The sequence below is a fragment of the Carcharodon carcharias genome, assembly GCF_017639515.1.
Source record: "Carcharodon carcharias isolate sCarCar2 chromosome 33 unlocalized genomic scaffold, sCarCar2.pri SUPER_33_unloc_2, whole genome shotgun sequence".
NCBI classification, from domain to species: domain Eukaryota; kingdom Metazoa; phylum Chordata; class Chondrichthyes; order Lamniformes; family Lamnidae; genus Carcharodon; species Carcharodon carcharias.
Genome location: NW_024470692.1, coordinates 208,165 through 350,412, shown reverse-complemented (window position 1 = coordinate 350,412; position 142,248 = coordinate 208,165). Strand labels below are relative to the sequence as shown.

General features: G+C 43.5%; 1 protein-coding gene across 1 annotated transcript; it reads right to left on the bottom strand.

Annotated features, from left to right (window-relative positions):
* Window positions 1-72,031: 72,031 nt before the first annotated feature.
* On the bottom strand, window positions 72,032-125,254 carry LOC121274169 (procollagen C-endopeptidase enhancer 2-like). The gene is made up of 9 exons (XM_041181369.1): window positions 125,020-125,254; window positions 124,142-124,250; window positions 122,987-123,245; window positions 121,536-121,660; window positions 121,314-121,450; window positions 120,188-120,369; window positions 115,995-116,075; window positions 113,447-113,614; window positions 72,032-73,078 (listed from the first exon to the last, which is right to left on the bottom strand). Exons 1-9 carry the CDS (start codon window positions 125,088-125,090, stop codon window positions 72,948-72,950), a joined length of 1,263 nt encoding a protein of 420 aa, XP_041037303.1. The 5' UTR covers window positions 125,091-125,254; the 3' UTR covers window positions 72,032-72,947.
* Window positions 125,255-142,248: the final 16,994 nt, after the last annotated feature.

The following is a 142,248-nucleotide window of genomic DNA, read 5'->3' as shown; positions in this document are numbered from 1 at the left end:
ATGTGTTAGACAGTATGTGTGTATTAGACAGTATGTATGTGTTAGACTGTGTGTGTGTCTGTGTTAGACTTTGTGTGTGTGTGTGTGTGTTAGACTGTGAGTGTGTATTAGACTATGTGTGGATAAGACTGTGTGTTTATTAGACTGCTTTGTGTGTGTGTTTATTCGAATGTTTGTGTGTGTGTTTATTCGACTGTTTGTGTGTGTGGGTGTATTTGACTGTTTGTGTGTGTGTGTATTAGACTGTTGGCGTATGTGTGTGTGTATTAGACGGTGTGTGTGTATTAGACTGTGTGTGTATTAGACGGTGTGTGTGTATTAGACTGTTGGTGTATGTGTGTGTGTTTGTATTAGACTGTGTGTGTGTATTAGATGGTGTGCCTGTATTAGACTGTGTGTGTGTGTATTAGACTGTTTGTGTGTGTAATGGCCTTTGTGTGTATTAAACTCTTTGTGTGTGTATTAGATTGTGTCTATGTGTATTAGATTGTGTGTGTGTGTGTGTGTGTGTGTGTGTGTATTAGACTGTGTGTGTGTATTAGACTGTTTGTGTATTGGATTGTTTGTGTGTGTATTAGACTGTGTGTGGGGGTGTTAGACTGTGTGTCTGTGTGTATTAGACTGTGTGTGTATTAGACTGTGTGTGTATTAGACTGTCTGTGTGAGTATTAGACTGTGTGTGGATTAGACTGTGTGTGTTTATTAGACTGCTTTGTGTGTGTGTTTTTCCGACTGTTTGTGTGTGTGTGTGTGTATTTGGCTGTCTGCGTGTGTGTATTAGACTGTTGGTGTATGTGTGTGTGTATTAGACTGTGTGTGTGTATTAGACTGTGTGTGTGTATTAGACTGTGTGTGTGTATTAGACTGTATGTGTATTAGACTGTGTGTGGATTAGACTGTGTGTGTTTATTAGACTGCTTTGTGTGTGTGTTTATTCGAAAGTTTGTGTGTGTGTTTATCCGACTGTTTGTGTGTGTGTGTATTTGACTGTTTGTGTGTGTGTCTTAGACTGTCTGCGTGTGTGTATTAGACTGTTGGTGTATGTGTGTGTGTGTATTAGACTATGTGTGTGTATTAGACTGAGTATGTGTATAAGACGGTGTGTGTGTATTAGACTGTTGGTGTATGTGTGTGTGTTTGTATTAGACTGTGTGTGTATTAGACCGTGTGTGTGTATTAGACTGTGTGTGTGTATAAGACGGTGTGTCTGTATTAGACTGTGTGTGTGTGTGTGTATTAGACAGTTTGTGTGTGTGTAATGGACTTTGTGTGTATTAAACACTTTGTGTGTGTATTAGACTGTGTGTGTGTATTAGACTGTGTCTATGTGTATTAGACTGTGTGTGTGTATGTGTGTATTAGACTGTGTATATGTGTATTTGACTGTGTGTGTGTATTAGACTGTGTGTGTATATTAGACTGTGTGTATGTGTGTGTTAGACTGTGTGTATGTGTTATACTGTGTGTGCGTGTGTTTGTGTTAGACTGTTTGTGTCTGTGTGTATTTCTGTGTGTATTAGACTGTTTGTGTGTGTATTAGACTGTTTGTGTGTGTGTGTGTATTAGTCTGTGTGTGTGTATTATACTGTGTGTGTGTTAGACGGCGTGTCTGTGTTAGGCTGTGTGTGTGTTAGACTCTGTTTGAGTACTAGTCTGTTTGTCTGTGTGTCTGTATTAGACTGTTTATGTTTGTGTGTGTATAAGACTGTTTGTGTGTGTATATTAGACTGTTTGTGTGTGTGTATTAGATTGTGTGTGTGTATTAGACTCTGTATGTGTGTATTAGACTGTGTGTGTATAACACTGTGTATGTGTATTAGACTGTGTGTGTCTATGTATTAGACTGTTTTTGTGTGTATGTATTAGACTGTGTATGTGTGTGTATTAGACTGTTTGTGTGTGTGTGTGTGTGTGTGTATGAGACGATTTGTGTGTGTGTGTGTGTATTAGACTTTTGGTGTGTGTGTGTATTAGACTGTTGCCGTGTGTGTGTGTATTAGACTGTTGGTGTGTGTGTGTGTGTATTAGACTGTTGGTGTGTGTGTGTGTGTGTATTAGACTGTGTGTGTGTATTAGACTGTGTGTGTATATTAGACTGTGTGTGTGTATTAGACTGTGTGTGTGTTTTAGACTGTGTGTGTGTTTTAGACTGCGTGTGTGTTTTAGACTGTGTGTGTGCATTAGAGTGTGAGTGTGTATTAGACTGTTGGTGTGTGTGTTTGTGTGTATTAGACTGTGTTTGTGTATTAGACTGTGTGTGTATATTAGACTGTGTGTGTGTATTAGACTGTGTGTGTGTGTTTTAGACTGTGTGTGTGTTTTAGACTGCGTGTGTGTTTTAGACTGTGTGTGTGCATTAGAGTGTGAGTGTGTATTAGACTGTTGGTGTGTGTGTTTGTGTGTGTATTAGACTGTGTGTATGTATTAGACTGTTGATGTATGTGTGTGTATTAGACTGTTGGTGTGTGTGTGTGTGTATTAGACTGTGTGTGTGTATTAGACTGTGTGTGTGTATTAGACTGTGTGTGTGTGTGTGTGTATTAGACTGTGTGTGTGTGTTTTAGACTGTGTGTGTGTTTTAGACTGCGTGTGTGTTTTAGACTGTGTGTGTGCATTAGAGTGTGAGTGTGTATTAGACTGTTGGTGTGTGTGTTTGTGTGTGTATTAGACTGTGTGTGTGTGTATTAGACTATGCGTGTCTGTGTATTAGACTGTTTGTGTGCGTGTATGTATTAGACTGTGTTTGTGTGTGCATTAGACTGTTTGTGTGAGTTTGTATTAGACTGTTGGTGTGTGTGTGTGTGTGTGTGTGTATGAGACTATTGGTGTGAGTCTGTATTAGACGGTGTGTGTGTGTGTGTTTTAGAATGCGTGTGTGTTTAAGACTGTCTGTGTGTGTGCATTAAAGTGTGAGTGTGTATTTGACTGTTGTTGTTGCGTGTGTGTGTATTAGACTGCATGTGTATTAGACCGTGTGTGTATTAGACTGTGTGTGTGTGTATTAGAGTGTGTGTGTGTGTGTGAGTGTATTACTCTGTGTGTGTGTGCATTAGACTGTGTGTGTGTGTGTATGTATTAGACTGTGTGTGTCTATATTAGACTGTGTGTGTTTGTATTAGACTGTGTGTGTGTATTTGACTGTGTGTGTGTGTATCTGACTGTGTGTGTGTATTAGACTGTGTGTGTGTATTAGACTGTGTGTGTGTATGTATTAGACTGTGCGTGTGTGTGTATTAGATTGTTGGTGTATGTGTGTATTTTAGACTGTGTTTGTGTGTTTTAGACTGCATGTGTGTCTTAGACTGTGTGTGTGTGCATTAGAGTGTGGGTGTTTGAATGAGACTATTGGTGTGTGTGTGTATGTATTAGACTGTTGATGTGTGTGTGTGTATTAGACTGTGTGTGCATGTTTGTGTATTAGACTGTGTGTGTGTTTTAGACTGCGTGTGTGTTTTAGACTGTGCGTGTGCATTAGAGTGTGAGTGTGTATTAAACTGTTGGTGTGTGTGTTTGTGTGTATTAGACAGTTGGTGTATGTGTTTGTGTGTTTTAGACTGTGTATGTGTTTTAGACTGTGTGTATTAGTCTGTGTGTTTGTGTATAAGTGTGTGTGTGTGTGTGTTTATTAGACTGTGTGTGTGTGCATTAGACTGTGTGTGTGTGCATTAGACTGTGTGTAATAGACTGTATGTGTGTGTAATAGACGGTGTGTCTATATATTAGTTTGTGAGTGTGTGTCTTAGACTGTGTGTGTGTGTGTGTGTATTAGACTGTGTGTGTGTATTAGACTGTGTGTGCATAACACTGTGTATGTGTATGAGACTGTGCGTGTCTGTGTATTAGACTTTTTGTGTGTGTATGTATTAGATTGTGTTTGTGTGTGTATTAGACTGTTGGTGTGTGTGTGTATGAGACTATTGGTGTGTGTGTATTAGACTGCAAGTGTGTGTGTGTGTATTAGACTAAGTGTGTGTGTGTTTAAGACTGCGTGTGTGTTTCAGACTGTCTGAGTGTGTGCATTAGTGTGTGTGTGTTTAAGACTGCGGGAGTGTTTTAGACTGTCTGTGTGTGTGCATTAGTGTGTGAGTGTGTATTAGACTGTTGTTGTGTGTTTGTGTGTGTATTAGACTGCGTGTGTGTTTTAGACTGTGTATGTGTGTGTATTAGACTGTGTGTGTGTTTTAGACTGTGTGTGTGTGTGTGTGTGTGTGTTTTAGACTGTGTGTGTGTATTAGACTGTTTTGTGTGTGTGTGTGTGTGTATTAGACAGTTGGTGTATGTGTTTGTGTGTGTATTAGACAGCGTGTGTATTAGACTGTGTGTGTATTAGATTGTGTGTTTGTATTCGACTGTGTGTGTGTATTAGACTGTGTGTGTTTGTATTAGACTGTGTGGGTATTAGAATGTGTGTGTATATTAAATTGTGTGTGAGTATTAGACTGTGTGTGTGTATTAGATAGTTTGTGTGTGTATGTATTAGACAGTGTGTGTGTGTGTGTTTATGTATTAGACTGTGTGTGCGTGTGTGTGTATTAGACTGTGTGTGTGTATTAGACTGTGCATGTGTATTAGACTGTGTGTGTGTATTAGACTGTTTGTGTATTGGATTGTTTGTGTGTGTATTAGACTGTGTGTGTGTGGGTGTTAGACTGTGTGTGTGTGTGTGTGTGTATTAGACTGGGTGTGTGTTAGACTGTGTGGGTGTGTTAGACTGTGTGGGTATATTAGACTGTGTGTGTGTGTTACAGTGTGTGGGTGTGTGTTAGGCAGTGTTTGTGTTTCAGACTGTGTGTGTTTCAGACTGTGTGTTTTAGACTGTGTGTGTATTAGACTGTCTGTGTGTATTAGACTGTGTGTGTGTACTAGACTGTGTGTGTGTATGTATTAGACTGTGCGTGTGTGTGTATTAGACTGTTGGTGTATGTGTGTATTTTAGACTGTGTTTGTGTGTTTTAGACTGTGTGTGTGTGTCTTAGACTGTGTGTGTGTGTATTAGACTGTGTGTGTGTGTATTAGACTGTGTGTGCATAACACTGTGTATGTGTATTAGAGTGTGCGTGTCTGTGTATTAGACATTTTGTGTGTGTATGTATTAGACTGTGTTTGTGTGTGTATTAGACTGTTGGTGTGTGTGTGTGTATGAGACTATTGGTGTGTGTGTGTGTATTAGACTGTTGGTGTGTGCGTGTATTAGACTTTGAGTGTGTGTTTGTGCATTAGACTGCGTGTGTGTTTTAGACTGCGTGTGTGTTTTAGATTGTATGTGTGTGCATTAGAGGGTGAGTGTGTATTAGACTGTTGGTGTGTGTGTTTGTGTGTATTAGACCGTTGGTGTATGTGTTTGTGTGTGTATTAGACTGTGTGTGTATTAGACTGTGTGTGTGTATTAGACTGTGTGTGTGTATTCGACTGTTTGTGTGTGTGTTTTAGACTGTTTGTGTGTGTTTTAGACCGTTTGTGTGTGTGTATTAGACTGTGTGTGTGTATTAGACTGTGTGTGTGTACTGGACTGTGTGTGTGTGTGTATTAGACTGTGTGTGTGTATTAGACTGTGTGTGTGTTTTAGACTGTGTGTGTGTGTTTTGGACTGTGTGTGTGTGTATTAGACTGTGTGTGTATATTAGACTGTGTATGTATAAGACTGTGTATGTGTATTAGACTGTGTGTGTCTGTGTATTAGACTGTTTGTGTGCGTGTATGTATTAGACTGTGTTTGTGTGTGTGTATTAGACTGTGTCTGTTTTTATTAGACTGTTGGTGTGTGTGTGTGTGTGTGTTTGTGTGTGTAAGAGACTATTGGTGTGTGTGTATTAGACCGCAAGTGTGTGTGTGTGTATTAGAATAAGTATGTGTGTGTGTTTAAGACTGCGTGTGTGTTTTAGACTGTGAGTGTGTGCATTAGAGTGTGAGTGCGTATTGGACTGTTGGTGTGTGTGTGTGTGAATTAGACAGTTGGCGTATGTGTTTGTGTGTGTATTAGACAGTGTGTGTGTATTAGACTGTGTGTGTGTTTTAGACTGTTTGTGTGTGTGTATTAGACTGTGTGTGTGTATTAGACTGTGTGTGTGTTTTAGACTGTGTGTGTATAAGACTGTGTATGTGTATTAGACTGTGTGTGTCTGTGTATTAGACTGTGTGTGTGTATTAGTGTGTGTGTGTGTGTGTATTTGTGTGTGTGTGTGTGTGTATTACTCTGTGTGTGTGTGTGTGTGTGCATTAGACTGTGTGTGTCTGTGTATTAGACTGTGTGTGTGTGTATTAGACTGTGTGTGTGTGTATTAGACTGTGTGTGTTTCTATTAGACTGTGTGTGTGTGTGTGTGTATTTGACTGTGTGTGTGTATCTGACTGTGTGTGTGTATTAGACTGTGTGTGTGTATTAGACTGTGTGTGTGTGTATGTATTAGACTGTGCGTGTGTGTGTATTAGACTGTTGGTGTATGTGTGTATTTTAGACTGTGTTTGTGTGTTTTAGTCTGCGTGTGTGTCTTAGACTGTGTCTGTGTGTGTGTGTATTAGACTGTGTGTGTGTATTAGACTGTGTGTGCATAACACTGTATGTGATTAGACTGTGCGTGCCAGTGTATTAGACTGTTGGTGTGTGTGTGTATTAGACTGTGTGTGTGTGTGTTTGTGTATTAGACTGCGTGTGTGTTTTAGACTGCGTGTGTGTTTTAGACTGTGTGTGTGTGCATTAGAGTGTGAGTGTGTATTAGACTGTTGGTGTGTGTGTTTGTGTGTATTAGACAGTTGGTGTATGTGTTTGTGTGTGTATTAGATTGTGTGTGTATAAGACTGTGTGTGTGTATTAGACTGTGTGTGTGTATTCGACTTTTTGTGTGTGTGTTGTAGACTGTTTGTGTGTGTTCGACTCTTTGTGTTTGTGTTTTAGACTGTGTGTGTATTAGACTGTGTGTGTGTGTGTATTAGACTGTGTGTATAAGAATGTGTATATGTATTAGACTGTGTGTGTGTGTATTAGAGTGTGTGTGTTTGAGTATTTGTGTGTGTGTGTGTGTGTGTGTGTGTGTGTGTGTGCATTAGACTGTGTGTGTGTGTGTATCAGGCTGTGTGTGTGTATTAGACTGTGTGTGTGTGTGTATATTAGACGGTGTGTGTGTTTGTATTAGACTGTGTGTGTGTATTAGACTGTGTGTGTGTGTGTATTAGACTGTGTGTGTGTATTAGACTGTGTGTGCATAACACTGTGTATGTGTATTAGACTGTGCGTGTCTGTGTATTAGACTTTTTGTGTGTGTATGTATTAGACTGTGTTTGTGTGTTTATTACACTGTTGGTGTGTGTGTGTGTATGAGACTATTGGTGTGTGTGTATTAGACTGCAAGTGTGTGTGTGTGTATTAGACTAAGTGTGTGTGGGTTTAAGACTGCGTGTGTGTTTTAGGCTGTCTGAGTGTCTGCATTAGTGTGTGTGTGTGTTTAAGACTGCGGGAGTGTTTTAGACTGTCTGTGTGTGTGCATTAGTGTGTGAGTGTGTATTAGACTGTTGCTGTGTGTTTGTGTGTGTATTAGACTGTGTGTGTGTTTTAGACTGTGTGTGTGTGTGTGTATTAGACTGTGTGTGTGTTTTAGACTGTGTGTGTGTGTTTTAGACTGTGTGTGTGTGTATTAGACTGTTTTTGTGTGTGTGTGTGTGCGTGTATTAGACTGTTTTTGTGTGTGTGTGTGTGTATGTATTAGACAGTTGGCGTGTGTGTTTGTGTGTGTATTAGACAGCGTGTGAATTAACTGTGTGTGTGTATTAGACTGTTGGTGTATGTGTGTATTTTAGACTGTGTTTGTGTGTTTTAGACTGCGTGTGTGTCTTAGACTGTGTGTGTGTATTAGACTTTGTGTGTGTGTATTAGACTGTGTGTGCATAACACTGTGTATGTGTATTAGACTGTGCGTGTCTGTGTATTAGAGTTTTTGTGTGTGTATGTATTAGACTGTGTTTGTGTGTGTATTAGACTGTTGGCGTGTGTGTGTGTATGAGACTATTGGTGTGTGGGTGTGTGTATTAGACTGTTGGTGTTTGTGTGTATTAGACTGTGTGTGTGTGTTTGTGTATTAGACTGCGTATGTGTTTTATACTGCATGTGTGTTTTAGATGGTGTGTGTGTGCATTAGAGTATGAGTGCTTATTAGACTGTTGGTGTGTGTGTGTTTGTGTGTATTAGACAGTTGGTGTATGTGTTTGTGTGTGTATTAGACTGTGTGTGTATTAGACTGTGTGTGTGTATTCGACTGTTTGTGTTTGTGTTTTAGACTGTTTGTGTGTGTTTTAGACAGTTTGTGTGTGTGTATTAGACTGTGTGTGTGTATTAGACTGTGGGTGTGTTTTGGACTGTGTGTGTGTACTAGACTGTGCGTGTATATTAGACTGTGTATGTATAAGACTGTGTATGTGTATTAGACTTTGTGCATCTGTGTATTAGACTGTTTGTGTGCGTGTACGTATTAGACTGTGTTTGTGTGTGTGTATTAGACTGTGTGTGTTTGTATTAGACTGTTGGTGTGTGTGTGTGTGTGATTGTGTGTGTATGAGGCTATTGGTGTGTGTGTATTAGACTGCAAGTGTGTGTATTAGACTAAGTGTGTGTGTGTGTTTAAGAATGCGTGTGTGTTTTAGACTGTCTGAGTGTGTGCATTAGTGTGTGTGTGTTTAAGACTGCGGGAGTGTTTTAGACTGTCTGTGTGTGTGCATTAGTGTGAGAGTGTGTATTAGACTGTTGTTGTTTGTTTGTGTGTGTATTAGACTGTGTGTGTGTTTTAGACTGTGTGTGTGTTTTAGACTGTGTGTGTGTATGTATTAGACTGTTTGTGTGTGTGTGTGTGCATTAGACAGTTGGTGTATGTGTTTGTGTGTGTATTAGACAGCGTGTGTTAAGGACTGTGTGTGTGTATTAGATTGTGTGTGTATATTCCACTGTGTGTGTGTATTAGATTGTGTGTGTTTGTATTAGACTGTGTGTGTATTAGAATGTGTGTGTATATTAAATTGTGTGTGCGTATTAGACTGTGTGTGTGTATTAGACAGTTTGTGTGTGTATGTATTAGACAGTGTGTGTGTGTGTGTTTATGTATTAGACTGTGTGTGTGTGTGTGTGTATTAGACTGTGTGTGTATTAGACTGTGTGTGTGTATTAGACTGTGTGTTTGTGTGTATTAGACTGTGTGTGTATATTAGACTGTGTGTGTTTGTATTAGAATGTGTGTGTGTGTATCTGACTGTGTGTGTGTATTAGACTGTGTGTGTGTATTAGATTGTGTGTGTGTATTCGACTGTTTGTGTGTGTGTTTTAGACTGTTTGTGTGTGTTTTAGACCGTTTGTGTGTGTGTATTAGACTGTGTGTGTGTATTAGACTGTGTGTGTGTATTAGACTGTGTGTGTATTAGACTGTGTGTGTATAAGACTGTGTATATGTATTAGACTGCGTGTGTGTGTGTATTAGAGTGTGTGTGTGTGTGTTTGTGTGTGTGTGTGTGTGTGTGTGTATTACTCTGTGTGTGTGTGTGCATTAGACTGTGTGTGTGTGTATTAGACTGTGTGTGTGTGTTAGAATGTGTGTGTGTGTGAATTAGACTGTTGGTGTATGTGTGTATTTTAGACTGTGTTTGTGTGTTTTAGACTGCGTGTGTGTCTTAGACTCTGTGTGTGTGTGTGTATTAGACTGTGTGTACATAACACTGTGTATGTGTATTAGAGTGTGCGTGTCTGTGTATTGGACATTTTGTGTGTCTATGTATTAGACTGTGTTTGTGTGTGTATTAGACTGTTGGTGTGTGTGTATGAGACTATTGGTGTGTGAGTGTGTGTATTAGACTGTTGGTGTGTGTGTGTATTAAACTGTGTGTGTGTGTTTGTGCATTAGACTGCGTGTGTGTTTTAGACTGCGTGTGTGTTTTAGACTGTATGTGTGTGCATTAGAGTGTGAGTGTGTATTAGACTGTTGGTGTGTGTGTTTGTGTGTATTAGACAGTTGGTGTATGTGTTTGTGTGTGTATTAGTCTGTGTGTGTATTAGACTGTGTGTGTATTAGACTGTGTGTGTATTAGACTGTGTGTGTATAAGACTGTGTATATGTATTAGACTGCGTGTGTGTGTGTATTAGAGTGTGTGTGTGTGTGTTTGTGTGTGTGTGTGTGTGTGTGTGTATTACTCTGTGTGTGTGTGTGCATTAGACTGTGTGTGTGTGTATTAGACTGTGTGTGTGTGTTAGAATGTGTGTGTGTGTGAATTAGACTGTTGGTGTATGTGTGTATTTTAGACTGTGTTTGTGTGTTTTAGACTGCGTGTGTGTCTTAGACTCTGTGTGTGTGTGTATTAGACTGTGTGTACATAACACTGTGTATGTGTATTAGAGTGTGCGTGTCTGTGTATTAGACATTTTGTGTGTCTATGTATTAGACTGTGTTTGTGTGTGTATTAGACTGTTGGTGTGTGTGAATGAGACTATTGGTGTGTGTGTGTGTGTATTAGACTGTTGGTGTGTGTGTGTATTAAACTGTGTGTGTGTGTTTGTGCATTAGACTGCGTGTGTGTTTTAGACTGCGTGTGTGTTTTAGACTGTATGTGTGTGCATTAGAGTGTGAGTGTGTATTAGACTGTTGGTGTGTGTGTTTGTGTGTATTAGACAGTTGGTGTATGTGTTTGTGTGTGTATTAGACTGTGTGTGTATTAGACTGTGTGTGTGTATTCGACTGTTTGTGTGTGTGTTTTAGACTGTTTGTGTGTGTTTTAGACCGTTTGTGTGTGTGTATTAGACTGTGTGTGTGTATTAGACTGTGTGTGTGTATTAGACTGTGTGTGTGTGTGTATTAGACTGTGTGTGTGTATTAGACTGTGTGTGTGTTTTGGACTGTGTGTGTGTGTTTTGGACTGTGTGTGTGTGTATTAGACTGTGCGTGTATATTAGACTGTGTATGTATAAGACTGTGTATGTGTATTAGACTGTGTGTGTCTGTGTATTGGACTGTTTGTGTGCGTGTATGTATTAGACTGTGTTTGTGTGTGTGTATTAGACTGTGTGTATTTGTATTAGACTGTTGGTGTGTGTGTGTGTGTGTTTGTGTGTGTAAGAGACTATTGGTGTGTGTGTATTAGACTAAGTGTGTGTGTGTGTTTAAGACTGCATGTGTGTTTTAGACTGTCTGAATGTGTGCATTAGAGTGTGAGTGCATATTGGACTGTTGGTGTGTGTGTGTGTGAATTAGACAGTTGGCGTATGTGTTTGTATGTGTATTAGACAGTGTGTGTGTATTAGACTGTGTGTGTGTATTAGACTGTGTGTGTTTTAGATTGTTTGTGTGTGTGTATTAGACTGTGTGTGTGTTTGAATGTGTGTGTGTTTTAGACTGTGTGTGTGTTTTAGATTGTTTGTGTGTGTGAATTAGACTGTGTGTGTGTATTAGAATGTGTATGTGTATTAGACTGTGTGTGTCTGTGTATTAGACTGTGTGTGTGCGTATTAGAGTGTGTGTGTGTGTATTTGTGTGTGTGTGTTTGTGCATTACTCTGTGTGTGTGCATTAGACAGTGTGTGTGTGTATTAGACTGTGTGTGTGTGTGTATTAGACTTTGTGTGTGTATATTAGACTGTGTGAGTTTGTATTAGACTGTGTGTGTGTGTATTTGACTGTGTGTGTGTGTGTATCTGACTGTGTGTGTGTATTAGACTGTGTGTGTATTAGATTGTGTGTGTGTATTCGACTGTGTGTGTATTAGACTGTGTGTGTTTGTATTAGACTGTGTGTGTGTGCATTAGACTGTGTGTAATAGACTGTATGTGTGTGCAATAGATGGTGTGTGTATAAATTAGTTTGTGTGTGTGTGTATTAGACTGTGTGTGTGTGTTCGACTGTTTGTGTGTGTGTTATAGACTGTGTGTGTATTAGACTGTGTGTGTGTGTGTATTAGACTGTGTGTGTGTTTTAGACTGTGTGTGAATAAGACTGTGTATATGTATTAGACTGTGTGTGTGTGTGTGTATTAGAGTGTGTGTGTGTGTTTGTGTGTGTGTGTGTGTTTGTATTACTCTGTGTGTGTGTGTGTGTGTGTGTGTGCATTAGACTGTGTGTGTGTGTATTAGACTGTGTGTGTGTGTTAGACTGTGTGTGTGCATATTAGACTGTGTGTGTTTGTATTAGACTGTGTGTGTGTATTTGACTGTGTGTGTGTGTATCTGACAGTGTGTGTGTATTAGACTGTGTGTGTGTGTATTAGACTGTGTGCGTGTATGTATTAGACTGTGCGTGTGTGTGTATTAGACTGTTGGTGTATGTGTGTATTTTAGACTGTGTTTGTGTGTTTCAGACTGCGTGTGTGTCTTAGACTGTGTGTGTGTGTATTAGACTGTGTGTGTGTATTAGACTGTGTGTGCATAACACTGTGTATGTGTATTAGACTGTGTGTGTCTTTGTATTAGACTGTTTGTGTGCGTGTATGTATTAGACTGTGTTTGTGTGTGTGTATTAGACTGTGTGTGTTTGTATTAGACTGTTGGTGTGTGTGTGTGTTTGTGTGTGTATGAGGCTATTGGTGTGTGTGTATTGGACTGCAAGTGTGTGTGTGTGTATTAGACTAAGTGTGTGTGTGTGTGTTTAAGAATGCGTGTGTGTTTTAGACTGTCTGAGTGTGTGCATTAGTGTGTGTGTGTGTTTAAGCCTGCGAGAGTGTTTTAGACTGTCTGTGTGTGTGCATTAGTGTGTGAGTGTCTATTAGACTGTTGTTGTGTGTTTGTGTGTGTATTAGACTGTGTGTGTGTTTTAGACTGTGTGTGTGTGTTTGTTTAAGACTGTGTGTGTGTGTGTGTATTAGGCTGTTTTTGTGTGTGTGTGTGTGTGTATTAGACAGTTGGTGTATGTGTTTGTGTGTGTATTAGACTGTGTGTGTATTAGACTGTGTGTGTATTAGACTGTGTGTGTGTATTAGATTGTGTGTGTGTATTCGACTGTGTGTGTGTATTAGACTGTGTGTGTTTGTATTAGACTGTGTGTGTATTAGAATGTGTGTGTATATTAAATTGTGAGTGAGTATTAGACTGTGTGTGTGTATTAGACAGTTTGTGTGTGTATGTATTAGACAGTGTGTGTGTGTGTTTATGTATTAGACTGTGTGTGCGTGTGTGTGTATTAGACTGTGTGTGTATTAGACTGTGCGTGTGTATTAGACTGTGTGTGTGTATTAGACTGTTTGTGTATTGGATTGTTTGTGTGTGTATGTGACTTTGTGTGTGTGGGTGTTAGACTGTGTGTGTGTGTGTGTGTGTGTGTGTATTAGACTGGGTGTGTGTTAGACTGTTTGGGTGTGTTAGACTGTGTGGGTGTATTAGACTGTGTGTGTGTGTTACAGTGTGTGGGTGTGTGTTAGGCAGTGTTTGTGTTTCAGACTGTGTGTGTGTGTTTCAGACTGTGTGTGTTTTATACTGTGTGTGTATTAGACTGTGTGTGTATTAGACTGTGTGTGTGTGTGTGTATTAGACTGTGTGTGTGTATTAGACTGTGTGTGTGTATGTATTAGAATGTGCGTGTGTGTGTATTAGACTGTTGGTGTATGTGTGTATTTTAGACTGTGTTTGTGTGTTTTAGACTGCGTGTATGTCTTAGATTGTGTGTGTGTGTGTGTGTGTGTGTGTGTATTAGACTGTGTGTGTGTGTATTAGACTGTGTGTGCATAACACTGTGTATGTGTATTAGAGTGTGCGTGTCTGTGTATTAGACATTGTGTGTGTCTATGTATTAGACTGTGTTTGTGTGTGTATTAGACTGTTGGTGTGTGTGTGTGTATGAGACTATTGGTGTGTGTGTGTGTGTGTATTAGACTGTTGGTGTGTGTGTGTATTAGACTGTGTGTGTGTGTTTGTGCATTAGACTGCGTGTGTGTTTTAGACTGCGTGTGTGTTTTATACTGTATGTGTGTGCATTAGAGTGTGTGTGTATTAGACAGTTGGTTTGTGTGTTTGTGTGTATTAGACAGTTGGTGTATGTGTTTGTGTGTGTATTAGACTGTGTGTGCATTAGACTGTGTGTGTGTATTAGACTGTGTGTGTATTCGACTGTTTGTGTGTGTGTTTTAGACTGTTTGTGTGTGTTTTATACCGTTTGTGTGTGTGTATTAGACTGTGTGTGTGTATTAGACTGTGTGTGTGTCTGTATTAGACTGTGTGTGTGTATTAGACTGTGTGTGTGTTTTGGACTGTGTGTGTGTGTTTTGGACTGTGTGTGTGTGTATTAGACTGTGCGTGTATATTAGACTGTGTATGTATAAGACTGTGTATGTGTATTAGACTGTGTGTGTCTGTGTATTAGACTGTTTGTGTGCGTGTATGTATTAGACTGTGTTTGTGTGTGTGTATTAGACTGTGTGTGTTTTTATTAGACTGTTGGTGTGTGTGTGTGTGTGTTTGTGTGTGTAAGAGACTATTGGTGTGTGTGTATTAGACTGCAAGTGTGTGTGTGTGTATTAGACTAAGTGTGTGTGTGTGTTTAAGACTGCGTGTGTGTTTAAGACTGTGAGTGTGTGCATTAGAGTGTGAGTGCGTATTGGACTGTTGGTGTGTGTGTGTGTGAATTAGACAGTTGGCGTATGTGTTTGTGTGTGTATTAGATAGTGTGTGTGTATTAGACTGTGTGTGTGTATTAGACTGTGTGTGTGTTTTAGACTGTTTGTGTGTGTGCATTAGACTGTGTGTGTGTATTAGACTGTGTGTGTGTATTCGACTGTTTGTGTGTGTGTTTTAGACTGTTTGTGTGTGTTTTAGACCGTTTGTGTGTGTGTATTAGACTGTGTGTGTGTATTAGACTGTGTGTGTGTATTAGACTGTGTGTGTGTGTGTGTATTAGACTGTGTGTGTGTGTATTAGACTGTGTGTGTGTTTTGGACTGTGTGTGTGTGTTTTGGACTGTGTGTGTGTCTATTAGACTGTGCGTGTATATTAGACTGTGTATGTATACGACTGTGTATGTGTATTAGACTTTGTGTGTCTGTGTATTAAACTGTTTGTGTGCGTGTATGTATTAGACTGTGTTTGTGTGTGTGTATTAGACTGTGTGTGTTTTTATTAGACTGTTGTTGTCTGTGTGTGTGTTTGTGTGTGTAAGAGACTATTGGTGTGTGTGTATTAGACTGCAAGTGTGTGTGTGTGTATTAGAATAAGTGTGTGTGTGTGTGTTTAAGACTGCATGTGTGTTTTAGACTGTGAGTGTGTGCATTAGAGTGTGAGTGCGTAATGGACTGTTGGTGTGTGTGTGCGTGAATTAGACAGGCGTATGTGTTTGTGTGTGTATTAGACAGTGTGTGTGTATTAGACTGTGTGTGTATTAGACTGTGTGTGTGTTTTAGACTGTTTGTGTGTGTGTATTAGACTGTGTGTGTATATTAGACTGTGTGTGTGTTTTAGACTCAGTGTGTGTATAAGACTGTGTATGTGTATTAGACTGTGTGTGTCTGTGTATTAGACTGTGTGTGTGTATTAGAGTGTGTGTGTGTGTGTGTGTATGAGACTATTTGTGTGTGTGTGTGTGTATTAGACTGTTGGTGTGTGTGTGTATTAGACTGTGTGTGTTTGTTTGTGCATTAGACTGCGTGTGTGTTTTAGACTGCGTGTGTGTTTTATACTGTATGTGTGTGCATTAGAGTGTGTGTGTATTAGACAGTTGGTTTGTGTGTTTGTGTGTATTAGACAGTTGGTGTATGTGTTTGTGTGTGTATTAGACTGTGTGTGCATTAGACTGTGTGTGTGTATTAGACTGTGTGTGTGTATTCGACTGTTTGTGTGTGTGTTTTAGACTGTGTGTGTTTTATACCGTTTGTGTGTGTGTATTAGACTGTGTGTGTGTATTAGACTGTGTGTGTGTATTAGACTGTGTGTGTGTCTGTATTAGACTGTGTGTGTGTATTAGACTGTGTGTGTGTTTTGGACTGTGTGTGTGTGTTTTGGACTGTGTGTGTGTGTATTAGACTGTGCGTGTATATTAGACTGTGTATGTATAAGACTGTGTATGTGTATTAGACTGTGTGTGTCTGTGTATTAGACTGTTTGTGTGCGTGTATGTATTAGACTGTGTTTGTGTGTGTGTATTAGACTGTGTGTGTTTTTATTAGACTGTTGGTGTGTGTGTGTGTGTTTGTGTGTGTAAGAGACTATTGGTGTGTGTGTATTAGACTGCAAGTGTGTGTGTGTGTATTAGACTAAGTGTGTGTGTGTGTTTAAGACTGCGTGTGTGTTTAAGACTGTGAGTGTGTGCATTAGAGTGTGAGTGCGTATTGGACTGTTGGTGTGTGTGTGTGTGAATTAGACAGTTGGCGTATGTGTTTGTGTGTGTATTAGATAGTGTGTGTGTATTAGACTGTGTGTGTGTATTAGACTGTGTGTGTGTTTTAGACTGTTTGTGTGTGTGCATTAGACTGTGTGTGTGTATTAGACTGTGTGTGTGTATTCGACTGTTTGTGTGTGTGTTTTAGACTGTTTGTGTGTGTTTTAGACCGTTTGTGTGTGTGTATTAGACTGTGTGTGTGTATTAGACTGTGTGTGTGTATTAGACTGTGTGTGTGTGTGTGTATTAGACTGTGTGTGTGTGTATTAGACTGTGTGTGTGTTTTGGACTGTGTGTGTGTGTTTTGGACTGTGTGTGTGTCTATTAGACTGTGCGTGTATATTAGACTGTGTATGTATACGACTGTGTATGTGTATTAGACTTTGTGTGTCTGTGTATTAAACTGTTTGTGTGCGTGTATGTATTAGACTGTGTTTGTGTGTGTGTATTAGACTGTGTGTGTTTTTATTAGACTGTTGTTGTCTGTGTGTGTGTTTGTGTGTGTAAGAGACTATTGGTGTGTGTGTATTAGACTGCAAGTGTGTGTGTGTGTATTAGAATAAGTGTGTGTGTGTGTGTTTAAGACTGCATGTGTGTTTTAGACTGTGAGTGTGTGCATTAGAGTGTGAGTGCGTAATGGACTGTTGGTGTGTGTGTGCGTGAATTAGACAGGCGTATGTGTTTGTGTGTGTATTAGACAGTGTGTGTGTATTAGACTGTGTGTGTATTAGACTGTGTGTGTGTTTTAGACTGTTTGTGTGTGTGTATTAGACTGTGTGTGTATATTAGACTGTGTGTGTGTTTTAGACTCAGTGTGTGTATAAGACTGTGTATGTGTATTAGACTGTGTGTGTCTGTGTATTAGACTGTGTGTGTGTATTAGAGTGTGTGTGTGTGTGTGTATGAGACTATTGGTGTGTGTGTGTGTGTATTAGACTGTTGGTGTGTGTGTGTATTAGACTGTGTGTGTTTGTTTGTGCATTAGACTGCGTGTGTGTTTTAGACTGCGTGTGTGTTTTATACTGTATGTGTGTGCATTAGAGTGTGTGTGTATTAGACAGTTGGTTTGTGTGTTTGTGTGTATTAGACAGTTGGTGTATGTGTTTGTGTGTGTATTAGACTGTGTGTGCATTAGACTGTGTGTGTGTATTAGACTGTGTGTGTGTATTCGACTGTTTGTGTGTGTGTTTTAGACTGTGTGTGTTTTATACCGTTTGTGTGTGTGTATTAGACTGTGTGTGTGTATTAGACTGTGTGTGTGTATTAGACTGTGTGTGTGTCTGTATTAGACTGTGTGTGTGTATTAGACTGTGTGTGTGTTTTGGACTGTGTGTTGTGTGTGTTTTGGACTGTGTATGTGTGTATTAGACTGTGCGTGTATATTAGACTGTGTATGTATAAGACTGTGTATGTGTATTAGACTGTGTGTGTCTGTGTATTAGACTGTTTGTGTGCATGTATGTATTAGACTGTGTTTGTGTGTATGTATTAGACTGTGTGTGTTTGTATTAGACTGTTGGTGTGTTTGTGTGTGTGTGTGTTTGTGTGTATATGAGGACTATTGGTGTGTGTGTATTAGACTGCAAGTGTGTGTGTGTGTATTAGAATAAGTGTGTGTGTGTGTTTAAGACTGCATGTGTGTTTTAGACTGTCTGTGTGTGTGTGCATTAGTGTGTGAGTGTGTATTAGACTGTTGTTGTGTGTTTGTGTGTGTTTTAGACTGTGTGTGTGTGTGTGTGTGTGTGTGTGTTTTAGATTGTGTGTCTGTATTAGACTGTTTTTGTGTGTGTGTGTGTGTGTGTATTAGACAGTTGGTGTATGTGTTTGTGTGTGTATTAGACAGCGTGTGAATTAGACAGCGTGTGTATTAGACTGTGTGTGTATTAGATTGTGTGTGTGTATTCGAATGTGTGTATTAGACTGTGTGTGTATGTATTAGACTGTGTGTGTATTAGAATGTGTGTGTATATTAAATTGTGTGTGAGTATTAGACTGTGTGTGTGTATTAGACAGTTTGTGTGTGTATGTATTTGAGTGTGTGTGTGTGTGTATTAGACTGTGTGTGTGTATTAGACTGTGCGTGTGTGTGTATTAGACTGTGTGTGTATTAGACTGTGCGTGTGTATTAGACTGTGTGTGTGTATTAGACTGTTTGTGTATTGGATTGTTTGTGTGTGTATGTGACTTTGTGTGTGTGGGTGTTAGACTGTGTGTGTGTGTGTGTGTGTGTGTGTGTATTAGACTGGGTGTGTGTTAGACTGTTTGGGTGTGTTAGACTGTGTGGGTGTATTAGACTGTGTGTGTGTGTTACAGTGTGTGGGTGTGTGTTAGGCAGTGTTTGTGTTTCAGACTGTGTGTGTGTGTTTCAGACTGTGTGTGTTTTATACTGTGTGTGTATTAGACTGTGTGTGTATTAGACTGTGTGTGTGTGTGTGTATTAGACTGTGTGTGTGTATTAGACTGTGTGTGTGTATGTATTAGAATGTGCGTGTGTGTGTATTAGACTGTTGGTGTATGTGTGTATTTTAGACTGTGTTTGTGTGTTTTAGACTGCGTGTATGTCTTAGACTGTGTGTGTGTGTGTGTGTGTGTGTATTAGACTGTGTGTGTGTGTATTAGACTGTGTGTGCATAACACTGTGTATGTGTATTAGAGTGTGCATGTCTGTGTATTAGACATTGTGTGTGTCTATGTATTAGACTGTGTTTGTGTGTGTATTAGACTGTTGGTGTGTGTGTGTGTATGAGACTATTGGTGTGTGTGTGTGTGTATTAGACTGTTGGTGTGTGTGTGTATTAGACTGTGTGTGTGTGTTTGTGCATTAGACTGCGTGTGTGTTTTAGACTGCGTGTGTGTTTTATACTGTATGTGTGTGCATTAGAGTGTGTGTGTATTAGACAGTTGGTTTGTGTGTTTGTGTGTATTAGACAGTTGGTGTATGTGTTTGTGTGTGTATTAGACTGTGTGTGCATTAGACTGTGTGTGTGTATTAGACTGTGTGTGTATTCGAATGTTTGTGTGTGTGTTTTAGACTGTTTGTGTGTGTTTTATACCGTTTGTGTGTGTGTATTAGACTGTGTGTGTGTATTAGACTGTGTGTGTGTCTGTATTAGACTGTGTGTGTGTATTAGACTGTGTGTGTGTTTTGGACTGTGTGTGTGTGTTTTGGACTGTGTGTGTGTGTATTAGACTGTGCGTGTATATTAGACTGTGTATGTATAAGACTGTGTATGTGTATTAGACTGTGTGTGTCTGTGTATTAGACTGTTTGTGTGCGTGTATGTATTAGACTGTGTTTGTGTGTGTGTATTAGACTGTGTGTGTTTTTATTAGACTGTTGGTGTGTGTGTGTGTGTTTGTGTGTGTAAGAGACTATTGGTGTGTGTGTATTAGACTGCAAGTGTGTGTGTGTGTATTAGACTAAGTGTGTGTGTGTGTTTAAGACTGCGTGTGTGTTTAAGACTGTGAGTGTGTGCATTAGAGTGTGAGTGCGTATTGGACTGTTGGTGTGTGTGTGTGTGAATTAGACAGTTGGCGTATGTGTTTGTGTGTGTATTAGATAGTGTGTGTGTATTAGACTGTGTGTGTGTATTAGACTGTGTGTGTGTTTTAGACTGTTTGTGTGTGTGCATTAGACTGTGTGTGTGTATTAGACTGTGTGTGTGTATTCGACTGTGTGTGTGTGTGTTTTAGACTGTTTGTGTGTGTTTTAGACCGTTTGTGTGTGTGTATTAGACTGTGTGTGTGTATTAGACTGTGTGTGTGTGTGTGTATTAGACTGTGTGTGTGTGTATTAGACTGTGTGTGTGTTTTGGACTGTGTGTGTGTGTTTTGGACTGTGTGTGTGTCTATTAGACTGTGCGTGTATATTAGACTGTGTATGTATACGACTGTGTATGTGTATTAGACTTTGTGTGTCTGTGTATTAAACTGTTTGTGTGCGTGTATGTATTAGACTGTGTTTGTGTGTGTGTATTAGACTGTGTGTGTTTTTATTAGACTGTTGTTGTCTGTGTGTGTGTTTGTGTGTGTAAGAGACTATTGGTGTGTGTGTATTAGACTGCAAGTGTGCGTGTGTGTATTAGAATAAGTGTGTGTGTGTGTGTTTAAGACTGCATGTGTGTTTTAGACTGTGAGTGTGTGCATTAGAGTGTGAGTGCGTAATGGACTGTTGGTGTGTGTGTGCGTGAATTAGACAGGCGTATGTGTTTGTGTGTGTATTAGACAGTGTGTGTGTATTAGACTGTGTGTGTATTAGACTGTGTGTGTGTTTTAGACTGTTTGTGTGTGTGTATTAGACTGTGTGTGTATATTAGACTGTGTGTGTGTTTTAGACTCAGTGTGTGTATAAGACTGTGTATGTGTATTAGACTGTGTGTGTCTGTGTATTAGACTGTGTGTGTGTATTAGAGTGTGTGTGTGTGTGTGTATGAGACTATTGGTGTGTGTGTGTGTGTATTAGACTGTTGGTGTGTGTGTGTATTAGACTGTGTGTGTTTGTTTGTGCATTAGACTGCGTGTGTGTTTTAGACTGCGTGTGTGTTTTATACTGTATGTGTGTGCATTAGAGTGTGTGTGTATTAGACAGTTGGTTTGTGTGTTTGTGTGTATTAGACAGTTGGTGTATGTGTTTGTGTGTGTATTAGACTGTGTGTGTATTAGACTGTGTGTGCATTAGACTGTGTGTGTGTATTAGATTGTGTGTGTGTATTCGACTGTTTGTGTGTGTGTTTTAGACTGTTTGTGTGTGTTTTATACCGTTTGTGTGTGTGTATTAGACTGTGTGTGTGTATTAGACTGTGTGTGTGTATTAGACTGTGTGTGTGTATTAGACTGTGTGTGTGTCTGTATTAGACTGTGTGTGTGTATTAGACTGTGTGTGTGTTTTGGACTGTGTGTGTGTGTTTTGGACTGTGTGTGTGTGTATTAGACTGTGCGTGTATATTAGACTGTGTATGTATAAGACTGTGTATGTGTATTAGACTGTGTGTGTCTGTGTATTAGACTGTTTGTGTGCGTGTATGTATTAGACTGTGTTTGTGTGTGTGTATTAGACTGTGTGTGTTTTTATTAGACTGTTGGTGTGTGTGTGTGTGTTTGTGTGTGTAAGAGACTATTGGTGTGTGTGTATTAGACTGCAAGTGTGTGTGTGTGTATTAGACTAAGTGTGTGTGTGTGTTTAAGACTGCGTGTGTGTTTAAGACTGTGAGTGTGTGCATTAGAGTGTGAGTGCGTATTGGACTGTTGGTGTGTGTGTGTGTGAATTAGACAGTTGGCGTATGTGTTTGTGTGTGTATTAGATAGTGTGTGTGTATTAGACTGTGTGTGTGTATTAGACTGTGTGTGTGTTTTAGACTGTTTGTGTGTGTGCATTAGACTGTGTGTGTGTATTAGACTGTGTGTGTGTATTCGACTGTTTGTGTGTGTGTTTTAGACTGTTTGTGTGTGTTGTAGACCGTTTGTGTGTGTGTATTAGACTGTGTGTGTGTATTAGACTGTGTGTGTGTGTGTGTATTAGACTGTGTGTGTGTGTATTAGACTGTGTGTGTGTTTTGGACTGTGTGTGTGTGTTTTGGACTGTGTGTGTGTCTATTAGACTGTGCGTGTATATTAGACTGTGTATGTATACGACTGTGTATGTGTATTAGACTTTGTGTGTCTGTGTATTAAACTGTTTGTGTGCGTGTATGTATTAGACTGTGTTTGTGTGTGTGTATTAGACTGTGTGTGTTTTTATTAGACTGTTGTTGTCTGTGTGTGTGTTTGTGTGTGTAAGAGACTATTGGTGTGTGTGTATTAGACTGCAAGTGTGTGTGTGTGTATTAGAATAAGTGTGTGTGTGTGTGTTTAAGACTGCATGTGTGTTTTAGACTGTGAGTGTGTGCATTAGAGTGTGAGTGCGTAATGGACTGTTGGTGTGTGTGTGCGTGAATTAGACAGGCGTATGTGTTTGTGTGTGTATTAGACAGTGTGTGTGTATTAGACTGTGTGTGTATTAGACTGTGTGTGTGTTTTAGACTGTTTGTGTGTGTGTATTAGACTGTGTGTGTATATTAGACTGTGTGTGTGTTTTAGACTCAGTGTGTGTATAAGACTGTGTATGTGTATTAGACTGTGTGTGTCTGTGTATTAGACTGTGTGTGTGTATTAGAGTGTGTGTGTGTGTGTGTGTATGAGACTATTGGTGTGTGTGTGTGTGTATTAGACTGTTGGTGTGTGTGTGTATTAGACTGTGTGTGTTTGTTTGTGCATTAGACTGCGTGTGTGTTTTAGACTGCGTGTGTGTTTTATACTGTATGTGTGTGCATTAGAGTGTGTGTGTATTAGACAGTTGGTTTGTGTGTTTGTGTGTATTAGACAGTTGGTGTATGTGTTTGTGTGTGTATTAGACTGTGTGTGCATTAGACTGTGTGTGTGTATTAGACTGTGTGTGTGTATTCGACTGTTTGTGTGTGTGTTTTAGACTGTTTGTGTGTGTTTTATACCGTTTGTGTGTGTGTATTAGACTGTGTGTGTGTATTAGACTGTGTGTGTGTATTAGACTGTGTGTGTGTCTGTATTAGACTGTGTGTGTGTATTAGACTGTGTGTGTGTTTTGGACTGTGTGTGTGTGTTTTGGACTGTGTGTGTGTGTATTAGACTGTGCGTGTATATTAGACTGTGTATGTATAAGACTGTGTATGTGTATTAGACTGTGTGTGTCTGTGTATTAGACTGTTTGTGTGCGTGTATGTATTAGACTGTGTTTGTGTGTGTGTATTAGACTGTGTGTGTTTTTATTAGACTGTTGGTGTGTGTGTGTGTGTTTGTGTGTGTAAGAGACTATTGGTGTGTGTGTATTAGACTGCAAGTGTGTGTGTGTGTATTAGACTAAGTGTGTGTGTGTGTTTAAGACTGCGTGTGTGTTTAAGACTGTGAGTGTGTGCATTAGAGTGTGAGTGCGTATTGGACTGTTGGTGTGTGTGTGTGTGAATTAGACAGTTGGCGTATGTGTTTGTGTGTGTATTAGATAGTGTGTGTGTATTAGACTGTGTGTGTGTATTAGACTGTGTGTGTGTTTTAGACTGTTTGTGTGTGTGCATTAGACTGTGTGTGTGTATTAGACTGTGTGTGTGTATTCGACTGTTTGTGTGTGTGTTTTAGACTGTTTGTGTGTGTTTTAGACCGTTTGTGTGTGTGTATTAGACTGTGTGTGTGTATTAGACTGTGTGTGTGTATTAGACTGTGTGTGTGTGTGTGTATTAGACTGTGTGTGTGTGTATTAGACTGTGTGTGTGTTTTGGACTGTGTGTGTGTGTTTTGGACTGTGTGTGTGTCTATTAGACTGTGCGTGTATATTAGACTGTGTATGTATACGACTGTGTATGTGTATTAGACTTTGTGTGTCTGTGTATTAAACTGTTTGTGTGCGTGTATGTATTAGACTGTGTTTGTGTGTGTGTATTAGACTGTGTGTGTTTTTATTAGACTGTTGTTGTCTGTGTGTGTGTTTGTGTGTGTAAGAGACTATTGGTGTGTGTGTATTAGACTGCAAGTGTGCGTGTGTGTATTAGAATAAGTGTGTGTGTGTGTGTGTTTAAGACTGCATGTGTGTTTTAGACTGTGAGTGTGTGCATTAGAGTGTGAGTGCGTATTGGACTGTTGGTGTGTGTGTGTGTGAATTAGACAGGCGTATGTGTTTGTGTGTGTATTAGACAGTGTGTGTGTATTAGACTGTGTGTGTATTAGACTGTGTGTGTGTTTTAGACTGTTTGTGTGTGTGTATTAGACTGTGTGTGTATATTAGACTGTGTGTGTGTTTTAGACTCAGTGTGTGTATAAGACTGTGTATGTGTATTAGACTGTGTGTGTCTGTGTATTAGACTGTGTGTGTGTATTAGAGTGTGTGTGTGTGTGTATTTGTGTGTGTGTGTGTGTATTACTCTGTTTGTGTGCATTAGACTTTGTGTGTGTGTATTAGACTGTGTGTGTGTTTTAGACTGTGTGTGTGTGTTTGTTTAAGACTGTGTGTGTGTGTATTAGGCTGTTTTTGTGTGTGTGTGTGTGTATTAGACAGTTGGTGTATGTGTTTGTGTGTGTATTAGACTGTGTGTGTGTATTAGACTGTGTGTGTGTATTAGATTGTGTGTGTGTATTCGACTGTGTGTGTGTATTAGACTGTGTGTGTTTGTATTAGACTGTGTGTGTATTAGAATGTGTGTGTATATTAAATTGTGAGTGAGTATTAGACTGTGTGTGTGTATTAGACAGTTTGTGTGTGTATGTATTAGACAGTGTGTGTGTGTGTGTTTATGTATTAGACTGTGTGTGCGTGTGTGTGTATTAGACTGTGTGTGTATTAGACTGTGCGTGTGTATTAGACTGTGTGTGTGTATTAGACTGTTTGTGCATTGGATTGTTTGTGTGTGTATGTGACTTTGTGTGTGTGGGTGTTAGACTGTGTGTGTGTGTGTGTGTGTGTGTGTGTGTATTAGACTGGGTGTGTGTTAGACTGTTTGGGTGTGTTAGACTGTGTGGGTGTATTAGACTGTGTGTGTGTGTTACAGTGTGTGGGTGTGTGTTAGGCAGTGTTTGTGTTTCAGACTGTGTGTGTGTGTTTCAGACTGTGTGTGTTTTATACTGTGTGTGTATTAGACTGTGTGTGTATTAGACTGTGTGTGTGTGTGTGTATTAGACTGTGTGTGTGTATTAGACTGTGTGTGTATGTATTAGACTGTGCGTGTGTGTGTATTAGACTGTTGGTGTATGTGTGTATTTTAGACTGTGTTTGTGTGTTTTAGACTGCGTGTATGTCTTAGACTGTGTGTGTGTGTGTGTGTGTATTAGACTGTGTGTGTGTGTGTATTAGACTGTGTGTGCATAACACTGTGTATGTGTATTAGAGTGTGCGTGTCTGTGTATTAGACATTGTGTGTGTCTATGTATTAGACTGTGTTTGTGTGTGTATTAGACTGTTGGTGTGTGTGTGTGTATGAGACTATTGGTGTGTGTGTGTGTGTATTAGACTGTTGGTGTGTGTGTGTATTAGACTGTGTGTGTGTGTTTGTGCATTAGACTGCGTGTGTGTTTTAGACTGCGTGTGTGTTTTATACTGTATGTGTGTGCATTAGAGTGTGTGTGTATTAGACAGTTGGTTTGTGTGTTTGTGTGTATTAGACAGTTGGTGTATGTGTTTGTGTGTATATTAGACTGTGTGTGCATTAGACTGTGTGTGTGCATTAGACTGTGTGTGTGTATTAGACTGTGTGTGTGTGTATTCGACTGTTTGTGTGTGTGTTTTAGACTGTTTGTGTGTGTTTTATACCGTTTGTGTGTGTGTATTAGACTGTGTGTGTGTATTAGACTGTGTGTGTGTATTAGACTGTGTGTGTCTGTATTAGACTGTGTGTGTGTATTAGACTGTGTGTGTGTTTTGGACTGTGTGTGTGTGTTTTGGACTGTGTGTGTGTGTATTAGACTGTGCGTGTATATTAGACTGTGTATGTATAAGACTGTGTATGTGTATTAGACTGTGTGTGTCTGTGTATTAGACTGTTTGTGTGCGTGTATGTATTAGACTGTGTTTGTGTGTGTGTATTAGACTGTGTGTGTTTTTATTAGACTGTTGATGTGTGTGTGTGTGTTTGTGTGTGTAAGAGACTATTGGTGTGTGTGTATTAGACTGCAAGTGTGTGTGTGTGTATTAGACTAAGTGTGTGTGTGTGTTTAAGACTGCGTGTGTGTTTAAGACTGTGAGTGTGTGCATTAGAGTGTGAGTGCGTATTGGACTGTTGGTGTGTGTGTGAATTAGACAGTTGGCGTATGTGTTTGTGTGTGTATTAGATAGTGTGTGTGTATTAGACTGTGTGTGTGTATTAGACTGTGTGTGTGTTTTAGACTGTTTGTGTGTGTGCATTAGACTGTGTGTGTGTATTAGACTGTGTGTGTGTATTCGACTGTTTGTGTGTGTGTTTTAGACTGTTTGTGTGTGTTTTAGACCGTTTGTGTGTGTGTATTAGACTGTGTGTGTGTATTAGACTGTGTGTGTGTGTATTAGACTGTGTGTGTGTGTGTGTATTAGACTGTGTGTGTGTGTATTAGACTGTGTGTGTGTTTTGGACTGTGTGTGTGTGTTTTGGACTGTGTGTGTGTCTATTAGACTGTGCGTGTATATTAGACTGTGTATGTATACGACTGTGTATGTGTATTAGACTTTGTGTGTCTGTGTATTAAACTGTTTGTGTGCGTGTATGTATTAGACTGTGTTTGTGTGTGTGTATTAGACTGTGTGTGTTTTTATTAGACTGTTGTTGTCTGTGTGTGTGTTTGTGTGTGTAAGAGACTATTGGTGTGTGTGTATTAGACTGCAAGTGTGTGTGTGTGTATTAGAATAAGTGTGTGTGTGTGTGTTTAAGACTGCATGTGTGTTTTAGACTGTGAGTGTGTGCATTAGAGTGTGAGTGCGTAATGGACTGTTGGTGTGTGTGTGCGTGAATTAGACAGGCGTATGTGTTTGTGTGTGTATTAGACAGTGTGTGTGTATTAGACTGTGTGTGTATTAGACTGTGTGTGTGTTTTAGACTGTTTGTGTGTGTGTATTAGACTGTGTGTGTATATTAGACTGTGTGTGTGTTTTAGACTCAGTGTGTGTATAAGACTGTGTATGTGTATTAGACTGTGTGTGTCTGTGTATTAGACTGTGTGTGTGTATTAGAGTGTGTGTGTGTGTGTGTATTTGTGTGTGTGTGTGTGTGTATTACTCTGTTTGTGTGCATTAGACTTTGTGTGTGTGTATTAGACTGTGTGTGTGTGTTTATTAGACTGTGTGTGTATATTAGACTGTGTGTGCTTGTATTAGACTGTGTGTGTGTATTTGACTGTGTGTGTGTGTATCTGACTGTGTGTGTATTAGACTGTGTGTGTGTATTAGACAGTTTGTGTGTGTATGTATTTGACTGTGTGTGTGTGTGTGTGCATTAGACTGTGTGTGTGTATTAGACTGTGCGTGTGTATTAGACTGTGTGTGTATTAGACTGTCTGAGTGTGTGCATTAGTGTGTGTGTGTTTAAGACTGTGGGAGTGTTTTAGACAGTGTGTGTGCATTAGTGTGTGAGTGTGTATTAGACTGTTGTTGTGTGTTTGTGTGTGTATTAGACTGTGTGTGTGTTTTAGACTGTGTGTGTTTGTGTTTTAGACTGTGTGTGTGTGTTTTAGACTGTGTGTGTGTGTATTAGACTGTTTGTGTGTGTGTGTGTGTGTAATAGACAGTTGTTGTATGTGTTTGTGTGTGTATTAGACAGCATGTGTATTAGACTGTGTGTGTGTATTAGATTGTGTGTGTGTATTCGACTGTGTGTGTGTGTGTATTAGACTGTGTGTGTGTATTAGACTGTGTGTGTGTATGTATTAGACTGTGCGTGTGTGTGAATTAGACTGTTGGTGTATGTGTGTATTTTAGACTGTGTTTGTGTGTTTTAGACTGCGTGTTTGTCTTAGACTGTGTGTGTGTGTTTGTGTATTAGACTGCGTGTGTGTTTTAGACTGTGTGTTTGTGCATTAGAGTGTGAGTGTGTATTAGACTGTTGGTGTGTGTGTTTGTGTGTATTAGACAGTTGGTGTATGTGTTTGTGTGTGTATTAGACTGTGTGTGTGTATTAAACTGTGTGTGTGTATTCGACTTTTTGTGTGTGTGTTTTAGACTGTGTGTGTTTTAGACCATTTGCGTGTGTGTATTAGACTGTGTGTGTGTACTAGACTGTGTGTGTGTGTGTATTAGACTGTGTGTGTGTATTAGACTGTGTGTGTGTTTTGGACTGTGTATGTGTGTATTAGACTGTGCGTGTATATTAGACTGTGTATGTATAAGACTGTGTATGTGTATTAGACTGTGTGTGTCTGTGTATTAGACTGTTTGTGTGCATGTATGTATTAGACTGTGTTTGTGTGTATGTATTAGACTGTGTGTGTTTGTATTAGACTGTTGGTGTGTTTGTGTGTGTGTGTGTTTGTGTGTATATGAGACTATTGGTGTGTGTGTATTAGACTGCAAGTGTGTGTGTGTGTATTAGAATAAGTGTGTGTGTGTGTTTAAGACTGCATGTGTGTTTTAGACTGTCTGTGTGTGTGTGCATTAGTGTGTGAGTGTGTATTAGACTGTTGTTGTGTGTTTGTGTGTGTTTTAGACTGTGTGTGTGTGTGTGTGTGTGTGTGTGTTTTAGATTGTGTGTCTGTATTAGACTGTTTTTGTGTGTGTGTGTGTGTGTGTATTAGACAGTTGGTGTATGTGTTTGTGTGTGTATTAGACAGCGTGTGAATTAGACAGCGTGTGTATTAGACTGTGTGTGTATTAGATTGTGTGTGTGTATTCGAATGTGTGTATTAGACTGTGTGTGTATGTATTAGACTGTGTGTGTATTAGAATGTGTGTGTATATTAAATTGTGTGTGAGTATTAGACTGTGTGTGTGTATTAGACAGTTTGTGTGTGTATGTATTTGAGTGTGTGTGTGTGTGTATTAGACTGTGTGTGTGTATTAGACTGTGCGTGTGTGTGTATTAGACTGTTTGTGTATGTGTGTATTTTAGACTGTGTTTGTGTGTTTTAGACTGCGTGTGTGTCTTAGACTGTGTGTGCATAACACTGTGTATGTGTATTAGAGTGTGCGTGTCTGTGTATTAGATTTATTGTGTGTGTATGTATTAGACTGTGTTTGTGTGTGTATTAGACTGTTGGTGTGTGTGTGTGTGTGTATGAGACTATTGGTGTGTGTGTGTATTAGACTGTGTGTGTGTGTTTGTGTATTAGACTGCGTGTGTGTTTTAGACTGCATGTGTGTTTTAGACTGTGTGTGTGTGCATTAGAGTGTGAGTGCGTATTAGACTGTTGGTGTGTGTGTTTGTGTGTATTAGACAGTTGGTGTATGTGTTTGTGTGGGTATTAGACTGTGTGTGTATTAGACTGTGTGTGTATTAGACTGTGTGTGTGTATTTGGCTGTTTGTGTGTGTGTTTTAGACTGTTTGTGTGTGTTTTAGACCATTTGTGCGTGTGTATTAGACTGTGTGTGTGTATTAGACTGTGTGTGTGTGTGTATTAGACTGTGTGTGAGTATTAGACTGTGTGTGTGTTTTGGACTGTGTGTGTGTGTACTAGACTGTGCGTGTATATTAGACTGTGTATGTATAAGACTGTGTATGTGTATTAGACTGTGTGTGTCTGTGTATTAGACTGTTTCTGTGCGTGTATGTATTAGACTGTGTTTGTGTGTGTGTATTAGACTGTGTGTGTTTGTATTAGACTGTTGGTGTGTGTGTGTGTGTGTTTGTGTGTGTATGAGACTATTGGTGTGTATGTATTAGACTGCAAGTGTGTGTGTGTGTGTATTAGACTAAGTGTGTGTGTGTGTTTAAGACTGCGTGTGTGCTTTAGACAGTCTGAGTGTGTGCATTAGTGTGTGTGTGTTTAAGACTGCGGGAGTGTTTTAGACTGTCTGTGTGTGTGCATTAGTGTGTGAGTGTGTATTAGACTGTTGTTGTGTGTTTGTGTGTGTATTAGACTGTGTGTGTGTTTTAGACTGTGTGTGTGTTTGTTTAAGACTGTGTGTGTGTGTATTAGGCTGTTTTTGTGTGTGTGTGTGTGTATTAGACAGTTGGTGTATGTGTTTGTGTGTGTATTAGACAGCGTGTGTATTAGACTGTGTGTGTGTATTAGATTGTGTGTGTGTATTCGACTGTGTGTGTGTATTAGACTGTGTGTTTGTATTCGTCTGTGTGTGTATTAGACTGTGTGTGTGTATTAGATTGTGTGTGTGTATTCGACTGTGTGTGTGTATTAGACTGTGTGTGTTTGTATTCGACTGTGTGTGTATTAGAATGTGTGTGTATATTAAATTGTGAGTTAGTATTAGACTGTGTGTGTGTATTAGACAGTTTGTGTGTGTATGTATTAGACAGTGTGTGTGTGTTTATGTATTAGACTGTGTGTACGTGTGTGTGTATTAGACTGTGTGTGTATTAGACTGTGCGTGTGTATTAGACTGTGCGTGTGTATTAGACTGTGTGTGTGTATTAGACTGTTTGTGTATTGGATTGTTTGTGTGTGTATGTGACTTTGTGTGTGTGGGTGTTAGACTGTGTGTGTGTGTGTGTGTGTGTATTAGACTGGGTGTGTGTTAGACTGTGTGGGTGTGTTAGACTGTGTGGGTGTATTAGACTGTGTGTGTGTGTTACAGTGTGTGGGTGTGTGTTAGGCAGTGTTTGTGTTTCAGACTGTGTGTGTGCATTTCAGACTGTGTGTGTTTTAGACTGTGTGTGTATTAGACTGTGTGTGTATTAGACTGTGTGTGTGTATTAGACTGTGTGTGTGTATTAGACTGTGTGTGTTTATGTATTAGACTGTGCGTGTGTGTGTATTAGACTGTTGGTGTATGTGTGTATTTTAGACTGTATTTGTGTGTTTTAGACTGCGTGTGTGTCTTAGACTGTGTGTGTGTGTGTGTGTGTATTAGACTGTGTGTGTGTGTATTAGACTGTGTGTGCATAACACTGTGTATGTGTATTAGACTGTGCATGTCTGTGTATTAGACATTGTGTGTTTCTATGTATTAGACTGTGTTTGAGTGTGTATTAGACTGTTGGTGTGTGTGTGTGTGTATGAGACTGTTGGTGTGTGTGTGTGTGTGTGTTAGACTGTTTGTGTTTGTATTAGACTGTGTGTGTGTGTTTGTGCATTAGACTGCGTGTGTGTTTTAGACTGCGTGTGTGTTTTAGACTGTATGTGTGTGCATTAGAGTGTGAGTGTGTATTAGACAGTTGGTTTGTGTGTTTGTGTGTATTAGACAGTTGGTGTATGTGTTTGTGTGTGTATTAGACTGTGTGTGCATTAGACTGTGTGTGTGTATTAGACTGTGTGTGTGTATTCGACTGTTTGTGCGTGTGTTTTAGACTGTTTGTGTGTGTTTTAGACCGTTTTAGTGTGTGTATTAGACTGTGTGTGTGTATTAGACTGTGTTTGTGTGTGTATTAGACTGTGTGTGTGTATTAGACTGTGTGTGTGTTTTGGACTGTGTGTGTGTGTTTTGGACTGTGTGTGTGTCTATTAGACTGTGCGTGTATATTAGACTGTGTATGTATGAGACTGTGTATGTGTATTAGACTTTGTGTGTCTGTTTATTAGACTGTTTGTGTGCGTGTATGTATTAGACTATGTTTGTGTGTGTGTATTAGACTGTGTGTGTTTTTATTAGACTGTTGGTGTGTGTGTGTGTGTTTGTGTGTGTAAGAGACTATTGGTGTGTGTGTATTAGACTGCAAGTGTGTGTGTGTGTATTAGACTAAGTGTGTGTGTGTGTTTAAGACTGCATGTGTGTTTTAGACTGTGAGTGTGTGCATTAGAGTGTGAGTGCATATTGGACTGTTGGTGTGTGTGTGTGTGAATTAGACAGTTGGCGTAGGTGTTTGTGTGTTTATTAGACAGTGTGTGTGTATTAGACTGTGTGTGTATTAGACTGTGTGTGTGTTTTAGACTGTTTGTGTGTGTGCATTAGACTGTGTGTGTGTATTAGACTGTGTGCGTGTGTTAGACTCTGTGTGTGTATTAGACTGTAGTGTGTGTGTATATTAGACTGTGTGTAAGTTTATTAGACTGTGTTTGTGTTTTGGAAAGTGTGTGTGTGTTTTGGACTGTGTGTGTGTCTATTAGACTGTGCGTGTATATTAGACTGTGTATGTATAAGACTGTGTATGTGTATTAGACTTTGTGTGTCTGTTTATTAGACTGTTTGTGTGTGTGTATGTATTAGACTATGTTTGTGTGTGTGTATTAGACTGTGTGTGTTTTTATTAGACTGTTGGTGTGTGTGTGTGTGTTTGTGTGTGTAAGAGACTATTGGTGTGTGTGTATTAGACTGCAAGTGTGGGTGTATTAGACTAAGTGTGTGTGTGTGTTTAAGACTGCATGTGTGTGTTAGACTGTGAGTGTGTGCATTAGAGTGTGAGTGCGTATTGGACTGTTGGTGTGTGTGTGTGTGAATTAGACAGTTGGCGTAGGTGTTTGTGTGTGTATTAGACAGTGTGTGTGTATTAGACTGCAAGTGTGTGTGTGTGTATTAGACTAAGTGTGTGTGTGTGTTTAAGACTGTGTGTGTGTTTTAGACTGTCTGTGTGTGTGCATTAGTGTGTGTGTGTTTAAGACTGCGGGAGTGTTTTAGACTGTCTGTGTGTGTGCATTAGTGTGTGAGTGTGTATTAGACTGTTGTTGTGTGTTTGTGTGTGTATTAGACTGTGTGTGTGTTTTAGACTGTGTGTGTGTGTGTGTGTGTGTGTGTGTGTTTTAGACTGTGTGTCTGTATTAGACTGTTTTTGTGTGTGTGTGTGTGTGTATTAGACAGTTGGTGTATGTGTTTGTGTGTGTATTAGACAGCGTGTGAATTAGACAGCGTTTGTATTAGACTGTGTGTGTGTATTAGATTGTGTGTGTGTATTCGAATGTGTGTGTATTAGACTGTGTGTTTATGTATTAGACTGTGTGTGTATTAGAATGTGTGTGTATATTAAATTGTGTGTGAGTATTAGATTGTGTGTGTGTATTAGACAGTTTGTGTGTGTATGTATTTGACTGTGTGCGTGTGTGTGTATTAGACTGTGTGTGTGTATTAGACTGTGCGTGTGTATTAGACTGTGTGTGTGTATTAGACTGTCTGAGTGTGCTTTAGTGTGTGTGTGTTTAAGACTGCGGGAGTGTTTTAGACTGTCTGTGTGTGTGCATTAGTGTGTGAGTGTGTATTAGACTGTTGTTGTGTGTTTGTGTGTGTATTAGACTGTGTGTGTGTTTTAGACTGTGTGTGTGTGTGTGTGTGTTTTAGACTGTGTGTGTGTATTAGACTGTTTGTGTGTGTGTGTGTGTGTGTATTAGACAGTTGTTGTATGTGTTTGTGTGTGTATTAGACAGCATGTGTATTAGACTGTGTGTGTGTATTAGATTGTGTGTGTGTATTCGACTGTGTGTGTGTGTGTATTAGACTGTGTGTGTGTATTAGACTGTGTGTGTGTATGTATTAGACTGTGCGTGTGTGTGAATTAGACTGTTGGTGTATGTGTGTATTTTAGACTGTGTTTGTGTGTTTTAGACTGCGTGTGTGTCTTAGACTCTGTGTGTGTGTGTGTATTAGACTGTGTGTGTGTGTATTAGACTGTGTGTACATAACACTGTGTATGTGAATTAGACTGTGCGTGTCTGTGTATTAGACATTTTGTGTGTGTATGTATTAGACTGTGTTTGTGTGTGTATTAGACTGTTGGTGTGTGTGTGTATGAGACTATTGGTGTGTGTGTGTATGTATTAGACTGTTGGTGTGTGTGTGTATTAGACTGTGTGTGTGTGTTTGTGCATTAGACTGCGTGTGTGTTTTAGACTGCGTGTGTGTTTTAGACTGTATGTGTGTGCATTAGAGTGTGAGTGTGTATTAGACAGTTGGTTTGTGTGTTTGTGTGTATTAGACAGTTGGTGTATGCGTTTGTGTGTGTATTAGACTGTGTGTGTATTAGACTGTGTGTGTGTATTAGACTGTGTGTGTGTATTCGACAGTTTGTGTGTGTGTTTTAGACTGTTTGTGTGTGTTTTATACCGTTTGTGTGTGTGTATTAGACTGTGTGTGTGTATTAGACTGTGTGTGTGTGTATTAGACTGTGTGTGTGTGTGTGTATTAGACTGTGTGTGTGTGTATTAGACTGTGTGTGTGTGTTCGACTGTTTGTGTGTGTGTTTTAGACTGTGTTTGTATTAGACTGTGTGTGTGTATTAGACTGTGTGTGTGTATTAGACTGTGTGTGTATAAGACTGTGTATATGTATTAGACTGCGTGTGTGTGTGTATTAGAGTGTGTGTGTGTGTGTGTGTTTGTGTGTGTGTGTGTGTGTGTATTACTCTGTGTGTGTGTGTGCATTAGACTGTGTGTGTGTATTAGACTGTGTGTGTGTGTTAGAATGTGTGTGTGTGTGAATTAGACTGTTGGTGTATGTGTGTATTTTAGACTGTGTTTGTGTGTTTTAGACTGCGTGTGTGTCTTAGACTCTGTGTGTGTGTGTATTAGACTGTGTGTACATAACACTGTGTATGTGTATTAGAGTGTGCGTGTCTGTGTATTAGACATTTTGTGTGTCTATGTATTAGACTGTGTTTGTGTGTGTATTAGACTGTTGGTGTGTGTGTATGAGACTATTGGTGTGTGTGTGTGTATTAGACTGTTGGTGTGTGTGTGTATTAAACTGTGTGTGTGTGTTTGTGCATTAGACTGCGTGTGTGTTTTAGACTGCGTGTGTGTTTTAGACTGTATGTGTGTGCATTAGAGTGTGAGTGTGTATTAGACAGTTGGTTTGTGTGTTTGTGTGTATTAGACAGTTGGTGTATGTGTTTGTGTGTGTATTAGACTGTGTGTGCATTAGACTGTGTGTGTGTATTAGACTGTGTGTGTGTGTATTCGACTGTTTGTGCGTGTGTTTTAGACTGTTTGTGTGTGTTTTAGACCGTTTGAGTGTGTGTATTAGACTGTGTGTGTGTATTAGACTGTGTTTGTGTGTGTATTAGACTGTGTGTGTGTATTAGACTGTGTGTGTGTTTTGGACTGTGTGTGTGTGTTTTGGACTGTGTGTGTGTCTATTAGACTGTGCGTGTATATTAGACTGTGTATGTATGAGACTGTGTATGTGTATTAGACTTTGTGTGTCTGTTTATTAGACTGTTTGTGTGCGTGTATGTATTAGACTATGTTTGTGTGTGTGTATTAGACTGTGTGTGTTTTTATTAGACTGTTGGTGTGTGTGTGTGTGTGTTTGTGTGTGTAAGAGACTATTGGTGTGTGTGTATTAGACTGCAAGTGTGTGTGTGTGTATTAGACTAAGTGTGTGTGTGTGTGTTTAAGACTGCATGTGTGTTTTAGACTGTGAGTGTGTGCATTAGAGTGTGAGTGCATATTGGACTGTTGGTGTGTGTGTGTGTGAATTAGACAGTTGGTGTAGGTGTTTGTGTGTGTATTAGACAGTGTGTGTGTATTAGACTGCAAGTGTGTGTGTGTGTATTAGACTAAGTGTGTGTGTGTGTTTAAGACTGTGTGTGTGTTTTAGACTGTCTGTGTGTGTGCATTAGTGTGTGTGTGTTTAAGACTGCGGGAGTGTTTTAGACTGTCTGTGTGTGTGCATTAGTGTGTGAGTGTGTATTAGACTGTTGTTGTGTGTTTGTGTGTGTATTAGACTGTGTGTGTGTTTTAGACTGTGTGTGTGTGTGTGTGTGTGTTTTAGACTGTGTGTCTGTATTAGACTGTTTTTGTGTGTGTGTGTGTGTGTGTATTAGACAGTTGGTGTATGTATTTGTGTGTGTATTAGACAGCGTGTGAATTAGACAGCGTTTGTATTAGACTGTGTGTGTGTATTAGATTGTGTGTGTGTATTCGAATGTGTGTGTATTAGACTGTGTGTTTATGTATTAGACTGTGTGTGTATTAGAATGTGTGTGTATATTAAATTGTGTGTGAGTATTAGACTGTGTGTGTGTATTAGACAGTTTGTGTGTGTATGTATTTGACTGTGTGTGTGTGTGTGTGTATTAGACTGTGTGTGTGTATTAGACTGTGCGTGTGTATTAGACTGTGTGTGTGTATTAGACTGTCTGAGTGTGCATTAGTGTGTGTGTGTTTAAGACTGCGGGAGTGTTTTAGACTGTCTGTGTGTGTGCATTAGTGTGTGAGTGTGTATTAGACTGTTGTTGTGTGTTTGTGTGTGTATTAGACTGTGTGTGTGTTTTAGACTGTGTGTGTGTGTGTGTGTGTTTTAGACTGTGTGTGTGTATTAGACTGTTTGTGTGTGTGTGTGTGTGTATTAGACAGTTGTTGTATGTGTTTGTGTGTGTATTAGACAGCATGTGTATTAGACTGTGTGTGTGTATTAGATTGTGTGTGTGTATTCGACTGTGTGTGTGTGTGTATTAGACTGTGTGTGTATTAGACTGTGTGTGTGTATGTATTAGACTGTGCGTGTGTGTGAATTAGACTGTTGGTGTATGTGTGTATTTTAGACTGTGTTTGTGTGTTTTAGACTGCGTGTGTGTCTTAGACTCTGTGTGTGTGTGTGTGTATTAGACTGTGTGTGTGTGTATTAGACTGTGTGTACATAACACTGTGTATGTGAATTAGACTGTGCGTGTCTGTGTATTAGACATTTTGTGTGTGTATGTATTAGACTGTGTTTGTGTGTGTATTAGACTGTTGGTGTGTGTGTGTATGAGACTATTGGTGTGTGTGTGTATGTATTAGACTGTTCGTGTGTGTGTGTATTAGACTGTGTGTGTGTGTTTGTGCATTAGACTGCGTGTGTGTTTTAGACTGCGTGTGTGTTTTAGACTGTATGTGTGTGCATTAGAGTGTGAGTGTGTATTAGACAGTTGGTTTGTGTGTTTGTGTGTATTAGACAGTTGGTGTATGCGTTTGTGTGTGTATTAGACTGTGTGTGTGTATTAGACTGTGTGTGTGTATTCGACAGTTTGTGTGTGTGTTTTAGACTGTTTGTGTGTGTTTTATACCGTTTGTGTGTGTGTATTAGACTGTGCGTGTGTATTAGACTGTGTAGGTGTATTAGACTGTCTGATTGTGTGCATTAGTGTGTGTGTGTTTAAGACTGCGGGAGTGTTTTAGACTGTCTGTGTGTGTGCATTAGTGTGTGAGTGTGTATTAGACTGTTGTTGTGTGTTTGTGTGTGTATTAGACTGTGTGTGTGTTTTAGACTGTGTGTGTGTGTGTGTGTGTTTTAGACTGTGTGTGTTTGTATTAGACTGTTTGTGTGTGTGTGTGTGTGTATTAGACAGTTGGTGTATGTGTTTGTGTGTGTATTAGAGAGCGTGTGTATTAGACTGTGTGTGTGTATTAGATTGTGTGTGTGTATTCGACTGTGTGTGTGTGTATTAGACTGTGTGTGTTTGTATTCGACTGTGTGTGTATTAGACTGTGTGTGTTTGTATTAGACTGTGTGTGTGTGCATTAGACTGTGTGTAATAGACTGTATGTGTGTTTAATAGACGGTGTGTGTATATATTAGTTTGTGTGTGTGTGTATTAGACTGTGTGTGTGTGTGTTCGACTGTTTGTGTGTGTGTTGTAGACTGTGTGTGTATTAGACTGTGTGTGTGTGTGTATTAGACTGTGTGTGTGTATTAGACTGTGTGTGTATAAGACTGTGTATATGTATTAGACTGTGTGTGTGTGTATTAGAGTGTGTGTGTGTGTGTATTTGTGTGTGTGTGTATTACTCTGTGTGTGTGTGCATTAGACTGTGTGTGTGTGTATTAGACTGTGCGTGTGTATTAGACTGGGTATGTGTTAGACTGTGTGGGTGTGTTAGACTGTGTGGGTGTATTAGACTGTGTGTGTGTTACAGTGTGTGGGTGTGAGTTAGGCAGTGTTTGTGTTTCAGACTGTGTGTGTGTGTTTCAGACTGTGTGTGTTTTAGACTGTGTGTGTATTAGACTGTGTGTGTATTAGACTGTCTGTGTGTGTATTAGACTGTGTGTGTGTATTAGACTGTGTGTTTGTATGTATTAGACTGTGCGTGTGTGTGAATTAGACTGTTGGTGTATGTGTGTATTTTAGACTGTGTTTGTGTGTTTTAGACTGTGTGGGTGTCTTAGACTCTGTGTGTGTGTGTATTAGACTGTGGGTGTGTGTATTAGACTGTGTGTACATAACACTGTGTATGTGAATTAGACTGTGCGTGTCTGTGTATTAGACAATTTGTGTGTGTATGTATTAGACTGTGTTTGTGTGTGTATTAGTCTGTTGGTGTGTGTGTGTGTGAGACTATTGGTGTGTGTGTGTGTGTATTAGACTGTTGGTGTGTGTATTAGACTGTGTGTGTGTGTTTGTGCATTAGACTGCGTGTGTGTTTTAGACTGCGTGTGTGTTTTAGACTGTATGTGTGTGCATTAGAATGTGAGTGTGTATTAGACAGTTGGTGTGTGTGTTTGTGTGCATTAGACAGTTGGTGTATGTGTTTGTGTGTGTATTAGACTGTGTGTGTATTAACTGTGTGTGTGTGTATTAGACTGTGTGTGTGTATTCGACTGTTTGTGTGTTTATTTTAGACTGTTTGTGTGTGTTTTATACCGTTTGTGTGTGTGTATTAGACTGTGTGTGTGTATTAGACTGTGTGTGTATTAGACTGTGTGTGTGTGTGTATTAGACTGTGTGTGTGTATTAGACTGTGTGTGTGTTTTGGACTGTGTGTGTGTGTTTAGGTCTGTGTGTGTGTGTATTAGACTGTGCGTGTATATTAGACTGTGTATGTATAAGACTGTGTATGTGTATTAGACTGTGTGTGACTGTGTATTGGACTGTTTGTGTGCGTGTATGTATTAGACTGTGTTTGTGTGTGTGTATTACACTGTGTGTGTATTAGACTGTCTGTGTGTATTAGACTGTGTGTGTGTTTTGGACTGTGTGTGTGTGTTTTGGACTGAGTGTGTGAGTATTAGACTGTGCGTGTATATTAGACTGTGTATGTTTAAGACAGTGTATGTGTATTAGACTGTGTGTTTGTGTGTATTAGACTTTTTGTGTGCGTGTATGTATTAGACTGTGTTTGTGTGTGTGTATTAGACTGTGTGTGTTTTTATTAGACTGTTGGTGTGTGTGTGTGTGTGTGCTTGTGTGTGTAAGAGACTATTGGTGTGTGTGTATTAGACTGCAAGTGTGTGTGTGTGTATTAGACTAAGTGTGTGTGTGTTTAAGACTGCGTGTGTGTTTTAGACTGTGAGTGTGTGCATTAGAGTGTGAGTGTGTATTGGACTGTTGGTGTGTGTGTGTGTGAATTAGACAGTTGGCGTATGTGTTTGTGTGTGTATTAGACAGTGTGTGTGTATTAGACTGTGTGTGTGTTTTAGACTGTGTGTGTGTATAAGACTGTGTATGTGTATTAGACTGTGTCTGTCTGTGTATTAGACGGTGTGTGTGTGTGTATTAGAGTGTGTGTGTGTGTATTTGTGTGTGTGTGTGTGTATTACTCTGTGTGTGTGTGCATTAGACTGTGTGTGTGTGTATTAGACTGTGTGTGTGTGTTTATTAGACTGTGTGTGTGTATATTAGACTGTGTGTGCTTGTATTAGACTGTGTGTGTGTATTTGACTGTGTGTGTGTGTATCTGACTGTGTGTGTGTATTAGACTGGGTGTGCGTATTAGACTGTGTGTGTGTGTATTAGACTGCAAGTGTGTGTGTGTATTAGAATAAGTGTGTGTGTGTGTGTTTAAGACTGCATGTGTGTTTTAGACTGTGAGTGTGTGCATTAGAGTGTGGGTGCGTAATGGACTGTTGGTGTGTGTGTGCGTGAATTAGACAGGCGTATGTGTTTGTGTGTGTATTTGACAGTGTGTGTGTATTAGACTGTGTGTGTATTAGACTGTGTGTGTGTTTTAGACTGTTTGTGTGTGTGTATTAGACTGTGTGTGTATATTAGACTGTGTGTGTGTTTTAGACTCAGTGTGTGTATAAGACTGTGTGTGTGTGTATTAGACTGTGTGTGTGTGTATGTATTAGACTGTGCATGTGTGTGTATTAGACTGTTGGTGTATGTGTGTATTTTAGACTGTATTTGTGTGTTTTAGTCTGCGTGTGTGTCTTAGACTGTGTGTGTGTGTGTGTGTGTGTGTATTAGACTGTGTGTGTGTGTATTAGACTGTGTGTGCATAACACTGTGTATGTGTATTAGACTGTGCGTGTCTGTGTATTAGACTTTTGGTGTGTGTGTGTGTATTAGACTGTGTGTGTGTTTGTGTATTAGACTGCGTGTGTGTTTTAGACTGTGTGTTTGTGCATTAGAGTGTGAGTGTGTATTAGACTGTTGGTGTGTGTGTTTGTGTGTATTAGACAGTTGGTGTATGTGTTTGTGTGTGTATTAGACTGTGTGTGTATTAGACTGTGTGTGTGTATTAAACTGTGTGTGTGTCTTCGACTTTTTGTGTGTGTGTTTTAGACTGTGTGTTTTAGACCGTTTGCGTGTGTGTATTAGACTGTGTGTGTGTATTAGACTGTGTGTGTGTGTGTATTAGACTGTGTGTGTGTATTAGACTGTGTGTGTGATTTATACCGTTTGTGTGTGTGTATTAGACTGTGCGTGTATATTAGACTGTGTATGTATAAGACTATGTATGTGTATTAGACTGTGTGTGTCTGTGTATTAGACTGTTTGTGTGCATGTATGTATTAGACTGTGTTTGTGTGTATGTATTAGACTGTGTGTGTTTGTATTAGACTGTTGGTGTGTGTGTGTGTGTGTTTGTGTGTGTATGAGATTATTGGTGTGTGTGTATTAGACTGCAAGTGTGTGTGTGTGTATTAGACTAAGTGTGTGTGTGTGTGTTTAAGACTGTCTGTGTGTGTGCATTAGTGTGCGTGTGTTTAAGACTGCGGGAGTGTTTTAGACTGTCTGTGTGTGTGCATTAGTGTGTGAGTGTGTATTAGACTGTTGTTGTGTGTTTGTGTGTGTATTAGACTGTGTGTGTGTTTTAGATTGTGTGTGTGTGTGTCTGTGTGTGTTTTAGACTGTGTGTCTGTATTAGACTGTTTTTGTGTGTGTGTGTGTGTGTGTGTATTAGACAGTTGGTGTATGTGTTTGTGTGTGTATTAGACAGCGTGTGAATTAGACAGCGTTTGTATTAGACTGTGTGTGTGTATTAGATTGTGTGTGTGTATTCGAATGTGTGTGTATTAGACTGTGTGTTTATGTATTAGACTGTGTGTGTATTAGAATGTGTGTGTATATTAAATTGTGTGTGAGTATTAGACTGTGTGTGTGTATTAGACAGTTTGTGTGTGTGTGTATTTGACTGTGTGTGTGTGTGTGTATTAGACTGTGTGTGTGTATTAGACTGTGCGTGTGTATTAGACTGTGTGTGTGTATTAGACTGTCTGAGTGTGCATTAGTGTGTGTGTGTTTAAGACTGCGGGAGTGTTTTAGACTGTCTGTGTGTGTGCATTAGTGTGTGAGTGTGTATTAGACTGTTGTTGTGTGTTTGTGTGTGTATTAGACTGTGTGTGTGTTTTAGACTGTGTGTGTGTGTGTGTTTTAGACTGTGTGTGTGTATTAGACTGTTTGTGTGTGTGTGTGTGTGTATTAGACAGTTGTTGTATGTGTTTGTGTGTGTATTAGACAGCATGTGTATTAGACTGTGTGTGTGTATTAGATTGTGTGTGTGTATTCGACTGTGTGTGTGTGTGTATTAGACTGTGTGTGTGTATTAGACTGTGTGTGTGTATGTATTAGACTGTGCGTGTGTGTGAATTAGACTGTTGGTGTATGTGTGTATTTTAGACTGTGTTTGTGTGTTTTAGACTGCGTGTGTGTCTTAGAATCTGTGTGTGTGTGTATTAGACTGTGTGTGTGTGTATTAGACTGTGTGTACATAACACTGTGTATGTGAATTAGACTGTGCGTGTCTGTGTATTAGACATTTTGTGTGTGTATGTATTAGACTGTGTTTGTGTGTGTATTAGACTGTTGGTGTGTGTGTGTATGAGACTATTGGTGTGTGTGTGTATGTATTAGACTGTTGGTGTGTATGTGTATTAGACTGTGTGTGTGTGTTTGTGCATTAGACTGCGTGTGTGTTTTAGACTGCGTGTGTGTTTTAGACTGTATGTGTGTGCATTAGAGTGTGAGTGTGTATTAGACAGTTGGTTTGTGTGTTTGTGTGTATTAGACAGTTGGTGTATGCGTTTGTGTGTGTATTAGACTGTGTGTGTATTAGACTGTGTGTGTGTATTAGACTGTGTGTGTGTATTCGACAGTTTGTGTGTGTGTTTTAGACTGTTTGTGTGTGTTTTATACCGTTTGTGTGTGTGTATTAGACTGTGCGTGTGTATTAGACTGTGTAGGTGTATTAGACTGTCTGATTGTGTGCATTAGTGTGTGTGTGTTTAAGACTGCGGGAGTGTTTTAGACTGTCTGTGTGTGTGCATTAGTGTGTGAGTGTGTATTAGACTGTTGTTGTGTGTTTGTGTGTGTATTAGACTGTGTGTGTGTTTTAGACTGTGTGTGTGTGTGTGTGTGTGTGTGTTTTAGACTGTGTGTGTTTGTATTAGACTGTTTGTGTGTGTGTGTGTGTGTGTATTAGACAGTTGGTGTATGTGTTTGTGTGTGTATTAGAGAGCGTGTGTATTAGACTGTGTGTGTGTATTAGATTGTGTGTGTGTATTCGACTGTGTGTGTGTGTATTAGACTGTGTGTGTTTGTATTCGACTGTGTGTGTATTAGACTGTGTGTGTTTGTATTAGACTGTGTGTGTGTGCATTAGACTGTGTGTAATAGACTGTATGTGTGTGTAATAGACGGTGTGTGTATATATTAGTTTGTGTGTGTGTGTATTAGACTGTGTGTGTGTGTGTTCGACTGTTTGTGTGTGTGTTTTAGACTGTGTGTGTATTAGACTGTGTGTGTGTGTGTGTGTATTAGACTGTGTGTGTGTATTAGACTGTGTGTGTATAAGACTGTGTATATGTATTAGACTGTGTGTGTGTGTATTAGAGTGAGTGTTTGTGTGTGTGTGTGTGTGTATTTGTGTGTGTGTGTGTATTACTCTGTGTGTGTGTGCATTAGACTGTGTGTGTGTGTATTAGACTGTGCGTGTGTATTAGACTGGGTATGTGTTAGACTGTGTGGGTGTGTTAGACTGTGTGGGTGTATTAGACTGTGTGTGTGTGTTACAGTGTGTGGGTGTGAGTTAGGCAGTGTTTGTGTTTCAGACTGTGTGTGTGTGTTTCAGACTGTGTGTGTTTTAGACTGTGTGTGTATTAGACTGTGTGTGTATTAGACTGCCTGTGTGTGTATTAGACTGTGTGTGTGTATTAGACTGTGTGTTTGTATGTATTAGACTGTGCGTGTGTGTGAATTAGACTGTTGGTGTATGTGTGTATTTTAGACTGTGTTTGTGTGTTTTAGACTGTGTGTGTGTCTTAGACTCTGTGTGTGTGTGTATTAGACTGTGTGTGTGTGTATTAGACTGTGTGTACATAACACTGTGTATGTGAATTAGACTGTGCGTGTCTGTGTATTAGACAATTTGTGTGTGTATGTATTAGTCTGTGTTTGTGTGTGTATTAGACTGTTGGTGTGTGTGTGTATGAGACTATTGGTGTGTGTGTGTGTGTGTATTAGACTGTTGGTGTGTGTATTAGACTGTGTGTGTGTGTTTGTGCATTAGACTGCGTGTGTGTTTTAGACTGCGCGTGTGTTTTAGACTGTATGTGTGTGCATTAGAATGTGAGTGTGTATTAGACAGTTGGTGTGTGTGTTTGTGTGCATTAGACAGTTGGTGTATGTGTTTGTGTGTGTATTAGACTGTGTGTGTATTAACTGTGTGTGTGTATTAGACTGTGTGTGTGTATTCGACTGTTTGTGTGTTTATTTTAGACTGTTTGTGTGTGTTTTATACCGTTTGTGTGTGTGTATTAGACTGTGTGTGTGTATTAGACTGTGTGTGTATTAGACTGTGTGTGTGTGTGTATTAGACTGTGTGTGTGTAGTAGACTGTGTGTGTGTTTTGGACTGTGTGTGTGTGTTTTGGTCTGTGTGTGTGTGTATTAGACTGTGCGTGTATATTAGACTGTGTATGTATAAGACTGTGTATGTGTATTAGACTGTGTGTGTCTGTGTATTGGACTGTTTGTGTGCGTGTATGTATTAGACTGTGTTTGTGTGTGTGTATTACACTGTGTGTGTGTATTAGACTGTCTGTGTGTATTAGACTGTGTGTGTGTTTTGGACTGTGTGTGTGTGTTTTGGACTGAGTGTGTGAGTATTAGACTGTGCGTGTATATTAGACTGTGTATGTTTAAGACAGTGTATGTGTATTAGACTGTGTGTTTGTGTGTATTAGACTTTTTGTGTGCGTGTATGTATTAGACTGTGTTTGTGTGTGTGTATTAGACTGTGTGTGTTTTTATTAGACTGTTGGTGTGTGTGTGTGTGTGCTTGTGTGTGTAAGAGACTATTGGTGTGTGTGTATTAGACTGCAAGTGTGTGTGTGTGTATTAGACTAAGTGTGTGTGTGTTTAAGACTGCGTGTGTGTTTTAGACTGTGAGTGTGTGCATTAGAGTGTGAGTGCGTATTGGACTGTTGGTGTGTGTGTGTGTGAATTAGACAGTTGGCGTATGTGTTTGTGTGTGTATTAGACAGTGTGTGTATTAGACTGTGTGTGTGTTTTAGACTGTTTGTGTGTGTGTTTTAGACTGTTTGTGTGTGTGTATTAGACTGTGTGTGTGTATTAGACTGTGTGTGTTTTAGACTGTGTGTGTGTATCAGACTGTGTATGTGTATTAGACTGTGTCTGTCTGTGTATTAGACGGTGTGTGTGTGTGTATTAGAGTGTGTGTGTGTGTATTTGTGTGTGTGTGTGTATTACTCTGTGTGTGTGTGCATTAGACTGTGTGTGTGTGTATTAGACTGTGTGTGTGTGTTTATTAGACTGTGTGTGTATATTAGACTGTGTGTGCTTGTATTAGACTGTGTGTGTGTATTTGACTGTGTGTGTGTGTATCTGACTGTGTGTGTGTATTAGACTGGGTGTGCGTATTAGACTGTGTGTGTGTGTATTAGACTGTGTGTGTGTGTATGTATTAGACTGTGCATGTGTGTGTATTAGACTGTTGGTGTATGTGTGTATTTTAGACTGTATTTGTGTGTTTTAGTCTGCGTGTGTGTCTTAGACTGTGTGTGTGTGTGTGTGTATTAGACTGTGTGTGTGTATTAGACTGTGTGTGCATTACACTGTGTATGTGTATTAGACTGTGCGTGTCTGTGTATTAGACTTTTGGTGTGTGTGTGTGTGTATTAGACTGTGTGTGTGTTTGTGTATTAGACTGCGTGTGTGTTTTAGACTGTGTGTTTGTGCATTAGAGTGTGAGTGTGTATTAGACTGTTGGTGTGTGTGTTTGTGTGTATTAGACAGTTGGTGTATGTGTTTGTGTGTGTATTAGACTGTGTGTGTATTAGACTGTGTGTGTGTATTAAACTGTGTGTGTGTCTTCGGCTTTTTGTGTGTGTGTTTTAGACTGTGTGTGTTTTAGACCGTTTGCGTGTGTGTATTAGACTGTGTGTGTGTATTAGACTGTGTGTGTGTGTGTATTAGACTGTGTGTGTGTATTAGACTGTGTGTGTGACTTATACCGTTTGTGTGTGTGTATTAGACTGTGCGTGTATATTAGACTGTGTATGTATAAGACTATGTATGTGTATTAGACTGTGTGTGTCTGTGTATTAGACTGTTTGTGTGCATGTATGTATTAGACTGTGTTTGTGTGTATGTATTAGACTGTGTGTGTTTGTATTAGACTGTTGGTGTGTGTGTGTGTGTGTTTGTGTGTGTATGAGATTATTGGTGTGTGTGTATTAGACTGCAAGTGTGTGTGTGTGTATTAGACTAAGTGTGTGTGTGTGTGTTTAAGACTGTCTGTGTGTGTGCATTAGTGTGCGTGTGTTTAAGACTGCGGGAGTGTTTTAGACTGTCTGTGTGTGTGCATTAGTGTGTGAGTGTGTATTAGACTGTTGTTGTATGTTTGTGTGTGTATTAGACTGTGTGTGTGTTTTAGATTGTGTGTGTGTGTGTCTGTGTGTGTTTTAGACTGTGTGTCTGTATTAGACTGTTTTTGTGTGTGTGTGTGTGTGTGTGTGTATTAGACAGTTGGTGTATGTGTTTGTGTGTGTATTAGACAGCGTGTGAATTAGACAGCGTGTGTATTAGACTGTGTGTGTGTATTAGATTGTGTGTGTGTATTCGAATGTGTGTGTATTAGACTGTGTGTGTATGTATTAGACTGTGTGTGTATTAGAATGTGTTTGTATATTAAATTGTGTGTGAGTATTAGACTGTGTGTGTGTATTAGACAGTTTGTGTGTGTATGTATTTGACTGTGTGTGTGTGTGTATTAGACTGTGTGTGTATTAGACTGTGTGTGTGTATTAGACTGTGTGTGTGTATTAGACTGTCTGAGTGTGTGCATTAGTGTGTGTGTGTTTAAGACTGCGGGAGTGTTTTAGACTGTCTGTGTGTGTGCATTAGTGTGTGTGTGTATTAGACTGTTGTTGTGTGTTTGTGTGTGTATTAGACTGTGTGTGTGTGTTTTAGACTGTGTGTGTGTGTGTGTGTTTTAGACTGTGTGTGTGTATTAGACTGTTTGTGTGTGTGTGTATTAGACGGTTGGTGTATGTGTTTGTGTGTGTATTAGACAGCATGTGTATTAGACAGTGTGTGTGTATTAGATTGTGTGTGTGTATTCGACTGTGTGTGTGTGTATTAGACTGTGTGTGTTTGTATTCGAATGTGTTTGTATTAGACTGTGTGTGTTTGTATTAGACTGTGTGTGTGTGCATTAGACTGTGTGTAATAGACTGTATGTGTGTGTAATAGACGGTGTGTGTATATATTAGTTTGTGTGTGTTTGTATTAGACTGTGTGTGTGTGTGTTCGACTGTTTGTGTGTGTGTTTTAGACTGTGTGTGTATTAGACTGTGTGTGTATAAGACTGTCTATATGTATTAGACTGTGTGTGTGTGTGTGTATTAGAGTGTATGTGTGTGTCTGTATTTGTGTGTGTGTGTGTGTGTGTGTGTGTGTGTGTGTGTGTGTGTGTGTGTGTATTACTCTGTGTGTGTGTGTGTTCATTAGACTGTGTGTGTGTATTAGATTGTGACTGTGTATTAGACTGGGTATGTGTTAGACTGTGTGGGTGTGTTAGACTGTGTGGGTGTATTAGACTGAGTGTGTGTGTTACAGTGTGTGGGTGTGTGTTAGGCAGTGTTTGTGTTTCAGACTGTGTGTGTGTGTTTCAGACTGTGTGTGTTTTAGACTGTGTGTGTATTAGACTGTGTGTGTATTAGACTGCCTGTGTGTGTATTAGACTGTGTGTGTGTATTAGACTGTGTGTGTGTATTAGACTGTGTGTTTGTATGTATTAGACTGTGCGTGTGTGTGAATTAGACTGTTGGTGTATGTGTGTATTTTAGACTGTGTTTGTGTGTTTTAGACTGCGTGTGTGTCTTAGACTCTGTGTGTGTGTGTATTAGACTGTGTGTGTGTGCCTTAGACTGTGTGTACATAACACTGTGTATGTGAATTAGACTGTGCATGCCTGTGCATTAGACATTTTGTGTGTCTATGTATTAGACTGTGTTTGTGTGTGTATTAGACTGTTGGTGTGTGTGTGTATGAGACTATTGGTGTGTGTGTGTGTATTAGACTGTTGGTGTGTGTGTGTATTAGACTGTGTGTGTGTGTGTTTGTGCATTAGATTGCGTGTGTGTTTTAGACTGCGTGTGTGTTTTAGACTGTATGTGTGTGCATTAGAGTGTGAGTGTTTATTAGACTGTTGGTGTGTGTGTTTGTGTGTATTAGACAGTTGGTGTATGTGTTTGTGTGTGTATTAGACTGTGTGTGTATTAGACTGTGTGTGTGTATTAGACTGTGTGTGTGTATTCGACTGTTTGTGTGTGTGTTTTAGACTGTTTGTGTGTGTTTTATACCGTTTGTGTGTGTGTATTAGACTGTGTGTGTGTTTTGGACTGTGTGTGTGTGTTTTGGACTGTGTGTGTGTGTATTAGACTGTGTGTGTATATTAGACTGTGTAAGTATAAGACTGTGTATGTGTATTAGACTGTGTGTGTCTGTGTATTGGACTGTTTGTGTGCGTGTATGTATTAGACTGTGTTTGTGTGTGTGTATTAGACTGTGTGTGTGTATTAGACTGTGTGTGTGTATTAGACTGTGTGTGTGTATTAGACTGTGTGTGTGTATTAGACTGTGTGTGTGTTTTAGACTGTGTGTGTGTGTTTTGGACTGAGTGTGTGAGTATTAGACTGTGCGTGTATATTAGACTGTGTATGTTTAAGACTGTGTATGTTTATTAGACTGTGTGTGTCTGTGTATTAGACTGTTTGTGTGCGTGTATGTATTAGACTGTGTTTGTGTGTGTGTATTAGACTGTGTGTGTTTTTATTAGACTGTTGGTGTGTGTGTGTGTGTGTTTGTGTGTGTAAGAGACTATTGGTGTGTGTGTATTAGACTGCAAGTGTGTGTGTGTGTATTAGACTAAGTGTGTGTGTGTGTTTAAGACTGCGTGTGTGTTTTAGACTGTGAGTGTGTGCATTAGAGTGTGAGTGCGTATTGGACTGTTGGTGTGTGTGTGTGTGTGAATTAGACAGTTGGCGTATGTGTTTGTGTGTGTATTAGACAGTGTGTGTATATTAGACTGTGTGTGTGTATTAGACTGTGTGTGTGTTTTAGACTGTTTGTGTGTGTGTATTAGACTGTGTGTGTGTATTAGACTGTGTGTGTGTTTTAGACTGTGTGTGTGTATAAGACTGTGTATGTGTATTAGGCTGTGTGTGTCTGTGTATTAGACTGTGTGTGTGTGTATTAGAGTGTGTGTGTGTGTGTATTTGTGAGTGTGTGTGTGTATTACTCTGTGTGTGTGTGTGCATTAGACTGTGTGTGTGTGTATTAGACTGTGTGTGTGTGTTTATTAGACTGTGTGTGTATATTAGACTGTGTGTGCTTGTATTAGACTGTGTGTGTGTATTTGACTGTGTGTGTGTATCTGACTGTGTGTGTGTATTAGACTGTGTGTGTGTATTAGACTGTGTGTGTGTGTATTAGACTGTGTGTGTGTGTATGTATTAGACTGTGCATGTGTGTGTATTAGACTGTTGGTGTATGTGTGTATTTTAGACTGTGTTTGTGAGTTTTAGTCTGCCTGTGTGTCTTAGACTGTGTGTGTGTGTGTGTGTGTGTATTAGACTGTGTGTGTGTGTATTAGACTGTGTGTGCATAACACTGTGTATGTGTATTAGACTGTGCGTGTCTGTGTATTAGACTGTTGGTGTGTGTGTGTGTATTAGACTGTGTGTGTGTGTTTGTGTATTAGACTGCGTGTGTGTATTAGACTGTGTGTTTGTGCATTCGAGTGTGAGTGTGTATTAGACTGTTGGTGTGTGTGTTTGTGTGTATTAGACAGTTGGTGTATGTGTTTGTGTGTGTATTAGACTGTGTGTGTATTAGACTGTGTGTGTGTATTAAACTGTGTGTGTGTATTCGACTTTTTGTGTGTGTGTTTTAGACTGTGTGTGTTTTAGACCATTTGCGTGTGTGTATTAGACTGTGTGTGTATTAGACTGTGTGTGTGTGTGTATTAGACGGTGTGTGTGTATTAGACTGTGTGTGTATTTTGGACTGTGTGTGGGTATTAGACGGTGCGTGTATATTAGACTGTGTATGTATAAGACTATGTATGTGTATTAGACTGTGTGTGTCTGTGTATTAGACTGTTTGTGTGCATGTATGTATTAGACTGTGTTTGCGTGTATGTATTAGACTGTGTGTGTTTGTATTAGACTGTTGGTGTGTGTGTGTGTGTGTTTGTGTGTGTATGAGACTATTGGTGTGTGTGTATTAGACTGCAAGTGTGTGTCTGTGTATTAGACTAAGTGTGTGTGTGTGTGTTTAAAACTGTGTGTGTGTTTTAGACTGTCTGTGTGTGTGCATTAGTGTGTGTGTGTTTAAGACTGCGGGAGTGTTTTAGACTGTCTGTGTGTGTGCATTAGTGTGTGAGTGTGTATTAGACTGTTGTTGTGTGTTTGTGTGTGTATTAGACTGTGTGTGTATTTTAGACTGTGTGTGTGTGTCTGTGTGTGTTTTAGACTGTGTGTCTGTATTAGACTGTTTTTGTGTGTGTGTGTGTGTGTATTAGACAGTTGGTGTATGTGTTTGTGTGTGTATTAGACAGCGTGTGAATTAGACAGCGTGTGTATTAGACTGCGTGTGTGTATTAGATTGTGTGTGTGTATTCGAATGTGTGTGTATTAGACTGTGTGTGTATGTATTAGACTGTGTGTTTATTAGAATGTGTGTGTATATTAAATTGTTTGTGAGTATTAGACTGTGTGTGTGTATTAGACAGTTTGTGTGTGTATGTATTTGACTGTGTGTGTGCGTGTGTGTGTGTATTAGACTATGTGTGTGTATTAGACTGTGCGTGTGTATTAGACTGTTTGTGTATTAGACTGTCTGAGTGTGTGCATTAGTGTGTGTGTGTTTAAGACTGCGGGAGTGTTTTAGACTGTCTGTGTGTGTGCATTAGTGTGGGAGTGTGTATTAGACTGTTGTTGTGTGTTTTAGACTGTGTGTGTGTGTGTGTGTGTTTTAGACTGTGTGTGTGTGTATTAGACTGTTTGTGTGTGAGTGTGTGTGTATTAGACAGTTGGTGTATGTGTTTGTGTGTGTATTAGACAGCGTGTGTATTAGACTGTGTGTGTGTATTAGATTGTGTGTGTGTATTCGACTGTGTGTGTATGTATTAGACTGTGTGTGTTTGTATTCGACTGTGTGTGTATTAGACTGTGTGTGTTTGTATTAGACTGTGTGTGTGTGCATTAGACTGTGTGTAATAGACTGTATGTGTGTGTAATAGATGGTGTGTGTATATATTAGTTTGTGTGTGTGTGTATTAGACTGTGTGTGTGTGTTCGACTGTTTGTGTGTGTGTTTTAGACTGTGTGTGTATTAGACTGTGTGTGTGTGTGTATTAGACTGTGTGTGTGTATTAGACTGTGTGTGTATAAGACTGTGTATATGTATTAGACTGTGTGTGTGTGTATTAGAGTGTGTGTGTGTGTGTATTTGTGTGTGTGTGCGTGTATTACTCTGTGTGTGTGTGTGTGTGTGCATTAGACTGTGTGTGTGTATATTAGACTGTGTGTGTGTATTAGACTGGGTATGTGTTAGACTGTGTGGGTGTGTTGGACTGTGTGGGTGTATTAGACTGTGTGTGTGTGTTACAGTGTGTGGGTGTGTGTTAGGCAGTGTTTGTGTTTCAGACTGTGTGTGTGTGTTTCAGACTGTGTGTGTTTTAGACTGTGTGTGTATTAGACTGTGTGTGTATTAGACTGTCTGTGTGTGTATTAGACTGTGTGTGTGTATTAGACTGTGTGTGTGTATGTATTAGACTGTGTGTGTGTGTGAATTAGACTGTTGGTGTATGTGTGTATTTTAGACTGTGTTTGTGTGTTTTAGACTGCAGGTGTGTGTCTTAGACTCTGTGTGTGTGTATTAGACTGTGTGTGTGTGTATTAGACTGTGTGTACATAACACTGTGTATGTGAATTAGACTGTGCGTGTCTGTGTATTAGACATTTTGTGTGTCTATGTATTAGACTGTGTTTGTATGTGTATTAGACTGTTGGTGTGTGTGTGTATGAGAATATTGGTGTGTGTGTGTGTGCATTAGACTGTTGGTGTGTGTGTGTATTAGACTGTGTGTGTGTTTGTGCATTAGACTGCGTGTGTGTTTTAGACTGTCTGTGTGTTTTAGACTGTATGTGTGTGCATTAGAGTGTGAGTGTGTATTAGACTGTTGGTGTGTGTTTGTGTGTATTAGACAGTTGGTGTATGTGTTTGTGTGTGTATTAGACTGTGTGTGTATTAGACTGTGTGTGTGTATTAGACTGTGTGTGTGTATTCGACTGTTTGTGTGTGTGTTTTAGACTGTTTGTGTGTGTTTTAGACCGTTTGTGTGTGCGTACTAGACTGTGTGTTTGTATTAGACTGTGTGTGTGTATTAGACTGTGTGTGTGTGTATTAGACTGTGTGTGTGTATTAGACTGTGTGTGTGTTTTGGACTGTGTGTGTGTGTTTTGGACTGTGTGTGTGTGTATTAGACTTTGCGTGTAAATTAGACTGTGTATGTATAAGACTGTGTATGTGTATTAGACTGTGTGTGTCTGTGTATTGGACTGTTTGTGTGCGTGTATGTATTAGTGTGTTTGTGTGTGTGTATTAGACTGTGTGTATTTGTATTAGACTGTTGGTCTGTGTGTGTGTTTGTGTGTGTAAGAGACTATTGGTGTGTGTGTATTAGACTGCAAGTGTGTGTGTGTGTATTAGACTAAGTGTGTGTGTGTGTTTAAGACTGCGTGTGTGTTTTAGACTGTCTGAGTGTGTGCATTAGTGTGTGAGTGCGTATTGGACTGTTGGTGTGTGTGTGTGTGAATTAGACAGTTGGCGTATGTGTTTGTATGTGTATTAGACAGTGTATGTGTATTAGACTGTGTGTGTCTGTGTATTAGACTGTGTGTGTGTGTGTATTAGAGTGTGTGTGTGTGTGTGTGTATTTGTGTGTGTGTGTATTACTCTGTGTGTGTGTGCATTTGACTGTGTGTGTGTATTAGACTGTGTGTGTGTTTATTAGACTGTGTGTGTGTATATTAGACTGTGTGTGCTTGTATTAGACTGTGTGTGTGTATTTGACTGTGTGTGTGTGTATCTGACTGTGTGTGTGTATTAGACTGTGTGTGTGTATTCTACTGTGTGTGTGTGTATTAGACTGTGTGTGTGTGTATGTATTAGACTGTGCATGTGTGTGTATTAGACTGTTGGTGTATTTGTGTATTTTAGACTGTGTTTGTGTGTTTTAGACTGCGTGTGTGTCTTAGACTGTGTGTGTGTGTGTCTGTATTAGACTGTGTGTGTGTGTATTAGACTGTGTGTGCATAACACTGTGTATGTGTATTAGACTGTGCATGTCTGTGTATTAGACTGTTGGTGTGTGTGTGTATTAGACTGTGTGTGTGTGTTTGTGTGTATTAGACAGTTGGTGTATGTGTTTGTGTGTGTATTAGACTGTGTGTGTATTAGACTCTGTGTGTGTATTAGACTGTGTGTGTGTGTTCGACTTTTTGTGTGTGTGTTTTAGACTGTTTGTGTGTGTTTTAGACCATTTGCGTGTGTGTATTAGACTGCGTGTGTGTATTAGACTGTGTGTGTGTGTGTGTGTGTGTGTGTATTAGACTGTGTGTGTGTATTAGACTGTGTGTGTGTTTTGGACTGTGTGTGTGTGTATTAGACTGTGAGTGTATATTAAACTGTGTATGTATAAGACTGTGTATGTGTGTTAGACTGTGTGTGTCTGTGTATTAGACTGTTTGTGTGCGTGTATGTATTAGACTGTGTTTGTGTGTGTGTATTAGACTGTGTGTGTTTGTATTAGACTGTTGGTGTGTGTGTGTGTGTGTGTGTGTGTGTTTGTGTGTGTATGAGACTATTGGTGTGTGTATATTAGACTGCAAGTGTGTGTGTGTGTATTAGACTAAGTGTGTGTGTGTGTTTAAGACTGCGTGTGTGTTTTAGACTGTCTGTGTGTGTGCATTAGTCTGTGTGTGTTTAAGACTGCGGGAGTGTTTTAGACTGTCTGTGTGTGTGCATTAGTGTGTGAGTGTGTATTAGACTGTTGTTGTGTGTTTGTGTGTGTATTAGACTGTGCATGTGTTTTAGACTGTGTGTGTGTGTGTGTGTGTTTTAGAAAGTGTGTGTGTGTGTATTAGACTGTTTTTGTGTGTGTGTGTGTGTATTAGACAGTTGGTGTATGTATTTGTGTGTGTATTAGACAGCGTGTGAATTAGACAGCGTGTGTATTAGACTGTGTGTATGTATTAGATTGTGTGTGTGTATTCGACTGTGTGTGTATTAGACTGTGTGTGTTTGTATTAGACTGTGTGTGTATTAGAATGTGTGTGTATATTAAATTGTGTGTGAGTATTAGACTGTGTGTGTGTATTAGACAGTCTGTGTGTGTATGTATTAGACTGTGTGTGTGTGTATTAGACTATGTGTGGGTAATCGACTGTGTGTGTGTATTAGACTGTGTGTGTGTGTTAGACTGTGTGTGTCTGTGTATTAGACTGTTTGTGTGCGTGTATGTATTAGACTGTGTTTGTGTGTGTGTATTAGACTGTGTGTGTTTGTATTAGACTGTTGGTGTGTGTGTGTGAGTGTGTGTTTGTGTGTGTATGAGACTATTCGTGTGTGTGTATTAGACTGCAAGTGTGTGTGTGTGTATTAGACTAAGTGTGTGTGTGTGTTTAAGACTGCGTGTGTGTTTTAGACTGTCTGAGTGTGTGCATTAGTGTGTGAGTGCGTATTGGACTGTTGGTGTGTGTGTGTGTGAATTAGACAGTTGGCGTATGTGTTTGTGAGTGTATTAGACAGTGTGTGTGTATTAGACTGTGTGTGTTTATTAGACTGTGTGTGTGTTTTAGATTGTTTGTGTGTGTGTATTAGACTGTGTGTGTGTATTAGAATGTGTGTGTGTTTTAGACTGTGTGTGTGTATAAGACTGTGTATGTGTATTAGACTGTGTGTGTCTGTGTATTAGACTGTGTGTGTGTATTAGACTGTGTGTGTGTGTGTATTTGTGTGTGTGTGTGTGTGTGTGTATTACCCTGTGTGTGTGTGTGTGCATTCGACTGTGTGTGTGTATTTGACTGTCTGTGTGCGTGTATTAGACTGTGTGTGTGTATATTAGACTGTGTGTGTTAGTATTAGACTGTGTGTGTGTGTGTATTTGACAGTGTGTGTGTGTGTATCTGACTGCGTGTGTGTATTAGACTGTGTGTGTTTATTAGATTGTGTGTGTGTATTCGACTGTGTGTGTATTAGACTGTGTGTGTTTGTATTAGACTGTGTGTGTGTGCATTAGACTGTGTGTAATAGACTGTATGTGTGTGTAATAGATGGTGTGTAATATATTAGTTTGTGTGTGTGTTTTAGACTGTGTGTGTGTGTTCGACTGTTTGTGTGTGTGTTTTAGACTGTGTGTGTATTAGACTGTGTGTGTGTGTGTGTATTAGACTGTGTGTGTGTAATAGACTGTGTGTGTATAAGACTGTGTATATGTATTAGACTGTGTGCGTGTGTGTATTAGAGTGTGTTTGTGTGTGTGTGTGTGTATTACTCTGTGTGTGTGTGTGCATTAGACTGTGTGTGAGTGTGTATTAGACTGTGTGTGTGTGTGTTAGACTGTGTGTGTGCATATTAGACTGTGGGTGTTTGTATTAGACTGTGTGTGTGTATTTGACTGTGTGTGTGTATCTGACTGTGTGTGTGTATTAGACTGTGTGTGTGTATTAGACTGTGTGTGTGTATGTATTAGACTGTGCGTGTGTGTGTATTAGACTGTTGGTGTATGTGTGTATTTTAGACTCTGTATGTGTTTCAGACAGCGTGTGTGTCTTAGACTGTGTGTGTGTGTGTGTGTGTGTGTGTATTAGACTGTGTGTGTGTGTGTATTAGACTGTGTGTGCATAACACTGTGTATGTGTATTAGACTGTGCATGTCTTTTTGTGTGTGTATGTATTAGACTGTGTTTGTGTGTGTATTAGACTGTTGGTGTGTGTGTGTATGAGACTATTGGTGTGTGTGTGTGTGTGTATTAGACTGTTGGTGTGTGTGTGTATTAGACTGTGTGTGTGTGTTTGTGTATTAGACTGCGTGTGTGTTTTAGACTGCATGTGTGTTTTAGACTGTGTGTGTGTGCATTAGAGTGTGAGTGCGTATTAGACTGTTGGTGTGTGTGTTTGTGTGTATTAGACAGTTGGTGTATGTGTTTGTGTGTGTATTAGACTGTGTGTGTATTAGACTGTGTGTGTATTAGACTGTGTGTGTGTATTCGACTGTTTGTGTATTGGATTGTTTGTGTGTGTATTAGAATGTGTGTGTGTGGGTGTTAGACTATGTGTGTGTGTGTGTGTGTGTGTATTAGACTGGGTGTGTGTTAGACTTGTGGGTGTGTTAGACTGTGTGGGTGTATTAGACTGTGTGTGTGTGTGTTACAGTGTGCGGGTGTGTGTTAGGCAGTGTTTGTGTTTCAGACTGTGTGTGTGTGTTTCAGACTGTGTGTGTTTTAGACTGTGTGTGTATTAGACTGTGTGTGTATTAGACTGTCTGTGTGTGTATTAGACTGTGTGTGTGTATTAGACTGTGTGTGTGTATGTATTAGACTGTGCGTGTGTGTGTATTAGACTGTTGGTGTATGTGTGTATTTTAGACTGTGTTTGTGTGTTTTAGACTGCGTGTGTGTCTTAGACTGTGTGTGTGTGTATTAGACTGTGTGTGTGTGTATTAGACTGTGTGTGCATAACACTGTGTATGTGTATTAGACTGTGCATGTCTGTGTATTAGACTTTTTGTGTGTGTATGTATTAGACTGTGTTTGTGTGTGTATTAGACTGTTGGTGTGTGTGTGTGTGTGTGTGTATGAGACTATTGGTGTGTGTGTGTGTGTGTGTATTAGACTGTTGGTGTGTGTGTGTATTAGACTGTGTGTGTGTGTTTGTGTATTAGACTGCGTGTGTGTTTTAGACTGCATGTGTGTTTTAGACTGTGAGTGTGTGCATTAGAGTGTGAGTGCGTATTAGACTGTTGGTGTGTGTGTTTGTGTGTATTAGACAGTTGGTGTATGTGTTTGTGTGTGTATTAAACTGTGTGTGTATTAGACTGTGTGTGTATTAGACTGTGTGTGTGTATTCGGCTGTTTGTGTGTGTGTTTTAGACTGTTTGTGTGTGTTTTAGACCGGTTGTGTGTGTGTATTAGACTGTGTGTGTGTATTAGACTGTGTGTGTGTGTATTAGACTGTGTGTGTGTGTGTGTGTGTATTAGACTGTGTGTGTGTTTTGGACTGTGTGTGTGTGTTTTGGACTGTGTGTGTGTGTATTAGACTGTGCGTGTATATTAGACTGTGTATATATAAGACTGTGTATGTGTATTAGACTGTGTGTGTCTGTGTATTAGACTGTTTGTGTGCGTGTATGTATTAGAGTGTGTTTGTGTGTGTGTATTAGACTGTGTGTGTTTTTATTAGACTGTTGGTGTGTGTGTGTGTGTGTGTTTGTGTGTGTAAGAGACTATTGGTGTGTGTGTATTAGACTGCAAGTGTGTGTGTGTGTATTAGACTAAGTGTGTGTGTGTGTTTAAGACTGCGTGTGTGTTTTAGACTGTGAGTGTGTGCATTAGAGTGTGAGTGCGTATTGGACTGTTGGTGTGTGTGTGTGTGAATTAGACAGTTGGCGTATGGGTTTGTGTGTGTATTAGACTGTGTGTGTGTATTAGACTGTGTGTGTGTTTTAGACTGTTTGTGTGTGTGTATTAGACTATGTGTGTGTATTAGACTGTGAGTGTGTTTTAGACTGTGTATGTGTATAAGACTGTGTATGTGTATTAGACTGTGTGTGTCTGTGTATTAGACTGTGTGTGTGTGTGTGTGTATTAGAGTGTGTGTGTGTGTGTGTGTGTGTGTATTTGTGTGTGTGTGTGTATTACTCTGTGTGTGTGTGCATTAGACTGTGTGTGTGTATTAGACTGTGTGTGTGTGTTTATTAGACTGTGTGTGTGTATATTAGACTGTGTGTGCTTGTATTAGACTGTGTGTGTGTATTTGACTGTGTGTGTGTGTATCTGACTGTGTGTGTGTATTAGACTGTGTGTGTGTATTATACTGTGTGTGTGTGTATTAGACTGTGTGTGTGTCTATGTATTAGACTGTGCATGTGTGTGTATTAGACTGTTGGTGTATTTGTGTATTTTAGACTGTGTTTGTGTGTTGTAGACTGCGTGTGTGTCTTAGACTGTGTGTGTGTGTGTATTAGACTGTGTGTGTGTGTATTAGACTGTGTGTGCATAACACTGTGTATGTGTATTAGACTGTGCGTGTCTGTGTATTAGACTGTTGGTGTGCGTGTGTATTAGACTGTGTGTGTGTGTTTGTGTGTATTAGACAGTTGGTGTATGTGTTTGTGTGTGTATTAGACTGTGTGTGTATTAGACTGTGTGTGTGTATTAGACTGTGTGTGTGTGTTCGACTTTTTGTGTGTGTTTTAGACTGTTTGTGTGTGTTTTAGACCATTTGCGTGTGTGTATTAGACTGTGTGTGTGTATTAGACTGTGTGTGTGTGTGTGTGTGTGTGTGTGTATTAGACTGTGTGTGTGTATTAGACTGTGTGTGTGTTTTGGACTGTGTGTGTGTGTGTGTGTATTAGACTGTGAGTGTATATTAAACTGTGTATGTATAAGACTGTGTATGTGTGTTAGACTGTGTGTGTCTGTGTATTAGACTGTTTGTGTGCGTGTATGTATTAGACTGTGTTTGTGTGTGTGTATTAGACTGTGTGTGTTTGTATTAGACTGTTGGTGTGTGTGTGTGTGTGTGATTGTGTGTGTATGAGACTATTGGTGTGTGTGTATTAGACTGCAAGTGTGTGTGTGTGTGTATTAGACTAAGTGTGTGTGTGTGTTTAAGACTGCGTGTGTGTTTTAGACTGTCTGTGTGTGTGTGCATTAGTCTGTGTGTGTTTAAGACTGCGGGAGTGTTTTAGACTGTCTGTGTGTGTGCATTAGTGTGTGAGTGTGTATTAGACTGTTGTTGTGTGTTTGTGTGTGTATTAGACTGTGCATGTGTTTTAGACTGTGTGTGTGTGTGTGTGTGTGTGTGTTTTAGAAAGTGTGTGTGTGTGTATTAGACTGTTTGTGTGTGTGTGTATGTATTAGACAGTTGGTGTATGTGTTTGTGTGTGTATTAGACAGCGTGTGAATTAGACAGCGTGTGTATTAGACTGTGTGTATGTATTAGATTGTGTGTGTGTATTCGACTGTGTGTGTATTAGACTGTGTGTGTTTGTATTAGACTGTGTGTGTATTAGAATGTGTGTGTATATTAAATTGTGTGTGAGTATTAGACTGTGTGTGTGTATTAGACAGTTTGTGTGTGTATGTATTAGACTGTGTGTGTGTGTGTGTATTAGACTGTGTGTGGGTAATCGACTGTGTGTGTGTATTAGACTGTGTGTGTGTATTAGACTGTTTGTGTATTGGATTGTTTGTGTGTGTATTAGACTGTGTGTGTGTGGGTGTTAGACTCTGTGTGTGTGTGTGTGTGTGTGTGTGTGTATTAGACTGGGTGTGTGTTAGACTGTGTGGGTGTGTTAGACTGTGTGGGGGTATTAGACTGTGTGTGTGTGTTACAGTGTGTGGGTGTGTGTTAGGCAGTGTTTGTGTTTCAGACTGTGTGTGTGTTTCAGACTGTGTGTGTTTTAGACTGTGTGTGTATTAGACTGTGTGTGTATTAGACTGTGTGTGTATTAGATTGTGAGTGTGTATTAGACTGTGTGTGGATTAGACTGTGTGTGTTTATTAGACTGCTTTGTGCGTGTGTTTATTCGAATGTTTGTGTTTGTTTATCCAACTGTTTGTGTGTGTGTGTATTTGACTGTTTGTGTGTGTGTCTTAGCCTGTCTGCGCGTGTGTATTAGACCGTTGGTGTAGGTGTGTGTGTTTGTATTAGACTGTGTGTGTGTATTAGACGGTGTGTGTATTAGACGGTGTGTGTGTGTTTGTATTAGACTGTTGGTATGTGTGTGTGTGTGTGTGTGTGTTTGTTTGTATGAGACTATTGTTGTGTGTGTGTGTTAGACTCTGTGTGTGTGTGTTTTAGACTGTCTATGTGTGTGCATTAGAGTGTGAGTGAGTATTAGACTGTTGTTGTGTGTTTGTGTGTGTATTAGACTGTGTGTGTGTATTAGACTATGTGTGTGTTTTAGACTGTGTGTGTATTAGACTGTGTGTGATTATTAGACTGTGTGTGTGTGTGTGTATTAGACAGTTGGTGTATGTGTTTGCATGTGTATTAGACAGCGTGTGTATTAGATTGTGTGTGTGTAGTAGTCTGTGCGCGTGTGTTTTAGACTGTGTGTGTGTGTATTAGACTGTGTTAGTATTAGACTGTGTGTGTTTGTATTAGATTGTGTGAGTGTGTATTAGACTGTGTGTGTTTTTTAGACAGTTTGTGTGTTTTAGACTGCGTGTGTGTTTTAGACTGTGTGTGTATGTGTGTATTAGACTGTGTGTGTGTATTAGACTGTGTGTGTGTTTTGGACTGTGTGTGTGTGTTTTGGACTGTGTGTGTGTGTACTAGACTGTGCGTGTATATTAGACTGTGTATTCATAAGACTGTGTATGTGTATTAGACTGTGCGTGTCTGTGTATCAGACTGTTTGTGTGCGTGTATGTATTAGACTGTGTTTGTGTGTGTGTATTAGACTGTGTGTGTTTGTATTAGACTGTTGGTGTGTGTGTGTGTGTGTGTGTTTGTGTGTGTAAGAGACTATTGGTGTGTGTGTATTAGACTGCAAGTGTGTGTGTGTGTATTAGACTAAGTGTGTGTGTGTGTTTAAGACTGCGTGTGTGTTTTAGACTGTGAGTTTGTGCATTAGAGTGTGAGTGCGTATTGGACTGTTGGTGTGTGTGTGTGTGAATTAGACAGTTGGCGTATGTGTTTGTGTGTGTATTAGACAGTGTGTGTGTATTAGACTGTGTGTGTGTATTAGACTGTGTGTGTGTGTATTTGACTGTGTGTGTGTAGTAGACTATGTGTGTGTGTATTAGACTGTGTGTGTGTATTAGACTGTGTGTGCATAAGACTGTGTATGTGTATTAGACAGTGTGTGTCTGTGTATTAGACTGTGTGTGTGTGTATTAGAGTGTGTGTGTGTGTGTATTTGTGTGTGGGTGTGTGTATTACTTTGTGTGTGCGCAGTAGACTGTGTGTGTGTGTATTAGACTGTGTGTGTGTGTGTATTAGACTGTGTGTGTGTATATTAGACTGTGTGTGTTTGTATTAGACTGTGTGTGTGTATTAGACTGTGTGTGTGTATCTGACTGTGTGTGTGTATTAGACTGTGTGTGTGTATTAGACTGTGTGTGTGTATGTATTAGACTGTGCGTGTGTGTGTATTAGACTGTTGGTGTATGTGTGTATTTTAGACTGTGTTTGAGTGTTTTAGTCTGTGTGTGTGTCTTAGACTGTGTGTGTGTGTGTATTAGATTGTGTGTGTGTATTAGACTGTGTGTGTGTATCTGACTGTGTGTGTGTATTAGACTGTGTGTGTGTATGTATTAGACTGTGCGTGTGTGTGTATTAGACTGTTGGTGTATGTGTGTATTTTAGACTGTGTTTGAGTGTTTTAGTCTGTGTGTGTGTCTTAGACTGTGTGTGTGTGTTTGTGTGTATTAGACTGTGTGTGTGTATTAGACTGTGTGTGCATAACACTGTGTATGTGCATTAGACTGTGCATGTCTGTGTATTAGACTGTTGGCGTGTGTGTGTATTAGACTGTGAGTGTGTATTAGACTGTGTGTGGATTAGACTGTGTGTCTTTATTAGACTGCTTTGTGCGTGTGTTTATTCGAATGTTTGTGTTTGTTTATCCAACTGTTTGTGTGTGTGTGTATTTGACTGTTTGTGTGTGTGTCTTAGCCTGTCTGCGTGTGTGTATTAGACCGTTGGTGTAGGTGTGTGTGTTTGTATTAGACTGTGTGTGTGTATTAGACGGTGTGTGTATTAGACGGTGTGTGTGTGTTTGTATTAGACTGTTGGTATGTGTGTGTGTGTGTGTGTGTGTGTGTTTGTTTGTATGAGACTATTGTTGTGTGTGTGTATTAGACTCTGTGTGTGTGTGTTTTAGACTGTCTATGTGTGTGCATTAGAGTGTGAGTGAGTATTAGACTGTTGTTGTGTGTTTGTGTGTGTATTAGACTGTGTGTGTGTATTAGACTATGTGTGTGTTTTAGACTGTGTGTGTATTAGACTGTGTGTGATTATTAGACTGTGTGTGTGTGTGTGTGTGTATTAGACAGTTGGTGTATGTGTTTGCATGTGTATTAGACAGCGTGTGTATTAGATTGTGTGTGTGTAGTAGTCTGTGTGCGTGTGTTTTAGACTGTGTGTGTGTGTATTAGACTGTGTTAGTATTAGACTGTGTGTGTTTGTATTAGACTGTGTGAGTGTGTATTAGACTGTGTGTTTTTTAGACAGTTTGTGTGTTTTAGACTGCGTGTGTGTTTTAGACTGTGTGTGTATGTGTGTATTAGACTGTGTGTGTGTATTAGACTGTGTGTGTGTATTAGACTGTGTGTGTGTTTTGGACTGTGTGTGTGTGTTTTGGACTGTGTGTGTGTGTATTAGACTGTGCGTGTATATTAGACTGTGTATGTATAAGACTGTGTATGTGTATTAGACTGTGTGTGTCTGTGTATTAGACTGTTTGTGTGCGTGTATGTATTAGACTGTGTTTGTGTGTGTGTATTAGACTGTGTGTGTTTTTATTAGACTGTTGGTGTGTGTGTGTGTGTGTGTTTGTGTGTGTAAGAGACTATTGGTGTGTGTGTATTAGACTGCAAGTGTGTGTGTGTGTATTAGACTAAGTGTGTGTGTGTTTAAGACTGCGTGTGTGTTTTAGACTGTGAGTTTGTGCATTAGAGTGTGAGTGCGTATTGGACTGTTGGTGTGTGTGTGTGTGAATTAGACAGTTGGCGTATGTGTTTGTGTGTGTATTAGACAGTGTGTGTGTATTAGACTGTGTGTGCATAACACTGTGTATGTGCATTAGACTGTGCGTGTCTGTGTATTAGACTGTTGGTGTGTGTGTGTATTAGACTGTGTGTGTGTGTGTATTAGACTGTGTGTGTGTATTAGAATGTGAGTTTGTATTAGACTGTGTGTGGATTAGACTGTGTGTGTTTATTAGACTGCTTTGTGCGTGTGTTTATTCGAATATTTGTGTGTGTTTATCCAACTGTTTGTGTGTGTGTGTATTTGACTGTTTGTGTGTGTGTCTTAGCCTGTCTGCGTGTTTGTATTAGACCATTGGCGTATGTGTGTGTGTTTGTATTAGACTGTGTGTGTGTATTAGACGGTGTGTGTATTAGACGGTGTGTGTGTGTCTGTATTAGACTGTTGGTGTGTGTGTGTGTGTGTGTTTGTTTGTATGAGACTATTGTTGTGTGTGTGTATTAGACTGTAAGAGTGTGTGTGTATTAGACTCTGTGTGTGTGTGTTTTAGACTGTCTATGTGTGTGCATTAGAGTGTGAGTGAGTATTAGACTGTTGTGTGTTTGTGTGTGTATTAGACTGTGTGTGTGTATTAGACTATGTGTGTGTTTTAGACTGTGTGTGTATTAGACTGTGTGTGATTATTAGACTGTGTGTGTGTGTGTGTATTAGACAGTTGATGTATGTGTTTGCATGTGTATTAGACAGTGTGTGTATTAGATTGTGTGTGTGTAGTAGTCTGTGTGCGTGTGTTTTAGACTGTGTGTGTGTGTATTAGACTGTGTTAGTATTAGACTGTGTGTGTTTGTATTAGACTGTGTGAGTGTGTATTAGACTGTGTGTGTTTTTTAGACAGTGTGTGTGTTTTAGACTGCATGTGTGTTTTAGACTGTATGTGTGTGCATTAGATTGTGAGTGTGTATTAGACTGTTGGTGTGTGTGTTTGTGTGTATTAGACAGTTGGTTTATGTGTTTGTGTGTGTATTAGACTGTGTGTGTGTATTAGACTGTGTGTGTGTGTATTTGACTGTGTGTGTAGTAGTAGACTATGTGTGTGTGTATTAGACTGTGTGTGTGTATTAGACTGTGTGTGCATAAGACTGTGTATGTGTATTAGACAGTGTGTGTCCGTCTATTAGACTGTGTGTGTGTGTATTAGAGTGTGTGTGTGTGTGTGTATTTGTGTGTGTGTGTGTATTACTCTGTGTGTGTGTGCATTAGACTGTGTGTGTGTGTATTAGACTGTGTGTGTGTGTGTATTAGACTGTGTGTGTGTATATTAGACTGTGTGTGTTTGTATTAGACTGTGTGTGTGTATTTGACTGTGTGTGTGTTTCTGACTGTGTGTCTGTATTGGACTGTGTGTGTGTATTAGACTGTGTGTGTGTATTAGACTGTGTGTGTGTGTATGTATTAGACTGTGTGTGTGTGTGTGTATTAGACTGTTGGTGTATGTGTGTATTTTAGACTGTGTTTGTGTGTTTTAGTCTGCGTGTGTGTCTTAGACTGTGTGTGTGTGTGTGTGTGTGTGTATTAGACTGTGTGTGTGTATTAGACTGTGTGTGCAGAACACTGTGTAAGTGTATTAGACTGTGCGTGTCTGTGTATTAGACTGTTGGTGTGTGTGTGTATTAGACTGTGTGTGTGTGTATTAGACTGTGTGTGTGTATTAGACTGTGAGTGTGTATTAGACTGTGTGTGGATTAGACTGCGTGTGTTTATTAGAATGCTTTGTGCGTGTGTTTATTCGAATATTTGTGTGTGTTTATCCAACTGTTTGTGTGTGTCTGTGTATTAGACTGTTTGTGTGTGTGTATGTATTACACTGTGTTTCTGTGTGTATTAGACTGTGTGTATTTGTATTAGACTGTTGGTGTGTGTGTGTGTGTTTTAGACTGTTGTGTATGTGTTTTAGACTGTGTGTGTGTAATAGTGTGTGTGTTTTAGACTGTGAGTGTGTGCATTAGAGTGTGAGTGTGTATTCGACTGTTGGTGTGTGTGTGTGTGTGTGTGTGTGTATTAGACTAAGTGTGTGTGTGTGTTTAAGACTGCGTGTGTGTTTTAGACTGTGAGTTTGTGCATTAGAGTGTGAGTGCGTATTGGACTGTTGGTGTGTGTGTGTGTGAATTAGACAGTTGGCGTATGTGTTTGTGTGTGTATTAGACAGTGTGTGTGTATTAGACTGTGTGTGTGTATTAGACTGTGTGTGTGTGTATTTGACTGTGTGTGTGTAGTAGACTATGTGTGTGTGTATTAGACTGTGTGTGTGTATTAGACTGTGTGTGCATAAGACTGTGTATGTGTATTAGACAGTGTGTGTCTGTGTATTAGACTGTGTGTGTGTGTATTAGAGTGTGTGTGTGTGTGTATTTGTGTGTGGGTGTGTGTATTACTTTGTGTGTGCGCAGTAGACTGTGTGTGTGTGTATTAGACTGTGTGTGTGTGTGTATTAGACTGTGTGTGTGTATATTAGACTGTGTGTGTTTGTATTAGACTGTGTGTGTGTATTTGACTGTGTGTGTGTATCTGACTGTGTGTGTGTATTAGACTGTGTGTGTGTATTAGACTGTGTGTGTGTATGTATTAGACTGTGCGTGTGTGTGTATTAGACTGTTGGTGTATGTGTGTATTTTAGACTGTGTTTGAGTGTTTTAGTCTGTGTGTGTGTCTTAGACTGTGTGTGTGTGTGTATTAGATTGTGTGTGTGTATTAGACTGTGTGTGTGTATCTGACTGTGTGTGTGTATTAGACTGTGTGTGTGTATGTATTAGACTGTGCGTGTGTGTGTATTAGACTGTTGGTGTATGTGTGTATTTTAGACTGTGTTTGAGTGTTTCAGTCTGTGTGTGTGTCTTAGACTGTGTGTGTGTGTGTGTGTATTAGACTGTGTGTGTGTATTAGACTGTGTGTGCATAACACTGTGTATGTGCATTAGACTGTGCATGTCTGTGTATTAGACTGTTGGCGTGTGTGTGTATTAGACTGTGAGTGTGTATTAGACTGTGTGTGGATTAGACTGTGTGTCTTTATTAGACTGCTTTGTGCGTGTGTTTATTCGAATGTTTGTGTTTGTTTATCCAACTGTTTGTGTGTGTGTGTATTTGACTGTTTGTGTGTGTGTCTTAGCCTGTCTGCGTGTGTGTATTAGACCGTTGGTGTAGGTGTGTGTGTTTGTATTAGACTGTGTGTGTGTATTAGACGGTGTGTGTGTGTTTGTATTAGACTGTTGGTATGTGTGTGTGTGTGTGTGTGTGTGTGTTTGTTTGTATGAGACTATTGTTGTGTGTGTGTATTAGACTCTGTGTGTGTGTGTTTTAGACTGTCTATGTGTGTGCATTAGAGTGTGAGTGAGTATTAGACTGTTGTTGTGTGTTTGTGTGTGTATTAGACTGTGTGTGTGTATTAGACTATGTGTGTGTTTTAGACTGTGTGTGTATTAGACTGTGTGTGATTATTAGACTGTGTGTATGTGTGTGTGTGTATTAGACAGTTGGTGTATGTGTTTGCATGTGTATTAGACAGCGTGTGTATTAGATTGTGTGTGTGTAGTAGTCTGTGTGCGTGTGTTTTAGACTGTGTGTGTGTGTATTAGACTGTGTTAGTATTAGACTGTGTGTGTTTGTATTAGACTGTGTGAGTGTGTATTAGACTGTGTGTGTTTTTTAGACAGTTTGTGTGTTTTAGACTGCGTGTGTGTTTTAGACTGTGTGTGTATGTGTGTATTAGACTGTGTGTGTGTATTAGACTGTGTGTGTGTTTTGGACTGTGTGTGTGTGTTTTGGACTGTGTGTGTGTGTATTAGACTGTGCGTGTATATTAGACTGTGTATGTATAAGACTGTGTATGTGTATTAGACTGTGTGTGTCTGTGTATTAGACTGTTTGTGTGCGTGTATGTATTAGACTGTGTTTGTGTGTGTGTATTAGACTGTGTGTGTTTTTATTAGACTGTTGGTGTGTGTGTGTGTGTGTGTTTGTGTGTGTAAGAGACTATTGGTGTGTGTGTATTAGACTGCAAGTGTGTGTGTGTGTATTAGACTAAGTGTGTGTGTGTTTAAGACTGCGTGTGTGTTTTAGACTGTGAGTTTGTGCATTAGAGTGTGAGTGCGTATTGGACTGTTGGTGTGTGTGTGTGTGAATTAGACAGTTGGCGTATGTGTTTGTGTGTGTATTAGACAGTGTGTGTGTATTAGACTGTGTGTGCATAACACTGTGTATGTGCATTAGACTGTGCGTGTCTGTGTATTAGACTGTTGGTGTGTGTGTGTATTAGACTGTGTGTGTGTGTGTATTAGACTGTGTGTGTGTATTAGAATGTGAGTTTGTATTAGACTGTGTGTGGATTAGACTGTGTGTGTTTATTAGACTGCTTTGTGCGTGTGTTTATTCGAATATTTGTGTGTGTTTATCCAACTGTTTGTGTGTGTGTGTGTATTTGACTGTTTGTGTGTGTGTCTTAGCCTGTCTGCGTGTTTGTATTAGACCATTGGCGTATGTGTGTGTGTTTGTATTAGACTGTGTGTGTGTATTAGACGGTGTGTGTATTAGACGGTGTGTGTGTGTCTGTATTAGACTGTTGGTGTGTGTGTGTGTGTGTGTGTGTTTGTTTGTATGAGACTATTGTTGTGTGTGTGTATTAGACTGTAAGAGTGTGTGTGTATTAGACTCTGTGTGTGTGTGTTTTAGACTGTCTATGTGTGTGCATTAGAGTGTGAGTGAGTATTAGACTGTTGTGTGTTTGTGTGTGTATTAGACTGTGTGTGTGTATTAGACTATGTGTGTGTTTTAGACTGTGTGTGTATTAGACTGTGTGTGATTATTAGACTGTGTGTGTGTGTGTGTATTAGACAGTTGATGTATGTGTTTGCATGTGTATTAGACAGCGTGTGTATTAGATTGTGTGTGTGTAGTAGTCTGTGTGCGTGTGTTTTAGACTGTGTGTGTGTATTAGACTGTGTTAGTATTAGACTGTGTGTGTTTGTATTAGACTGTGTGAGTGTGTATTAGACTGTGTGTGTTTTTTAGACAGTGTGTGTGTTTTAGACTGCATGTGTGTTTTAGACTGTGTGTGTGTGCATTAGATTGTGAGTGTGTATTAGACTGTTGGTGTGTGTGTTTGTGTGTATTAGACAGTTGGTTTATGTGTTTGTGTGTGTATTAGACTGTGTGTGTGTATTAGACTGTGTGTGTGTGTATTTGACTGTGTGTGTAGTAGTAGACTATGTGTGTGTGTATTAGACTGTGTGTGTGTATTAGACTGTGTGTGCATAAGACTGTGTATGTGTATTAGACAGTGTGTGTCCGTCTATTAGACTGTGTGTGTGTGTATTAGAGTGTGTGTGTGTGTGTGTATTTGTGTGTGTGTGTGTATTACTCTGTGTGTGTGTGCATTAGACTGTGTGTGTGTGTATTAGACTGTGTGTGTGTGTGTATTAGACTGTGTGTGTGTATATTAGACTGTGTGTGTTTGTATTAGACTGTGTGTGTGTATTTGACTGTGTGTGTGTTTCTGACTGTGTGTCTGTATTGGACTGTGTGTGTGTATTAGACTGTGTGTGTGTATTAGACTGTGTGTGTGTGTATGTATTAGACTGTGTGTGTGTGTGTGTATTAGACTGTTGGTGTATGTGTGTATTTTAGACTGTGTTTGTGTGTTTTAGTCTGCGTGTGTGTCTTAGACTGTGTGTGTGTGTGTGTGTGTGTGTATTAGACTGTGTGTGTGTATTAGACTGTGTGTGCAGAACACTGTGTAAGTGTATTAGACTGTGCGTGTCTGTGTATTAGACTGTTGGTGTGTGTGTGTATTAGACTGTGTGTGTGTGTATTAGACTGTGTGTGTGTATTAGACTGTGAGTGTGTATTAGACTGTGTGTGGATTAGACTGCGTGTGTTTATTAGAATGCTTTGTGCGTGTGTTTATTCGAATATTTGTGTGTGTTTATCCAACTGTTTGTGTGTGTCTGTGTATTAGACTGTTTGTGTGTGTGTATGTATTACACTGTGTTTCTGTGTGTATTAGACTGTGTGTATTTGTATTAGACTGTTGGTGTGTGTGTGTGTGTTTTAGACTGTTGTGTATGTGTTTTAGACTGTGTGTGTGTAATAGTGTGTGTGTTTTAGACTGTGAGTGTGTGCATTAGAGTGTGAGTGTGTATTCGACTGTTGGTGTGTGTGTGTGTGTGTGTGTGTATTAGACTGTGTCTATCTGTATTAGACTGTTTGTGTGCGTATTAGACTGTGTGTATGTTTATTAGACTGTGTGTGTGTATTAGACTGTATGCGTGTGTGTGTATTAGACTGTGTGCGTGTGTATTAGACTGTGTGTATGTGCGTGATAAACCTTGTGTATGTGTTAGACTGTTTGTGCTTGTGTGTGTGTTAGACTGTTTGTGTCTGTGTGTATTAGACTGTTTGTGTGTGTGTGTGCATTAGACTGTTTATGTGTGTATTAGACTATGTGTGTGTGTGTTAGACTGTGTGTGTGTTTGTTAGACTGTGTGGCTGTGTGTGTGTGTTAGACTGTGTGGTGTGTGTTAGGCTGTGTGGGTGTGTGTTAGACTGAGTGTGTGTTTTAGACTGTGTGTCTGTTTTAGACTGAGAGTGTATTAGACTGTGTATGTATTAGATTGTATGTGTATTAGACTGTGTGTGTATTAGACAATGTGTGGATTAGACAGTGTGTGGATTAGACTGTGTGTGGATTATTAGAGTGTTTTATTAGACTGCTTTGCGCGTGTGTTTATTCGACTGTCTGTGTGTGTGTTTATCGGACTTTTTGTTTGTGTGTATTCGACTGTTTGTGTGTGTGTATTAGACTGTTGGTGTATGTGTGTGTATTAGACTGTGTGTGTGTATTAGACTATGTGTGTATTAGACTGTTTGTGTGTGTATTAGACTGTGTGTGTGTGGGTGTTAGACTGTGTGTGTGTGCTTGTGTTAGACTGTGTATGTGTGTTTGTGTTAGACTGTGTGTGTGTGTTAGACTCTGTGTGTTAGACTGTGTGTGTGTTAGACTGAGTGTGTGTGTGTTAGCCTCTGTTTTTGTGTGCATGTTAGACTGTTTGTGTGTGTGTTAGACTGTGTTTGTGCCTGTGTGCATGTTAGACTGTGTGTGTGTTAGACTGTGTGTATGTGTGTGTTAGACTGTGCGTGTGCATGTGTATGTGTGTTTTAGACAGTGTGTCTGTGTTAGACTGTGTGTGTCTGTGTTAGACTGTGTGTGTGTATTAGACTCTGTGTGTGTGTGTGTGTGTGTGATAGACTGTGTGTGTGTGTTATACTGTGTGATTGTGTTAGCCTGTGTTTGTGACTGTGTTAGACTGTGTGTGTGTGTGTCTGTGTTAGACTGTGTGTGTGTGTGTGTGTGTGTGAGACTGTGTGTGTGTGATTTTTTACAGTTTAGTGTTGGCTGCAGTCTAATTGACACCAGATGCCTGGAAGTGGATGAACAAATGCTTTGGGTGACGTCAAAACTGCCACTTCACCAATCCTGAGGGATATCAAACCACAACATTCCTCACTGCTTCATCTTTTCCCCATCATACACAGCAGTTAAATCCAAAATGAATCTTGGGTCTTAGAGGGACATTGCCCAGAGTGGTTATGAACCTTGTATCAGGGTGGGTCCATCAAGCATTATGCCCTGAACCAACCTTCTGTGGGATGACAGCGAAGACAACACATTATTCAAATCCCAAAAATGATATTTAACCACAGCTCATGGCCAGGCACCATTGATTCAACATTTCACACACCTGAGGGAGTGCTGCACTGTCGGGGGGTCAGTACTGAGGGAGTGCCGCACAGTCAGAGGGTCAGTATTGAGGGAGCGCTGCACTGTCAGAGGGTCAGTACTGAGGGAGTGCTGCACTGTCAGAGGGTCAGTATTGAGGGAGCGCTGCACTGTCAGAGGGTCAGTACTGAGGGAGTGCCGCACTGTCAGAGGGTCAGTACTGAGGGAGTGCCGCACTGTCAGAGGGTCAGTACTGAGGGAGTGCCGCACTGTCAGAGGGTCAGTACTGAGGGAGTGCCGCACTGTCAGAGGGTCAGTACTGAGGGAGTGCCGCACTGTCAGAGGGTCAGTACTGAGGGAGTGCCGCACTGTCAGAGGGTCAGTACTGAGGGAGTGCCGCACTGTCAGAGGGTCAGTACTGAGGGAGTGCCGCACTGTCAGAGGGTCAGTACTGAGGGAGTGCCGCACTGTCGGAGGGTCAGTACTGAGGGAGTGCCACACTGTCAAATTTGCCACTTGTTTGGAACGTTATGCCAGGGCTCACTGTGTGATTTGTGGTGAGTGTAACAGGCATCATGGTCAGTGTTTCAGTGAACCTGCTGCAAATGTTCATCCCTCAGCCCACATCAGCCTGTGAGTAACTCATGGCCTGTTGTGGGAGCTTGCTGTGCACCAATTGGCTTCTGCGTTTCCGACATTATAACAATGACTACAATTCATTAGTTTTAAATCACTCATGCTGCCCTGAGGTGGTGAAAGGCGCTATAGAAATTCAGGACCTTCCCGTAGGAACTGGAAAGCTGCTGGGATATCCTGTGGAAGGAAGTGGCTGATCCAGCAGTTTCCCATTGTGGCGAGATCACAGGATTCGGGATTACTGGCTTCATGTTCACTGCCCCATGTTGGCAGATTCCGGAGCCAGCGACATTCACACAAACTCCATTCACCAGGGACCCCGGCAAACACCAGGACTAAGGTAGCAATGTCGATACTCAGTAGATAAGCTCCGGACGCTGTTCCCATCAGACACTCCCAGCACAGGTACAGCACGGGGTTAGATACAGAGTAAAGCTCCCTCTACACTGTCCCCATCAAACACTCCCAGGGCAGGTACAGCACGGGGTTAGATCCGGAGTAAATCTCCCTCTACACTGTCCCCATCAAACACACCCAGGACAGGTACAGCACGGGGTTAGATACAGAGTAAATCTCCCTCTACACTGTCCCCATCCAACACTCCCAGGACAGGTACAGCATGGGGTTAGATATAGAGTGAAGCTCCCTCTACACTGTCCCCATCAAACACTCCCACAACAATTACAAGACGGGGTTAGATACAGAGTAAATCTCCTTCTACACTGTCCCCATCAAACACTCCCAGGACAGGTACAGCACGGGGTTAGATACAGAGTGAAGCTCCATCCACACTGTCCCCATCAAACATTCCCAGGACAGGTACAGCACAGGGTTAGATATTGAGAAAAACTCCCTCTACAGCGTCCCCATCAAACACTCCCAGGACAGGTACAGCACGGGGTTAGATACAGAGTAAATCTCCCTCTACACTCTCCCCATCAAACACTCCCAGGACAGGTACAGCACAGGGTTAGAAACAGGGACCCGAGGACAATGGCACTGATACCCTCAGTTGGCGCAATATTAGATATTTAGCGAGAGATAGATTTAGCAGCGGATGAGATTAAGTTCCTAACTGCTATAACCCTTATACCCATGGAAACACTAACACAATCTTCGAGAAAGGAAAACAACGGTGTAATTTTTGAAGAGATTTTATTAACAGTTCCATTGTACTGAGGTGATCTCTCGAGGACTTCCTGCTTGGTGAGGTGGGTCTGGGGGGGCTGGTTCGGTGGGTTGTCTGCTGCTGGAGAGGGGGCTTTGATTGGGTTGCTGCTCGTTTGTGGATGTGGGATTTGGATGGTGGTTAGGTTGTGGGTTGCGATGAAGATTGTGATGATGGTGGGGTTAGGGTCTGAGTAGGGTGTGAGTGAGGATGGGCTATGGATAGATAGAGAGCTGGGTGACAGTAAGGCTGAGGGTTTAGGATGAGGGAGGGTTAGAGTTTGGGTGAGGGTTAGAGTTTGGGTGAGGGTAGGGGTGAGGGTGAGGGTAAGGTTTAGGGTTAGTGTGTGGGTGAGAAGTGAGGGTTAGGGGCTAGGATTAGTGTGTGGGATAGAGTGAGGGTGAGGGATAGAGTTTGGGTGAGGGTAAGGTTTAGGGTTCATGTGTGGTTGAGAGCTGAGGGTTAGGGGCTAGGATTAGTGTGTGAGATAGGAGTTAGGTTTAGGGGGTTGGGGTTAGGGTTAATGGGGTTAGTGTTAGGGGGTTGGGGGGTCAAAGTTAGAGGGGTTAGGGTTAGGATTAGTGGTGTTAGGATTTAGGGGGTTAGTGTTAGGAGGTTAGGATTAGTGGGGTTAGGGTTAAGAGGTTGGGGTTAAGAGGGTTAGGGTTAAAGGGCAGGCGTTAGTGGGGTTAGGTTTGGGGGTTAGGGTTAAGGGGTTGGGTGTAAGGGTTAGGGTGTTAGGATTAGTTGGGTTAGGGTTAAGGGGGTTGTGGTTAGGATTAGTGGGGTTAGGGTTAGGGTTAAGGGGTTAGGGGGCTGGGGTTAATGGGGTTAGGGTTAGGGTGTACACAGATTAGGGTGATACCTCTCCCTCCTCTATTACTCTTCAGCATCTTCGTGCAGTGAGTTTGGTCAGAACCTGATGTTGCTGAGGTTTATAAATGAGGAAGAAGCTGTTAGGTAGAATTCTGCCCCTGCCCACCTTGTCGACAGGACCCATGAGGGTATAACTGGAACCTGGTGAACAAAACAATAGATCATCAGTGTTCCTGAGGAAAGACCAACCCTATCGGTGACTGGCTCCCAATAATGGTCAGTGAGTGTGATTAACAGTCAGTGAGTGTGATTAACAGTCAGTGTGTGTGGGTAACAGTCAGTGTGCGTGGGTAATAGTCAGTGTGTGTGGGTAACAGTCAGTGAGTGTGGGTAACAGTCAGTGTGTGTGGGTAACAGTCAGTGAGTGTGGGTAACAGTCAGTGAGTGTGATTAACAGTCAGTGAACGTGTGGCTAATGGTCAGTGAGTGTGATTAACGGTCAGTTAATGGTCAGTGTGTGTGATTAACAGTCAGTGAGTGTGATTAACGGTCAGTGTATAAGATTAACGTTCAGTGAGTGTGGTTGATGATCAATGTGTGTGGTTAACGGTCAGTGAGTGTGATTAACAGTCAGTTAACGGACAGTGTGTGTGATTAACAGTCAGTGAGTGTGTGATTAATGGTCAGTGAGTCTGATTAACGGTCAGTTAACGGTCAGTGTGTGAGATTAAAGTTCAGAGAGTATGGTTAACGGTCAGTGAGTGTGTGATTAATGGTCATTGTGTATGATTACTGGTCAGTGGGTGTGATAAACAGTCAGTGAGTGTGGTTAACGGTCAGTGTGTGTGATTAACGGTCAGTGTGTGTGGTTAACAGTCAGTGAGGGTGATTAACGGTCAGTGTGTAAGATTAATGTTCAGCGAGTGTGGTTAACGGTCATTGTGTGTAGTTAACAGACAGTGAGTATGTGATTAACAGTCAGTGAATGTGATTAACGGTCAGTTAACGGTCAGTGTGTGAGATTAACTTTCAATGAGTGTGGTTAACAGTCAGTGCGTGTGATTACCGGTCAGTGTGCATGATTAATGGTCAGTGTGTGTGATTAACGGTCAGTGTGTGTGGTTAGCGGTCAGTGAGTCTGATTAACAGTCAGTGAGTGTGTGATTAAAAGTCAGTGAATCTGATTAACAGTCAGTGATTGTGATTAATGGTCAGATAACAGTCAGTGTGTGAGATTAATGTTCAGTGAGTGTGGTTAATGATCAATTTGTGTGATTAATGGTCAGTGAGTGTGATTAATGGTCAGTGTGTGCGATTAACGATCAATGTGTGTGATTAATGGTCAGTGAGTGTGATTATCGGTCAGTTAACGGTCAGTGTGTGTGATTGTCAGTCAGTAACTGTGTGTTTAACAGTCAGTGAGTGTGTGATTAACAGTCAGTGAGAGTGATTAATAGTCAGTGAGTGAGTGATTAACAGTCAGTGAGACTGATTAACGTTCAGTGATTTGGTAATCGGTGAGTGATGGTGGTTAACGGTCAGTGAGTGTGATTATCGGTCAGTTAACAGACAGCGTGTGTGATTGTCAGTCAGTGTGTGTGGTTAACTGTCAGTGAGTGTGATTATCGGTCAGTGTGTGATTGTCAGTCAATGAGTGTGTGATTGTCAGTCAATGAGTGTGTGATTGTCAGTCAATGAGTGTGTGATTAACAGTCAGTGAGTGTGTGATTAACAGTCAGTGAGTCAGATTAATAGTGAGTGTGTGTTTAACAGTCAGTGAGACTGATTAACGGTCAGTGAACGTTCAGTGTGTGAGATTAACAGTCAGTGAGTGTGGTTAATGGTCAGTGTGTGTGGTTATCGGTGAGTGAGTGTGGTTAACGGTCAATTAATGGTCAGTGTGTGAGATTAGCAGTCAAAGGTCAGTGTGTGTGGTTACCGGTCAGTGCTTCTGATTGGCAGTCAGTGAATCAGATTAGCAGTCAATGAGTGTGATTAACAGTCAGTGAGTGTGTGATTAATAGTCAGTGAGACTGATTAACAGTCAGTGAGTGTGATTAACGGTCAGTTAACGGTCAGTGTGTGAGATTAACGTTCAGTGAGTGTGGTTTACGATCATTGTGTGTGATTAACGATCAATGTGTGTGATAAATGTTCAGTGAGTGAAATTAACGGTCAGTGAGTGTGGTTATCGGTGAGTGAGTGAGTGTGGTTAACGGTCAATGACTGTGATTATCGGTCAGTTAACAGTCAGTATGTGTGATTGTCAGTCAGTGTGTGTGGTTAACTGTCAGTGAGTGTGATTATCGGTAAGGTAATGGTCAGTGTGTGATTGTCAGTCAGTGTGTGTGGTTAACTGTCAGTGAGTGTGATTATCGCTCAGTTAATGGTCAGTGCGTGATTGTCAGTCAGTTTGTGTGTGATTAACAGTCAGTGAGTGTGTGATTAACAGTCAGTGAGTGTGATTAACGGTCACTTAATGGTCAGTGTGTGAGATTAACGTTCAGTGAGTGTGGTTAATAGTCAGTGTGTGCGGTTATCGGTGAGTGAGTGTGGTTATCGGTGAGTGAGTGAGTGTGGTTAACGGTCAATGACTGTGATTATCGGTCAGTTAACAGTCAGTGTGTGTGATTGTCAGTCAGTGTGTGTGGTTAACTGTCAGTGAGTGTGATTATCGGTAAGGTAATGGTCAGTGTGTGATTGTCAGTCAGTGTGTGTGGTTAACTGTCAGTGAGTGTGATTATCGCTCAGTTAATGGTCAGTGTGTGATTGTCAGTCAGTGAGTGTGTGATTAACGGTCAGTGAGTGTGCAATTAACAGTCAGTGAGTGTGATTAACAGTCAGTGAGTCTGATTAATAGTCAGTGAGTGTGTGTTTAACAGTCAGTGAGACTGATTAACAGTCAGTGAGTGAGATTACTGGTCAACGGTCAGTGTGTGTGGTTACCGGCCAGTGAGTCTGATTAACAGTCAGTCAGTGTGATTAATGGTCAGTTAACAGTCAGTTTGTGAGATTAACATTCAGTGAGTGTGGTTAACGATCATTGTGTGTGATTAACGGTCAGTGTGTGTGTTTAACGGTCAGTGTGTGTGATTAACCATCAATGTGTGTGATTAATGGTCAGTGAGTGAAATTAACGGTCAGTGAGGGTGGTTATCGGTGAGTGAATGAGTGTGGTTAACGTTCAGTGAGTGTGATTGTCAGTCAGTGTGTGTGGTTAACTGTCAGTGAGTGTGATTATCGGTCAGTTAATGGTCAGTGTGTGATTGTCAGTCAGTGAGTGTGTGATTAATGGTCAGTGAGTGTGTGATTAATGGTCAGTGAGTGTGATTAAGAGTCAGTGAGTATGATTAACTGTCAGTGACTGTGATTAACGGTCAGTGAGTGTGTGATTAACGTTCAGTGAGTGTGGTTAATGGCCGGTGTGTGTGGTTATCGGTGAGTGAGTGGGGTTAACGGTCAATTAATGGTCAGTGTGTGAGATTAGTGGTCAAAGGTCAGTGTGTGTGGTTACCGGTCAGTGCTTCTGATTGACAGTCAGTGAATCTGATTAACAGTCAATGAGTGTGATTGTCAGTCAGTGAGTGTGTGATTAATAGTCAGTGAATCTGATTAACAGTCAGTGAGTGTGATTAACAGTCAGTGACTGTGATTAACGGTCAGTGAGTGTGTGATTAACGTTCAGTGAGTGTGGTTAATGGCCGGTGTGTGTGGTTATCGGTGAGTGAGTGGGGTTAACGGTCAATTAATGGTCAGTGTGTGAGATTAGTGGTCAAAAGTCAGTGTGTGTGGTTACCGGTCAGTGCTTCTGATTGACAGTCAGTGAATCTGATTAATAGTCAATGAGTGTGATTAACAGTCAGTGAGTGTGTGATTAATAGTCAGTGAATCTGATTAACAGTCAGTGAGTGTGATTAATGGTCAGTTAACAGTCAGTGTGAGAGATTAACGTTCAGTGATTGTGGTTAATGATCATTGTGTGTGATTAACGGTCAGTGTGTGTGATTAATGGTCAGTGAGTGAAATTAATGGTGAGTGAGTGTGGTTATCGGTGTGTGAGTGAGTGTGGTTAACGGTCAGTGAGTGTGATTATCGGTCAGTTAACAGTCAGTTTGTGTGATTGTCAGTCAGTGTGTATGGTTAGCTGTCAGTGAATGTGATTATCGGTTAGTAAACGGTCAGTGTGTGTGATTGTTAGTCAGTAAGTGTGTGATTAACAGTCAGTGAGTGTGTGACTAACAGTCAGTGAGACTGATTAACAGCCAGAGAGTGTGTGTTTAACAGTCAGTGAGACTGATTAACAGTCAGTGTGTGAGATTAACGGTCAACGGTCAGTGTGTGTGGTTACCGGCCAGTGAGTCTGATTAACAGTCAGCGAGTGTGATTAATGGTCAGTTAACAGTCAGTGTGTGAGATTAACGTTCAGTGAGTGCGGTTACCGATCATTGTGTGTGATTAACGGTCAGTGTGTGTGATTAACAGTCAGTGTGTGTGATTAACGATCAATGTGTGTGATTAATGGTCAGTGAGTGAAATTGACGGTCAGTGAGTGAGGTTATCGGTGAGTGAGCGAGTGAGTGTGGTTAACGTTCAGTGAGTGTGATTGTCAGTCAGTGTGTGTGGTTAACTGTCAGTGAGTGTGGTTATCGGTGAGTGAGTGAGTGTGGTTAACGGTCAGTGAGTGTGATTGTCAGTTTGTGTGTGTGGTTATCTGTCAGTGAGTGTGATTATCGGTCAGTTAATGGTCAGTGTGTGATTGTCAGTCAGTGAGTGCGTGATTAACCGTCAGTGAGTGTGGTTATCGGTGAGTGAGTGTGGTTAACGGTCAGTGAGTGTGATTATCGGTCAGTTAACAGTCAGTGTGTGTGATTGTCAGTCAGTGTGTGTGGTTAACTGTCAGTGAGTGTGATTATCGGTCAGTTAATGGTCAGTGTCTAATTGTCAGTCAGTGTGTGTGGTTAACTGTCAGTGACTGTGATTATCGCTCAGTTACTGGTCAGTGTGTGATTGTCAGTCAGTGAGTGTGTGATTAACAGTCAGTGAGTGTGTGATTAACGGTCAGTGAGCGTGATTAACAGTCATTGAGACGGATTAATAGTCAGTGAGTGTGTGTTTAACAGTCAGTGAGACTGATTAACAGTCAGTGAGTGTGATTAACGGTCAGTTAACGGTCAGTGTGTGAGATTAACGTTCAGTGAGTGTGGTTAATAGTCAGTGTGTGTGGTTATCGGTGGGTGAATGTGGTTAACAGTCAATTAATGGTCAGTGTGTGATTGTCAGTCAGTGAGTGTGTGATTTACAGTCAGTGAGTGTGTGATTAACGGTCAGTGAATGTGTAATTAACGGTCAGTGAGTGTGATTAATAGTCAGTGAGTCTGATTAATAGTCAGTGAGTGTGTGTTTAACAGTCAGTGTGTGAGATTAACATTCAGTGAGTGTGATTAATGGTCAGTGTGTGTGATTAACAGTCAGTGAGTGTGATTAACGGTCAGTGAGTGTGTGATTAACGGTCAGTGAGTGTGTGATTAACGGTCAGTGAGACTGAATAACAGTCAGTGAGTATGATTAATGGTCAGTTAACGGTCAGTGTGTGAGATTAATGTTAAGTGAGTGTGGTTAACGATCATTGTGTGTGATTAACGGTCAGTGTGTGTGATTAACGATCAATGTGTGTGATTAATGGTCAGTGAGTGAAATTAACAGTCAGTGAGTGTGGTTATCAGTGAGTGAGTGAGTGTGTTTAACGGTCAGTGATTGTGATTATCGGTCAGTTAACAGTCAGTGTGTGTGATTGTCAGTCAGTGTGTGTGGTTAACTGTCAGTGAGTGTGATTATCGGTCATTTAATGGTCAGTGTGTGTGATTGTCAGTCAGTGTGTGTGGTTAACTGTCAGTGAGTGTGATTATCGGTCAGTTAATGGTCAGTGTGTGATTGTCAGTCAGTGAATGTGTGATTAACAATCAGTGAGTGTGATTAACTGTCAGTGAGTCGGAATAATAGTCAGTGAGTGTGTGTTTAACAGTCAGTGAGACTGAATAACAGTCAGTGAGTGTGGTTAACGGTCAGTTAACGGTCAGTGTGTGAGATTAACGTTAAGTGAGTGTGGTTAACGATCATTGTGTGTGATTAACGGTCAGTGTGTGTGATTAACGATCAATGTGTGTGATTAATGGTCAGTGAGTGAAATTAACAGTCAGTGAGTGTGGTTATCAGTGAGTGAGTGAGTGTGGTTAACGGTCAGTGAGTGTGATTATTGGTCAGTTAACAGTCAGTGTGTGTGATTGTCAATCAGTGTGTGTGGTTAACTGTCAGTGAGTGTGATTATCGGTCAGTTAATGGTCAGTGTGTGTGATTGTTGGTCAATTAATGGTCAGTGTGTGATTGTCAGTCAGTGAGTGTGTGATTAACAGTCAGTGAGTGTGTGATTAATGGTCAGTGAATGTGTAATTAATGGTCAGTGAGTGTGATTAACAGTCAGTGAGTCTGATTAATAGTCAGTGAGTGTGTGTTTAACAGTAAGTGAGACTGATTAACAGTCAGTGTGTGAGATTAACAGTCAATGGTCAGTGTGTGTGGTTACCGGTCAGTGAGTCTGATTAACAGTCAGTGAGTGTGATTAATGGTCAGTTAACAGTCAGTGTGTGAGATTAACATTCAGTGAGTGTGATTAACGGTCAGTGAGTGTGTGATTAACGGTAAGTGATTGTGATTAACAGTCAGTGAGCCTGATTAATAGTCAGTGAGTGTGTGTTTAACAGTCAGTGAGACTGAATAACAGTCAGTGAGTGTGATTAGCGGTCAGTTAATGGTCAGTGTGTGAGATTAACATTAAGTGAGTGTGGTTAACGATCATTGTGTGTGATTAACGGTCAGTGTGTGTGATTAACGATCAGTGTGTGTGACTAATGGTCAGTGAGTGAAATTAACAGTCAGTGAGTGTGGTTATGAGTGAGTGAGTGTGGTTAATGGTCAGTGAGTGTGATTATCGGTCAGTTAACAGTCAGTGCGTGTGATTGTCAGTCAGTGTGTGTGGTTAACTGTCAGTGAGTGTGATTATCGGTTAGTTAATGGTCAGTGTGTGATTGTCAGTCAGTGAGTGTGTGATTAAGAGTCAGTGAGTGTGATTAATAGTCAGTGAGTCGGAATAATAGTCAGTGAGACTGATTAACAATCAGTGAGTGTGATTAACAGTCACTTAAGGGTCAGTGTGTGAGATTGACGTTCAGTGAGTGTGGTTAATACTCAGTGTGTGTGGTTATCGGTGAGTGAGTGTGGTTAATGGTCAATTAATGGTCAGTGTGTGATTGTCATTGAGTGAGTGTATGATTAACAGTCAGTGATTGTGTGATTAACGGTCAGTGAGTGTGTGATTAACAGTCAGTGAGTCTGATTAATAGTCAGTGAGTGTGTGTTTAACAGTCAGTGAGACTGATTAACAGTCACTGTGTGAGATTAATGGTCACTTAACGGTCAGTGTGTGAGATTAACGTTCAGTGAGTGTGGTTAATGGTCAGTGAGTGTGATTGTCAGTCAGTGTGTGTGGTTAACTGTCAGTGAGTGTGATTATCAGTCAGTTAATGGTCAGTGTGTGATTGTCAGTCAGTGGGTGTGTGATTAACAGTCAGTGAGTGTGTGATTAACGGTCAGTGAGTGTGATTAACAGTCAGTGAGCCGGATTAATAGTCAGTGAGTGTGAGTTTAACAGTCAGTGAGACTGATTAACAGTCAGTGAGTGTGATTAATGGTCACTTAACGGTCAGTGTGTGAGATTAACGTTCAGTGAGTGTGGTTCATGGTCAGTGTGTGTGGTTATCGGTGAGTGAGTGTGGTTAACGGTAAGTTAATGGTCAGTGTGTGATTGTCAGTCAGTGAGTGTGTGATTAACGGTCAGTGAGTGTGATTAAAAGTCAGTGAGTCTGATTAGTTGTCAGTGAGTGTCTGTTTAACAGTCAGTGAGACTGATTAACAGTCAGTGAGTGTGATTAACGGTCAGTTAACGGTCAGTGAGTGTGATTAACGGTCAGTCAACGGTCATTAAGTGTGTGATTAACAGTCAGTGAGACTGATTAACAGCCAGTGAGTGTGATTAACGGTCAGTGAGTGTGGTTATCGGTGAGTGAGTGTGGTTACCGGTCAGTGAGTGTGATTATCGGTCAGTTAACAGTCAGTGTGTGTGGTTAACTGTCAGTGAGTGTGATTAACAGTCAGTGAGTCAGATTAATAGTCACTGAGTGTGTGTTTAACAGTCAGTGAGACTGATTAACAGTCAGGGTGTGAGATTAACCGTCAACGGTCAGTGTGTGTGGTTACCGGTCAGTGAGTCTGATTAACAGTCAGTGAGTGTGATTAATGGTCAGTTAACAGTCAGTGTGTGTGGTTAATGGTCAGTGTGTGTGATTAACGGTCAGTGTGTGTGATTAACGATCAATGTGTGTGATTAATGGTCAGTGAATGAAATTAACGGTCAGCGAGTGTGGTTATCGGTGAGTGAGTGTGTGTGGTTAACTGTCAGTGAGTGTGATTATCTGTCAGTTAATGGTCAGTGTGTGATTGCCAGTCAGTGAGTGTGTGATTAACGGTCAGTGAGTGTGATTAACAGTCAGTGAGTCAGATTAATAGTCAGTGAGTGTGTTTTACAGTCAGTGAGACTGATTAACAGTCAGTGAGTGTGATTAACGGTCAGTTAACGGTCAGAGAGTTTGTGATTAACGTTCAGTGAGTGTAATTAACGGTCAGTGAGTGTGGTTATCGGTGAGTGAGTGAGTGAATGTGTTGAACAGTCAGTGAGTGTGATTGTCAGTTTGTGTGTGTGGTTATCGATCAGTTAATGGTCAGTGTGTGATTGTCAGTCAGTGAGTGTGTGATTAACAGTCAGTGATTCGGATTAATAGTCAGTGAGTGTGTTTTAAACAGTCAGTGAGACTGATTAACAGTCAGTGAGTGTGATTAACGGTCAGTTAACTGTCAGTGAGTGTGTGATTAACGTTCAGTGAGTGTGGTTAATGATCAGTGTGTGTGGTTATCGGTGAGTGAGTGGGGTTAACGGTCAATTAATGGTCACTGTGTGAGATTAGTGGTCAAAGGCCAGTGTGTGTGGTTACCAGTCAGTGCTTCTGATTGACAGTCAGTGAATCTGTTTAACAGTCAATGAGTGTGATTAACAGTCAGTGAGTGTGTGATTAATAGTCAGTGAATCTGATTAACAGTCAGAGAGTGTGATTAGTGGTCAGTTAACAGTCAGTGTGTGAGATTAACGTTCAGTGAGTGTGGTTAACGATCATTGTGTGTGATTAACGGTCAGTGTGTGTGATTAACAGTCAATGTGTGTGATTAATGATCAGTGAGTGAAATTAACGGTGAGTGTGTGGTTATCGGTGAGTGAGTGAGTGTGGTTCACAGTCAGTGAGTATGATTATCGGTCAGTTAATGGTCAGTGTGTGTGATTGTCAGTCAGTGTGTGTGGTTAACTGTCAGTGAGTGTGATTATTGGTCAGTTAATGGTCAGTGTGTGATTGTCAGTCAGTGAGTGTGTGATTAACAGTCAGTGAGTGTGTGATTAACAGTCAGTGAGTGTGTGATTAATGTTCAGTGAGTGTGATTAACCGTCAGTGAGTCTGATTAATAGTCAGTGAGTGTGTGATTAATAGTCAGTGAGACTGATTAACAGTCAGTGAGTGTGATTAACGGTCAGTTAATGGTCAGTGTGTGAGATTAACCTTCAGTGAGTGTGGTTAATGGTCATTGTGTGTGGTTATCGGTGAATAAGTGAGGTTAACGGTCTATTAATGGTCAGTGTGTGATTGTCAGTCAGTGAGTGTGTGATTAACGGTCAGTGAGTGTGTGATTAACAGTCAGTGAGTCTGATTAACAGTCAGTGAGTGTGTGTTTAACAGTCAGCGAGAATGAATAACAGTCAGTGAGTGTGATTAGCGGTCAGTTAATGGTCAGTGTGTGAGATTAACGTTAAGTGAGTGTGGTTAACGATCATTGTGTGTGATTAACGGTCAGTGTGTGTGATTAACGATCAGTGTGTGTGACTAATGGTCAGTGAGTGAAATTAACAGTCAGTGAGTGTGGTTATGAGTGAGTGAGTGTGGTTAATGGTCAGTGAGTGTGATTATCGGTCAGTTAACAGTCAGTGCGTGTGATTGTCAGTCAGTGTGTGTGGTTAACTGTCAGTGAGTGTGATTATCGGTTAGTTAATGGTCAGTGTGTGATTGTCAGTCAGTGAGTGTGTGATTAAGAGTCAGTGAGTGTGATTAATAGTCAGTGAGTCGGAATAATAGTCAGTGAGACTGATTAACAATCAGTGAGTGTGATTAACAGTCACTTAAGGGTCAGTGTGTGAGATTGACGTTCAGTGAGTGTGGTTAATACTCAGTGTGTGTGGTTATCGGTGAGTGAGTGTGGTTAACGGTCAATTAATGGTCAGTGTGTGATTGTCATTGAGTGAGTGTATGATTAACAGTCAGTGATTGTGTGATTAACGGTCAGTGAGTGTGTGATTAACAGTCAGTGAGTCTGATTAATAGTCAGTGAGTGTGTGTTTAACAGTCAGTGAGACTGATTAACAGTCACTGTGTGAGATTAATGGTCACTTAACGGTCAGTGTGTGAGATTAACGTTCAGTGAGTGTGGTTAATGGTCAGTGAGTGTGATTGTCAGTCAGTGTGTGTGGTTAACTGTCAGTGAGTGTGATTATCGGTCAGTTAATGGTCAGTGTGTGATTGTCAGTCAGTGGGTGTGTGATTAACAGTCAGTGAGTGTGTGATTAACGGTCAGTGAGTGTGATTAACAGTCAGTGAGCCGGATTAATAGTCAGTGAGTGTGTGTTTAACAGTCAGTGAGACTGATTAACAGTCACTGTGTGAGATTAATGGTCACTTAACGGTCAGTGTGTGAGATTAACGTTCAGTGAGTGTGGTTAATGGTCAGTGAGTGTGATTGTCAGTCAGTGTGTGTGGTTAACTGTCAGTGAGTGTGATTATCAGTCAGTTAATGGTCAGTGTGTGATTGTCAGTCAGTGGGTGTGTGATTAACAGTCAGTGAGTGTGTGATTAACGGTCAGTGAGTGTGATTAACAGTCAGTGAGCCGGATTAATAGTCAGTGAGTGTGAGTTTAACAGTCAGTGAGACTGATTAACAGTCAGTGAGTGTGATTAATGGTCACTTAACGGTCAGTGTGTGAGATTAACGTTCAGTGAGTGTGGTTCATGGTCAGTGTGTGTGGTTATCGGTGAGTGAGTGTGGTTAACGGTAAGTTAATGGTCAGTGTGTGATTGTCAGTCAGTGAGTGTGTGATTAACGGTCAGTGAGTGTGATTAAAAGTCAGTGAGTCTGATTAGTTGTCAGTGAGTGTCTGTTTAACAGTCAGTGAGACTGATTAACAGTCAGTGAGTGTGATTAACGGTCAGTTAACGGTCAGTGAGTGTGATTAACGGTCAGTCAACGGTCATTAAGTGTGTGATTAACAGTCAGTGAGACTGATTAACAGCCAGTGAGTGTGATTAACGGTCAGTGAGTGTGGTTATCGGTGAGTGAGTGTGGTTACCGGTCAGTGAGTGTGATTATCGGTCAGTTAACAGTCAGTGTGTGTGGTTAACTGTCAGTGAGTGTGATTAACAGTCAGTGAGTCAGATTAATAGTCACTGAGTGTGTGTTTAACAGTCAGTGAGACTGATTAACAGTCAGGGTGTGAGATTAACCGTCAACGGTCAGTGTGTGTGGTTACCGGTCAGTGAGTCTGATTAACAGTCAGTGAGTGTGATTAATGGTCAGTTAACAGTCAGTGTGTGTGGTTAATGGTCAGTGTGTGTGATTAACGGTCAGTGTGTGTGATTAACGATCAATGTGTGTGATTAATGGTCAGTGAATGAAATTAACGGTCAGCGAGTGTGGTTATCGGTGAGTGAGTGTGTGTGGTTAACTGTCAGTGAGTGTGATTATCTGTCAGTTAATGGTCAGTGTGTGATTGCCAGTCAGTGAGTGTGTGATTAACGGTCAGTGAGTGTGATTAACAGTCAGTGAGTCAGATTAATAGTCAGTGAGTGTGTTTTACAGTCAGTGAGACTGATTAACAGTCAGTGAGTGTGATTAACGGTCAGTTAACGGTCAGAGAGTTTGTGATTAACGTTCAGTGAGTGTAATTAACGGTCAGTGAGTGTGGTTATCGGTGAGTGAGTGAGTGAATGTGTTGAACAGTCAGTGAGTGTGATTGTCAGTTTGTGTGTGTGGTTATCGATCAGTTAATGGTCAGTGTGTGATTGTCAGTCAGTGAGTGTGTGATTAACAGTCAGTGATTCGGATTAATAGTCAGTGAGTGTGTTTTAAACAGTCAGTGAGACTGATTAACAGTCAGTGAGTGTGATTAACGGTCAGTTAACTGTCAGTGAGTGTGTGATTAACGTTCAGTGAGTGTGGTTAATGATCAGTGTGTGTGGTTATCGGTGAGTGAGTGGGGTTAACGGTCAATTAATGGTCACTGTGTGAGATTAGTGGTCAAAGGCCAGTGTGTGTGGTTACCAGTCAGTGCTTCTGATTGACAGTCAGTGAATCTGTTTAACAGTCAATGAGTGTGATTAACAGTCAGTGAGTGTGTGATTAATAGTCAGTGAATCTGATTAACAGTCAGAGAGTGTGATTAGTGGTCAGTTAACAGTCAGTGTGTGAGATTAACGTTCAGTGAGTGTGGTTAACGATCATTGTGTGTGATTAACGGTCAGTGTGTGTGATTAACAGTCAATGTGTGTGATTAATGATCAGTGAGTGAAATTAACGGTGAGTGAGTGTGGTTATCGGTGAGTGAGTGAGTGTGGTTCACAGTCAGTGAGTATGATTATCGGTCAGTTAATGGTCAGTGTGTGTGATTGTCAGTCAGTGTGTGTGGTTAACTGTCAGTGAGTGTGATTATTGGTCAGTTAATGGTCAGTGTGTGATTGTCAGTCAGTGAGTGTGTGATTAACAGTCAGTGAGTGTGTGATTAATGTTCAGTGAGTGTGATTAACCGTCAGTGAGTCTGATTAATAGTCAGTGAGTGTGTGATTAATAGTCAGTGAGACTGATTAACAGTCAGTGAGTGTGATTAACGGTCAGTTAATGGTCAGTGTGTGAGATTAACCTTCAGTGAGTGTGGTTAATGGTCATTGTGTGTGGTTATCAGTGAATAAGTGAGGTTAACGGTCTATTAATGGTCAGTGTGTGATTGTCAGTCAGTGAGTGTGTGATTAACGGTCAGTGAGTGTGTGATTAACAGTCAGTGAGTCTGATTAACAGTCAGTGAGTGTGTGTTTAACAGTCAGCGAGACTGAATAACAGTCAGTGAGTGTGATTAGCGGTCAGTTAATGGTCAGTGTGTGAGATTAACGTTAAGTGAGTGTGGTTAACGATCATTGTGTGTGATTAACGGTCAGTGTGTGTGATTAACGATCAGTGTGTGTGACTAATGGTCAGTGAGTGAAATTAACAGTCAGTGAGTGTGGTTATGAGTGAGTGAGTGTGGTTAATGGTCAGTGAGTGTGATTATCGGTCAGTTAACAGTCAGTGCGTGTGATTGTCAGTCAGTGTGTGTGGTTAACTGTCAGTGAGTGTGATTATCGGTTAGTTAATGGTCAGTGTGTGATTGTCAGTCAGTGAGTGTGTGATTAAGAGTCAGTGAGTGTGATTAATAGTCAGTGAGTCGGAATAATAGTCAGTGAGACTGATTAACAATCAGTGAGTGTGATTAACAGTCACTTAAGGGTCAGTGTGTGAGATTGACGTTCAGTGAGTGTGGTTAATACTCAGTGTGTGTGGTTATCGGTGAGTGAGTGTGGTTAACGGTCAATTAATGGTCAGTGTGTGATTGTCATTGAGTGAGTGTATGATTAACAGTCAGTGATTGTGTGATTAACGGTCAGTGAGTGTGTGATTAACAGTCAGTGAGTCTGATTAATAGTCAGTGAGTGTGTGTTTAACAGTCAGTGAGACTGATTAACAGTCACTGTGTGAGATTAATGGTCACTTAACGGTCAGTGTGTGAGATTAACGTTCAGTGAGTGTGGTTAATGGTCAGTGAGTGTGATTGTCAGTCAGTGTGTGTGGTTAACTGTCAGTGAGTGTGATTATCGGTCAGTTAATGGTCAGTGTGTGATTGTCAGTCAGTGGGTGTGTGATTAACAGTCAGTGAGTGTGTGATTAACGGTCAGTGAGTGTGATTAACAGTCAGTGAGCCGGATTAATAGTCAGTGAGTGTGTGTTTAACAGTCAGTGAGACTGATTAACAGTCAGTGAGTGTGATTAATGGTCACTTAACGGTCAGTGTGTGAGATTAACGTTCAGTGAGTGTGGTTCATGGTCAGTGTGTGTGGTTATCGGTGAGTGAGTGTGGTTAACGGTAAGTTAATGGTCAGTGTGTGATTGTCAGTCAGTGAGTGTGTGATTAACGGTCAGTGAGTGTGATTAAAAGTCAGTGAGTCTGATTAGTTGTCAGTGAGTGTCTGTTTAACAGTCAGTGAGACTGATTAACAGTCAGTGAGTGTGATTAACGGTCAGTTAACGGTCAGTGAGTGTGATTAACGGTCAGTCAACGGTCATTAAGTGTGTGATTAACAGTCAGTGAGACTGATTAACAGCCAGTGAGTGTGATTAACGGTCAGTGAGTGTGGTTATCGGTGAGTGAGTGTGGTTACCGGTCAGTGAGTGTGATTATCGGTCAGTTAACAGTCAGTGTGTGTGGTTAACTGTCAGTGAGTGTGATTAACAGTCAGTGAGTCGGATTAATAGTCACTGAGTGTGTGTTTAACAGTCAGTGAGACTGATTAACAGTCAGGGTGTGAGATTAACCGTCAACGGTCAGTGTGTGTGGTTACCGGTCAGTGAGTCTGATTAACAGTCAGTGAGTGTGATTAATGGTCAGTTAACAGTCAGTGTGTGTGATTAATGGTCAGTGTGTGTGATTAACGGTCAGTGTGTGTGATTAACGATCAATGTGTGTGATTAATGGTCAGTGAATGAAATTAACGGTCAGCGAGTGTGGTTATCGGTGAGTGAGTGTGTGTGGTTAACTGTCAGTGAGTGTGATTATCTGTCAGTTAATGGTCAGTGTGTGATTGCCAGTCAGTGAGTGTGTGATTAACGGTCAGTGAGTGTGATTAACAGTCAGTGAGTCAGATTAATAGTCAGTGAGTGTGTTTTACAGTCAGTGAGACTGATTAACAGTCAGTGAGTGTGATTAACGGTCAGTTAACGGTCAGAGAGTTTGTGATTAACGTTCAGTGAGTGTGGTTAATGGTCAGTGTGTGTGGTTATCGGTGAGTGAGTGGGGTTAACGGTCAATTAATGATCAGTGTGTGAGATTAGTGGTCAAAGGTCAGTGTGTGTGGTTACCGGTCAGTGCTTCTGATTGACAGTCAGTGAATCTGAATAACAGTCAATGAGTGTGATTAACAGTCAGTGAGTGTGTGATTAATAGTCAGTGAGACTGATTAACAGTCAGTGAGTGTGATTAACGGTCAGTTAATGGTCAGTGTGTGAGATTAACCTTCAGTGAGTGTGGTTAATGGTCATTGTGTGTGGTTATCGGTGAATAAGTGAGGTTAACGGTCTATTAATGGTCAGTGTGTGATTGTCAGTCAGTGAGTGTGTGATTAACAGTCAGTGAGTGTGTGATTAATGGTCAGTGAATGTGTGATTAACGGTCAGTGAGTGTGATTAACAGTCAGTGAGTGTGTGTTTAACAGCCAGTGAGACTGATTAACAGTCAGTGTGTGTGATTAACAGTCAGTGTGTGAGATTAACGGTCAACGGTCAGTGTGTGTGGTTACCTGTCAGTGACAAAAACAGAATTACCTGGAAAAACTCAGCAGGTCTGGCAGCATCGGCAGAGAAGAAAAGAGTTGACGTTTCGAGTCCTCATGACCCTTCGACAGAACTAGTTCTGTCGCAGGGTCATGAGGACTCGAAACGTCAACTCTTTTCTTCTCCACCGATGCTGCCAGACCTGCTGAGTTTTTCCATGTAATTCTGTTTTTGTTTTGGATTTCCAGCATCCGCAGTTTTTTTGTTTTTACCTGTCAGTGAATCTGATTAACAGTCAGTGAGTGTGTGATTAACAGTAAGTGACTGTGTGATTAACAGTCAGTGAGACTGATTAACAGCCAGTGAGTGTGATTAACAGCCAATGAATGTGGTTATCGGTGAGTGAGTGTGGTTAACGGTCAGTGAGTGCGATTATCGGTCAGTTAACCGTCAGTGTGTGTGGTTAACTGTCAGTGAGTGTGATTAACAGGCAGTGAGTCGGATTAATAGTCACTGAGTGTGTGTTTAACAGTCAGTGAGACTGATTAACAGTCAGTGTGTGAGATTAACCGTCAACGGTCAGTGTGTGTGGTTACCGGTCAGTGAGTTTGAATAACAGTCAGTGAGTGTGATTAACAGTCAGTTAACAGTCAGTGTGTGAGATTAACGTTCAGTGAGTGTGGTTAACGATCATTGTGTGTGATTAACGGTCAGTGTGTGTGATTAATGGTCAGTGAGTGAAATTAACGGTCAGTGAGTGTGGTTATCGGTGAGTGAGTGAGTGAATGTGGTGAACAGTCAGTGAGTGTGATTGTCAGTTTGTGTGTGTGGTTATCGATCAGTTAATGGTCAGTGTGTGATTGTCAGTCAGTGAGTGTGTGATTAACAGTCAGTGATTCGGATTAATAGTCAGTGAGTGTGTTTTTAACAGTCAGTGAGACTGATTAACAGTCAGTGAGTGTGATTAAGGGTCAGTTAACTGTCAGTGAGTGTGTGATTAACGTTCAGTGAGTGTGGTTAATGATCAGTGTGTGTGGTTATCGGTGCGTGAGTGGGGTTAACGGTCAATTAATGGTCAGTGTGTGAGATTAGTGGTCAAAGGTCAGTGTGTGTGGTTACCAGTCAGTGCTTCTGATTGACAGTCAGTGAATCTGTTTAACAGTCAATGAGTGTGATTAACAGTCAGTGAGTGTGTGATTAATAGTCAGTGAATCTGATTAACAGTCAGAGAGTGTGATTAATGGTCAGTTAACAGTCAGTGTGTGAGATTAAAGTTCAGTGAGTGTGGTTAACGATCATTGTGTGTGATTAACGGTCAGTGTGTGTGATTAACAGTCAATGTGTGTGATTAATGATCAGTGAGTGAAATTAACGGTGAGTGAGTGTGGTTATCGGTGAGTGAGTGAGTGTGGTTCACAGTCAGTGAGTATGATTATCGGTCAGTTAACAGTCAGTGTGTGTGATTGTCAGTCAGTGTGTATGGTTAGCTGTCTGTGAATGTGATTATCGGTCAGTTAATGGTCAGTGTGTGCTTGTCAGTCAGTGTGTGTGTTTAACTGTCAGTGAGTGTGATTATTGGTCAGTTAATGGTCAGTGTGTGATTGTCAGTCAGTGAGTGTGTGATTAACAGTCAGTGAGTGTGTGATTAATGTTCAGTGAGTGTGATTAACCGTCAGTGAGTCTGATTAATAGTCAGTGAGTGTGTGTTTAACAGTCAGTGAGTGTGATTGACGGTCAGTTAACGGTCCGTGTGTGAGATTAACGTTCAGTGAGTGTGGTTAATGGTCAGTGTGTGTGATTAACGGTCAGCGTGTGTGATTAACGATCAATGTGTGTGATTAATGGTCAGTGAGTGAAATTAACTGTCAGTGAGTATGGTTATTGGTGAGTGAGTGAGTGTGGTTAACGGTCAGTGAGTGTGATTATCGGTCAGTTAACAGTCAGTGTGTGTGATTGTCAGTCATTGTGTGTGGTTCACTGTCAGTGAGTGTGGTTATGGGTCAGTTAATGGTCAGTGTGTGATTGTCAGTCGGTGTGGGTGGTTAACTGTCAGTGAGTGTGATTATCGCTCAGTTAATGGTCAGTGTGTGATTATCAGTCACTAAGTGTATGATTAACAGTCAGTGAGTGTGTGATTAACGGTCAGTGAGTGTGATTAAAGGTCACTGTGTTTGATTAACAGTCAGTGAGTGTGATTAGCAGTCAGTGAGTGTGATTAACGGTCAGTGTGTGTGATTAAAGATCAGTGAGTGTGGTTAATGGTCGGTGTGTGTGATTAATGGTCAGTGTGTGTGATTAATGGTAATTGTGTGGGATTAATGGTCAGTGACTGTCGTTAACAGTCAGTGAGTGTGTGATTAACGGTCCTTGTGTGTAGTTCACAGTCAGTGAGTGTCTCATTACCAGTCAGTGAATCTGATTAACAGTCAGTGAGTGTGATTAACAGTCAGTTAACAGTCAGTGTGTGAGATTAACGTTCAGTGAGTGTGGTTAACGATCAATGTGCGTGATTAATGGTCAGTGTGTGTGATTATCGGTGAGTGAGTGTGGTTAACAGTCAGTGAGTGTGATTATCGGTCAGTGAACAGTCAGTGTGTGTGGTTAACTGTCAGTGAGTGTGATTATCGGTCAGTTAATGGTCAGTGTGTGATTGTCAGTCAGTGAGTGTGTGATTGTCAGTCAGTGAGTGTGTGATTAACGGTCAGTGAGTGTGATTAACAGTCAGTGAGTGTGTGGTTAACGGTCAGTGTATGTGATTAATGGTCATTGTGTGTGATTAATGGACAGTGAGTGTGGTTAATGGTCAGTGAGTGTGGTTAACAGCCAGTGAGTGTGGTTAACAGTCAGTGTGTGTGATTAATGGTCAGTGTGTTTGATTAACAGTCAGTGAGTGCAATTAATGGTCAGTGAGTGTGATTAACGATCAATTTGTGTGATTAACGGTCAGTGAGTGTGGTTAACAGTCAGCTTGTGTGATCAACAGTCAGTGAGTTTGATTAACAGTCAGTGAGTGTGATTAATAGTCAGCGTGTGTGATTTACGGTTATTGGGTGTGATTAACAGTCAGTGAGTGTGGTTAACAGTCAGTGAGTGTGGTTAACAGTCAGCTTTTTGATCAACAGTCAGTGAGTGTGGTTAACAGTCAGTGAGTGTGGTTAACAGTCAGTGAGTGTGTCTAACAGTCAGTGAGTGTAATTAACAGTCTGAGAGTGTGATTAACAGTCTGTGAGTGTGATTAACGGTCAGTGTGTGTGATTAACGGTCAGTGTGTGAGATTAATGGCCAATGGTTAGTGTGTGTGGTTACCGGTCAGTGAGTCTGATTGACAGTCAGTGAGTCTGATTAACGGTCAGTGAATCTGACTAACAGTCAGTGTGTGTGACTAACGGTCATTGTGTGTGATTAACGGTCATTGTTTGTGATTAACGGTTAGTGAGTGTGGTTAACAGTCAGTGTGTGTGATTAACAGACAGTGATTGTGATTAACGGTCAGTGTGTGTGATTAACGGTCAGTGTGTGTGATTAACGAACAATGTGTGTGATTAATGGTCAGTGAGTGAAATTAACGGTCAATGAATGTGGTTATTGGTGAGTGAGTGAGTGTGGTTAACGGTCAGTGAGTGTGATTGTCAGTCAGTGTGTGTGGTTAACTGTCAGTGAGTGTGATTATCGGTCAGTTAACGGTCAGTGTGTCTGATTGTCAGTCAGTAAGTGTGTGATTAACAGTCAGTGAGTGTGTGATTAACAGTCAGTGAGACAGATTAACAGCCAGTGAGTGTGATTAACGGTCAGTGAGTGTGATTATCGGTCAGTTAACAGTCAGTGTGTGTGATTGTCAGTCAGTGTGTGTGGTTAACTGTCAGTGAGCGTGGTTATCGGTGAGTGAGTGTGGTTAACGGTCAGTGAGTGTGGTTAACGGTCAGTGAGTGTGTGGTTAACAGTCAGTGAGACTGATTAACAGTCAGTGAGTGTGATTAATGGTAAGTGAGTGTGGTTATCGGTGAGTGAGTGTGGTTAACGGTCAGTGAGTGTGATTATCGGTCAGTTAACAGTCAGTGTGTGTGATGGTCAGTCAGTGTGTGTGGTTCACTGTCAGTGAGTGTGATTATCGGTCAGTTAATGGTCAGTGTGTGATTGTCAGTCAGTGTGTGTGGTTAACTGTCAGTGAGTGTGATTATCGCTCAGTGAGTTGGATTAATAGCCAGTGAGTGTGTGTTTAACAGTCAGTGAGACTGATTAACAGTCAGTGAGTGTGATTAATGGTAAGTGAGTGTGGTTATCGGTGAGTGAGTGTGGTTAACGGTCAGTGAGTGTGATTATCGGTCAGTTAACAGTCAGTGTGTGTGATGGTCAGTCAGTGTGTGTGGTTCACTGTCAGTGAGTGTGATTATCGGTCAGTTAATGGTCACTGTGTGATTATCAGTCAGTGAGTGTATGATTAACAATCAGTGAGTGTGTGATTAACGGTCAGTGAGTGTGACTAAAGGTCATTGTGTGTGATTAACGGTCAGTGAGTGTGATTAACAGTCAGTGAGTGTGATTAACGGTCAGTGTGTGTGATTAACGGTCAGTGAGTTTGGTTAACGGTCAGTGTGTGTGATTAATGATCAGTGAGTGTGGTTAATGGTCAGTGTGTGTGATTAATGGTCAGTGTGTGTGGTTAACAGTCAGTGAGTGTGTGATTAACGGTCCTTGTGTGTAGTCAACAGTCAGTGAGTTTCTCATTACCAGTCAGTGAATCTGATTAACAGTCAGTGAGTGTGATTAATGGTCAGTTAACAGTCAGTGTGTGAGATTAACGTTCAGTGAGTGTGGTTAACGATCAATGTGTGTGATTAATGGTCAGTGTGTGTGATTAATGGTCAGTGAGTGTGATTATCAGTGAGTGAATGTGATTATCGGTCAGTGAGTGTGATTATCGGTCAGTTAACAGTCAATGTGTGTGATTGTCAGTCAGTGTGTGTGGTTAACTGTCAGTGAGTGTGATTATCGGTCAGTTAACGGTCAGTGTGTGTGATTAAAAGTCAGTGAGTGTGTGATTAAAGTCAGTGAGACTGATTAACAGCCGGTGAGTGTGATTAACATTCAGTGAGTGTGGTTATCGCTGAGTGAGTGTGGTTAACGGTCAGTGAGTGTGATTATCGGTCAGTTAATGGTCAGTGTGTGATTGTCAGTCAGTGAGTGTGTGATTGTCAGTCAGTGAGTGTGTGATTAACAGTCAGTGTGTGTGATTAACGGTCATTGTGTGTGATTAACGGACAGTGAGGGTGGTTAATGGTCAGTGAGTGTGATTAACGGTCAGTGAGTGTGGTTAATGGTAAGTGAGTGTGGTTATTGGTGAGTGAGTGTGGTTAACGGTCAGTAAGTGTGATTATCGGTCAGTTAACAGTCAGTGTGTGTGATGTCAGTCAGTGTGTGTGGTTCACTGTCAGTGAGTGTGATTATCGGTCAGTTAATGGTCAGTGTGTGATTGTCAGTCAGTGTGTGTGGTTAACTGTCAGTGAGTGTGATTATCGCTAAGTGAGTTGGATTAATAGCCAGTGAGTGTGTGTTTAACAGTCAGTGAGACTGATTAACAGTCAGTGAGTGTGATTAATGGTAAGTGAGTGTGGTTATCGGTGAGTGAGTGTGGTTAACGGTCAGTGAGTGTGATTATCGGTCAGTTAACAGTCAGTGTGTGTGATGGTCAGTCAGTGTGTGTGGTTCACTGTCAGTGAGTGTGATTATCGGTCAGTTAATGGTCACTGTGTGATTATCAGTCAGTGAGTGTATGATTAACAATCAGTGATTAACGGTCAGTGAGTGTGACTAAAGATCATTGTGTGTGATTAACGGTCAGTGAGTGTGATTAACAGTCAGTGAATGTGATTAACAGTCAGTGTGTGTGATTAACGGTCAGTGAGTTTGGTTAACGGTCAGTGTGTGTGATTAATGATCAGTGAGTGTGGTTAATGGTCAGTGTGTGTGATTAATGGTCAGTGTGTGTGATTAATGGTAATTGTGTGGGATTACTGGTCAGTGAGTGTGGTTAACAGTCAGTGAGTGTGTGATTAACGGTCCTTGTGTGTAGTCAACAGTCAGTGAGTGTCTCATTACCAGTCAGTGAATCTGATTAACGGTCAGTGAGTGTGATTAATGGTCAGTTAACAGTCAGTGTGTGAGATTAACGTTCAGTGAGTGTGGTTAATGATCAATGTGTGTGATTAATGGTCAGTGAGTGTGATTATCAGTGAGTGAGTGTGATTATCGGTGAGTGAGTGTGGTTAACGGTCAGTGAGTGTGATTATCGGTCAGTTAACAGTCAATGTGTGTGATTGTCAGTCAGTGTGTGTGGTTAACTGTCAGTGAGTGTGATTATCGGTCAGTTAACGGTCAGTGTGTGTGATTAAAAGTCAGTGAGTGTGTGATTAAAGTCAGTGAGACTGATTAACAGCCGGTGAGTGTGATTAACATTCAGTGAGTGTGGTTATCGCTGAGTGAGTGTGGTTAACGTTCAGTGAGTGTGATTATCAGTCAGTTAACAGTCAGTGTGTGTGATTGTCAGTCAGTGTGTGTGGTTAACTGTCAGTGAGTGTGATTATCGGTCAGTTAATGGTCAGTGTGTGATTGTCAGTCAGTGAGTGTGTGATTGTCAGTCAGTGAGTGTGTGATTAACAGTCAGTGTGTGTGATTAACGGTCATTGTGTGTGATTAACGGACAGCGAGGGTGGTTAATGGTCAGTGAGTGTGGTTAACGGTCAGTGAGTGTGGTTAACAGCCAGTGAGTGTGGTTCAGAGTCAGTGTGTGTGATTAACGGTCAGTGTGTTTGATTAACAGTCAGTGAGTGCAATTAACGGTCAGTGAGTGTGATTAACGATCAATGTGTGTGATTAACGGTCAGTGTGTGTGGTTAACAGTCAGCTTGTGTGATCAACAGTCAGTGAGTTTGATTCGCAGTCAGTGTGTGTGATTTACAGTCATTGTGTGTGATTAACAGTCAGTGAGTGTGGTTAACATTCAGTGAGTGTGGTTAACAGTCAGTGAGTGTGATCAACAGTCAGTGAGTGTGATCAACAATCAGTGAGTGTGGTTAACAGTCAATGAGTGTGATTAACAGTCTGTGAGTGTGATTAACAGTCTGTGAGTGTGATTAACGGTCAGTGTGTGTGATTAATGGTCAGTGTGTGAGATTAATGGTCAATGGTCAGTGTGTGTGGTTACCGGTCAGTGAGTCTGACTGACAGTCAGTGAGTCTGATTAACGGTCAGTGAAGCTGATTAACAGTCAGTGAAGCTGATTAACAGTCAGTGTGTGTGATTAACGGTCATTGTGTGTGATTAACGGTCATTGTTTGTGATTAACGGTTAGTGAGTGTGGTTAACAGTCAGTGTGTGTGATTAACAGTCAGTGATTGTGATTAACGGTCAGTGTATGTGATTAACAGTCAGTATGTGTGATTAACGGTCAGTGTGTGTGATTAACGATCAATGTGTGTGATTAATGGTCAGTGAGTGAAATTAACGGTCAGTGAGTGTGATTAACGATCAATGTGTGTGATTAATGGTCAGTGAGTGAAATTAACGGTCAGTGAGTGTGGTTATTGGTGAGTGCGTGAGTGTGGTTAACGGTCAGTGAGTGTGATTGTCAGTCAGTGTGTGTGGTTAACTGTCAGTGAGTGTGATTATCGGTCAGTTAATGGTCAGTGTGTGATTGTCAGTCAGTGAGTGTGTGATTAACGGTCAGTGAGTGTGATTAACAGTCAGTGAGTCGGATTAATAGTCAGTGAGTGTGTGTTTAACAGTCAGTGAGACTGATTAACAGTCAGTGAGTGTGATTAATGGTAAGTGAGTGTGGTTATCGGTGAGTGAGTGTGATTAACGGTCAGTGAGTGTGATTATCGGTCAGTTAACAGTCAGTGTGTGTGATTGTCAGTCAGTGTGTGTGGTTAACTGTCAGTGAGTGTGATTATCGGTCAGTTAATGGTCAGTGTGTGATTGTCAGTCAGTGAATGTGTGATTAACGGTCAGTGAGTGTGATTAACAGTGAGTGTGTGATTAACAGTCAGTGAGACTGATTAACAGTCAGTGAATCTGCTTAACAGTCAGTGAGTGTGGTTAACGGTCAGTGTGTGTGATTAACAGTCAGTGAGTGTGATTAATGGTCAGTGTGTGATTTACGGTCAGTGCGTGTGGTTAACAGTCAGTGAGTGTGGTAAACAGTCAGTGAATGTGCTTAACAGTCTGTGAGTGTGATTAACAGTCTGTGAGTGTGATTAATGGTCAATGTGCGTGATTAACGGTCAGTGTGTGTGATTAACGGTCAGTGTGTGAGATTAATGGTCAATGGTCAGTGTGTGTGGTTACCGGTCAGTGAGTCTGATTGACAGTCAGTGAGTCTGATTAACGGTCAGTGAAGCTGATTAACAGTCAGTGAGTGTGGTTAACAGTCAGCTTGTGTGATCAACAGTCAGTGTGTGTGATTTACGGTCATTGTGTGAGATTAACGGTCAGTGAGTGTGGTTAACATTCAGTGTGTGTGATTAACAGTCAGTGATTGTGATTAACGGTCAGTGAGTGTGGTTAACGGTCAGTGTGTGTGATTAACAGTCACTGTGTGTGGTTAACAGTCAGTGTGTGAGATTAACGGTCAGTGAGTGTGGTTAACAGTCATTGTATGTGATTAACGGTCAGTGAGTGTGATTAACGGTCAGTGTGTGTGATTAACAGTCAGTGAGTGTGTTTAACAGTCAGCTGGTGTGATCAACAGTCAGTGAGTTTGATTAACAGTCAGTGTGTGTGATTTACAGTCATTGTGTGTGATTAACGGTCAGTGAGTTTGGTTAACAGTCAGTGAGCGTGGTTAACGATCAGTGTGTGAGATTTACGGTCAGTGTGTGTGATTTACAGTCAGTGAGTGTGGTTAACAGTCAGTGAGTGTGGTTAACAGTCAGTGAGTGTGGTTCACAGTCAGCTTGTGTGATCAACAGTCGGTGAGTGTGGTTAACAGTCAGTGAGTGTGGTTAACAGTCAGTGAGTGTGATTAACAGTCTGTGAGTGGGATTAACGGTCAGTGTGTGTGATTAACGGTAAGTGTGTGAGATTAATGGTCAATGGTCAGTGTGTGTGGTTACCAGTCAGTGAGTCTGATTAGCGGTCAGTGAAGCTGATTAACAGTCAGTGTGTGTGATTAACGGTCATTGTGTGTGATTAACGGTCAGTGAGTGTGGTTAACAGTCAGTGAGTGTGGTTAACAGTCAGTGTGTGTGATTAACAGTCAGTGTGTGTGATTAACGGTCATTGTTTGTGATTAACGGTTAGTGAGTGTGGTTAACAGTCAGTGTGTGTGATTAACAGTCAGTGATTTTGATTAACGGTCAGTGTATGTGATTAACAGTCAGTGAGTGTGATTAACAGTCAATGAGTGTGATTAACGGTCAGTGAGTGTGATTAATGGTCACTGTGTGTGGTTAACGGTCAGTGTGTGAGATTAACGGTCAATGTGTGTGGTTAACAGTCAGTGAGTGTGATTAACAGTCTGTGAGTATGATTAACAGTCTGTGAGTGTTGTTATCGGTCAGTGTGTGTGAATAACGGTCACTGTGTGTGGTTAACGGTCAGTGTGTGTGATTAACGGTCATTGTTTGTGATTAACGGTTAGTGAGTGTGGTTAACAGTCAGTGTGTGTGTTTAACGGTCAGTGAGTGTGATTAACAGTCAGTGAGTGTGGTTAACGGTCAGTGAGTGTGGTTAACGGTCAGTGTGTGTGTGGTTAACGGTCTGTGAGTGTGGTTAATGGTCAGTGTGTGTGATTAATAGACAGTGTGTGTGTGATTAACGGTCAGTGAGTGTGATTAACGGTCAGTTAATGGTCAGTGTGTGAGATTAACGTTCAGTGATTGTGGTTATTGGTCAGTGTGAGTGCTTATCGGTGAGTGACTGTGGTTAACGGTCTGTTAACGGTCAGTGTGTGAGATTAGCAGTCAATGGTCAGTATGTGTGGTTACTGGTCAGTGAGTCTGATTGACAGTCAGTGAGTCTGATTAACGGTCAGTGAATCTGATTAACAGTCAGTGAGTGTGGTTAACAGTCAGTGAGTGTGATTAACAGTCAGTGAGTGTGATTAAGGGTCAGTGAATGTGTGATAAACAGGCAGTGTGTGTGTTTAACAGTCAATGAGTGTGGCTAACAGTCAGTGAGTGTGGTTAACGGTCAGTGTGTGTGATTAATGGTCAGTGTGTGAGATTAACTGTCAATGGTCAGTGTGTGTGGTTACCGGTCAGTGAGTGTGATTATCGGTCAGTTAACGGTCCATGTGTGTGATTAACAGTCCGTAAGTGATTAAAGTCAGTGAGACTGATTAACAGCCGGTGAGTGTGTTTAACGGTCAGTGAGTGTGGTTATCAGTGAGTGAGTGTGGTTAACGGTCAGTGAGTGTGATTATCAGTCAGTTAACAGTCAGTGTGTGTGATTGTCAGTCAGTGTGTGTGGTTAACTGTCAGTGTGTGTGATTAGCGGTTAGTTAATGGTCAGTGTGTGATTGTCAGTCAGTGAGTGTGTGCTTGTCAGTCAGTGAGTGTGTGATTAACGGTCAGTGAGTGTGATTAACAGTCAGTGAGTGTGATTAACAGTCAGTGAATCTGCTTAACAGTCAGTGAGTGTGGTTAACGATCAGTGAGTGTGGTTAACGGTCAGTGAGTGTGGTTAACGGTCAGCTTGTGTGATTAACAGTCAGTGAGTGTGATTAATGGTCAGTGTGTGATTTACGGTCAGTGCGTGTGGTTAACAGTCGGTGAGTGTGGTAAACAGTCAGTGAATGTGGTTAACTGTCTGGGAGTGTGATTAACAGTCTGTGAGTGTGATTAATGGTCAGTGTGTGTGATTAACGGTCAGTGAGTGTGGTTAACAGCCAGTGAGTGTGGTTAACAGTCAGTGTGTGTGATTAATGGTCAGTGTGTTTGATTAACAGTCAGTGAGTGCAATTAATGGTCAGTGAGTGTGATTAACGATCAATTTGTGTGATTAACGGTCAGTGAGTGTGGTTAACAGTCAGCTTGTGTGATCAACAGTCAGTGAGTTTGATTAACAGTCAGTGAGTGTGATTAATAGTCAGCGTGTGTGATTTACGGTTATTGGGTGTGATTAACAGTCAGTGAGTGTGGTTAACAGTCAGTGAGTGTGGTTAACAGTCAGCTTTTTGATCAACAGTCAGTGAGTGTGGTTAACAGTCAGTGAGTGTGGTTAACAGTCAGTGAGTGTGTCTAACAGTCAGTGAGTGTAATTAACAGTCTGAGAGTGTGATTAACAGTCTGTGAGTGTGATTAACGGTCAGTGTGTGTGATTAACGGTCAGTGTGTGAGATTAATGGCCAATGGTTAGTGTGTGTGGTTACCGGTCAGTGAGTCTGATTGACAGTCAGTGAGTCTGATTAACGGTCAGTGAATCTGACTAACAGTCAGTGTGTGTGACTAACGGTCATTGTGTGTGATTAACGGTCATTGTTTGTGATTAACGGTTAGTGAGTGTGGTTAACAGTCAGTGTGTGTGATTAACAGACAGTGATTGTGATTAACGGTCAGTGTGTGTGATTAACGGTCAGTGTGTGTGATTAACGAACAATGTGTGTGATTAATGGTCAGTGAGTGAAATTAACGGTCAATGAATGTGGTTATTGGTGAGTGAGTGAGTGTGGTTAACGGTCAGTGAGTGTGATTGTCAGTCAGTGTGTGTGGTTAACTGTCAGTGAGTGTGATTATCGGTCAGTTAACGGTCAGTGTGTCTGATTGTCAGTCAGTAAGTGTGTGATTAACAGTCAGTGAGTGTGTGATTAACAGTCAGTGAGACAGATTAACAGCCAGTGAGTGTGATTAACGGTCAGTGAGTGTGATTATCGGTCAGTTAACAGTCAGTGTGTGTGATTGTCAGTCAGTGTGTGTGGTTAACTGTCAGTGAGCGTGGTTATCGGTGAGTGAGTGTGGTTAACGGTCAGTGAGTGTGGTTAACGGTCAGTGAGTGTGTGGTTAACAGTCAGTGAGACTGATTAACAGTCAGTGAGTGTGATTAATGGTAAGTGAGTGTGGTTATCGGTGAGTGAGTGTGGTTAACGGTCAGTGAGTGTGATTATCGGTCAGTTAACAGTCAGTGTGTGTGATGGTCAGTCAGTGTGTGTGGTTCACTGTCAGTGAGTGTGATTATCGGTCAGTTAATGGTCAGTGTGTGATTGTCAGTCAGTGTGTGTGGTTAACTGTCAGTGAGTGTGATTATCGCTCAGTGAGTTGGATTAATAGCCAGTGAGTGTGTGTTTAACAGTCAGTGAGACTGATTAACAGTCAGTGAGTGTGATTAATGGTAAGTGAGTGTGGTTATCGGTGAGTGAGTGCGGTTAACGGTCAGTGAGTGTGATTATCGGTCAGTTAACAGTCAGTGTGTGTGATGGTCAGTCAGTGTGTGTGGTTCACTGTCAGTGAGTGTGATTATCGGTCAGTTAATGGTCATTGTGTGATTATCAGTCAGTGAGTGTATGATTAACAATCAGTGAGTGTGTGATTAACGGTCAGTGAGTGTGACTAAAGGTCATTGTGTGTGATTAACGGTCAGTGAGTGTGATTAACAGTCAGTGAGTGTGATTAACGGTCAGTGTGTGTGATTAACGGTCAGTGTGTGTGGTTAACAGTCAGTGAGTGTGTGATTAACGGTCCTTGTGTGTAGTCAACAGTCAGTGAGTTTCTCATTACCAGTCAGTGAATCTGATTAACAGTCAGTGAGTGTGATTAATGGTCAGTTAACAGTCAGTGTGTGAGATTAACGTTCAGTGAGTGTGGTTAACGATCAATGTGTGTGATTAATGGTCAGTGTGTGTGATTAATGGTCAGTGAGTGTGATTATCAGTGAGTGAATGTGATTATCGGTGAGTGAGTGTGGTTAGCGGTCAGTGAGTGTGATTATCGGTCAGTTAACAGTCAATGTGTGTGATTGTCAGTCAGTGTGTGTGGTTAACTGTCAGTGAGTGTGATTATCGGTCAGTTAACGGTCAGTGTGTGTGATTAAAAGTCAGTGAGTGTGTGATTAAAGTCAGTGAGACTGATTAACAGCCGGTGAGTGTGATTAACATTCAGTGAGTGTGGTTATCGCTGAGTGAGTGTGGTTAACGGTCAGTGAGTGTGATTATCGGTCAGTTAATGGTCAGTGTGTGATTGTCAGTCAGTGAGTGTGTGATTGTCAGTCAGTGAGTGTGTGATTAACAGTCAGTGTGTGTGATTAACGGTCATTGTGTGTGATTAACGGACAGTGAGGGTGGTTAATGGTCAGTGAGTGTGATTAACGGTCAGTGAGTGTGGTTAATGGTAAGTGAGTGTGGTTATTGGTGAGTGAGTGTGGTTAACGGTCAGTAAGTGTGATTATCGGTCAGTTAACAGTCAGTGTGTGTGATGGTCAGTCAGTGTGTGTGGTTCACTGTCAGTGAGTGTGATTATCGGTCAGTTAATGGTCAGTGTGTGATTGTCAGTCAGTGTGTGTGGTTAACTGTCAGTGAGTGTGATTATCGCTAAGTGAGTTGGATTAATAGCCAGTGAGTGTGTGTTTAACAGTCAGTGAGACTGATTAACAGTCAGTGAGTGTGATTAATGGTAAGTGAGTGTGGTTATCGGTGAGTGAGTGTGGTTAACGGTCAGTGAGTGTGATTATCGGTCAGTTAACAGTCAGTGTGTGTGATGGTCAGTCAGTGTGTGTGGTTCACTGTCAGTGAGTGTGATTATCGGTCAGTTAATGGTCACTGTGTGATTATCAGTCAGTGAGTGTATGATTAACAATCAGTGATTAACGGTCAGTGAGTGTGACTAAAGATCATTGTGTGTGATTAACGGTCAGTGAGTGTGATTAACAGTCAGTGAATGTGATTAACAGTCAGTGTGTGTGATTAACGGTCAGTGAGTTTGGTTAACGGTCAGTGTGTGTGATTAATGATCAGTGAGTGTGGTTAATGGTCAGTGTGTGTGATTAATGGTCAGTGTGTGTGATTAATGGTAATTGTGTGGGATTACTGGTCAGTGAGTGTGGTTAACAGTCAGTGAGTGTGTGATTAACGGTCCTTGTGTGTAGTCAACAGTCAGTGAGTGTCTCATTACCAGTCAGTGAATCTGATTAACGGTCAGTGAGTGTGATTAATGGTCAGTTAACAGTCAGTGTGTGAGATTAACGTTCAGTGAGTGTGGTTAATGATCAATGTGTGTGATTAATGGTCAGTGAGTGTGATTATCAGTGAGTGAGTGTGATTATCGGTGAGTGAGTGTGGTTAACGGTCAGTGAGTGTGATTATCGGTCAGTTAACAGTCAATGTGTGTGATTGTCAGTCAGTGTGTGTGGTTAACTGTCAGTGAGTGTGATTATCGGTCAGTTAACGGTCAGTGTGTGTGATTAAAAGTCAGTGAGTGTGTGATTAAAGTCAGTGAGACTGATTAACAGCCGGTGAGTGTGATTAACATTCAGTGAGTGTGGTTATCGCTGAGTGAGTGTGGTTAACGTTCAGTGAGTGTGATTATCGGTCAGTTAACAGTCAGTGTGTGTGATTGTCAGTCAGTGTGTGTGGTTAACTGTCAGTGAGTGTGATTATCGGTCAGTTAATGGTCAGTGTGTGATTGTCAGTCAGTGAGTGTGTGATTGTCAGTCAGTGAGTGTGTGATTAACAGTCAGTGTGTGTGATTAACGGTCATTGTGTGTGATTAACGGACAGCGAGGGTGGTTAATGGTCAGTGAGTGTGGTTAACGGTCAGTGAGTGTGGTTAACAGCCAGTGAGTGTGGTTAACAGTCAGTGTGTGTGATTAACGGTCAGTGTGTTTGATTAACAGTCAGTGAGTGCAATTAACGGTCAGTGAGTGTGATTAACGATCAATGTGTGTGATTAACGGTCAGTGTGTGTGGTTAACAGTCAGCTTGTGTGATCAACAGTCAGTGAGTTTGATTAGCAGTCAGTGTGTGTGATTTACAGTCATTGTGTGTGATTAACAGTCAGTGAGTGTGGTTAACATTCAGTGAGTGTGGTTAACAGTCAGTGAGTGTGATCAACAGTCAGTGAGTGTGATCAACAATCAGTGAGTGTGGTTAACAGTCAATGAGTGTGATTAACAGTCTGTGAGTGTGATTAACAGTCTGTGAGTGTGATTAACGGTCAGTGTGTGTGATTAATGGTCAGTGTGTGAGATTAATAGTCAATGGTCAGTGTGTGTGGTTACCGGTCAGTGAGTCTGACTGACAGTCAGTGAGTCTGATTAACGGTCAGTGAAGCTGATTAACAGTCAGTGTGTGTGATTAACGGTCATTGTGTGTGATTAACGGTCATTGTTTGTGATTAACGGTTAGTGAGTGTGGTTAACAGTCAGTGTGTGTGATTAACAGTCAGTGATTGTGATTAACGGTCAGTGTATGTGATTAACAGTCAGTATGTGTGATTAACGGTCAGTGTGTGTGATTAACGATCAATGTGTGTGATTAATGGTCAGTGAGTGAAATTAACGGTCAGTGAGTGTGGTTATTGGTGAGTGCGTGAGTGTGGTTAACGGTCAGTGAGTGTGATTGTCAGTCAGTGTGTGTGGTTAACTGTCAGTGAGTGTGATTATCGGTCAGTTAATGGTCAGTGTGTGATTGTCAGTCAGTGAGTGTGTGATTAACGGTCAGTGAGTGTGATTAACAGTCAGTGAGTCGGATTAATAGTCAGTGAGTGTGTGTTTAACAGTCAGTGAGACTGATTAACAGTCAGTGAGTGTGATTAATGGTAAGTGAGTGTGGTTATCGGTGAGTGAGTGTGATTAACGGTCAGTGAGTGTGATTATCGGTCAGTTAACAGTCAGTGTGTGTGATTGTCAGTCAGTGTGTGTGGTTAACTGTCAGTGAGTGTGATTATCGGTCAGTTAATGGTCAGTGTGTGATTGTCAGTCAGTGAATGTGTGATTAACGGTCAGTGAGTGTGATTAACAGTGAGTGTGTGATTAACAGTCAGTGAGACTGATTAACAGTCAGTGAATCTGCTTAACAGTCAGTGAGTGTGGTTAACGGTCAGTGTGTGTGATTAACAGTCAGTGAGTGTGATTAATGGTCAGTGTGTGATTTACGGTCAGTGCGTGTGGTTAACAGTCAGTGAGTGTGGTAAACAGTCAGTGAATGTGCTTAACAGTCTGTGAGTGTGATTAACAGTCTGTGAGTGTGATTAATGGTCAATGTGCGTGATTAACGGTCAGTGTGTGTGATTAATGGTCAGTGTGTGAGATTAATGGTCAATGGTCAGTGTGTGTGGTTACCGGTCAGTGAGTCTGATTGACAGTCAGTGAGTCTGATTAACGGTCAGTGAAGCTGATTAACAGTCAGTGAGTGTGGTTAACAGTCAGCTTGTGTGATCAACAGTCAGTGTGTGTGATTTACGGTCATTGTGTGAGATTAACGGTCAGTGAGTGTGGTTAACATTCAGTGTGTGTGATTAACAGTCAGTGATTGTGATTAACGGTCAGTGAGTGTGGTTAACGGTCAGTGTGTGTGATTAACAGTCACTGTGTGTGGTTAACAGTCAGTGTGTGAGATTAACGGTCAGTGAGTGTGGTTAACAGTCATTGTATGTGATTAACGGTCAGTGAGTGTGATTAACGGTCAGTGTGTGTGATTAACAGTCAGTGAGTGTGTTTAACAGTCAGCTGGTGTGATCAACAGTCAGTGAGTTTGATTAACAGTCAGTGTGTGTGATTTACAGTCATTGTGTGTGATTAACGGTCAGTGAGTTTGGTTAACAGTCAGTGAGCGTGGTTAACGATCAGTGTGTGAGATTTACGGTCAGTGTGTGTGATTTACAGTCAGTGAGTGTGGTTAACAGTCAGTGAGTGTGGTTAACAGTCAGTGAGTGTGGTTCACAGTCAGCTTGTGTGATCAACAGTCGGTGAGTGTGGTTAACAGTCAGTGAGTGTGGTTAACAGTCAGTGAGTGTGATTAACAGTCTGTGAGTGGGATTAACGGTCAGTGTGTGTGATTAACGGTAAGTGTGTGAGATTAATGGTCAATGGTCAGTGTGTGTGGTTACCAGTCAGTGAGTCTGATTAGCGGTCAGTGAAGCTGATTAACAGTCAGTGTGTGTGATTAACGGTCATTGTGTGTGATTAACGGTCATTGTGTGTGATTAACGGTCAGTGAGTGTGGTTAACAGTCAGTGAGTGTGGTTCACAGTCAGCTTGTGTGATCAACAGTCGGTGAGTGTGGTTAACAGTTAGTGAGTGTGGTTAACAGTCAGTGAGTGTGATTAACAGTCTGTGAGTGGGATTAACGGTCAGTGTGTGTGATTAACGGTAAGTGTGTGAGATTAATGGTCAATGGTCAGTGTGTGTGGTTACCAGTCAGTGAGTCTGATTAGCGGTCAGTGAAGCTGATTAACAGTCAGTGTGTGTGATTAACGGTCATTGTGTGTGATTAACGGTCAGTGAGTGTGGTTAACAGTCAGTGAGTGTGGTTAACAGTCAGTGAGTGTGGTTAACAGTCAGTGTGTGTGATTAACAGTCAGTGTGTGTGATTAACGGTCATTGTTTGTGATTAACGGTTAGTGAGTGTGGTTAACAGTCAGTGTGTGTGATTAACAGTCAGTGATTGTGATTAACGGTCAGTGTATGTGATTAACAGTCAGTGAGTGTGATTAACGGTCAGTGAGTGTGATTAATGGTCACTGTGTGTGGTTAACGGTCAGTGTGTGAGATTAACGGTCAATGTGTGTGGTTAACAGTCAGTGAGTGTGATTAACAGTCTGTGAGTATGATTAACAGTCTGTGAGTGTTGTTATCGGTCAGTGTGTGTGAATAACGGTCACTGTGTGTGGTTAACGGTCAGTGTGTGTGATTAACGGTCATTGTTTGTGATTAACGGTTAGTGAGTGTGGTTAACAGTCAATGTGTGTGTTTAACGGTCAGTGAGTGTGATTAACAGTCAGTGAGTGTGGTTAACGGTCAGTGAGTGTGGTTAACGGTCAGTGAGTGTGGTTAACGGTCAGTGAGTGTGGTTAACGGTCAGTGTGTGTGTGGTTAACGGTCTGTGAGTGTGGTTAATGGTCAGTGTGTGTGATTAATAGACAGTGTGTGTGTGATTAACGGTCAGTGAGTGTGATTAACGGTCAGTTAATGGTCAGTGTGTGAGATTAACGTTCAGTGATTGTGGTTATTGGTCAGTGTGAGTGCTTATCGGTGAGTGACTGTGGTTAACGGTCTGTTAACGGTCAGTGTGTGAGATTAGCAGTCAATGGTCAGTATGTGTGGTTACTGGTCAGTGAGTCTGATTGACAGTCAGTGAGTCTGATTAACGGTCAGTGAATCTGATTAACAGTCAGTGAGTGTGGTTAACAGTCAGTGAGTGTGATTAACAGTCAGTGAGTGTGATTAAGGGTCAGTGAATGTGTGATAAACAGGCAGTGTGTGTGTTTAACAGTCAATGAGTGTGGCTAACAGTCAGTGAGTGTGGTTAACGGTCAGTGTGTGTGATTAATGGTCAGTGTGTGAGATTAACTGTCAATGGTCAGTGTGTGTGGTTACCGGTCAGTGAGTGTGATTATCGGTCAGTTAACGGTCCATGTGTGTGATTAACAGTCCGTAAGTGATTAAAGTCAGTGAGACTGATTAACAGCCGGTGAGTGTGTTTAACGGTCAGTGAGTGTGGTTATCAGTCAGTTAACAGTCAGTGTGTGTGATTGTCAGTCAGTGTGTGTGGTTAACTGTCAGTGTGTGTGATTAGCGGTTAGTTAATGGTCAGTGTGTGATTGTCAGTCAGTGAGTGTGTGCTTGTCAGTCAGTGAGTGTGTGATTAACGGTCAGTGAGTGTGATTAACAGTCAGTGAGTGTGATTAACAGTCAGTGAATCTGCTTAACAGTCAGTGAGTGTGGTTAACGATCAGTGAGTGTGGTTAACGGTCAGTGAGTGTGGTTAACGGTCAGCTTGTGTGATTAACAGTCAGTGAGTGTGATTAATGGTCAGTGTGTGATTTACGGTCAGTGCGTGTGGTTAACAGTCGGTGAGTGTGGTAAACAGTCAGTGAATGTGGTTAACAGTCTGTGAGTGTGATTAACAGTCTGTGAGTGTGATTAATGGTCAGTGTGTGTGATTAACGGTCAGTGTGTGTGATTAACGGTCAATGTGTGAGATTAATGGTCAATGGTCAGTGTGTGTGGTTACCGGTCAGTGAGTCTGATTGACAGTCAGTGAGTCTGATTAACGGTCAGTGAAGCTGATTAACAGTCAGTGAGTGTGGTTAACAGTCAGCTTGTGTGATCAACAGTCAGTGTGTGTGATTTACGGTCATTGTGTGAGATTAACGGTCAGTGAGTGTGGTTAACAGTCAGTGTGTGTGATTAACAGTCACTGTGTGTGGTTAACAGTCAGTGTGTGAGATTAACGGTTAGTGAGTGTGGTTAACAGTCATTGTATGTGATTAACGGTCAGTGAGTGTGATTAACGGTCAGTGAGTGTGATTAACAGTCAGTGTGTGTGATTGACGGTCAGTGATTGTGATTAACGTTCAGTGTGTGTGATTAACAGTCAGTGAGTGTGATTAACAGTCAGTGTGTAAGATTAACGGTCAGTGAGTGTGGTTAACAGTCATTGTATGTGATTAACGGTCATTGTGTGTGTTTAATGATCAGTGAGTGTGGTTAATGGTCAGTGTGTGTGATTAACGGTCATTGTGTGTGATTAATGATCAGTGAGTGTGGTTAACGGTCAGTGTGTGTGATTAATGGTCAGTGTGTGTGATTAATGGACAGTGTGTTTGTGATTAACGGTCTGTGAGTGTGGTTAATGGTCAGTATGTGTGATTAATAGTCAGTGTGTGTGTGATTAACGGTCAGTGAGTGGGATTAACGGTCAGTTAATGGTCAGTGTGTGAGATTAATGTTCAGTGAGTGTGGTTATTGGTCAGTGTGAGTGCTTATCGGTGAGTGACTGTGGTTAATGGTCTGTTAACGGTCAGTGTGTGTGATTAATGGTCAGTGTGTGAGATTAATGGTCAATGGTCAGTGTGTGTGGTTACCGGTCAGTGAGTCTGATTGACAGTCAGTGAGTCTGATTAACAGTCAGTGAAGCTGATTAACAGTCAGTGTGTGTGATTAACGGTGAGTGAATGTGTGATAAACAGGCAGTGAGTGTGGTTAACAGTCAGTGAATGTGTGAGAAACAGTCAGTGAATGTGTGAGAAACAGTCAGTGTGTGTGATTAACGGTCAGTGAGGGAGATTAATGGTCAATGGTCAGTGTGTATGGTTACCAGTCAGTGAGTGTGATTAACAGTCAGTTAATGGTCAGTGTGTGTGATTAATGGTCAATGATTGTGATTAACTTTCAGTGTGTGAGATTAACGGTCAATGGTCAGTGTGTGTGGTTACCGGTCAGTGAGTCTGATTAACAGTCAGTGAGTGTGATTAATGGTCAGTGAATCTGATTAACAGTCAGTGAGTATGATTAACGGTCAGTGAGTGTGATTAACGGTCAGTGAATGTGTGATAAACAGTCAGTGTGTGTAGTTAACGGTCAGTGAGTGTGATTAACGGTCAGTTAATGGTCAGTGTGTGTGACTAACAGTCAGTGTGTGTAATTAACGGTCAGTGAATGTGTGATTAACAGTCAGTGAGTGTGGTTAACAGTCAGTGTGTGTGATTAACGGTCAGTGTGTGTGATTAACGGTCAGTGTGTGTGATTAACAGTCAGTGTGTGTGATTAACAGTAAGTGTGTGTGATTAACGGTCAGTGAATGTGGTTAACAGTCAGTGTGTGTGATTAACGGTCAGTGTGTGTGATTAACAGTCAGTGTGTGATTAACAGTCAGAGAGTGTGGTTAACGGTCAGTGTCTGTGATTAACGGTCAGTGAGTGTCACTAACGGTCAGTGAGTGTGACTAACAGTCAGTGAGTGTGGTTAACGGTCAGTGTGTGTGGTTAATGGTCAGTGTGTGTGATTAATGGTCAGTGTGTGTGATTAATGGTCAGTGTGCGAGATTAACGGTCAACGGTCAGTGTGTGTGTGATTAACGGTCAGTGAGTGTGAATAACGGTCAGTTAATAGTCAGTGTGTGAGATTAACGTTCAGTGAGTGTGGTTATTGGTCAGTGTGAGTGCTTATCGGTGAGTGACTGTGGTTAACGGTCTGTTAACGGTCCGTGTGTGTGATTGATGGTCAGTGTGTGAGATTAATGGTCAATGGTCAGTGTGTGTGGTTACCGGTCAGTGAGTCTGATTGACAGTCAGTGAGTCTGATTAACAGTCAGTGAAGCTGATTAACAGTCAGTGTGTGTGATTAACGGTTAGTGAATGTGTGATAAACAGGCAGTGAGTGTGGTTAACAGTCAGTGAATGTGTGAGAAACAGTCAGTGAATGTGTGAGAAACAGTCAGTGTGTGTGATTAACGGTCAGTGTGTGAGATTAACGGTCAATGGTCAGTGTGTGTGGTTACCGGTCAGTGAGTCTGATTAACAGTCAGTGAGTGTGATTAAAGGTCAGTGAATCTGATTAACAGTCAGTGAGTGTGATTAAAGGTCAGTGAGTGTGTGATTAATGGTCAGTGAGTCTGATTAACAGTCAGTGAGTGCAATTAACGGTCAGTTAATGGTCAGTGTGTGAGATTAACGTTCAGTGAGTATGGTTAACAGTCAGTGAGTATGTGATTAACGGTCATTGTGTGTAGTTCAGTCAGTGAGTTTGTAATTAATAGTCAGTGAGACTGATTAACAGTCAGTGAGTGTGATTAACGGTCAGTTAACAGTCAGTGTGTGAGATTAACGTTCAATGAGTGTGGTTAACAGTCAGTGCGTGTGATTACCGGTCAGTGTGTGTGATTAACGGTCAGTGTGTGTGATTAATGGTCAGTGTGTATGGTTAATTGTCAGTGTGTCTGATTAACAGTCAGTGAGACTGATTTTACAGTCAGTGAGTGTGTGTTTAACAGTCAGTGAGTGTGTGTTTAACAGTCAGTGAGACTGATTAACAGTCAGTGAGTGTGATTAACAGTCAGTTAACGGTCAGTGTGTGAGATTAACGTTCAGTGAGTGTGTGATTAATGGTCAGTGAGTGTGATTAACGGTCAGTGAGTGTGATTAATGGTCATTGTGTGTGATTAACAGTCAGTGAGTGTGGTTAACGGTCAGTGAGTGTGGTTAATGGTCAGTGTGTGTGATTAACGGTCAGTGTGTGAGATTAACGGTCAATGGTCAGTGTGTGTGGTTACCGGTCAGTGAGTCTGATTAACAGTCAGTGAGTGTGATTAAAGGTCAGTGAATCTGATTAACAGTCAGTGAGTGTGATTAAAGGTCAGTGAGTGTGTGATTAATGGTCAGTGAGTCTGATTAACAGTCAGTGAGTGCAATTAACGGTCAGTTAATGGTCAGTGTGTGAGATTAACGTTCAGTGAGTATGGTTAACAGTCAGTGAGTATGTGATTAACGGTCATTGTGTGTAGTTCAGTCAGTGAGTTTGTAATTAATAGTCAATGAGACTGATTAACAGTCAGTGAGTGTGATTAACGGTCAGTTAACAGTCAGTGTGTGAGATTAACGTTCAATGAGTGTGGTTAACAGTCAGTGCGTGTGATTACCGGTCAGTGTGTGTGATTAACGGTCAGTGTGTGTGATTAATGGTCAGTGTGTATGGTTAATTGTCAGTGTGTCTGATTAACAGTCAGTGAGACTGATTTTACAGTCAGTGAGTGTGTGTTTAACAGTCAGTGAGTGTGTGTTTAACAGTCAGTGAGACTGATTAACAGTCAGTGAGTGTGATTAACAGTCAGTTAACGGTCAGTGTGTGAGATTAACGTTCAGTGAGTGTGTGATTAATGGTCAGTGAGTGTGATTAACGGTCAGTGAGTGTGATTAATGGTCATTGTGTGTGATTAACAGTCAGTGAGTGTGGTTAACGGTCAGTGAGTGTGGTTAACGGTCAGTGTGTGTGATTAACGGTCAGTGTGTGTGGTTAACGGTCAGTGTGTCTGATTAACAGTCAGTGAGTGTGTGTTTAACAGTCAGTGAGACTGATTAACAGTCAGTGAGTGTGATTAGCAGTCAGTTAATGGTCAGTGTGTGAGATTAACGTTCAGTAAGTGTGGTTAACAGTCAGTGTGTGTGGTTATCGGTGAGTGAGTGTGGTTAACGGTCAGTGTGTGAGATTAACGGTCAGTGAGTGTGATTAACGGTCAGTTAATGGTCAGTGTGTGTGATTAACAGTCAGTGAGTCTGATTAACAGTCAGTGAGTGTGATTAATGGTCAGTTAACGGTCAGTGTGTGAGATTAATGTTCAGTGAGTATGGTTAACAGTCAGTGAGTGTGTGATTAATGGTCATTGTGTGGGATTACTGGTCAGTGAGTGTGGTTAACAGTCAGTGAGTGTGTGATTAACAGTCAGCGTGTGTGGTGAACGGTCAGTGAGTGTGATTAACGGTCAGTTAATGGTCAGTGTGTGAGATTAACTTTCAGTGAGTGTGGTTAATGGTCAGTGTGTGTGGTTACCGGTCAGTTTGTGTGGTTAACGGTCATTGTGTCTGATTAACGGTCAGTGTGTCTGATTAACAGTCGGTGTGTCTGATTAACGGTCAGTGTGTCTGATTAACAGTCAGTGTGTCTGATTAACAGTCAGTGAGTGTGATTAACGGTCAGTTAACGGTCAGTGTGAGAGATTAACGTTTAGTGAGTGTGGTTGACGGTCAGTTAATGGTCAGTGTTTGTGATTAACTGTCATTGAGTGTGATTATCGGTCAGTTAATGGTCAGTATGTGTGATTGTCAGTAAGTGAGTGTGTGATTAATGGTCAGTGAGTCTCATTAACAGTCAGTGAGTGTGATTAACGTTTAGTGAGTGTGATTATTGGTCAGTGAGTGTGGTTAATGGTCAGTTAATGGTCAGTGATTGTGATTAACGGTCAGTGAGTGTGATTATCCGTCAGTTAATGGTCATTGAGTTTGACTAATGTCCAGTGTGTGATTAACGGTCAGTAAATGTGACTAACGGTCAGTGTGTATGGTTAATGATCAGTGAGTGCGACTAATGGTCAGTGAGTGTGACTAATGGTCAGTGTGTATGGTTAATGGTCAGTGAGTGTGACCAACGGTCAGTGAGTGTGACCAACGGTCAGTGAGGTGTGATTATCTGTCAGTTAATGGTCATTGAGTTTGACTAATGGCCAGTGTGTGATTAACGGTCAGTTAACGGTCAGTGAATGTGACTAACGGTCAGTGTGTATGGTTAACGGTCAGTGAGTGTGACTAGTGGTCAGTGAATCTGATTAACAGTCAGTGAGTATGATTAATGGTCAGTGAGTGGTGATAAACAGTCAGTGTGTGTGGTTAACGGTCAGTGAGTGTGATCAATGGTCAGTTAATGGTCAGTGTGCGTGATTAACGGTCAGTTAATGGTCAGAGAGTGTGATTAACGGTCAGTTAACGGTCAGTGTGTGTGATTAACGGTCAGTTGATGGTCAGAGAGTGTGATTAACGGTCAGTTAACGGTCAGTGTGTGTGATTAACAGTCAGTGAGTGTGATTTACGGTCAGTGAGTTGACTAACGGTCAGTGAGTGTGACTAGCGGTCATTGTGTATGGTTAATGGTCAGTGTGTATGGTTAATGGTCAGTGAGTGTGACTAACGGTCAGCGAGTGTGACTAATGGTCAGTGAGTGTGACTAATGGTCAGTGAGTGTGATTTACAGTCAGTGAGTGTGACTAATGGTCAGTGTGTATGGTTAATGGTCAGTGAGTGTGACTAACGGTCAGTGAGTGTGACTAACGGTCAGTGAGTGTGATTCCCGTTAACGCGGAGTTGCTGCCACGCTTTGTACCTTTTCTGAGATTGGGGCACTGTTTACAAACCACCAGCAGTTTGGTGATCAGTCTGTTGCCGACCTGTCTTGTCTTCAGATTCGCAGATTTGTATGTGTTGGTGATGGACACTGTAGCCTGGAGACTCTGACCACTCGTGACCAGGTTCAGCACTTGTCCAGAGATCACTGCAAGAGTGAATGAAGAAAGTGAGGCCACTCAGTGACACAGGGTGCACACATCGAACTACCATCTCTCTGAACCTCCACTGGCTCACTGCAACCCACTGGATCAGTGCCCCCACCCCTCCCCCTACCGGCTCACTGCAACCCACTGGATCAGTGCCCCCACCCCTCCCCCTACCGGCTCACTGCAACCCACTGGATCAGTGCCCCCACCCCTCCCCCTACCGGCTCACTGCAACCCACTGGATCAGTGCCCCCACCCCTCCCCCTACCGGCTCACTGCAACCCACTGGATCAGTGCCCCCACCCCTCCCCCTACCGGCTCACTGCAACCCACTGGATCAGTGCCCCCACCCCTCCCCCTACCGGCTCACTGCAACCCACTGGATCAGTGCCCCCACCCCTCCCCCTACCGGCTCACTGCAACCCACTGGATCACTGTGCTCTCCACCAACACCCCCCCGCCCCGCCCCCCCCCACTGGAACACAGTAGACAGCTGCCCTTCCCTGACCTCACTGGATCACCGCATCACACTGGATCACTGAAACCGGCCGTGCAAACGGCTTCACCACCGCTGGATCTCCGTCACCCCCACAAACTCACTGCAATCCCGTGTGGCTCACAGCAGCTCCAGTGCGATCTTGCATTCTCCACTGTGCTTCCACTGGATCACCAGACACCAGTGATTACATCCTGGTTTGAATGCCGGATGCAGAAACGAAATGGCACAGGAGGAGGCCATTCAGCCCACTCTGTCTGTGCTGGCAGAGCAATCGATTCCGCTCCTCCTCCCCCCCCTCCCTCACCCCCAATGTCCCTGTAGCGCCTGCAAATTGATTCCCCTCAAGTGTCCCTTTGGGAATCATCTTGCTGATGGTCCAGTGTAAGAGTGAGTAATCCCCTGCTCCTCACCCCCCCGTGCCCACCTCAGGAGCCCTCGGACATTGCTCAGGGTTCAAAGTTGGCACACTCAGTACCCCCGGCCCACCCGTCTCAATGAGAGACCCTCTCCCCCTCCCCCACTCCCTCCCCTTTACTTTGCCCTCCCCCTCTCCCACCCACTCCCCCACCCCCATGCCCAACCCCTCCCCCACCCCCACCCCACCCCTCCCCCTCTCCCACCCACTCCCCCACCCCCATGCCCAACCCCTCCCCCACCCCCACCCCACCCCTCCCCCTCTCCCACCCACTCCCCCACCCCTCCCCCTCCCCCTCCCCCTCCCCTCCCTCTCCCCCACCCACACACCCACCCCCACCTCCTCCCCCTCCCCCACCCCCAACTCCACCTCCTCCCCCTCCCCCACCCACACCCTCTCCCCCACCCCCACACCCACCCCCACCTCCTCCCCCTCCCCCACCCACACCCTCTCCCCCTCCCCCACCCCACCCCACCCCTCCCCCTCTCCCACCCACTCCCCCACCCCTCCCCCTCCCCCTCCCCCTCCCCTCCCTCTCCCCCACCCACACACCCACCCCCACCTCCTCCCCCCTCCCCCACCCCCAACTCCACCTCCTCCCCCTCCCCCACCCCCAACTCCACCTCCTCCCCCTCCCCCACCCACACCCTCTCCCCCACCCCCACACCCACCCCCAACTCCACCTCCTCCCCCTCCCCCCCACCCCCAACTCCACCTCCTCCCCCTCCCCCACCCACACCCTCTCCCCCACCCCCACCCCCTCCCCTTCCCCAACCCCACCCCCTCCCTCACCCCCACCCCCACACCCACCCCCACCTCCTCCCCCTCCCCCACCCACTCCCCCACCCCTCCCCCTCCCCCTCCCCCTCCCCTTCCCCAACCCCACCCCCTCCCTCACCCCCACCCCCACACCCACCCCCACCTCCTCCCCCTCCCCCACCCCCAACTCCACCTCCTCCCCCTCCCCCACCCACACCCTCTCCCCCACCCCCACCCCCAACTCCACCTCCTCCCCCTCCCCCACCCACACCCCCACACCCTCCCTCTCCCCCTCCCCCACACCCACCCCCTTCCCTCCCCCTCTCCCACCTCCTCCCCAACCCCCTCCCACTCCCCCACCCACACCCACTCTCCCACCCCCACACCCACCCTCTCCTCCACCCCTCCCCCTCTCCCACCCACTCCCCCACCCACCCACTCTCCACCCACTCCCCCACCCCTCCCCGTCCCCCTCCACCAACCCCACCCCCACCCCTCCCCCTCCCCCTCCCCCACCCTCTACCCATCCCCCCACCCCCCCCGAGCTGTACTGACTGGTTTACGCTGGTTTGTTAGCACCAGTCACCCTCCCACCCGCTGAGCTGAGTTGGTGAGTAACTGGGATTGGGGGGGGGGTTCTAGCGGCTGGTTGGTGGGGTTGTGGGTGGGGGCAGGTCTCCATAACACCTATCGCCGGGGCTCTTACCGAAACTACTGGCACAGAAGTTGCTCTGCAGCGTTCCCTTCCGGTGGCATTTTGTCCGGCAGATGGAGGGTCCCTTTCGTTCTGTGGGGGTAACGGGTCATCAACAAGATCAGTGATAAAGATCAACAGACAGGACGAGGCTTCGACCACACAGACACCGGGAGTGACCCCCCCATGAGGGAACTCACTCTTAGCCTGGGTCAGAGAGGGGGAGAGAGGCAGCGAGGGAGAGCAAAGGAGAGCGAGGCAGAGAGGGAGAGCGAGGCAGAGAGGGAGAGCGAGAGGGGGAGGGGGAGAGCGAGGCAGAGAGGGAGAGCGAGAGGGGGAGGGGGAGAGCGAGGCAGAGAGGGAGAGCGAGGCAGAGAGGGAGAGTGAGAGGGGGAGGGGGAGAGCGAGGCAGAGAGGGAGAGCGAGGCAGAGAGGGAGAGTGAGAGGGGGAGGGGGAGAGCGAGGCAGAGTGGGAGAGCGAGGCAGAGAGGGAGAGTGAGGGGGGGAGAGTGAGGCAGAGAGGGAGAGCGAGGCAGAGAGGGAGAGCGAGAGGGGGAGGGGGAGAGCGAGGCAGAGAGGGAGAGCGAGGCAGAGAGGGAGAGTGAGAGGGGGAGGGGGAGAGCGAGGCAGAGAGGGAGAGCGAGGCAGAGAGGGAGAGTGAGAGGGGGAGGGGGAGAGCGAGGCAGAGAGGGAGAGTGAGGCAGAGAGGGAGAGTGAGGGGGGAGAGTGAGGCAGAGAGGGAGAGCGAGGCAGAGAGGGAGAGCGAGAGGGGGAGGGGGAGAGCGAGGCAGAGAGGGAGAGTGAGAGGGGGAGGGGGAGAGCGAGGCAGAGAGGGAGAGCGAGGCAGAGAGGGAGAGTGAGAGGGGGAGGGGGAGAGCGAGGCAGAGAGGGAGAGTGAGGCAGAGAGGGAGAGTGAGGGGGGAGAGTGAGGCAGAGAGGGAGAGCGAGGCAGAGAGGGAGAGCGAGAGGGGGAGGGGGAGAGCGAGGCAGAGAGGGAGAGCGAGGCAGAGAGGGAGAGTGAGAGGGGGAGGGGGAGAGCGAGGCAGAGAGGGAGAGTGAGAGGGGGAGGGGGAGAGCGAGGCAGAGAGGGAGTGCGAGGCAGAGAGGGAGAGCAAGTGTGAGTGAGTGTGAGATGGGGAGGGAGAGACAGAGACAGAGACGGTAGGGAGAATGTGGGAGGGATTGAGAAGGGGGAGAGAGGAGGGAGAGTCAAGCACAATTTAAAATGAATTGGAAAGTCTGCCAGGCTGAAGAAAGGCACACAGCAACAACTTTTATTTATATAACTTATATTTATATAACGCATTTAACAGACAACCAAAAGCTCAGTCAAAGAGGTCGTTTTAAGGAGCCTCTTAGAGGGAGAGAGACAGAGACGGAGAGGTTTAGGGAGGGAATTCCAGAGTTTAGGCCTCAGGCAACTGAAGGCCCGGCCGCCAATGGTGGAGCGATGGGAATCGGGGGATGGTCAAGAGGCCGGAATTGGAGGAGCGCAGAGATCTCGGAGGGTTGTAGGGGCTGGAGGAGGTTACAGAGATAGGGAGGGGTGTAGAGTGTGGAGGAGATTACAGAGATAGGGACAGTTGTAGGGGCTGGAGGAGGTTACAGAGATAGGGAGGGGTGTAGGGGCTGAAGGAAGTTACATTGATAGGGAGGGTTGTAGGGACTGGAGGAGGTTACAAAGAAAGGGAGGGTTGTAGGGGCTGGAGGAGGTTACAGAGATAGGGAGGGTTGTAGGGACTCGAGGAGGTTGCAGTGATAGGGAGGATTGTAGAGTGTGGAGGAGATTACAGAGATAGGGAGGGGTGTAGGGGCTGGAGGAGGTTACAGAGATAGGGAGGGGTGTAGGGGCTGGAGGAGGTTACAGAGATAGGGAGGGTTGTAGGGACTGGAGGAGTTTACAGAGATAGGGAGGGTTGTAGGGGCTTGGAGGAGGTTACAGAGATAGGGAGGATTGTAGGGGCTTGGAGGAGGTTACAGAGATAGGGAGGGTTGTAGGGACTGGAGGAGATTACAAAGATAGGGAGGGTTGTAGGGACTGGAGGAGGTTACAGTGATAGGGAGGGTTGTAGGGGCTTGGAGGAGGTTACAGAGATAGGGAGGGGTGTAGGGACTGGAGGAGGTTACAGAGATAGGGAGGGGTGTAGGGACTGGAGGAGGTTACAGAGATAGGGAGGGTTGTAGGGACTGGAGGAGGTTACAGAGATAGGGAGGGTTGTAGGGACTGGAGGAGGTTACAGAGATAGGGAGGGTTGTAGGGGCTTGGAGGAGGTTACAGAGATAGGGAGGGTTGTAGGGGCTGGAGGAGGTTACAGAGATAGGGAGGGGTGTAGGGACTGGAGGAGGTTACAGAGATAGGGAGGGTTGTAGGGACTGGAGGAGGTTACAGAGATAGGGAGGGTTGTAGGGGCTGGAGGAGGTTACAGAGATAGGGAGGGTTGTAGGGACTGGAGGAGGTTACAGTGATAGGGAGGGGTGTAGGGGCTGGAGGAGGTTACAGAGATAGGGAGGGTTGTAGGGACTGGAGGAGGTTACAGAGATAGGGAGGGTTGTAGGGGCTTGGAGGAGGTTACAGAGATAGGGAGGGTTGTAGGGACTGGAGGAGGTTACAGAGATAGGGAGGGTTGTAGGGACTGGAGGAGGTTACAGAGATAGGGAGGGGTGTAGGGGCTAGAGGAGCTTACAGAGATAGGGAGGGGTGTAGGGGCTGAAGGAAGTTACAGAGATAGGGAGGGTTGTAGGGGCTGGAGGAGGTTACAGAGATAGGGAGGGTTGTAGGGGCTGGAGGAGGTTACAGAGATAGGGAGGGTTGTAGGGACTCGAGGAGGTTGCAGTGATAGGGAGGATTGTAGAGTGTGGAGGAGATTACAGAGATAGGGAGGGGTGTAGGGGCTGGAGGAGGTTACAGAGATAGGGAGGGGTGTAGGGGACTGGAGGAGGTTACAGAGATAGGGAGGGTTGTAGGGGCTGGAGGAGGTTACAGAGATAGGGAGAGGGTGAGGCTAAGGACGGATTTGAAAACAGGGATAGGAATGTTAAAGTCTCCATGGTTCTTGACTGGGAGCCAGTGTCGATCAGTGAGTGTGGGGGTTAAGTACAGGCAGCAGAGTTTTGGACGACCTCGAGTTTATGAAGGGTAGAACGTGGGAGACCAGCCAGGCACATGTTGGAGTAGTCGAGTGTAGATGTAATAAAGGCTTGGGTGAGGGTTTCAGTAGCGGATCAGCTGGGACTGGGGCGGAGGTCGGTGGCGGTGTTACGAAGGTGGGAACAGGCGGCCGTAGTGATGAAATCGGACGCTCGGTCAAAAGGGTGACCAAGCTTCTGAACAGATGGGTTCGGTCTCAGGCGGATGCCAGGGAGACGGATGGAGCTGGTTGCTAGGGAATGGTGTTTGGAGCAGGGATTGGAAATGATGGCTTCAGTCTTCCCAATATTTAATTGGAGGAAATTGGGGCTCAGCCTGTACTGGATGTTGGGTAAGCAGCCTGATCGTTGACCAGTGACAGGGGAGAGGAGGGAGGTTGTGGGGAGGTGGTGCTGGCGTCTGTCAGAGAGGGTCTGAGCCCCATCACTGGCTCTGGGCCCACGCGGTGTCGAGGGTCCAGCGGGTAGACGAGGAACAGGACAGGTCAAGGATGGATCCTTGGGGGACACCAGAGGGAACGGTGTGGGGCAAGGAGCAGAAACCATTGCAAATGGCTGTCTGGCTGCGCTTGAATCAATAAGGGGAGATGGTCGGGTAGTGGGAATGTTACTGGATTAGTAACCCAGAGGCCCAGCCGGTGGAATTTAAACTCAATGAATAAATCAGGAACTGAAAGCGAGTCTCAGTGACGGTGACCACGAGACGATCATCGATTGTTGTACAAGCCCAGCTGGGTCACTAATGTCCCTTTAGGGAAGGAAATCTGCCCTCCTTACCCGGTCTGGCCCTACAGGTGACTCCGGACCCACAGCAATGGGGTTGACTCTGAACTGCCCCCTGAACTGGCCGAGCGAGACACTCAGTTGGAGGGTAATTAGGGGTGGGCAACAAGTGCCGGCCTTGCCAGCGATGGGCCAATCAGCCCAGATCCCAGTTCTCCTTCAATCAGCACCTCCTGCTGGGCTAGGGGTGCTGTGGAAATGGTGAACGTTTCTCAGGGTGAGAGGAAGTCTGTCCAGGAGGCTGTGCGTTCGGGATTCCCCAGCGCCGACTGTACCTTTCGGTCTGGGTGCGCGGGTGCTGGCGACTGTGATGGGACGGAGGGTCGTGGTCAGCAGCGGAATGTCTGCAGCTCCCGCCTTTCGCTTCATATCGTACTTGGCCAGGAACCCGTCGGAGGTGACGCTCAGATCAGACACAAACTGAACCAGCATCTCATTTCCCTGGGAGACAATTGGACTGGAACAGAAAACAGACAACATAACACGTGGGGCTACAGGCTTAGTGCATCCTCTGCCTGTAACAACCCGCAGCAGCGTATTCCACCTGTAGTCAACCCCCAACTGCCACACACTCCACCTGTAACACCCCCCCTCCCCCCACAAATCTCTGCCTGAAACATCCCCACACCCGCTGCCTGTAACAAACTCCAGCAGCACACTCTGCCTGTAGTCACCCATCCCATCGCCGCACACTCCATCTGTAATATCTCCACACACTCCGCCTGTCAACTCCTGCAAACTCTGCCTGTAACAACCCGTAGCAGCATATTCCACCTGTAGTCAACCCCCCACTGCCACACACTCCACCTGTAACATCCCCCTCCCCCCACAAATCTCTGCCTGAAACATCCCCACACCCTCTGCCTGTAACAAACTCCAGCATCACACTCTGCCTGTAGTCACCCATCCCATCACCACACACTCCATCTGTAATATCTCCACACACTCCACCTGTTAACCCATGCAAACTCTGCCTGTAACAACCTCCAGCAGCACACTCTGCCTGTAGTCAAATCCCTTCCCCTCACTGCTGCAAACTACACCCCAGGTCCTGCACGTCCCACCTGTAACATTCCCAAAGACTCTGCTTGTAACACACAGACGCTACATGTAACCGTTCATGCATTCCACCTGTAACAAACCCCCACATGCACCTGGACTCCACCTGTAACAATTCCTGGGAAAAAACATTTGTAAAAGTTACAAAGACAGAGCAAGGGGAATGATATTAGTTGGAATGCTCTTTAACAAAGCCAGTACAGGCAGAAAGAGTTGTATGGCCTCTGCCTGTGCTATATGAGTCTATACAAACACATATCCAATGTGCAAAATACAGTCATTTCCACACACACACATCCAGACCGATAACACACGTGCCGAGCCAATGAAATCTGCACTCACTCAGGAGGCTGATCCCCACAGAACTTTCCCGCTTGTTGGGTTTCGTCGCTCCTCCCACCATTGAAGACAGCCACATAATCATACCGACAGTAATTATCACTCTCAACGCCAAACTTCTCAAATTTCAGCTCGATAACCTGTCAAAGAGGGAAAAGCAGCTGTGAGTCCCTACACTGTGGTATGTCATTGGGAATGTAGCAGTGAAACAGAGAATGACTGTACCTCATTGGGGTGGCCCACAATGTGCCAGGAACAACTGATTCCTGTCGGGTATTCCTTATCGGGCCAGTTTGGAGTCTTGAACGATCCCTGTGGTTTCACCAATTTCCCTCCACAGAACTGATTTTCTGAAGGATTAAAAATACCAAATTAATTGTACCATACCCAACTTTAGGGACTCGCCCAGCTCATTCTATCAGTGTCAGTGTGGCTGACACTCCCAGTTCACTCAGTGTTAGTTTGACTGACATTCCCAGTTCACTCAGTGTCAGTGTGGCTGACACTCCCAGCTCACTCTATCAGTGTCAGTGTGACTGACTCTCCAGCTCACTCTGTCAGTGTCTGTGTGACTGACACTCAGCTCATTCTGTCAGTGTCAGTGTGACTAACACTACCAGCCCACTCTGTCAACGTGGCTGATACTCCCAGCTCACTCTGTCAGTGTCAGTGTGGCTGACACTCCCAGTTCACTCAGTGTCAGTGTGGCTGACACTCCCAGCTCACTCTGTCACTGTCAGTGTGACTGACTCTCCAGCTCACTCTGTCAGTGTCAGTGTGACTAACACTACCAGCCCACTCTATCAGCGTGACTGACTCTCCCAGTTCACTTAGTGTCAACTTGGTTGACACTCCCAGTTCACTCTGTCAGTATCAGTGTGACTGACTCGCCCAGCTCACTTGGTCAGTGTCAGTGTGACCGACACTCCCAGCTCACTCTGTCAGTATGACTGACTCTCTCAGTTCACTCAGTGTCAGTGTGACTGACTCTCCCAGTTCACTCAGCATCAGTGTGACTGACTCTCCCAGTTCTCTCAGTGTCAGTGTCAGTGTGACTGACTCTCCCAGTTCGCTCAGCGTCAGTGTGACTGACTCTCCCAGTTCTCTCAGTGTCAGTGTCAGTGTGACTGACTCTCCCAGTTCACTCTCAGTGCCGGTGTGACTGATACTCACAGCTTATATGTTCATGTCAGAGCGACTGACAGTCACAGTTCTGTCTCAGTGTCAGTGTGACTGACACTTACAACTCATTCTGTCAGTGTCAGTGTGACTGGCATTCCCAGCTCACTCTCAGTGCCAGTGTGACTGACATCCCAGAACACACATCCAGTGTCAGTGTGGCTGGCACTCCCAGGTCACTCTGTCAGCGTCAATGTGACTGACACTCCGATCTCACTCTGTCCTTGTCAGTGTGACTGACGCTCCGAGCTCACCTTGTCGGTATCAGTGTGACTGACGCTCCGAGCTCACCTTGTCGGTATCAGTGTGAGTGACGCTCCGAGCTCACTCTGTCAGTGTCAGTGTGACTGACGCTCCGAGCTCACTATCAGTGTCAGTGTGACTGACGCTCCGAGCTCACTCTATCTGTGTTAGTGTGTGTGATTCTCCCAGCCTCCCTGACCCCGTGCCACCTGCATCCACCCTCCAATGGTGCAGGTCCAACCCGCTTGTCGCACCTTTCTCAGGCGGCAGTCCAGCTTTGTATACAGCCAGGAACCCCTTCCCCGCAGAGTCATTGTCTGATGCCATCTCGATCAGCATCATGTTACTGGTGGACATGATGGCTCCTGGACGGAATGTTCCGCAGAAGCGGCCCAGCCTCTCAGATGATGCAGAATTCCCGTTATAAACGCTGACGTGATCATAGCGACAAATTGGATCAGTCTCCACGTCCATGTGTCGGAAAGAGAGGATCACCACCCGACCAGGAGGGACCTGAAACACATAACAGGGTCGAATGAACCAGAGACACCCACACCACAGGCAGGACCGCTCAGAAATACACCAGTAAACACCAAACCTCACTGGCAAACAGATCACACACACACACTGACGCTCACTGGGGTACGGGTCCCACACACACTGACTCTCACTGGGGTACGGGTCCCACACACACTGACTCTCACTGGGGTACGGGTCCCACACACACTGACTCTCACTGGGGTACGGGTCCCACACACACTGACTCTCACTGGGGTACGGGTCCCACACACACACACTGACTCTCACTGGGTACGGGTCCCACACACACTGACTCTCACTGGGGTACGGGTCCCACACACACACTGACTCTCACTGGGGTACGGGTCCCACACACACTGACTCTCACTGGGGTACGGGTCCCACACACACACACTGACTCTCACTGGGGTACGGGTCCCACACACACTGACTCTCACTGGGGTACGGGTCCCACACACACTGACTCTCACTGGGGTACGGGTCCCACACACACACACTGACTCTCACTGGGGTACGGGTCCCACACACACTGACTCTCACTGGGGTACGGGTCCCACACACACACACTGACTCTCACTGGGGTACAGGTCCCACACACACTGACTCTCACTGGGGTACGGGTCCCACACATACTGACTCTCACTGGGGTACGGGTCCCACACACACTGACTCTCACTGGGGTACGGGTCCCACGCATACTGACTCTCACTGGGGTACGTGTCCCACACACACTGACTCTCACTGGGGTACGGGTCCCACACACACTGACTCTCACTGGGGTACGGGTCCCACACACACTGACTCTCACTGGGGTACGGGTCCCACACACACTGACCCACACTGAGCCCCCTCTCCCCGGATACACTAACCGTGATGCTCCATGAACATGTTTTGTTAGGTGGATATAGTGCAGGGAATCCCTCACTGGCGATGTATCCCTGCTCCCCTGTGATCTGCCCACCACAGGGGAAAACCGGCCTGGAATAAAAACATTTCATTATGATCAAAAGTAGTGCAGGCCAAGGCAAACAGAGTAAGTCAGCCCTCGTACACTCAACCCTTCCCACACTCACCCCTCGCACACTCAACCCTTCCCACACTCACCCTTCCCACACTCACCCTTCACACACTCACCCTTCACACACTCACCCTCACACACTCAACCCTCACACACTCAACCCTCACACAGTAACCCCTCATACACTCACCCCTCACACACTCACCCCTCACACACTCACCCCTCACACACTCACTTCTCGCCCACTTACTCTTTGCACCCAGCGGCCTCTCACACACAGACCTCACACACATCTCGCACACTCACCCCTTCCTCTGTCTCCAACCTTTGCTGCTGCACATCTGGCCACCCCCATGACTCACTCATTTCCGTTACAATCACTCACTCCTGATCCGCACTCAGCCCTGTTCCAGAAGAACAAACCGAATTTTCACACTTTGTCCGATTGGGAGGAGGGTCGTTTGCAAGGTGAGGGGGTGAATGACCGTTCCTGTCCAATAGACATTGGGGACAGACCTATGGAACCAGGATTCCAATCCACCCCCACAACCCTCGAAAGCTCTTGGAGCTGGGAGGGAGGGAAGCACAGACTTTGATCTGAAATTCTGGCCTAACCACAGGCTCCAATCACCAAACCAGCCTGCACACACAAACTGCCAGGTTCAACATTTCCAGCAGAGTTTTGAGGGGTTAAGTTTTTTTAATTCTTTCAGTGAACATTGTCCTTACCTGGAGACGTTCGTTGCCTGTTGACATGTCACCAGCGCTGGGATCAGGAGCAGAGCTAACGGGAGTAACATTGTCCTTCTCACTCTCTGCTGTAGCTGCGAATGAGGGATGGACCTTGACTGGCTGGAATAGTGAGCACTCCTGCTACTGAGAGCTTATAATTGCTCCCAGATGTTGTGGTTTCCAGACACTCTGCAAGCCCCACCCCCACCAACTCTCATGCAAGAATTCCTCTCTCCCTGATGAACTCTGTGATTTCACCACTGGCTGCTGCGTGTTGTGTGTGTGTTGTGTGTGTGGGCTGAGATTGTAAGATAGGGCCTGTCTAAAGGGTTGTCATTAAGGTCGGCAGATAATGGGGAGTCCAAAGAATATCAAAGGAGCACTGACCTCAGAGAAAAAAACTGAGTCTATTGATATGTTTCCATTCCCCTTTTCACAATCCCGAAACTGGACAAATCATACGAGATCCTGGGTTTTTCTAAATAAGGGCAGAGAGAGAGAAAAAAAAAGCCAGGAGGTTATGATGAATTTTTTATAAATCACTGCTTGCACCTCAGCGGGGGAGTTTTGGCTCTGGATCTGGACTCCGCACTTTAGGAAAGATGTCAGGGCCTTGGAGAGAGAGTGCGGTGGGGATTTGATGGAACAGGACCAGGATTGAGAGAATTCAGTTAATTCGTTTTATTCATTCCCGGGATGTGGGCTTCGCTGGCTGGGCCCAGTATTTATTGCCCATCCCTAGTTGCCCCTTGAGAAGGTGGTGGTGAGCTGCCTTCTTGAACCGCTGCAGTCCCATGTGGTGTAGGCACACCCACAGTGCTGTTAGGGAGGGAGTTCCAGGATTTTGAACCAGCGACAGTGAAGGAACGGCCGATATATTTCCAAGTCAGGATGGTGAATGGCTTGGAGGGGAACTTCCAGGTGGTGGTGTTCCCATGTGTCCTTCTAGATGGTTGTGGGTTTGGAAGGTGCTGTCGAAGGAGCCTTGGTGAATTCCTGCAGTGAATCTTGCAGATGGTACACACACTGCTGCTATTGTGCGTCGGTGGTGGAGGGAGTGAATGTTTGTGGATGTGGTGCCAATCAAGCGGCTGCTTTGTCCTGGATGATGTCCAGCTTCTTGAGTGTTGTGGGAACTGCACTCATCCAGGCAAGTAGAGAGCATTTCGAGCTCAAAGACTAGTCTTTCTTAGTCTGAAGTCTTAATTGAACTGATTGTAAATGGCTGCTTGCAGAGAGATGCCCTCATGGCAGAGGTCACATGACTACAGCAAGCCAAGTAGGAAATATTGTAATCTTGCATTTCAAAACCTAAACTTTCCCTTTTTCCTAACAAACAAAATATCCAAACATCCTCCTTTTCCTAATGAACAGAAGACACATTTGTTTGCACGATCATGTTTAGCTGTGAGTTCCTAAGGTTACCCACTATATACCCACTGCTCTCATTCATTGACAACTGTTTGTTCTACTGGTCAGTCTCTGCACTTGCATTTCATACTTAGTCTTTAAACTGTGTAGCTCTCTTAATGGTACACATGCATGTGGTCATTGGCTGTTCATCTGGGTGATGTTCCTTGTCCGGTGAGGGTCATTCCCATGGAACTTGTTGCCATGGTAACTGTTGCTGTTCCATTGCCATTGTTGGGGACCACATGAACTCCAGGGATTGATGGTCGTTCTGTGCTCAGTACATCTGGTGAGTTTCCTTCTTCCTGACTGGCCAATAGCGGTGAGGGGGCAGCTCCAATAGCTGCGTCTATCTGCTGCAGTTGCGCTGGTTTATTTGGTCTTTCTTTTCCGCTGCATTCGATCGAGGTGACAACTTCTCTATGCTTGTCCCAAGTTTCCACGTGGGCTGATTCCAGGTTCTCACCCTGACTGGTTCCCCAAATACTCAGCCCTGGCCACGGTTTGGCTGTTGTGTAAAGCTGAAATTTGGTGCTCTGCCATTTCACCTTGATTTTTTCACTCATGCCTGTTACCACTTCTGGTTTCAGTAGATTTTTTTGCGATCGGAAGAGTAGTTTGTGTGCGGTGTGACATTAGTCTTTGGATTGGACTACTTTCCATGCCTTCACTTGAGAATTGCCTTGTCTACATCTCTGCTCAATTTGCTTGATTTCTTCATGATTCCTTTGGCCACTTTCACTGCGGCTTCAACCTTTCTATTTGACTGGGGAATGTGTGGAGACAATGTCCAGTGTTGAATTTCCCAATCCTTTGTGAAGCGGCTGAATTCTTCACTTGTGAACAATTGTCACTCAGCAGAATGTTTGGAATACCCTAAGGACTGAAGTGTGCTTTCAGACATTCCACTATCTCACCAGCCGCCGGTGAAGGCAGCTGGTCTTACTCCCAGCAGTCAGAATAATCATCTACGGGGACAAGATAATCAGTTCCTGCTCTAGTGAAGAGGTCTACTCCCAACTTCGCCCATGGTTTGTTTGGGATGTCATGCATCATCGGTGGCTCTCTATCTTGTTTAGCTCGGTCCTTGTTACCAGCCCCGCACTGGCCGATGTGGGTCTTCAACTTCATTGTGCATGTTCGGCCAGTGGAACACTTCTCTTCCTTTTCTCAGACTTGATTCAATTCCTTGATGGTTGCATGGATGCTCTTCAGCATCTCTCCTCTCATCTTCTTAAGGATGAACACTATATTTCCTTTGTACAAGATGCCATGTTGGGCTGTAAATTCGCCTCGGTACGCCCAATAAGCTTTTGTGAGCACAGGTGTGTCTTTGATGTTCTCAGTCCATCCTTTCATCATCACTTCCTGTAGCACTTGAAGAGTTGCACCTTGTTGGGTAGTTTGCTTAGTTTAAGCAGAGCACTTGTCTGTCAGATTCACTGTCTCTGTTGGGTTGATAACTTCCAGATCATGTCCAGCTGCTGATTGACGTTGAACCTGGAAGATTTCACATTCTGTTGCAGCATCCTCAACTTTCCTCATGGGGAGGGCTGATCCCCACAGCCTGTCAGTGATGTACATCTGTTTCTCCTGCTTTAATGTCAGGTCCAGATGGTATCTCTGTAAACAAAGTAACATTCCTCGCAGAGGCTTTGGAGCAGATCGCAGTGGTTCGAGAAAAATGCTTTGGGGGGGGTTTGTTGTCGGGCTCCACTGTTACTGTGTCTCTCCCAATCAGGGCTTAATGGAAATACTCAAAAGCAAAAACAACAGCCAGGCCCTCTTCCCCGGTCTGAGCGTAGCATCGTTCAGTTTGTGTTAGTGCCCGGAATGTAAGTGGGACCGGTTCTCCTTGCTGCATTAGAGTAGCTCCCAGCCCTCTCTCACTGGCGTTACACTGCAAGGTGACCTCCTCATTGACGTCACAGAGATTCAGCACTGGCACTGTCCTCACTGGCTGTCTGGTTTTGGTAAACGCTGCTGCTTGTTCTGTGCCTGAAAACCACGGACCATCCTTGGCTATGAGTTGGTGAAACGGTTCACGCTCTAGTGACAAATCAGGCAAAAATATGGCTAAATAGTTCGCAAATCCAACCAATCACATCTGTCGGTGGCTGCATCAGTGCTGCAGCTCTCACGTGGTCAGGGTCCGAGCGGAGACCTCTCGCTGTAACATGACCTGTGCACTTGAATTGAGGCATCTTCAGCTGCAAGTTGTTCTCGTTCAGCTTCAGGTTGATCTGGAGAGCTCTCTCCAGCAGCCGCATGGAATTCCGATTCTCCCACTGTGTCTCTGCATCCATCGACTAGTGGATCACCCACTATGGTTTCCACTCAGGGAAGATCACCGACTCTCTCCCGCTGTCTGCCTTGATAATCTTCTGGAGCTGTGGAAATGCAAATCGGTAACACAACCATCTGTATCCCGCGGAGCGCGTACAGAGCGACATTAGAAAGCTACTGCTAACACCCAGCATCACTCACCAGTCACTGTCCTTCACATCCAGGGCAGTAAATATCTCAGTAAATATATCAGTCACTGTCCTTCACATCCAGGGCAGTAAATATCTCAGTAAACATATCAGTCACTGTCCTTCACATCCAGGGCAGTAAATATCTCAGTAAATATATCAGTCACTGTCCTTCACATCCATGGCAGTAAATATCTCAGTAAATATATCAGTCACTGTCCTTCACATCCAGGGCAGTAAATATCTCAGTAAATATATCAGTCACTGTCCTTCACATCCAGGGCAGTAAATATCTCAGTAAATATATCAGTCACAGTCCATCACATCCAGGGCAGGAAATATCTCAGTAAATATATCAGTCACTGTCCTCACATCCAGGGCAGTAAATATCTCAGTAAATATATCAGTCACTGTCCTCACATCCAGGGCAGTAAATATCTCAGTAAATATATCAGTCACTGTCCTTCACATCCAGGGCAGTAAATATCTCTCCCTTGGCAAGTTGGAACTCTCTTGGTAGATGCGGAATTGGTTTTACGCTCGCCTCTACTTTGAGATGATACTCTCCAGGTGGACATCCCAACCTGTAAACACATCTTTGTGCTCCTCTGCTGAGCAGTCAATGGGTTTAGTGGCTGTGACAGGTTGTGAATCTCTGTCGGCACGGTTCAGGTTACCAGTCCCAGTTTTAGACTTGCTCCAGCTGAGATGAGTGTCTATGATCTGGAACTCCAGGTCTTCAATCTTGCCATTGTTTTGGGCTGTCAGTTAATTTGTCCTCTCAGTATCACTATCCTGCCATCATATAGCCTCAACCTCACTTTCAAGGGCTTCATTTTCAGAAGGCCATGTTGATCCACCTCACATGGGTCTGTGAGGGTCACAATGTTGGATGATGCACAGTGTCCATCTGACACTTCATTTTCACCTGATTCTCTCCTTCTGCAGTCATCATCCTAACAGTCACAAACCATTTCCCACTATAGACTTGACAGAATCAACCTGTTGTCTGGTGTATAGTGATTGGTCAGACTCTTTGGCTGATATCTCTCCAGCAGCCATCTGTATGGGCTTGCTTTGCTTCTTTCTAGCCAAACACTTGTGTGTGAAATGATTCAGCTTCTTGCAGTTAAAACTCTGCTTTCCTCACTCTGGACAATCCTGTATTCCCTTTGTACGATTTTGCTCGTGGTATTTGCATCCTGCCCTTTGTCTGTGATTGTTCTGCTCTTTCAGCCTGGAATCTCTTTCAGTGTAATGTATCTCCTGCTCTGTTCTGCCGTACACGTGTTCAAGCTGACACTTTGCAAGCTCCACGTTTCTATACATGTCTATCGCTTTCCTGAGTGTAGGTTTCTCCTCTCTCAGTAGACTTGTTCTCACTGCAGGGTCTCTTATGCCTAAGACCACTCAATCTTTAATCAGATCATCTTTTTGTTGCCTGAATTTTGTGTGATCCTGTGAGCTGTGTTGCTGCAGTCACATACTGATCAATAGGCTCTTTTTCACCTTCAGCTCTAGTGTTGAATACATAGCGTCCATAAGTTACGTTCACTCGGGATTCAACGTGTGTGTTCAAGGCTTTCAAAATCTCTGTTTTCTGTTTTTTTTGTCTGTCAGATAGGTTTGGAATAAAATTTGCAGCAGTGTCTCCCAAGCAGTGTGAGAAGTGTAGCTACTCGTATAGGCTCCAGCTCCTTAATTGAATCTGTTACAAGCTCGTAGTTTTGCCAATGCAAGTGGAAAAATCGCCATTTCTGTCACATATTGCCTTTCGTTTCTACTGGAGTAGCCAGTTTAACTCACCCAGTGTTTCACTTTTGGCCTTCAGTTTTGTTTGTTTCGCCTCGCCCTTTTTCAGCAGTTTGTAGCAGGTTTGAACATTTCTCCGCTCCTTTCTGAGCTGTAGCTCCACTTCTGACACCAGGGGCAGAACTTTGAGGTTGGTGGGTGGGTAGTCACAGTTGGCATGACCGAGAGTGGCTGGAAATGGTCAGCCACCCGCAGTTGGCCCCTGACTGCCATTTGATACTGGTGGGTCAAGTAAGGCCCGCCCAGAGCGAAATGTCAGGAAGGGCGGGGCCTCTTGGTTGCCTGGTCCAATGGCGACCCAGGTTGCCGTGGAAGGACATCCATTTTGCGCTGTCTTGATGGAGTCGAGAGCAGCTGGTGACGCCAGGCGGGAGGGCAGGTCTGGTGGGCACTCGGCGCCCCCTGCTTTTCGGATGAGTGCCTCGCGGTCCTCCCAGAGGAGGTGGCTGCTGGGAGGGCCACCCTTGACCCCGGAGATGGGAGGAGATGGCCACCGCACCTCACGAAGAGGGCACGGGAGGAGGTGGCAGCGCTGATGATCAGCCATGAGGTGGTGCGGCACACATGGGCGCAGTGCCGGAAGCCCTTGAATGACCTGCTGCACTCAGGAAGGGTCAGTACCGTGTTGGCATGGGTCAGTGTGGTGAAGGGTTAGGGAGTGACCCTCGCCCCGCGCAGCTCAGGGGTGTCAACTGTCAATGGTGCCGGAGCAGGCCCAGGGGGTGAGTTCTGGCCGCTTGGACTGAGGGCCTTGCAGCTCGAGGGCCACAACTCGGAGGTGCCCTGCGAGGTGTCCCTCAGCTGGGCTTGGCCAGGCTGCAGTGGTTCTGCAGGTAGAGAGTGGACTCATCAATGCTCCTCTGTCCTTTCAGGAGGAGACGAGGCCTTCAGCAGAGAGGCCGAGGTTTGCCCACCCAGCTGCTGCTCAGCAGGTTCCAGGAGTAAGTCCTAGAGCTGGAGAGCTGGCACGCTCCCCTTACAACCGGGTCTGGAGAGGCTGGGGGGGTCAGACAAAGGTAAGGGTGCTGTGCACAGAGGTGAGAGTTTCAGATTGTGCAACCATTCTAGTGCAGTCTCTTCATTGATGGGAGACAATAAGACATAGGAGCAGAAATTAGGCCATTCAGCCCATTGAGTCTGCTCCGCCATTCAATCATGGCTGATAAGTTTCTCAACCCCATTCTCCCGCCTTCTCCCCGTAACCTTTGATCCCCTTACCAATCAAGAACCTATCTATCTCGGTCTTAAATACACTCAATGACCTGGCCTCCACAGCCCTCTGTGGCAATGAATTCCATAGATTCACCACTCTCTGGCTAAAGAAGTTTCTCCTCATCTCTGTTCTAAAAGGTCTTCCCTTTACTCTGAGGCTGTGCCTTCGGGTCCTAGTCTCTCCTACTAATGGAAACATCTTCCCCACGTCCACTCTATCCAGGCCTTTCAGTATTCTGTAAGTTTCAATCAGATCCCCCCTCATCCTTCTAAACTCCATTGAGTATAGACCCAGAGTCCTCAAACGTTCCTCATATGTTAAGCCTTTCATTCCTGGGATCGTTCTCGTGAACCTCCTCTGGACCCTCTCCAGGGCCAGAACATCCTTCCTGAGATACGGGGCCCAAAATTGCTCACAATATTCTAAATGTGGTCTGACCAGAGCCTTATAAAGCCTCAGCAGCACATCCCTGCTTTTATATTCTAGTCCTCCCGAAATAAATGCCAACATTGCATTTGCCTTCCTAACTACCGACTCAACCTGCAAGTTAACCTTAAGAGAATCCTGGACTAGGACTCCCAAGTCCCTTTGCACTCCAGATTTCTGAATTCTCTCCCCATTTAGAAAATAGTCTATGCCTCTATTCTTCCTACCAAAGTGCATGACCTCACACTTCCCCACGTTGTATTCCATCTGCCACTTCTTTGCCCATCTCCTAACCTGTCCAAATCCTTCTGCAGCCTCCCCACCTCCTCAATACTACCTGTCCCTTCACCTATCTTTGTATCATCTGCAAACTTAGCCAGAATGCCCTCAGTTCCTTCATCTAGGTCATTAATGTATAAAGTGAAAAGTTGTGGTCCCAACCCTGACCCCTGCGGATCTCCACTAGTCACCGGCCGCCATCCTGAGAAGGACCCCCTTATCCCCACTCTCTGCCTCCTGCCAGACAGCCAATCTTCTATCCATGCTAGTACCTTGCCTCTAACACCATGGGCTCTTATCTTCCTGAGCAGCCTCCTGTGCGGCACCTTGTCAAAGGCCTTCTGGAAGTCCAAGTAGATAACATCCATTGGCTCTCCTTTGTCTAACCTACTCGTTACCTCCTCAAAGAATTCTAACAGATTTGTCAGGCATGACCTCCCTTTGATGAAACCATGCTGACTTTGCCCGATTTTACCATGCACTTCCAAGTATTCTGAAATCTCATCCTTAATAATGGACTCTAAAATCTTAGCAACAACTAAGGTCAGGCTAATCGGCATGTAATTTCCCATCTTTGGCCTCACTCCCTTCTTAAACAGGGGGGTTACATTAGTGATATTCCAGTCTTCTGGGACCCTCCATGACTCCAGTGATTCCTGAAAGATCATCACTAACGCCTCCACTATCTCTTCAGCTATCTCCTTCAGAACTCTGGAGTGTAATCCATCTGGTCCAGGTGATTTATTCACCTTCAGACCTTTCAGTTTTCCTAGCACCTTCTCCTCGGTAATGGTGACCATACTCACCTCTGCCTCCCGACTCTCTTGAATTTTGGGGATGTCACTTGTGTCTTCCACCGTGAAGACTGACGCAAAGTACCTATTCAGTTCCTCCGCCATTTCTTTGTTCTCCACTACTACTTCTCCAGCGTCATTTTCCAGTGGCCCAATGTCCACTTTTGTTTCTCTCTTACCCTTTATATATCTAAAAAAAACTCTTGCAATCTTCTTTTATATTACTGGCTAGTTTACCCTCATATTTAATCTTCTCCCTCCTTATTTCTTTTTTAGTTGTCCTCTGTTGGTCTTTGTAGGCTTCCCAATCCTCTGGTTTCCCACTGCTCTTCGCCACATTGTATGCTTTCTCTTTAGCTTTTATGCTGTCCCTGACTTCTCTTGTCAGCCATGGTTGCCTCGTCCTCCCTTTAGTATGCTTCTTCTTCCTAGGGATGAATTTTTGCTGTGTCTCCCAAATTACTCCCAGAAACTCCTGCCATTGCTGTTCCACTGTCTTTCCTGCTAGGCTCATCTCCCAGTCAATTCTGGCCAGCTCCTCCCTCATGCCTCTGTAGTTGCCTTTATTCAACTGTAATACCGTTACATCTGATTCCAGCTTTTTCCTCTCAAATTGCAGGGTCAATTCTATCATTTTATGGTCACTTCCTCCTAAGGGTTCCTTCACCTTAAGCTCCCCTATCAAATCTGCCTCATTACACATCACTAAATCTAGAATTGCCTGTTCCCTAGTGGGCTCCACCACAAGCTGTTCCAAAAAGCCATCTCGTAGACATTCCACAAATTCCTTTTCTTGGGATCCACTACCAACCTGATTTTCCCAGTCTACCTGCATATTGAAATCCCCCATGATCACTGTAACCTTGCCTTTCTTACACACCTTTTCTATCTCCTGGTGTATCTTGTGCCCCACATCCTGACTACTGTTCGGAGGCCTGTTCATAACTCCCATTATGGTTTTTTTCAGCTTTGCGGTTCCTCAACTCTACCCACACCGATTCTACATCATCTGAGCCTACATCATTTCTTGCTATCGATTTAATTTCATTTCTTACTAATAAAGCAACCCCACCCCCTCTGCCAACCTGCCTATCTTTTCGACAGGATGTATATCCTTGGATATTTCGCTCCCAGTCCTGATCCCCTTGCAGCCATGTCTCCGTGATGCCCACCACATCATACCTGCCAATTTCAATCTGCGCCACAAGCTCATTTACCTTATTTCGTATACTGCGTGCATTCAGATACAACACCTTCAGTCCTGTATTTCCCATCCCCTTTCTCATTGTCGTCCCTTTATCTGATGTGCTTGAAGTTAGATTCCTAGCCCTTTCCAAACACTCTGTCCTATTTTGTGTTCTGGAGACTTTAATAGCCTCTCCTGGGTTCTCCTTTCTTTTCAGTTTTGTTCATAATTTTCCATGAAGTTGAATCCACCACCGCACCACCCCCCGGCCCCCCCCACGCTAACCTGCTGCTTTGTTTCTCATTGGTCATACTTCTTGGAGTTTTACCCACCCACCCCCTCCCCCCCACTTTCTAGTTTGAAGTCCTGTTGACCACCCTATTTACCCTTTTCGCTAGAACATTGGTCCCAGATCAGTTCAGGTGGAGACAGTCCCAACGGTACAGATCCCTCCTGTTCCAATACTGATGCCAGTGCCCCACGGAATGGAACCCTCAAACCTGGAGCCCCCATTGATCATTGGAAGACGAAGGCACCATGAAGCAGATCTCCATTGTCTCACCACTGGCCTGCACAGTGACAGTGTGATGACTGTAACTAATGACATGTCCTTGTTCCCCCTTTTAAGTTCACCAGCACACACTCGCTCTCTGGACCCTGAAGACCCATCCCCGATTCCGGAGGACCACAGGGTGTCATTTGCACCTGCGACACACTCGCTCTCTGAGGCAGGCACCAGCGCAGATACCAGCACCTTGGTGGGCATTAGAGGGGCGGCTAGTATCTCAGTGCGCAGCGGTGAGGGCATCTCACACTCGCTTGAGGTGCAGGTGGAGACAGAGAGTGCCCAGGGCACTGGCAGTGGGAAGATTGCTGGGGGCCAGGACGAGGCTGAGTAGGTGGCTGATGATGAGCCTCTGGAATGGCCCATTAGGCAGCAGATGCTGGATGTGCGGGAGGGTCCGGCGGAGATCCAAGAGGGTCCGGTGGAGATCCACGAGGGTCCGGCGGAGATCCAAGAGGGTCCAGCGGAGATCCACGAGGGTCCGGTGGAGATCCACGAGGGTCCGGTGGAGATCCAAGAGGGTCCGGCGGAGATCCAAGAGGGTCCGGCGGAGATGCATGAGGGTCTGGCGGAGAACCACGAGGGTCCGGCGGAGATCCAAGAGGGTCCTGTGGAGATCCACGAGGGTCCGGCGGAGATCCACGAGGGTCCGGCGGAGATCCAAGTGGGTCCGGCGGAGATCCACGAGGGTCCGGTAGAGATCCACGAGGGTCCGGTGGAGATCCAAGAGGGTCCGGCGGAGATCCAAGAGGGTCCGGCGGAGATGCACGAGGGTCTGGCGGAGAACAACGAGGGTCCGGCGGAGATCCAAGAGGGTCCTGTGGAGATCCACGAGGGTCCGGTGGAGATCCACGAGGGTCCGGCGGAGATCCACGAGGGTCCGATGGAGATCCACGAGGGTCCGGCGGAGATCCAAGAGGGTCCAGCGGAGATCTACGAGGGTCCGGCGGAGATCCACGAGGGTCCGGCGGAGATCCACGAGGGTCCGGTGGAGATCCACGAGGGTCCGGCGGAGATCCAAGAGGGTCCGGCGGAGATCCACGAGGGTCCGGCGGAGATCCACGAGGGTCCGGCGGAGATCCAAGAGGGTCCGGCGGAGATCCACGAGGGTCCGGCGGAGATCCACGAGGGTCCGGCAGAGATCCACGAGGGTCCGGCAGAGATCCACGAGGGTCCGGCAGAGATCCACGAGGGTCTGGCAGAGATCCACGAGGGTCTGGCGGTGATCCAAGAGGGTCCGGCGGAGATCCACGAGGGTCCGGCGGAGATCCACGAGGGTCCGGCGGAGATCCATGAGGGACCGGCGGAGATCCAAGAGGGTCCAGCGGAGATCCACGAGGGTCCGGCGGAGATCCAAGAGGGTCCTGTGGAGATCCACGAGGGTCCGGTGGAGATCCACGAGGGTCCGGCGGAGATCCACGAGGGTCTGGCGGAGATCCAAGAGGGTCTGCGTGCCATGGTCTCCGTCATGGAGGAGTCCATGTGGAGCATGAGCACTGCTTCATGGCTGAGTGCTCTGCCTCCTCCATTGAGAGAGAGGTGACTCTCATGGGGAGGCTGCTCCAGGGACAGAAACAGGGCTTCCTGGGGTCGCACTCGGACCTGCAGCTGTCACACAGACACTGAGCTCAGGGGTCAGTGTCAGTATGGGAGAGGGACGAGGTACCCAGTATCCCAGCTCAGTGCCTGCCTGTTGTCCCTGCGGGTTCCTCTCAGGGCGCTCTGGATGACAGCAGCAGCTCCTCTGCCCCTCTGCCAGTGACCGTGACATCTGATGAGGCTACATTGACTGGGGAGGTGCCAGCTGTGGCACTGGCCGCTCCCTCCCACTGGCCAGAGGGCGACTGCCAACGTCACCAAGGCCAACAGGACAGCAGCGTCAGCAGCTGCCTCCAATGCTGGTGCCAACGAAGGGGGGGGCATCAGGACACAGTCCTCACTCAGTAAGTGAAAGGCACCATGAGCACAAGAGGGGCTGGGCTCGGGTCATTTCTGTTTGGTTTGTATGTGTGTGCTGGTGTGGACATCACCACCAGTAATGGGAACATTATAATGGTTTCACTGTGACAATAACATTCAATTTGCTTTGGTTCTATTGGTCTGAATACGCTTCAGATTTTTCCTTTCTAGTGCAGGGTACGCCGGTCTGTAATGCTGGGTGTGAGTGGCTGGATACTTCATTGCACAGGCACTGAGTGGAATTGGAGCCATGGGAGATCAGTTCCAGGTGTACCGCGGGGAGATCATTTCCAGGTATACCGCGGGGAGATCAGTTCCAGGTGTACCGCGGGGAGATCATTTCCAGGTATACCGCGGGGAGATCAGTTCCAGGTGTACCGCGGCGAGATCATTTCCAGGTATACCGCGGGGAGATCAGTTCCAGGTATACCGCGGGGAGATCAGTTCCAGGTGTACCGCGGCGAGATCAGTTCCAGGTATACCGCGGGGAGGTCAGTTCCAGGTATACCGCAGGGAGCCGTGGGTGTTCAGTTCCAGGTATAACGCGGGGAGCCGTGGGGGGTCAGTTCCAGGTATACCGCGGGGAGCTGCGGGGGGGCAGTTCCAGGTATACCGCGGGGAGCTGTGGGGGGGCAGTTCCAGGTATACTGCGGGGAGCTGTGGGGGGGCAGTTCCAGGTATACCGCGGGGAGCTGTGGGGTGTCAGTTCCAGGTATACCGCGGGGAGATCAGTTCCAGGTATACCGCAGGGAGATCAGTTCCAGGTATACCGCGGAGAGATCAGTTCCAGGTATACCGCGGGGAGAAAAGTTCCAGGTATACCGCGGGGAGATCAGTTCCAGGTATAGCGCAGGGAGATCAGTTCCAGGTGTACCGTGGGGAGATCAGTTCCAGGTGTACCGCGGGGAGATCAGTTCCAGGTGTACCGCGGGGAGATCAGTTCCAGGTATACCGCGGGGAGATCAGTTCCAGGTATAGTGCAGGGAGATCAGTTCCAGGTGTACCGTGGGGAGATCAGTTCCAGGTGTACCGCGGGGAGATCAGTTCCAGGTGTACCGCGGGGAGATCAGTTCCAGGTATACCGCGGGGAGATCAGTTCCAGGTATACCGCGGGGAGATCAGTTCCAGGTATACCGCGGGGAGCTGTGGGGGGTCAGTTCCAGGTATACCGCAGGGAGATCAGTTCCAGGTACACCATGGGGAGCCGTGGGGGGGTCAGTTCCGCTCCTGTATCTGGCTGTCAGGAAAGTTTTGAAATTGTTCTAATCCATCCACGTGAAGTGACCTTTACCTCACCCGGGTCCCTGTGATTAGAAAAACTTAAATTTCTCTGGAACCTTTCATAACCTCAGCCCATCTCCAAGCATTTCACAGCCAATCAGATCCTTTTTGCAGTATTCTAAAATATAATACACGACAGCCAATTTACACATAGCAAGATCCCACAAACAGCAAGGTGATAACAAACAGATAATATGTTTTTAGCTGTCTCCAGCCCTCCATCATTTTCACGTGGTCCATCTCTGACACTTCCCTTCCCTTCCTTGACCTCTCTGTCTCAATCTCTGGTGATAGACTGTCCACCAATATCCATTACAAACCTACCGACTCCCACAGCTACCTCGACTACAGCTCCTCACACCCCACTTCCTGTAAGGACTCCATCCCATTCACTCAGTTTCTTCGCCTCTGTCGCATCTGTTCCGATGATGCTACCTTCAAAAACAGTCCCTCCGACATGTCCTCCTTCTTCCTTAACCGAGGTTTTCCACCCACGGTCGTTGACAGGGCCCTCAACCGTGTCCGGCCCATCTCCCGCGCTTCCGCCCTCACGCCTTCTCCTCCCTCCCAGAAACATGATAGGGTCCCCCTTGTCCTCACTTATCACCCCACCAGCCTCCGCATTCAAAGGATCATCCTCCGGCATTTCCGCCAACTCCAGCATGATGCCACCACCAAACACATCTTCCCTTCACCCCCCCTATCGGCATACCGTAGGGATCGCTCCCTCCGGGACACCCTGGTCCACTCCTCCATCACCCCCTACTCCTCAACCCCCTCCCACGGCACCTTCCCATGCAACCGCAGAAGGTGCAACACCTGCCCCTTCACTTCCTCTCTCCTCACTGTCCAAGGGCCCAAACACTCCTTTCAAGTGAAGCAGCATTTCACTTGCATTTCCCTCAATTTAGTCTACTGCATTCACTGCTCCCAGTGCGGTTTCCTCTACACTGGAGACCAAACACAGACTGGGTGACCGCTTTGCGGAACACCTTCTGTCTGTCTGCAAGCATGACCCAAAACTCCCTGTCACTCACCATTTTAACACCCCAACCTGCTCTCTTGCCCACATGTCTGTCCTTGACCTGCTGCATTGTTCCAGTGAAGCTCAACCCAAACTGGAGGAACAACACCTCATCTTCTGACTAGGGACTTTACAGCCTTCCAGACTGAATATTGAGTTCAACAATTTTAGATCATAAACTCTCTCCTCCATCCCCACCCACTTTCCGATCTCCCCCTTTTTTCCAATAATTTATATAGATTTTTCTTTTCCCACCTATTTCCATAATTTTTAAATGTATTTCCATCCATTGTTTTATCTCTACCTTTTAGCCAATTTCAATCCCTTCCCCCCACCCCACCCCCACTAGGGCTATCTGTACCATCACCCCACCCCCACCCCCACTAGAGCTATCTGTACCTTCACCCCCACCCCCACTATGGCTATCTGTACCTTCACCCCACCCCACCCCCACTAGGGCTATCTGTACCTTCACCCCACCCCCACTAGGGCTATCTGTACCTTCACCCCACCCCCACCCCCACTAGGGCTATCTGTACCTTCACCACACCCCCACCCCCACTAGAGCTATCTGTACCTTCACCCCCACCCCACCCCCACTAGGTCTATCTGTACCTTGCTTGTCCTGCTTTCTACCCTTAATTAGCACATTCCTTAGATAATATCACCACCTTCAACACCTCTTTGTCCTTTTGTCTGTGACATCTTTTGGTTATCTCCACCTATCACTGACCCTCCATCCAACTGTACCTGTCCCACCCCCCCTTAAACCAGCTTATATATCACCTCTTTTCTATTTTTCCTTAGTTCTGTTGAAGAGTCATACAGACTGGAAACGTTAACTGTGTTCCTGTCCGCAGATGCTGTCAGACCTGCTGAGTTTTTCCACGTATTTCAGTTTCTGTTTATGTTTCGGATTTCCAGCATCTGCAGTTTTTTGCTTTTATCTCTGTGTTTTTAGTTATGTTGCCTGAGAGATAAATATTGACCAAAGACACAGGGGAGAACTTGTCCCTGACCTTACATTACACAACAAAAGGTTAGACTTGAAACCTTTTACATACGCCTGAGAGGCAGACAGTGCGGCACTCCCTCAGTACTGACCCTCCGACAGTGCGGCACTCCCTCAGTACTGACCCTCCGACAGTGCGGCACTCCCTCAGTACTGACCCTCTGACAGTGCGGCACTCCCTCAGTACTGACCCTCCGACAGTGCGGCACTCCCTCAGTACTGACCCTCCGATAGTGCGGCACTCCCTCAGTACTGACCCTCTGACAGTGCGGCACTCCCTCAGTACTGACCCTCCAACAGTGCGGCACTCCCTCAGTACTGACCCTCCAACAGTGCAGCACTCCCTCAGTACTGACCCTCCGACAGTGCGGCACTCCCTCAGTACTGACTCTCTGACAGTGCGGCACTCCCTCAGTACTGACCGTCTGACAGTGCGGCACTCCCTCAGTACTGACCCTCTGACAGTGCGGCACTCCCTCAGCACTGACCCTCTGACAGTGCGGCGCTCCCTCAGTACTGACCCTCCGACAGTGCAGCACTCCCTCAGTACTGACCCTCCGACAGTGTGGCATTCCCTCAGTACTGACCCTCCGACAGTGCGGCACTCCCTCAGTACTGACCCTCTGACAGTGCGGCACTCCCTCAGTACTGACCCTCCAATAGTGCAGCACTCCCTCAGTACTGACCCTCTGACAGTGCAGCACTCCCTCAGTACTGACCCTCCGACAGTGTGGCATTCCCTCAGTACTGACCCTCCGACAGTGCGGCACTCCCTCAGTACTGACCCTCCAATAGTGCAGCACTCCCTCAGTACTGACCCTCTGACAGTGCAGCACTCCCTCAGTACTGACCCTCCGACAGTGCAGCACTCCCTTAGTACTGAACCTCCGACAGTGTGGCATTCCCGCAGTATTCACCCTCCAACAGTGTGGCACTCCCTCAGTACTGACCCTCCAATAGTGCAGCACTCCCTCAGTACTGACCCTCCAATAGTGCAGCACTCCCTCAGTACTGACCCTCTGACAGTGCGGCACTCCCTCAGTACTGACCCTCTGACAGTGCGGCTCTCCCTCAGTACTGACCCTCCGAAAGGGTAGACAGAAGCTGCCAATGAGCTGATAGGAGATGAAATTGTCTTTGTCCAATAGCCTGAGGAGGATGATGCACAGACTCATGCGAGGGACTGAGTCCATTGATCAAAGACACTATGTTCGAATTTTCGACCTGCTGACTGCGCTGATCATTGTTCCCTTCCTGTGGGGGTAGTGGCAGAGTGGTCCTGTCACGGAGCTAGTATTCCAGAGACCCAGGGTAGTGGTCTGGCAACCCAGGATCAAATCCCACCATGGCTGATGGTGAAATCGGAATCAATAAAAAGCTGGAATTGTTAATGTATCTATCATCCTGTGGGAGGCAGCACCACCTGCTGCCCAGTGCTGGAGCTGCAGCTCCCTCAACCAGATCAATATTACACTCCAGACCCCTACAGGACCAAACCTTTTGCCAATGGGATTAGGGGCTGGTCAGTGTCTGGTCACCATCATCAACCTCAGCTGGAGGATTGTGTCCGATTTCGGGCTCCGCACTTGAGGAAGGATGTCCAGGCCTTGGGGAGGGTGCGGAGGGAGATTTACTAGAATGTTCCCAGGGCTGAGGGAGTTCAGTTCATGTGGAGACACTGGAGAAGCTGGGATTGTTCTCCTCAGAGCAGAGAAGGTTAAGGGGGAAACTGAATCGAGGCGTTCAAAATCATGAGGGGGTTTGGATAGAGTCAATCAGGAGAAACTGTTT

What these genes read in the sequence shown, in the direction of transcription:
- LOC121274169 (XM_041181369.1), bottom strand. Translation starts at nt 125,090, where the DNA reads ATGTTACTCCCGTTAGCTCTGCTCCTGATCCCAGCGCTGGTGACATGT. An exon ending in CATGTTCATGGAGCATCACG is followed by an intron (nt 123,246 to 124,141) that starts GTTAGTGTATCC and finishes TATGTGTTTCAG; the next exon opens with GTCCCTCCTGGTCGGGTGGT. An exon ending in TGGACTGCCGCCTGAGAAAG is followed by an intron (nt 121,661 to 122,986) that starts GTGCGACAAGCG and finishes TTAATCCTTCAG; the next exon opens with AAAATCAGTTCTGTGGAGGG.